The 121,896-nt window shown below is 37.9% G+C and overlaps 1 protein-coding gene, 1 long non-coding RNA gene and 2 gene segments (V, D, J or C); 2 read left to right on the top strand and 2 right to left on the bottom strand.

The window, feature by feature from the left end:
• The first annotated feature begins 19,359 nt into the window (after positions 1-19,359).
• On the top strand, positions 19,360-20,024 carry LOC130876887 (immunoglobulin kappa variable 3D-15-like). The segment is given in 2 exon segments: positions 19,360-19,423; positions 19,606-20,024. Coding segments are annotated over 2 exon segments (468 nt in total).
• Positions 20,025-33,868: 13,844 nt separating this feature from the next.
• Positions 33,869-34,417, top strand: LOC130876928 (Ig kappa chain V-V region MOPC 21-like). The segment is given in 2 exon segments: positions 33,869-33,924; positions 34,107-34,417. Coding segments are annotated over 2 exon segments (360 nt in total).
• A 17,700-nt stretch (positions 34,418-52,117) lies between these two features.
• On the bottom strand, positions 52,118-62,814 carry LOC130885319 (uncharacterized). The gene is made up of 3 exons (XR_009058137.1): positions 62,752-62,814; positions 55,205-55,283; positions 52,118-52,361 (listed from the first exon to the last, which is right to left on the bottom strand). It is a non-coding gene; the product is annotated as an uncharacterized LOC130885319 (long non-coding RNA).
• A 25,390-nt stretch (positions 62,815-88,204) lies between these two features.
• Positions 88,205-121,468, bottom strand: LOC130885311 (zinc finger protein 431-like). Its single transcript, XM_057786804.1, has 4 exons — positions 121,018-121,468; positions 92,752-92,878; positions 92,501-92,561; positions 88,205-91,379 (listed from the first exon to the last, which is right to left on the bottom strand). Exons 1-4 carry the CDS (start codon positions 121,051-121,053, stop codon positions 89,927-89,929), a joined length of 1,677 nt encoding a protein of 558 aa, XP_057642787.1. The 5' UTR covers positions 121,054-121,468; the 3' UTR covers positions 88,205-89,926.
• Between the last annotated feature and the right edge of the window lie 428 nt (positions 121,469-121,896).

Genomic DNA, 121,896 nt, shown 5'->3' on the forward strand with positions numbered 1-121,896 from the left:
ATACCACTTTTGGGTATATACCCAAAGTATGCTCAATAGTATCACAAGGACATGTGCTCAACTGTGTTCATAACAGCATTTTTTTGTCATAGCCAAAACCTGAAAACAACCTAAATGTCTCTCGACTGAACTATAGATAAGGAAAGGATGGTACATTTACAGAGTGGAGTATATATAGCAAAGAAAGATAATGACATCTTGAAATTTGCAGGCAAATGAATAGATCTAGAAAACATAAAATGGAGTGAGATAACCCAGACCCAGAGAGACAATTATCATATTATTCACTCATAAGTAGATTTTAGACATAAAACATTAAAAACCAGTTTACAAATCAAAATCTCAGAGAACTTAGGCAACAATGAGGACCATAAGAGAGACATACATGGATATAATCTACATGGGAAGTAGTAAAAGACAAGATCTTCTTAGTAAATTGGGAATATGGGAACTATGGGAGACGGTTGAAGGGGAGGGGAGAGGAAAGGAGGGGCATAGGGAAAAATGTATAGCTCAATAAAATCAATTTTTAAAAAAGGAAAAAATGCAGCACTTGAGATGCAGAGGCAAATGGATCCCAGTGAGTTTGGGGCCAGCCTGGTCTACAGAGCGACTTCTAGGACAGCCAGGATTGTTACACAGAGATAACCTGTCTTGAGAAAAAAAACAAGAAGAAAATTAATGAAAAACTAAGTCATCAATTTGAGAGTGATCTAGGAGGGATGTTTGGAATGATCAGAGGGAGGAATGAGAAGTGGGAAATGATGTAATTATATTATAATCTCAAAATAAAAGAAAGTCTAAAGTTCAATTTCATTAGCCTTCCAAAATTATCTGAGCTTATTTTCTTTAGAGAGAACTGTGGTACTGAGCAAAGATAGTCTAACTTAACTTCCCCTTTCCCTTTTTTCAAACCTTAAAAAATTTAAAGGCTTCCCAAGTGTCATGAGTTCTGGTGGAGATGGTTAGATGGGTTGGCAGAAATAGCTGACCTGTTACAACAGTTAGTAATTGATACCTAAGCAGCAGAAACTGGAACTCACCTCCAAACATGTGACACAACAGCTCCATATGCTTTCATCCAGTTAAATCAAGTCTTCCTTGAATCACCAGTTCTGAGCCTCCCAAGCCAGAACATGTATAATCTATATGCATCAGAAAGAGAAGAAATGGTTCTGGAGGTACTAAATAAACCAGAGTGGATACTCAATAATTCATTATTTAGGCAAGAACTGGACTTAAGATGACTCTTCTGCCTCATAGCCATGGTTCTCCTGATTCTGGAAAACACATATTTAGTTCTGGGAAGTTACAGGACAGTATGTGTTCCACCACCACCACTACAATGTGTCAGAACCCATCATGAAGGTATTCTATGGTCAGCTAAAAGTTGCCTTCTTATATATGAAGCATGATCAGAAAGTCAACTGTCCATTTTATTTCAAAATTGTAACATTGTCATGGAGACAAACTTCTCAGGTGCAAAACAAACTGACCTGTAACCAAATTATCATCATTCAAAACACTTAACAATCCCCCATAAAGTGCACGGGTGAAAAATGGCTCACACTGTGCTGTAAGTGACATAGAGATGAAAGCCTTTACTGAGGCAGAAGAAAAGTATGGGGAGGTTGTGGAGATGTACTCTGTAATAACCCAGGATATCATCTTGTGGGGAACATTAAATTTGGTTTTGAAGAGATGTGAAGAAGGCTGTGAATGACTTGAATAATCCTTAGTTTAAAAGGCAGTGGATCCACACAGAGTTGTCCTTGTTGACTGACTGCAGGGAAGACTCCTGAATTCAGTACAAAATAGAAGAGTACAGAAGAGAGGTTTCTGGAAATTCATGCATCTGAATTCCATCTGGAGAGGATATCACAGTCTGAGATTTTTACCCATTAAATTCATGGAAGTGGAAGCATCTGACTTTTACTCACATTTTACACAATGGTCACCATTGTCAATGCCTCTGGTACCCCAGAGAAAGGAAATCCTGATTATGAAAGTCTCATTATCCCACTAATCTGGGATTTGTCTTAAAGACTGTGGTCCTGTGTGGAAGTGATGGTGAGATTTTAAGAGTGACACAAAGCTCAAAATCATTATCTGCCCCTTGTTTCATAGGAGGGGGTTTGCCAGGATATCTTACACCATGCTCAAAAACCAAGTTGGAACTGCAAAACTCTGTGCTTATCAGCAGGAATCATGGATTGATTTTATTAATTTGTATTGATTACAGAGGAAAATTCTTAAATCACTTTGTGAAGGCATCAACTGGACTCAGCATTGGCTTTGAGACCTACCTCATCCTCAGTGACACTGGTTTATTCTAAGTTTAGTTTTCCAACCTGCTTCTTCATCCCATGCACATTACTCTCTGCCATTTCTGTTCCTGATAACATTTAGGTTAAAGATAACCCTTAGTGAATTCTTTCTCATCTAAACCATTCCACCTTTTTTGTCTTTATATCATTAAACCCAATCATATTCTCTTGGTGAGAAGTATCACAATGCAACATAATTTGTTGCTTTAAGATTTAAAAAAATATTTTGAGATGGAGAGATTACTCAGTGGTTGAGAGTCATTTCTGCTCTTACAGAGAACATGGTCTCAGGTTCCAGCATCCACATGGCAGGTTTTAATCTCCAAGTCTAGTACTATCAGTTCCAATGCTCTCTTCTTAGACCCAAGGTCAATAGGCACAAATGTGATACATAGACATGGATGTAGACTAAGCACACAGACACATAAAATACAAATAAAATCATCCTTTAAAAGTTTAATTCTGAGCAATCACAGTTCTCCTATAACTCACATTATTTACTGCATAGCATTATAGTGCACTCCCAACACAGAAGCTCAGAATAACAGAAATTGCTGATTCTACTCAGACAGCCAAAAATCACTTGGGATACATTTAAAATACTCTGGGGAATACTTTGCTAATTATAACTTGCGTAGGGTGACCCAAAAGCAGGTGTTCTTTAAGTACAAAGTCAAACTTCTTTGAACTTATATACATATTGAGGAATTAGTCACAGTGCAGACTGCTCTTTAAAGGGAGCTTTCCAGTGCCCAGAGCCAGCCTATAGTCCAGCTTTCTGACATGGGTTCAGCTGTGATTACCACTGCTCTGTGTTGCAGATGAGAGGATGCAGTACTGGAAGTATCCACTGTAACCATCACTTTTTTCTGTGGACTGGTATCCTGAAAATTAAAATTATGGCATTTAATTGATTCTGTTTCAATTTTGTGTCTTCTCAGAGTGTAGCTCTTGATTGCTGTTGAAGATTCCACATACTTGATGGTTTTACACTGAGGTAATTTTAGTATATCTGTGACGCAATGTGTGTTTATCATTTCAGGTTCCACTGGGGACATTGAGCTGACTGAGTTTCCAACTTCTTTGGCAATGTCTCTAGAGCAAAGGGCCACCATTTCCTTCAGGGCCAGCAAGAGTGTTATTCCATAGGAACTTAGTTATATGCACTGGTTACAACAGAAACCAGCACAGTCTCCCAAACTCTTCATCCACAGAGGGTCAAACACAGAATCTGGGTTTCCTGTCACAGTCATTAGAAGTGGGTCTGAGGCAGACTTCACTCTTATCATCTATGCTGTGGAAGCTGATGATGCTTCAAGATATTACTCATATAATTCTGTATATCTTTCACAATATGACCACATTCTTTTCTCTAATATTTCATTTTTTGCTAACATCTTTGATGGGATAATTTCAAAGTCTCACAATATATTACAAGGTAACTTGAAAATCACTATTTAGGGTCCATTGACCCTGAACTTGTAAATAACCAGCCCTTCCCCCCTAACTGCTGGATTACATGACACCATACCTAGCTCCTTTTAATTTTCCAGTTGTTTTACAATGTGGTCAAAGCTTCCATATTCTGCTGTTTGCTTGGGCAGGAACATGGCCCTTTTGTTAAATAACATCTTCAATAGTTTTCTGTTTTTAATAGTTATCTTCACTGCCTAAACTTAGATATCCTATAACTCAATCTGTAGACCAGCCTGGCCTTTACCTTTAGAGATCCACATGCCTGTATCTTCAGAATACTGGAATTAAAGTTATGTACCACCATCCCTGTACCTAAGATGTTCTTCAATTCCTTTTCACAAGTTGGAGATTAATCTTGGTGGGGTTTTGTCCTGGGTCAGCATTGACTTTATTCCATTTCTTAATTTTTTAATTCCTTGTACACAGAACTTAGCTCCATTTCACCTCCTGCTCCCTTTCTCCTCAAGCTGTACATTTTGCTCTTATTTGCTCAGCTTGATCATTTTAATTATAAATCTTCATAAGAGTAAACACTAGTATCCATAAAACAAAGCCTATACTAGTCTCTTTTATGATTTCCTCTGCCAATGTAATTGATCTAAAACTCTTCACTTTATTCTCAGGTAGACTCTTCAGACAAGGGTAAAAAGCAGCCATTTTTTTAATCAAAATATTGTAAGATTGAGCTCTAGGAAACACACTAATTTTTTTCTTTAGTAATTTTCACACTCCTACTAGTATGGCTCATTAAATAGTATTTAAAGCATTCTAATACTTTCCTAAGCAGAAGTCATAAAGTCCAAATTTTTCGGAACAAAAGCATGATTACATCTATTACAATACACCAGTCCTTGGTATCAACTTCTGTCTTAGTTAGGGTTTCTATTGTAGTGAAGAGACACCATGACCAAGGCAACTCTTACATATATTAAAAGAGCATTTAATTGGGGCTGGCTTACAGAGGTTTCAGAGGTTTAGTTCATTATTCTCATAATGGGAAACATAGTCACATGCAGGCAGACATGGTGCTAGGGAAGGAATGGAGAGTCCTATATGTTGACTTGCAGGCAGTGGGAAGTGATGGTGTTGGGCTTTGGAGACTTCAATCCCACCCCCTAGTGATACACCTCCTCCAACAAGTCTACCTATTCCAACAAGGACACACTTCCTTATAGTATGACTTCTTATATTCATGTATGGTACCATACCATTTCAAGCCATCACAATTAGCCATACACCAGGATTTGAATACTGTTCTATCTCACCTAGTGACTTTCTCAGCTTTCAAGAGAACATGCTATAAGGAAGTTGTTCCATGTCCAATCAAGATCCTCTACCACTAATCATATCAAGAACTCCAGAATCCAGTTCCACAATATTATAAATCAGTAGCTTTTGCCTCTGTCCTGGCCTATGTGCCACCCATTACAAACAGTTGTCTGCATAATTTTATAGGATACTATGAATGGACCTACAAGAGATGGAGGATGATAGCCAGAGATAACAGAGTCTTACTCATCATAATATCTTCAAAAGATTCTGAATGAACACGAGACTAGTGTGAAGTCATGTGAAATTATTAGCCATTTAAATATTGTAGGTTTTTGCAAACCTACACTATCTAATACTAATTATACCCAATATTTGCATTCAATAAAGGCACTCTAGGATTTTCCAATACCATTCTATCCTTTTTAAATGACAACCATCACCAGAGTCCAGATTCTTGTTCTTTGTAGATTATTTCTCTCACAAATGCAATATCCCTGTCCTACCTTACAGGATAAATGCTTGTCATCTGATATTTATACAGAAGTCACAAAGGAAGTTGCACAGTTCTAGAGCTCATCCCAGCTACTTTATTCTCTCATCTCTGACCTCAGCTGGTATCTACAGCATTAGCACCCCAAGTTATGCAGAAGAAACTTCATTCTGAGAATTAAAACAGTAAAGAAAAAGAGAAAACATAAGTTTTCTTCTAGCCCTTATAAGGAAAGGTCTCTCTGGAGAACCCTATCCAAATTGCTTAGAAGTTAAAAGGCTATGGGAATAGTCCAGAGGAAGGTAAACAGTCTATTAGGGAGTCACTGAAATACATCACTCACTATCTATGAAAGAAAATAAGTTCATGATACTCATAGCAGGAGTCAGAAGTCAACCCTGAAATTCTGGTCTGTTTGAAGGACATGATGCCCACAACTTTCAACTGTAACACAGCATTAGATACCTAGGTGTATGGAACAAAATGCTGGCCAATCTCTGGAAAGGAAAAATCCAAACCCTATTTGCTCCCCTCTACCTAGCAAAGTTAAAGAAGAAGCTTACATATATAAGAATTTCAGAGTTTCTGTCATATTGATACCAAAGATTGCCGTCCCCTTTTAAAGATCTTCAGGTATTTTGGTTACCATAACTATAAGAATAATATAAATAAGTATTACAAGTAGATTTTTTTCTGAACATTGTGTATAAAAATTTTTGAAACCTTGTAGGTGAGAATTCATGGTTATATCTTCTGACATTACTAAATGTGGTAGTTTGCATTTGATCCCCCTAATCTCATAAGGAGTGACACTATTAGGAGGTGTGGCTTTGTTGGAGTAAGTATGTCATTGTTGGAGCAAGTATTTCTGCGGGGGTGGACTTTGAGGTTTCCTATGCTCAGAATACCACCCAGTGTGTCAGTCCACATCCTGTTGCCTGCAAGACAGCACTCTCAGCTCCAGTACCACATCTGTCTATATGCTGCCATTCTCCCCATCATAATAATGGACTGAACCTCTGAAACTGTAAGTAAACCAACCTCATTAAATGTTTTCTTTATGAGTTGCTGTGATCATGGGTTTTCTTCAGACCAGTAAAAACCCAATCTAAGAAACTAGAAGACAAAAATCTCACAGAAAACTTCTTGATTCTCTGCCTCTTACAGCATTTCTTCCTCCTCTTACACAGAATTCTTTGAGCATTAGGTATGAGAGAGTTTTATAGATATATCCACTTGAACTGGACTCTGCAACTCTATATTTTTATTGGTTGTGGTTCTCTATAAAAGTTTCCATATATTGGAAAGAGAAATTTTCTTGCCAAGTTGTGAAGATTATAGTTATCTGTAGTATGAAGAAAAATTATTTATGGTGTAATTGGAAACTATGCTCATTTAGTAATGTAGAATGTTTAGATTCTCTTTCAGAAATCTACCTGGGTAGTTGACTAAGCTTCTGGTATCAGACATGATTTTCCTCTTACTAAGAACATACATATTGTCTTAGGGTTTTATTACTATGAAAAAAACTATTGCAAGGAGCCACTTGTTCATGCCCAGCCACCCAAAACCTAAATAATCACACAGAAACTCTATTAATTAAATCACTGATTGACCCATTAGCTCTAGCTTCTTATTGGCTAACACTTACATCTTAATTTAACCCATTTCTATTAATCTGTGTATTGCCACATAGCAGTAGCTTACTTGGTAAAATTCCCAGTGTCTGTCTCTGGCTGCTCCATGGTGTCTCTCTTGCCACCTTCCTTCTCCCAACATTCAGTTCTGTCTTCCCCACCTATCTAAGTTCTCTCCTATCAACAGGTCAAAGCAGTTTCATTATTCATTAATGGTAATTGTAGTAATAGGAGCAGTGGGGCTGCTTCCCACCACCACCCGGCTAGCTTTACCCTAAATAATTACACGGGAAGTATATTCTTTCAAATACTGTCTGGCCCATTAGTTCCAGCCTCTTATTGGCTAGCTCTTACATATCGATCTAACCCATTTCTGATATTCTGTATCTAAATTCTACCCTATCAGAGGCCAAGCAGTTTCTTTATTAATTAAGCAATGAAAGCAACAGATTAATACAAAACCCACCTCCATCAGGTAATCACAGCACACAGAAAGGACTCCCACATCAAACAACAGCAATTCTGATAACAGAAAAGATTTAATTGCGACTGACTTACAGTTTCAGAGGCTTAGTCCATTATCATCATGTCAGAATCATTGAGGCATGCATGGTCCTGGAGAAAGAACTGAGAGTTCCACACCTTGATCTGCAGTCAGCAGAAGAAACCTATGAGTTACACTGGGTGTAGCTTGACAGTATGAGATCTCAAAGTATACCCCCACAGTGACCCACTTTTTCCAACAACGATACACCTCCTGATATTTCCACTTCTAACCATCAAAGCATTCAATCACATGAGTCTATGGGGGCCATAGACTACTGAAATCCACTACATATGCTATTCCTGCATTCTTAGGGTTATTGCTAAATGCTGATCCCTTGTGATTGATAGGTGTCAAAGCTGGGTAAGGTTGTTGTTTGCTTCTCTCCTTTAGACATTTGCATAGTGCCTTCTGGTTATCTTGAAATATTTTCCTCATGGAGGAGGAATTCATGTCTAATCCAGTACAGAGAACTCTGAGACCTGTGGATGAAGTGCATGGTGTTTGAAGTGCAATATTACCTGTGAAAGTTTTAGGGCAAAATATATAGGCTTATGATGTAGGTATAGAAGACACATAACTGATAATAAATTATGAAAAATTGTTTTAAAAATATTTTGTTACTTCATAAGTTTATTATTTATTAGTGATGAGAGGAATTCTGCATGTTAATGACATAGATGTACCTGCTTATTTATACAAAAGAAGTTGGTTTTCTCTGAATATTTGATTTTCTACTATGAAGCATGATTTCACTTTATTTCCAAGTTTGTAGATATTGCGATTTTATAATAATCAATGTTGAGAGTCACACTTCACATGAATACACTACAGAAGATTATAGATTAGGGGTATTTTGGAAATTTGTCCTAATCCCAAGGTAAAATTAATATAATCAGTTTTCATGTAACTCACATCTGCAATTCAACCTCACGTGAACAGTTAAGCATTCTAACACTATGTAACCCAAAAGATATGTGAAGTTGAAATTAATATGGTGCAGAATAATGGTATACAATAAATTACTGTTTTTAATCACAGCAAAAAATCCTTTGGATATGCAGAAAAAGTACTACAATGCATGAAATATCACACAATAATTTAACATCTGTGTCAAAGCTTCAATTCCAATGTTATATGGTTAGTTGCATGCATAGTGTAAAGTGTGCATGTTTTGTGTTCAGAATCAAAGTTTTAGTGAAGTCTCATGATGGCCCACACTGTCAGAAACATCTCAAATTCACTCTACATCTGCTTTTTAAATAGTTTTTGATTGATGTGCATACAGAACTTTTATTAGTAATAGTATTTCCATGGTCTACAGGGTCAGATGCATGACCCCAGATTTAGTTAGTACTGGTGATCAAGGACATGAATATCTGGAATAAAGCAAACCTTGTCAGTGTTGGGCTTCAGTGTTGGCAGAGAAATAACTTCTTGAGAACTTATTGCCTTTCAGTACCTCCCTGCATTTTACAATTTTTGTACCATTCTTTTCAGTCTCTAACATTGGAAAGGTTGTGTCAAGTTTCTATTTGTCTTACATTTACAATGACCTTAAAAGCTTTTATAATTCCACAGTTATGAGGATATAGCATAAATCCATGGAACGAAGTCTGAGCCTAGCTTTGTCACTTTGGTTGATGCCCAGCCTGGAAACTGCAGCTCAGGAGTTTGCGGGGCTCTCTCTCCATTGACATCAGGATATCAGTGAATTCAGGGCTTGAAAGTTTTGTTTCAGTGTTAGAAAAATATTAGTCTAGAATTTTTCACTTTTGCTTTTTGATTTTCTTTCATTATCCATCTGTTTTATTCATGCCTCTCTTCTCCTTTCCCTTCCCTTTTTATTACTAAATTTCCATTCCTTCTTTTCCTTCCCTCTACTTCTCTTTCCCTCCTTCCCTCCCTCCTTCCCTCCCTCATTCCCTTCCTCCCTCTCTCCTTCTTTTCCTCTAGCCCTTCCCACTTCTTTCTTCTATCCTTGCTGCATGTTTCCCCTTTAGCTCCTTTCCCTATCCTTTTCTTTTGCTGGTTTCCATTTTTACCGACATTGGTGATTATTTCCCAAGAATTGTTATAATAAGGTAGGTAGTTTTATCATAATGTCTGAGTCTGAAACTTATATAAACATGTCCTTGACTATGAGCTGAAACTTGTCATAGAGCATCTAGACATTTGTGGTTTGAGCACTTTGAGTTGGACCTTGAGTTTCTATGTTGCCTTTCTTCCAAATGAGTGCTTACACTCTCTGATGGTATTAGATGTGAATTGACTATAGCCACTTTCACATGATATCATTCAGTTTGCTTCTTCACTTGGTGATTGCTTTGTATGGGTACCTACAGGATAGCCCAGTTGCTCAGATTTTATAGACAAGACATTTGTTGTGAGATCTTAGCTGCATCCAAGAGCCAGGAGCAGCACAAGATGGAAGTACAGCTCAAAATCCTCATCATCCTGCTGCTCTTGGTGTCTGGTGAAAAAAATTCATAATCTTTTCAGTATAATGGTTTTATAGAGAAAAACCATGTAATTGTGGAATACAAAGGATGATAGCTGTTATATTTTATATGAACCCAATAATATACATACATTAGAAAATACTTTTCCCCCTTCATACACAGTCTTTCTAAATAGCCCTGGCTATGCTGGAATTAACTATATGGACCAGGGTGGACTGAAATGCAAACAGATCCTCCTGCCTTAGCCTTCCAAATTCTAGGATTAAAGGTATATACCACCACATTCAGATTAGAATAGACATTTTAAATATCATTGATTGTGTCATGACATATCTGAATGTACATATATGTATGACATTTAGCCCTTTTCAATTGTAGTTGCCTTTAGGGACATCATGAAAACCCAGTCTCCATTCTCCATACCTATGTCAGCAGGAGAGAGGGTTTCCATCACATGTAAGTTTATCCGGTATCTGTTTGGCAGACCTATCCAGAAGAATCACTTGACCTTGCACCAGCAGAAATCAAGGTAGGTTCCTAAACTGCTGGTCTCCTGAGAATCTACATGGCCATCTGGAGTTCCTGATAAATTCATTGTCAGTCTTTCTGGGTCAAATTTTCAGTCTCATGATCAGCAGTGTCCAAGTTAAAGACCTAACAGAATATTACTGTGTGCAGCATTACCATTCTCCTCCCACAGCTTCGTTCTCCAACATAATCCTCCTCCCTGAGTCTTATCATCTCATCGCATCACGAACAGACATGGTGACTTCCTTTGTCTTCCTGACAGCCAGTGTGCCTAACACATTGATGAGTAGACTTGTAAAATCCAGCAGTTGATTAATAAGCACAGTGCCTTCCCCACAGATCCCTTGAGTAAAATGAATTTATGTTCTCCCTGTAAATTCTTTTGTAGCAATCTATCACAAACTGCAGCTTAAACAAAAGAAATTCATCATTCTGTAATTCTGGAATCCAGAAATCCAACACAGGACTAGATTGTCTGAAGTTAAGATAAAGGATTAATTAATTATTTTTTAATTGTTCTGCAAGTATGTATCTCTTATACCTTGTTCATACGGTGCCTTCAGAAGCCAGAGAACAAATTGGGTCCCCTAGAACTGTAGTTATGAATAATAGTGAACTGCCATTTGGATGCCTATAAATGATTCTGAGTACTCAAAAAGAGCAATCAATGTTGTCACATTTTCATGTGAATGTGTGGGAAGACACTGTACCTTTTTTATTAGAGATCCCTTGGTGGACTCCTCACTCTCAACATTGTGACAATTCCTATCCACCTTTTTATGTTTCATACATTATTTTTAATGCAATATATTGTCTAAAATATTTCAGTTCCTCTCAAATATTTCATACATTTTGACAAAAAAGTTTACCCATTTGCCCTCTTCTTATATTTCTCTCTTTTTATATCCTATTTGGTTCATTCTTTCTCTAGTTTTATTTCTACATTCCTCTCTTCCCTCACTTTCTTACAAAAGACATATAAATATGAGATTTTTTTCATATAATCTAGGGTCTACAAATTATACATAAAGTGATATATATGTTTTTTAAAAAAGCATTCCTCAATCATCCCGTTTCCCCAAGTTCCCCTCATCCTCTCCTTCACACTTTTCTTTCTCCATCTCCCCTTACCCCCATCCCACCCTACCCCCAAGATTCTAATTTTTTGCCCGGCAATCTTGTCTACTTCCCATAGCCAGGAGGATAACTATATGTTTTTCCTTGGGTTTGCCCTCTTGTTTAGGACTGGAGAGGGAGGAGAAGAGGAGTGGGGGGAGGGGGAGAGGGGCGGGAGGAGGGGGAGGGAAATGGGAGGCAGGGAGGAGGCGGAAAATTTTTTTTTTCAATAAAAAAAAAAAAGCATTCCTGTTTTCTTCCCTTCTTTCATGGTCCACATTCTTCTCTGATGTCTTACCATTTGCTTTTGAACTGTGAAGGCTGAGAATGCTCACTATCATAATGATGGCTCTAATTTTGTGTCACTCTGACATATCTTCCATTTTATATGCCATAATAATAAATAGAATGTATTTGAGTTTCTGTTCTGACTTCCCTCAGGGATTGAATATTACCTGGAATGGTAAGAAGAATAAATTCTTTCATCCTTTTAAATTGCTTTGGTCATAATGTTTCATCACAGCAATAGTAACCCAAATTAAGACACACCCCTTTCCTTTTTCCCTCTGCTCCATGTTTTGTTTACCACAGCTTTCCTTCTTTTGCTAGTTTGCCTTGGTAACTGATCTACAATTGTAATTTTGTTTAGAAATCTAAGATTTATAAATGAGAGAAAATATATAATGATATTGTTTCCACACCATATGTCTTCCACCTGTCTCTTCTTCATGGGTCATATATCACTCTAAGCTCTCCCTGTCATTCCTCAAATGTGAAGACCCAGAAACCTCACTCCATACTAAAGAAGTATGATTTTGGGTTGATAGACTCTCCCTTCAAGAATTTTATCACGTCTATATGCAAATTTAATGTTTGTGACAAAAAATCCAAGGCCCAATGTAAATAATATGCTAACAAATACCATCCATGTATTCTTTTAAAAAAATGATTAAGTGGTTTAAAAGTCAACAGATACAGCAGGGAATGACAGTCTTATAGACCACATAAAATTGTTCATGCTTTTGTGTGCCTTTTTATAATATTAGTTTTGTTTTGTTGTGGTAGAACCCCATGACCAAAGCAACTTAAAAAGAAGGGGTTCATTTGTGATTTCAGAGGGTTAGAGTGTATGAGGACAGAATGGTGTGGCAGCATGCAGCAGCCATATAAGTTGAAGCAGAAGCTGAGATCTCACATCTAGAACTACATGTATGTATAGATGTACCTATGTATGTATGATGTATATACCATAACTGGAACTATGGATGGCTGAGAACTACTTTGTGAATGCTTGGAATTATACCTGAGTCCTCAACAAGAGGAGCAAGTGCTCTTAACTACTGAGCTTACTCTCTGTCCCAAACCTTTCTCTTTTTTAATATTTCACCTTCTTTATATCCTCCACTCCATTTCTCCTCTCCACATTTTCTCTTTACTCCCCTATCCAAACTTCTCTCTCCTTTTAACCATCCTTTCCTTTCTTTCCTTCCTTTCCCCTCCCCTCAGTTTCTTCCTTTTCCCTCTCTTCCTTTTCCCTCTCTCTCTTTCTTTTATCAACTTCCTATTTTCTTTCTTTATTTCTGTTGTTGTTGTCCAGCGTGTTTATCCTTTTATTAGAATTGCAATCAAAGATAGTTCTTCAATTATTAAACTTACCTGACATAAATGTTTTTGATTGTGAATGTTCTGAGAACATTTAGACATTTGTGGTTTGAGAGCATGGTCTTTGAGCTTTTATGCTGACTTTTTTTTTCAGAGATTACTTTCTCTCTTTGTTAGTATTTTTTACTGTTAATTTAAGCTGTATACTCTTACAACCCCCAGACCAAGCAATTTACTTCCTCATTTGGTGACTGCTTTGTATAGATCCCTACAGGCCAGTCCAGTTGCTGATGTTTTATAAAACAGTTCTTTGCAGTGAAAACTGAAATGTATCTAAAGACAGGGCATCAAGATGAAGTAACAGACCATGTCTTCATACTCCTGATGTCCTGGTCACTGGTAAGAAAATATAAATGTATTATAATATCTTCAAATAATTCATTTGTAGAGAAATATCTATTTTCCTATAGAAAACCAATAGGATGCAGACATAATAACACTACAAAAGACATTTTAAATTTAAAAAATTGTATCATAAACTCTTTAGTATATATGTGTTTAAACATTGTTTATTTCTTATTGCAGAGGCCTATGGGAACCTTGTGATGATCCATTCTCCCAGATCACTATCAGCATCAGTAGGAGACAGGGTCAGACTGAGTTGCAGTCCAGTCAGAATGTGGGTATCAGGGTAGCATGGCACCAACAGAAACCAGGGCAGGCTTCTAAATTACTGATTAATTCAGCATCCACTTGGTACCCTGGGGATCCTGATTGATTCACAGGCAGTGAGTCTGGGATAGATATCACTCTCATCATTGGCAGTGACCAGGATGAAGTCCTGGCAGATTATTACCATGTTCAGGGTAACAGCATTTATCCCACAGTGCTTCAGTCTCCAACAAAAACTACCTCTGAGAGTCTCACCTGCACCACACACACTTCCCCATGAAACCTGAAAGCTGGTGTGCCTGTCTCACTTAGGCAAAACTCAAGAGATAATTAATGAACAGATGGCCTTTTATAACCTTTGAAATAGAAGGTACTAAGGCAAAAGGAAATGAAGACATTTGTGTCTTTTTCATTTCCTCTGCACAAAAATTTCTGAATTGAACATGATAAATTTATTATTGTATAATTCTGGAAGGCAGAAGTCCATCTGAAGCATACATTGGGTGACTTCAAGAGGCTGGTAGACTCTATTCTTACTGGATGATATAGAAGAGAACTTGCCTTTGCTTTTCTTAGCTTCCAAAAACCTCCCTCACTCTTGGATTTCTGGCAGTTTCTCAGTTCTCCCTTTTGATCAACTTTCTTTACTGGAAAGTTGAGCTTCATGAAAGAACAATATAAAAATTATGCCATAATGTGTAAATAATTTTCCCTTGCTTTTCATTTTCTATACTCTTTCCCTTCATCTAACCTCATTTATTTTTCTAGTTTCCCTTTTATTTTTATGTGGCCTATACATGTGCTCGCACACATTCGAACATAAATACACACATACATACAGTTTTATGAATTTATAAACGGCATTTGACCTCCTAGTCGACATGTGTGATTTATGCTTCCTGTCCACATGCTGTCTCCTCATCTACTTTCTAAGTATGTAGAATGGGATACATTGCCCTACATTATACTACATAAATGGTATATATGACTTTTGCAGCAAGAATTGATTTTCTTTTTCTGTCTTATAATAATCAATAGTGTGTGACATTTGTTGATGAAGCACTTTGTATTTCAGTGGAAACAGTACAGTAATTAACATCAAATATGAAGTAGTTAATATTAGTTGAATAAACTTTTTATTTATGATCGTATGGATGCTCTGGGGAATTCTGACATGCGTTTAATGAATAGCTGGCTTCTGTTATCTCTCCTGAAACTGTTTGATGCCATAGAAAAGAAAAAAATACCACAAGACTCATTGTATGGTGCCAGTATTACCCAGATGAAAAAAAAAAACCATAAAGACAGAGGGGAGGAAAGCCAGAGAGAGAGAGAGAGAGAGAGAGAGAGAGAGAGAGAGAGAGAGAGAGAGAGGACACACACACACACACAGAGACAGAAACAGAGAGACAGAGACAGAGAGACCTATTTCCCTTATTTGCATAAGGAACCCCCAATTCTTGCAAATGAAATCTAAGAACACGTTAAGAGGAGTGTACTCTGTAACCAAGTTGGTTTCATTCAGGAATGAAAGGTTTGGGCAAAAACAAAAATACTAATTGCAATTCAGCACAAAGTTTTTAAAAAGCAGAAGTCCTACCATCATTTCAATCAATGCAGAAAACCCAACTAAACTTATGAAAAAAAAAAAATCCCAGAAAGCACCAGAAATAGAAGGGTCTTTAAAGAATATAACAAGAATATAGGGCATAGTTGGTGGTATCTTCATCCCTGTCTCCTGTTTCTGCAGCAAGATTGGAGAATGCATGACATTCTCCCAAGAAAAAGTCAACTGTTCATTTTCTTTCAAAATTGAAGCAGGTTGCCACAGAGACAAATGTTCATAGTTGCAAAAAAAAAAAAAAAAAAAAAAAAAAAAAGTAATCTGTTGTCAGATCATCTTGATTGAAAACTTAAAAAAATTCGTCAAACAGTACAGACAGCTGACAGTTCACACTGTAGTGTGAACAATATGGAGAAACAGAACACGGTGATGGGGGTTTTGAATACGTCTTCACTCATGTGGAACCAACGTACTGATTGAGATGACTATCTGCAACAACCTGAGAGTCCACCAGGTGGGGTCTGTGTCTGTCAAGTTTCTCTTTGAAGAGGATGCTGATAAGGCTCTTAAGGAGTTGAATAACCTTGACTTCAATTGGCAGCTGATCGATACACAACTCTCCTGGATGATGAGCTTCAGAAAAGCCTGCTGGCTCTAGTACAAAATGGGAGAGTGCACAGGAAAGGCTTCAGCAATGTCATGCATCGAGAGAGCTGCTATGGGAGCTATATGTGTGCCAGCTCAAGTGGCATAGATATAGGCTCCCACCCTTGAAGTTGGTTATTGATCTAGAGACCAGGGTGCTAGTGGCAAAAGATGTGGTGAATGCTAAGAGGGTATCAGATCTGAGCCATTATGAGTTAAGCATTTTTACTGTGTCTGCTAGACAGTGTTGTAATTGATTGGCAAGCCAGTTCATAATGGGATTTAAAAATTGCCAAGTAACAATGATGGGTTTCTGAATGAAATTTGCAGTGACTCAGTAAAACAAAATAGAAAAAAGAATATAATGATAAAAGCATCTTTGTAATTATACTAAGTGAGAAAAACACCATTGCTTCTCAAATCTGAAATGAGAAATGATATGTGGCCACTCTCTCTCTCTCTCACATTTATTGTAATGTTCAAATCTCAGTCCTAGGAAAAAGGCAAGAGGGATATAGATAGTAAATAAAAAGGTCAAATTACAACAATGTGTACTTTTTTTCCATCTTTTTATTTACTAAATTTTTGTAAATAAAAATTTCTGCCTCCTCACCACGTCCCTTTTCCCTCACCCTCCCCCCACTCCCCAGGACCCACTCCCCTCCCCCTCCCTCTCTTTGCTGGAGAGGTTGTGGAGTAAGGGGTACACTCATCCATTGCTGGTGGGAATGAAAACTTGTGCAACCACTTTGGAAATCAGTGTGGCGGTTTCTCAGGAAATTCGGGATCAACCTACCCCAGGACCCAGCAATACCACTCTTGGGAATATACCCAAGAGATGCCCTATCATATTACAAAAGCATTTGTTCAACTATGTTCATAGCAGCATTATTTGTAATAGCAAGAAACTGAAAACAACCTAGATGCCCTTCAATCGAACAATGGATGAAGAAAATGTGGAATATATACATATTAGAGTACTACTCAGTGGTAAAAAACAAAGACATCTTGAATTTTGCATGCAAATGGATGGAAATAGAAAACACTATCCTGAGTGAGGTATCCCAGATCCAAAAAGATGAACATGAGATGTACTCACTCATAATTGGTTTCTAGCCATAAATAAAGGACATTGAGCCTATAATTTGTGATCCTAGAGAAGCTAAATAAGAAGGTGAATCCAAAGAAAAACATAGTTATCCACATGGATATTGGAAGTAGACAAGATTGCCAGGCAAAAATTGGGAACTTGGGGGTGAGGTGGGATGGGGGTAAGGGGAATTGGGGAGAGAAAAGTGAGAAGGGGAAGATGGGGAGAGCTTGGGGGAATGGGATGGTTGGGATAATGAAAGGGTGGATATGGGAGCAGGGAGGTGTATTTCTTAATTAAGGGAGCCATCTTAGGGTTGGCAAGAGACCTGACTATAGAGGGGCTCCCAGGTGTCCAGGGAGATGTCCCCAGCTAGTTCCTTGGGCAGCTGAGGAGAGGGAACCTGAAATGGCCCTATCCTATAGCCATATTGATGAATATCTTGCATATCATCTTAGAACCTTCATCTGGCAATGGATGGGGACCCACATTGGAGCACTGGACTGAGCTTCCAAGGCCCAAATGAGGAGCAGAAGGAGGGAGAACATGAGCAAGGAAGTCAGGACTGCGAGGGGTGCACCCACCCACTGAGACAGTGGGGGCTGATCTATTGGGAGCTCACCAAGGCCAGCTGGACTGGGACTGAAAAAGCATGGGATAAAACCGGACTCTCTGAACATGGCAGACAATGAGGGCTAATGAAAAGCCAAGGACAATGCCACTGGGTATTGATCCTACTGCATGCACTGACTTTGTGGGAGCCTAACCTGTTTGGATGCTCACCTTCCTAGAACTGGATGAAGCGGGGAAGACATTGGACTTCCCACAGGGCAGGGAACCCTGACTGCTCTTTGGACTGGAGAGGGAGGGGGAGAGAAGTGGGGATAGGGGGAGAGGAGTGGGGGGAAGGGGAAGGAAATGGGAGGTGGGGAGGAGGCAGAAATTTTTTTCAATAAAAAAAAAATAAGGACCACATACAATTGTTCAGGTTAGGTGTGTATCTTCTTACAGTTACAAATCCGTTTGATGGGTTCTCCCATTTTATTACTTAGGTTTCTATTGTTGTGATGGAACACCATGATCAAGACAACTTGTAAAGAAAGAGCTCATTTGTGCTTTTAGAGAATTAGATTTCGTGATGGTAAAAAAGAAGCAACAGGCAGAAGACATGGAGTTCTAACAGAAATTGAGGATTCGCATCTCAAAATGTATATGTCTATGTATGTGTACCATGTGAGTGCCATGAATGGAATTATGGATGGCTGAAAACTATCATGTGAGTTCATGGAAACAAATATGCATCCTCTAAAATATCAATAAATACTCTTAAAACTGAGCTGAGTGTCAAGCCAAAACAAATTTCTTTTAAAATATTCATCCTTCGTTCTCTTTGTTATTCTGTCTCTCCTCCCCTCATATTCCCCTCTGACCACAGTCTAAACTTCCATATCCTCTTCTCCATTCTCTTCTTTCTTACCTTCCTCTCCCCTCCTTTCCCATCTACTTTTCTTCCTTTCTTCCTTTCCACTTGCCCTGCTTCCTCTTCTTTTCTTTGTTATTATTTTACTGGATATTTAGTGCTTCCTCTGGATTGTAATCAAGGGTATTTCTACTGTGATATCTGTAAAACTTATCTGCTACAAATGTCTTTGATTGTGATTAGAAGCCTGTCATGAGAACAAATAGCCATGTATGATCTGAGAGCTCAATGTTGGTCCTTTAACTTCTGTGTTGACTTTGTTCTGAGTGATATTTTTACTCTCTTTGGTGGTATTTTTGACTGTTGACATGAGCTGAATAATCTCACACACCACTGCTGAGAAAATTTACTTCCTTATTTGATGACTGCTTTGCATAATTCCTTACAAGCCATCCCAGAACTTCATATATTTACAAGTCATGATATGTTCAGAGAACTAAAGCTGTGCCAGACAGACAGAGGCGTTAAGATGGACGCACAGACCCATATCTTCATGCTTCTACTGTTCTGTGTGTCTGGTGAGACATTTAAAAGTATTATGATATAATAAAATAATTCATTTGTAGAGAAATAATTATTTCCTATTGGAAGTTTATAGTATACAGGCATAATGCCATTAGAAAATTTTTAAATTTCAACATTTGTATCATGAAGTCTTTATGTTTATATGCATATAATCATTGATTATCTCTGATTGCAGGTACTTATGGGGATATTGTGATGACCCAGTCTCCCAAATCTCTACCTATATCAATAGAAGACAAAGCCACCATGAGCTGTAAGGCCAGTCAGAATGTGGGTAGAGCTATAGCATGGTATCAACAGAAACCAGGGCAGGCTCCTAAACTCCTGATCTATGCAGCATCCATTCGGTACACTGGGGTACCTGATCGCTTCACAGGCAGTGGATCTGGGACTGATTTTACTCTCACCATCAGTAATGTTCAGGCTGAAGACCTGGCAGATTACTACTGTCAGCAGTATAGAAGCGGGCCTCCCACAGTCCTTCAGCCTCCAACAAAAACCTCATCTGATAGTCTCACCAGCTGCCTGCACCACAAGTCCTGGACCTGCACACTTCCATCTCTGCATGAGAGGGTGGTATGCCTGACTCACTGATGCAAAACTCAGTAAAAAGTTAATGAACAGATGGACTTCTAGGGCCTTTGAAATGAAAGTACTTAAGGAAAAAGGAAGTAAAAACATTTGTGTCTGCTTTTATATTTATATTTTATTTCATCTGTACAAAATTTGCGGGTTGCTCATGATAAATTCACTATTGTATAATTATGAAACAAAAAAGTTCAACTTGTTTCTTCATGGGCTGAAATCAAGAGACTGCCCTACTATACTCCTTCTGATGGATCTGGAAGAGAACTGGACTTTTGCTTTTGCCAAACCCTGGAAGTTTCTGTAACTCTTGAACTCCCACGAATTTCTCTCAAGTTTTTGGTTAACTTTGGTTTTTGTTATATCTAATGTTGAATTTCAAAAACAATGCCACATACTTTGACAATATTCATCCCCATTGTTTCATCCTTTCTAAACTCCCACCTTCCCTGCAACTAACCTCCTTCGTTCCCATAGTTACTCTTACATTTTTATGTGACATGCTCATGTGCCCAAACACATTCAAACGTAAACAGACACACACAGGTGCGTGCACAGATTTGGGTATCTGTCTTATTTAGGGTAATATTTCTGGAAGTGACACCAGGACAAGAGCAACTGTTATAAAGGAAAAGATTTAGTTGGGGCTGGCTTACAGTTCAGAATTCCAGTCCATTATCAACATGGCGGGAAGCATGGGAGCATGCAGACAGACTTGGTCCTAAAGAGGTATCTGAGAGCTCTATATCTTAAGCTGTAGGCAGTATAAGTGAAAAGCTTTGAGTTTCTGAGAAATAAAAGCCCACCTTCACATTGACTCACTTCCTCCAACAGTGACACACCTGCTAAGGGTCAATTATTTAAATACATGAGGCTATGGGTGCCAATGCCTTTCAAACTACCACAGTATTTGTAACAATATAGGAGCAAAAACTCAAAGAAAATATGATGTTTGATCATGTAGAATGTCTAATCCATGCCTCCTGTTCCTGGTTCACATCCTCTGATGCTGTCTCCTCTTCTGATTTTCCTAGTTGGAGACTGAGATATTTCTCTTCAAAGTTTACTGTGCTAATGGTGAATATAATTTTGCATCAAGAAAATACACCTTCTTGTCTTTTTATCATATAATAAATAGTGTTTGACATTTGTTAAGGAACATTTCCTCAGCAGATCAATATACCAAATTAATAGTATTAAGGGAACACCTAGAACTGGATCTTTATTAGCATATATATGTACATACACAATATGAACACCAAATGAAAATGTCAATGATGGAAAACATTCACTCTCTTTTAGAAAATTAAGCTGCTATCAATTTTCTGCATGAAAGTAAACATCAATATTGGGTTCTTCCAATATTTGGCACCTTCATCCAGGGTACAGACAGTAGTGAACTTTATGTCTTTCTAAATTGTCCTCAGTTGTCACCTGTCTCTTATAGAATGCCATCCCATAGTTTCTTCATGACTTGATCATGACTGTGGGCGAAATTAAGACAGAGTATGACCTTTCTCAAAGTTAATCAGTTTATATTTGTGTTTTGTTGAAAAAAATAGCACTGAAGTGTGGTTCTTAATATATTTTGGCAACTGATGATAGTAGAAAGGGGGTATGGCTTCAACATCTTATACCACACACCAATAATGACAGTAGCCCATCAGACTGGTTAATGGTTAGTTCTATTCAGATAATCTCTTTTAAGTATACTAACCTTCATTATATTTGTAAAATTCTTGTACAGAGGAAATAAATATCCTTCCCTGAAATAAAAATACAAGATTTATCTAATTTATGGGTCTTAGCTCCACATCTTTTGATGTACATATATAACCTGAAAGAGCCTCAGAAACCAGGAAAGTAAAAATGGCCCATAGAGGTAGAAGAAGTTCTAGAAACAGGGTTAATAAGACAGTTAAAATGGATGGAGTTGAATTTTATGTAGGTAGTGATAGGGACAGTAATACAAAGTGGGAGGTAACCAAAAGGGGATAAATAACACTAAAAATATTTGAATAATCATAAGTAATCATTAAATGATTACTTGAAAGCATATGTATATTGGATTATTTGTTCTTTTGATGACTAATATCTTGAGTTCTTTGCATATTTTGAAGACCAGCTCTCTGTCTGATGTGGGGTTGGTAAAGATTTTTCCTATTCTATGGGCTGCTACTTTATCTTATTGACAGTGTCCTTTGCTTTACAGAAGCTTCTCAGTTTCAGGAGGTACCATTTATTAATTGTTTCTCTCAGTGTCTGTGCTACTGGGGTTCTATTTAGGAAGTGTTCTCCTGTGACAATGTGTTCAAGAGTACTTCCCACTTTCTCTTCTATGAGGTTCAGTGTGGTTGGTTTTATGTTGAGGTCAAAAGAACAAATAATCCAATAAAAATGGGGTACAGACTTAAACAGAAAAGTCTCAACTGAAGAATCTAAAATAGCTGAAAAACAGTTAAGGAAATACTCAACATCCTTACATATCAGAGAAATGTAAATCAAGACAACTCTGAGATTCCATCTTATACCTATAAAAATGGCCAATATCAAAAACCCTGATGACAACTTATGCCGGATAGGTTGTGGGGTAAAGGAAACACATTTCCATTGCAGGTGGGAGTACAAGCTGGTACAGCCCCCTTGTATATTAATATGGGAATTTCTCAGAAAATTAGGAAACAACCTTCCTCAAGAGCCACTAATAACACTTTTGGGTATATACACAAAGGGTGCTCAATAGTACCACAAGGACATGTGCTCAACTGTGTTCATAGCAACATTTTTTGTCATAGCCAAAATCTGGAAAAAAATTAAATGCCCCTTGACTGAATTATAGATAAGGAAAAGATGGTACATTTACAGAATGAAATACTATATACCAAAGAAAAAGAATGACACCTTGAAATTTGCAGGTAAATGGATGGATCTAGAAAACATCAAATTGAGTGAGGTAACCCAGACCCAGATAGACAATTATTTATTTATTTATTTATTTATTTATTTATTTAATATTTCTGCCTTCTCCCCGCCACCACCTCACATTTCCCTCCCCCTCCACTATCAAGTCCCCCTCCCTCATCATCCCTAAGAGTAATCTGGGTTCCCTGCCCTGTGGGAAGTCCAAGGACCACCCACCTCCATCCAGGTCTAGTAAGGTGAGCATCCAAACTGCCTAGGCTCCCACAAAGCCAGTACGTACAGTAGGATCAAAAACCCATTGCCATTGTTCTTGAGTTCTCAGTAGTCCTCATTGTCCATTATGTTCAGCAAGTCCGGTTTTATCCAGATAGACAATTATTATATGTATTCACTCATAAGTGGATTTTAGACATAAAGCAAAGAAAACATGTGTATAAATAACAATCCCAGAGAACCTAAAAAACAATAGGACCCTAAGAGGGACATACATGGATCTAATCTACATGGGAAGTAGTAAAAGACAAGATCTTCTTAGTGAATTGGGATCATGGGAACTATGGGAAAGGGTTGAAGGATAGGGGAGTGGAAGGGAGGGAAGTAGAGAAAAATATATAGCTCAATTAAATCTATTTAAGAAAAGGAAAAAAATTGCAGCACTTGGGAAGCAGAGCCAGATATATCCCTGTGACTTAGAGGCCAGCCTGGTCTACAGAACTTCTAGGAAAGCCAGGATTGTTACAGAGAGATAGGCTGTCTTGAAAAAAAGAGAACAAGAAGAAAATTAATGAAAAACTAACTCGTGAATTTGAGAGCAAGCTAGGAGGGATGTCTGAAATGATCAGAGGAAGAATGAGAAGGGATAAATGATGTAATTATATTATAATCTCAAAATAAAAGAAAATCTAAAGTTCAATTTCATTAGCCTTCCAAAATTATCTGAGCTTATTTTCTTTAAAGAGAACTGTGGTGCTGAGCAAAGATAGAGTCTATCTTACCTCCTCCTTTACCTTTTTTTTCCAAACCTTAAAACATTTAAAGGCTTCCCAAGTTTCATGAGTTTTGGTGGAGATGGTTAGATGGGTTGGCAGAAATAGCTCACCTATTATAACAGTTAGTAATTGATACCTAAGCAGCAGAAACTGGAACTCACCTCCAAACATGTGACACAACAGCTCCATATGCTTTCATCCAGTTAAATCAAGTCTTCCTTGAATCACCAGTTCTGAGCCTCCCAAGCCAGAACATATAGAATCTATATGCATCAGAAAGGGAAGAAATGGTTCCGGAGGTACTTACTAAACCAGAGTGAATACTCATCAGGTATTTAAGCAAGGAACTGGACTTAATATGACCTCATGCCTCAAAGCCATGGTTCTCCTGATTCTGGAAAACACACATTTAGTTCTGGGAAGTTACAGGGCAGTATGTGTTCCACCACTACCACTAAAATGTGTCAGAACCCATCATTGAAGGGGTTCCATGGTCTGTCAAAAATTGCCTTCTTAAATATCAGGCATGATTATAAAAATGTCTTGCAGTTCACCTTATGACTGGTCCGTCCTTGAACCCAACCACATTCCTCTTAGAACTTATGGGAGTCCTGAAACGGGACTTCAATTAAATTGAATTACAAATCTACACAGTCAGAGAGGACCACAAAGAGACCCCATGAAATAACCCAGATAAGATATCTTCCCCATATTGGAATGTCTTTATGAAACATATAATCTTCAAAAATAGATATGCAGTAGTTAACTTAAATGAAACAATAAAAAGTTCATTCTCCTCCTCAGACATAGAGCTCAACTGGAAGGGCTCTGACGAGAGCATCAGAGCTGAGTAAGAAGGAAATAAGTGCTTAACCATCTCTGAGTATGTACTTTTGGTCCTCCATATTCATTTGTAAGGAGGGACTTTTCCTATAGTTAATGGGTGTCCTATAAAATATTAATAAGAGGTGTTCATGCTACTGACCTCCACCTTGTTTTCTGTAGAAATGACAATGATACATTGTAATTGCCGTCAAATGTGTTTAAGTGAAAAAAAATGGAAGGAAACCAGTAGATATCATAGTCAAGTTAACTGCCTAAAGGTTTCCTATTACTGAAGTAAATAACGCTCCTTTAGTGTTGGAGTACTGCTATAAGATATAAGGCCTTCGCATCTCAAAAAAAAATGGATGCTTTCTTTTTTAATGTTCATCAACTTTATTATATCTCTCTTCTCTTATACCTTGATGTCCAAAATCTTTAGATCTTCAACAGCGATCAGTTATGGAGTAGAGGGCTTATACTGGAGCAAAAGGAGATCAAAGGAGAGAGGTGGACATCTTTAAACACATCTCTACAACAAAGTTGGAAGAAAATGTGTCTTAAAGATCATCTCATATCTTTTATAAAAGTCTTGCATTATTCAGGTGTTGTACATTTTTTATTATAGTCTATGCAAAACAAGTATCATCATCTCTCATGAGGTTGTTGTAAGGCATTAACATGTTAATATATGTAAATTATTGTACACAGTAAGTACATAAGAGAAGAAGGCTGCCTTTGGATCTATTATAGTACACTGTGGAAATATATTGAATGAAATTAAAACAGAAAATTTCTTAAGAATAGAAAAAATTGACAAACACAAAAAGGCATTTAGCTCCCTAAATAGTTGCCTAAATAGATGTTCACTAGAGAAGAACATTGCTAATATGTGGTATAGTAGAATGCAAACCACCACTGTTATGAAAAGATAAAGAAATAAATTAAGAGAATGAGTTATCAAAAGTACACAGTAACAAATAAATGGGCAATAAACTTTGGGACTCCAATTTTTCAAAACAAACCTAGAAACCTTCTAGGACATAGAAGGCCAGATATGTCCTGAAATAATAGCAGAGGGTAATTTCAGTATGCACTCATTTTTAGACTCAAAGTGAATTCCACAAGAGAAATGTTAGAATTAAATTACATGAGAAATTAATAGGCACAATGTAAGTCTGAACAATAGCCCATCTATCATGTATACATAGTTCTAAGCATTCTTCTTTGCAAACTACCAGACTTCTTTTTTATTAATTAATTTATTTATTTAAAATTTCCACCTCCTCCCCTTCTCCCATTTCCATCCCACTGCCCCCACTCCCCCTCCCACTCACTCTCTAGTCCTAAAAGAAGCCAGGGTGCACTGCCCTGTGGGAAGTCCAAGGAACTCCCCACTCCATCCAGGTCTAGGAAGGTGTGCATCCAAACAGACTGGGATCCCAAAAAGCCAGTACATGCAGGACAATCAAAACCTAGTGCCATTATCATTGGCTTCTCAGTCAGCCCTCATTGTCAGCCACATTCAGAGAGTCCCGCTTGATCACAGGTTCCATCAGTCCCAGTCCAGCTGGCCTTGGTGAGCTCCCATTAGATCAGTCCCGCCGTCTCAGTGGGTGGATGCACCCCTCGCAGTCCAGAAATCCTTGCTCATGTTCTCCCTCCTTCTGCTCTTCATCTGGACCTTGGGAGCTGAGTCCAGTGCTCCAATGTGCTTCTCTGTCTCTATCTCCATCCATCGCTCGACGAAGGTTCTATGGTGATATGCAAGATATTCATCAGTGTAGCTATGGGATAAGGCCAATTTAGGCACCCTCTTCTCTGCTGCCCAAGGAGCTAGCTTGGGACATCTCCTTGGACACCTGGGAACCACTCTAGAGTCAAGTCTCTTGCCAACCCTAAAATGGCTCCCTTAATTAAGATATCTTCTTCCCTGCTCCCATATCCACCCTTCCTCCATCTCAACCATCCCATTCTCCCAAGCTCTCCCCAATCCTCCCCTTCTCCCTTCTCTCTCCCTGTCTCCCCTTCTCCCAACCCCACCTCAACCCCGTGTTTCCCATTTTTGTCTGGCGATTTTGTCTACTTCCACTATCCAGGAGGATAACTATATGTTTTTCTTTGGGTTCACCTTCTTATTCAGCTTATCTTGGATCACGAATTATAGGCTCAATGTCCTTTGTTTATGGCTAGAATCCACTTATGAGTGAGTACATAATATATTCATCTTTTTGGGTCTAGGTTATCTCACTAATCAGTAAAGTGTTTTCTCTTTCCATCCATTTGCATGCAAAATTCAAGATGTCATTGTTTTTTGTTTGTTTGTTTTTTGCTGAGTAGAACTCACCTTCTTTATCCATTCTTCTATTGAGGGGCATCTAGGTTGTTTCCAGGTTCTGGCTATTACAAATAGTACTGCTATGAACATAGTTGAACAAATGCTTTTGTAATATGATTGGGCATATCTTGGGTATATTCCCAAGAGTGGAACTGCTGGATCTTGAGTTAGGTTGACTCCCAGTTTCCTGAGAAACCACCAAACTAATTTTCAAAGTGGTTTCATAAGTTTGCATTCCCAACAACAATGGATGAGTGTTCCCCTTAGTCCACATCTTCTCCAGCATAGGCTATCATTGGGGTTTTTGATTTTAGCCATTCTGACAGGTGTAAGATGGTATCTCAAACTTGTTTTGATTTGTAATTTCCTGATCACTAAGGAGATTGAACATGCCCTTAAGTGTCTTTTGGCCATTTGAACTTCTTCTGTTGAGAATTCTCTGTTCATTTCAGTACCCATTTTTTAGTTGGGTTAATTAGAGTTTTAATGACTAGTTTCTTGAGTTCTTTATATATTTTGGAGATCAGACCTTTGTCTGATGTGGGGTTGGTGAAGATCTTCTCCCTTTCAGTAGGCTGCCTTTTTGTCTTAATGACAGTGTCCTTTGTTTTACAAAAGCTTCTCAGTTTCAGGAGGTCCCATTTATTCATTGTTGCTCTTATTGTCTCTGTTACTGAGGTTCAACTCAAGAAGTGGTCTTCTGTACCCATGTGTTGCAAACTACTTCCCACTTTCTCTTCTATCAGGTTTAGTGTGGTCAGATTTATTTTGAGGTCTTTAGCCCATTTGGACTTGAGTTTTGTGCATGGTGATAGATATGGATCTATTTTCATTCTTCTACAGGTTGACGTCCAGTTATACCAGCATCATTTGTTTAAGATGCTTTTTTTTCCATTGTATAATTTTAGCTCCTTTGTCGAAAATCAGGTGTTCATAGGTTTGTGGATTAATAGACTTACATAAAGTAAGTCTTAACAAAAATAAAAGAATCTAAAGGAAACTAGAAACCAGTACAGGGAGAAATTACAGGAACTAATGAGTTTGAGACTGCCCATCAACCTTGTAAATTACTAATGATTTATTGAAGAAATTAGCAAAAGAAACAAACAATTTTTAGGATCAAATGAAAATGACAGCACAGCTTCCCAACATCTTTGGGAGGCAGCTAAGTGATGCTGAGACAAAAGCTTATGCCTGTGAGTGGCGACATTCAAAAACCAGAAAGATCTCAAGTGAATGACTAAATTCAGAGCCATCTTAATAAATCAAAGGAAAATATCAAGCAAACCTGAAGCAATCATTTGCAAATAAATTGATAGTAAAATAATACATAAAATTAGTCGAGAACTTTGTTCTTTGAATAAATATATGGGAAACAGCAAGAGAAGCAGACCTATATTAATAGAATCAGGGATAGATGGGGGACTTACAACACATTCACATGAAATCTAGACAATCCGTGGAGAGTCCTTTGAAAGTTCATATTGCCTCCAAACTGGAAAATCTAAAAATATTGTGTATGTGTTGTGATATAACAATATTACATAAAAAGGATATCAACAAATTCAAGAGATCCATAGCATGCACTACTATTAAAGTAGTAATTAAATGTCTCTCAAAAGATTCAAGTTCATGACTGGATGCATCCTCTGCCAAGTTCTGCCAGATTTTTAATAAAGAAATGACACTAACACTCCTGGAACTGTTCCATGTTATCAGAAAGGAAGGAACCACCAGACACATTCTATGTAGTCAGCGTTACCCAGATGACAAAATAAAGACACAAGGGGAAAATAACAGAGAGAGACAGAGACCATCACAGAGAGAGAGAGCAGAATGTCCCCTGTTAACATCCAAATCCAAGAGCACATTATGGGGAGTGTACATTATAACCAAGTTAGTTTCCATTCAGGGGTAAAAAGTTTGTTCAAAATCAACAAAGCAGTGATTTTAATTCAGCACAAAGTTTATAAGAAACAGAAATTCTGCTATCATTTTGAACAGTGAGGAAAACTCTTCTAAACTTATGAGGAAAACACTGAAGGGCCATGAGCAGGAAGATCAGTTCTAAATACAACAAAGAGTATAGAGTACAGTTGGTGGCATCTCCAACCCTGTCTGTGGCACTTGATTGAAGATGGCAGAACACTTGACTCCCATTTTTAGTGATGAGAATGTCAACTGTCCTGTTTTTCTTTTTCAAAATTGTACCATATTGTCATGGAGACAAACTTCTCAGTTGCAAAACAAACTGAGCTGTAACCAAATCATCATCATTCAAAACACTTAACGATCCTCCAAAAAGTGCACAGGTGAAAAATGGCTCACACTGTGCTGTGGGTGACATAGAGATGGCATGTAATATATTGTCTTGAAATATTTCAGTTCCTTTCAAATATTGCATACATTCTGGAAATTTCTAAGTTCTCCTTTTTGGTTAACTTTTTTATTGGCATATGTAATGTTGAGTTTTGTGGAAGAACAATATATAAATGATGCCATATTTTGTAAATAACCATTTTCCTTGTCTTTCCTTTCCTATACTCTTTCCCTTCATCCAACCTTATCTTTTACTAGTTTCCCTTTTATTTTTATGCGAAAAATACATGTGCCCACACACATTCAAACATAAATACACACATACATACAGTTTTATGAATCTATAAAAATTTAAGATCCACAAATCAAAGAAAACATGGTGTTTGATTTCCTAAGCGACATGTGTGATCCATGCCTTCTGTCCACATCTTCTGTGCTCTCTCCTCATCCACTTTCTAAGGATGTAGAATAGGATACCTTGCTCTACTTTACACTAAACAAATGGTGAATATGACTTTTGCATCGAGAATTGATCTTTTCTTTCTGTCTTATAATAACCAATAGTGTTTGATATTTGTTGAAGGGAACACTTTGTATTTCAGTAGAAACAGTACAGCAATTAACATCAAATATGAATTAGTTAAAATTAGTTGAATATACATTTTATTTTTGGTTGTATAGATGCTCTAGGGAATTATGCCATACATATATTTAATGAAGAGCTGGCTTTCATTCTCTCCAGGAACTGTTTGATGCCATAGAAAAGGATGAATACCTCTGGACTCATTGTATGATGTCAGCATTTCCAAGATGACAAAAAATAAAGATAGAATGGGGAAAGCCAGCAAGAGAAAGAGAGAGGGGGGGAGAGAGAGGAGAGAGAGAAAAAGAGAGAGAGAGAGAGACCTTTTTCCTTATTTGCCTAAGGAACCCCCAATTCTTGTAAATGAAATCTAAGAGTTGTTTGTTTCATATAAATGATAATGTATGTATACATTTAATGGAACATGAAAAAAGAAGCAAAATCTTTATACACAAACTCACACACAAGTACACAAGTATAAACTAGTGTCTACCTGCTTCACTGTGTAGCATACACTAGTACAGGCTAGAGATCTTTCCTCAGCATCCAAAAGGTTTGGGTTATAGGCATTCTTTATCAAGCTGGGCAAAGGAATGATTCTTGAAATCAAAATATGTGGTAGTTTAAGAATACTGATGATATTGGAGACTATCTAACTCAGAGTGTATAGGAATACCAATCAAAATGGCATTAACACTTAGGTCTCACTATCACCAGCCATCCTGCCGATAAAACTTTGTAAGTTTGAAAGTGACTGTAAGTTAAAACCTCATCCACATCCCACACATTGTGAGATGATAGAAGTAGTTTTGATTGTGTCCATAAATTAAAACATGTTAACAAAATAGAGTAATACTATTTCTGCCTAGAAAGATGTATGAACTATTGGTGTTTTCGGGAGGGGACTATAAAAGTGTAGAAAGGTGGCATAGAAAACTTGTTGAACTATGAAGACTCCCTGGCCATGTCTGCAGCACAGAGAGTCACCCCCAGCTGCAAGGTCAGTGCTGTCTACACAGAACTATAATAGCAAACTATTAAGCCCAATACCAACAAAAGAAGATACAAGCCTATATTCTGTTCTTCTGGGTATCTATCAGGAAATTCTGACTGTTTCAGTGGCAGTGGGTCTAGGACAGAGTTAATTTTCACCATGATCAGCATTCATCCTGAAGATGTGACAGGATATTGCTGTGAACATGGTTGTAGTCTCCTCCTCATATCTCCTTCAGATGTCAACCTGTCAGTGTCTGAAGAAGTAGCTTTTCTCTTATTACACACAGCCTGGTATTCAAACAACATCCTCTCTGCCCAAGAATCTGTGTGCCCTGACTTTTTCATGAATAAATCTGAAAGCCCAGGAGAGTATCCAGGGTCTAATGTGTCCTTTTATTTAATGGGAGTGACTACGTTGTACAAGATGTAATGGTTTGTTTCCACTAGTTTTGCTTAGTTTGACAGCATTACTTTAATGCCGATTTGATATAATATATCTCTTTTTTAAAGCTGTGTCCATTAATAGAACAAGTAGTTTGGAAACAATTCAAGAATATTTATTTCATATTAACCAGTCATATTTTTCAAATAGACAATCTTTAAATTACAGTATTAAATAAATTTTTCTGTATTGAATTTCTGGCCTTCCTTATTTATACATTCATTTGTTTCTGAATTATTTTGTAAAAGAAATACTTACACTAATTATCAGGAGTCATGGCAATATAAAATTCACTTGAATTAGGCAGGAATGTATATTCCAAATTCTTTAGCAAACACTGAACATGTAAATAATTAAACTGATACACATTTGCCTGTCTGAGTGCAAAAGACTCTGTGTATTCATCATATGGATAAAACATATATGGGAAGCAACAGAACTTCAGATATTCCCCACCAACAGATTCTGATCCTTATTTATTCTGTTGTGGCTAAAAAATAAACTTTGTTTGTATATATTCATTATACATAGTGTTAAGATTCATAAAAGCAAATTCTTTCAAGATTATGATCTATAAACTATATTTATGCCCTATCTTGTTGAATTTTTAGTGTCAAATTGACACAAGCTAGAGTTGTCTGAGACGGGGAAACCTCACCTGAGAAAATGCCTCCATGAGATTGAGCTGTGTGCAAGACTATAGGACAATTTTTTAAATCGTGAATGATGGGACCCATCAGTTCACTGTGGATGAAGATTGCTCTTGATTTGTGTTCATGAGTTCTGCAATAATGCAGACTGAACAAGACATGAGAAAGGAGCCAGTAAGCAATACTCTTCCAAAGTCTCTGGTCAGTTACTGCATCTGGGTTCTTTTCCTGTTTGAGTGTCTGCCCTAAATTCCCTCACTGATGGACTGTTACCTGTAAGTGTAAGAAAAACAAATTCTCCTTCTTTAAGGTGCTTTGGGTCATAATTTTTCATCACAGCAGTAGTAAGATACTCCCCTTACCCACTATTTATATCCTATGTTCCCTTTCCTACAAGTTTCCTTCCCTCTCCTAGTTTCCCTTGTACAAACCCCACACAATTGTAATTATATTTAAATATCTAACATTTATAAATTAAAGAGTACATATAATAGCTTTGTTTCTAAACCATATATCTGCTCCCTGCCTCTTCTTCATGGGTCATGTATCACTGTGAATACTTTATATCTGCTTTCAAATGTGCAGATCCAGATATTTGACTGTATACTAAGGAATTATGATTTTTCAGTGATAGACCCTGCCTTCTAGATTTATAGCTCATATTTATGAGTAAATTTAATGTTATGAAGGGCAAATCTAAGGCCTCATGTAAACAATAGGTTAATTAATACCATTTATACATTCCTTAAAAACAAATTGATCTGCTGGATTTTTGGAGCCCACAGATACAGTTGAGAATGATAGTCTTATAGACCATATACAATTGTTCAGGTTAGGTGTGTATCTTCTTACAATTACAAATTCTTTTGATGGGTACTCCCTTTTTATTAGTTGTTTCAATTGTTGTGATGGAACACCATGATTAAGACAACTTTTAAAGGAAGAATTCATTTGGGCATTCAGAGAATTATAGTTCATGATGATAAAAAAAGAGGCAACAGGAAACAGACATGGTAGTTTGAACAGAAACTGAGAATTCACATCTCAAACTGTATATGTACGTGTATGTGTACCATGTGAGTGCCATGAATGGAATTATGGATGGCTGAGAACTATCATGTGAGTTCATGGAAGCAAATCTGGGTTCTCTAAAATATCAATAAAGGCTCTAAACACTAAGCTGAGTGTCAAGCCAAAACAAATTTCTTTTAAAATATTTATCCTTTATTCTCTTTGCTCTTCTGTCTCTCCTTCCCTCATACTCCCCTCCAACCACAGTCTAAACTTACATATCCTCTTCTCAATTCCCTTATTTCTTTCCTTCCTCTTCACTCTTTCCCCTCTCTTTCCTCTTCTTTTCTTCCTTTCTTCCTTTCCACTTGCCCTGCTTCCTCTTCTTTTCTTTGTTATTATTTTACTGGATATTTAGTGCTTCTCTTGATTGTAATCAAATGTATTTCTACTATGATTTCTGTAAAACTTATCTGCTACAAATATCTTTGATTGTGATTAGAAGCCTGACATGAGAACATCTAGCCATTTGTGGTCTGAGAGTTCTCTGTTGGTCCTTGAACTTCTCTGTTGACTTCAGTCTGAGTGATATTTTTACTCTATTTGATGGTATTTTTGACTGTTGATAAGAGCTGAATAATCTCACACCCCACTGCTGAGGCAATTTACTTCCTTATTTGATGACTGCTTTGCATAGTTCCTTACAGGCCATCCCAGAACCTCATATATTTACCAACCATGACATGCTTAGAGAACTGAAGTTGTGCGAGACAGGCAGAGGCATTAAGATGGAGTCACAGACCCAGGTCTTCATATTTCTGCTGTTCTGTGTATCTGGTGAGACCTTTAAAAGTATTATAATATCTTAAAATAGTTCATTTGTACAGAAATAGCTATTTCCTATAGGAAGTTGATAGTATACAGGCATAATGCCATTAGAAAATTTTTAAATTTCAACATTTGTGTCATGAAGTCTTTATGTCTATATGTATATAATCTTTGATTATCTCTGATTGCAGGTACTTATGGGAATATTGTGATGACCCAGTCTCCCAAATCTCTACCTGTATCAGTAGAAGACAAAGCCATCATGAGTTGTAAGTCCAGTCAGAATGTGGGAGCAGCTATAGCATGGTATCAACAGAAACCAGGGCAGGCTCCTAAACTCCTGATCTACTCAGCATCCACTCGGTACACTGGGGTACCTGATCGCTTCACAGGCAGTGGATCTGGGACTGATTTCACTCTCACCATTAGTAATGTCCAGGATGAAGACCTTGCAGATTATTACTGTCAGCAGTGGTATAGCTATCCTACCACAGTGCTTTAGCCTCCAACAAAAACCTCATCTGATAGACTCACCAGCTGCCTGCACCACACACAGTCCTGGGTCTGCACACATTCCCCTCTACATGAGAGGTGGTGTGCCTGACTCACTGATGCAAAACTCAGTAGAAAATGAATGAACAGATGGCCTTCAAGAGCCGTTGTAATGAAGGTCCTTCTGGAAAAAGGAAGTAAAAATATTTGTGTCTGTTTTTACATTAATATTTTATTTCTCTGTGCAAAATATGTGGGTTGACCATGATAATTCACTATTGTATAATTCTGAAATAAAAAAGTTCAACTTGTTTCTTCATGGGCTGAAATCAAGAGACTTCAAGGTTATACTCCCTCTTATGGTCTGGAAGATAACTGGACTTTTGCTATTCCCAGACCCTGGAAGTCTTCATAACTTTTGGACTCCTGAGAATTTCTCTCAAGTTCTCTTCCTTGGTTAACTTGGTTTTTGTCATATATGATGTTGAGGTTCAAAAACAATTTTGAATTTTTGACAGTATTCGTGCCCCTTGATTTCTCCTTTCTGACTCCTACAACTAACCTCCTACATTCCACAGTCACTCTTACATTTTTATGTGACATACACATGTGCCAAACACATTCAAATATAAACAGATGCACACACAATTACACACACACACACACTCATGCAAGCATGCATGCATGCATGCACACACATGCACACATGCAGATTTAAGTATCTGTCTTATATAGGGTATTATTTCTGAAAGTGACACCATGACAAGAGCAACTGTTATAAAGAAAATCACTAAGTTGGGGCTGGCTTACAGTTCAGAATTTCAGTCCATTATCATCCTGGCGGAAAGCATGGCAGCATGCAGGCAGACTTGGAGCTAAAGAGGTAACTGAGAGCTCTATATCTTGATGTAGGCAGTATAAGTGAAATGGTTTGAGCGTCTGAGAAATAAAAGCCCACATACACATTGATTGACACACTTCCTCCAACAGGTGCACACCTGCTAAGGGCTAACTATTCAAATGCATGAGTCTGTGAGGGCCAATGCTGTTCAAACTACCACAGTATTTGTAACAATATAGGATCCACAAATTAGAGAAAACATGATATTTGATCATGTAGAATATCTAATCCATGCCTTCTTTTCCTGGTACATATTTCCTGATGCTGTCTCCTCTTCTGCTTTTCATAGGTGGAGACTAAGATAGTTCTCTCCACAATCTACTGTGTTAATGGTGAATATGATTTTGCATCAAGAAAATACACATTCTTGTCTTTCTATCTTATAATAAGTAGTGTTTGATATTTGTTGAGGTGCAATTGCTCAGCAATCAATATACCAAGTGAGTAGTGTAAAGGGAATACCTAGAACTGAATGTTTGTGTAGCATGTATATAGAACTAAACAATATGAATACCAAATGAAAATGACAATAATGGAAAACAGTCACTCTCTTTTAGAATAATATAACTGTTATCAATTTCCTTTATGAAAGTAAACATCTATATTGGGTTCTTGAAATATCTGGCACCTTCATCTAGTGAACTTCATGCCTGCCTGAATTGTCCTCAGTTCTCACTTGTCTCTTATTGAATGCCATCAGTGATCCTTGATCATGACTGTGGGCACAATTAAAAGAGGGTGTGACCTTCCTCAAAGTTAATCAGTTTATATTTTTGTTTTGTGGAACAAAATTCAACATTGATTGTGTAGTTTGCCATACATTTTGGCAGCTGATAGTAGTAAAAAAGGGGTACAGCTACAACATCTTATATCACACAACAATAATGTCAGTAACCCATCATACTGGTTATTCGGTAGAAAGACAAGAAATTCAAAAAGACAAAAAGACACACACACATACACGCACACACTACTCATTGGTAAAAAAACAATGACATCTTGAGTTTTGCATGCAAATGGATGAAGTTAGAAAACACCATCATGAGTGAGGTAACCCAGATCCAAGAAGATGAATATGGTATGTACTCCTTTTATTAATTCTTGTCTCATACAATGCATCCTCACCCCAGCTTCCCTAGCCTCCAATCCTGTCAGATACTCCAGCTCTCCTCTTCCCCAGTTCATTGCTCTTCCATTACCTTTCAGAAAAGAGCAGGTTTCACATGGATAACAACCAAACACAGCATAACAAGATGCAATAAGACTAGGCAAAATGCTCATATTCAAGGTTTGATGAGGTAACCTGGTAGTAGGAGAATGGTACCAAAAAAGAGTCAGAACCCCCTTCACTCCCACTGTTGGGAGTTCCTCAAAAACCGTAAGTCAAACAACCACAACATATCTGTAAAGGACCTAGTGTAGACATACACAAGCTCCATGATTGTGCTTCAGTTTATGTCAGTTGATTCTGTGGGATGTGTTTCGCTGTTATTCTAAACTCCTCTGGCTCCTACAATGAGTCCTCCCTTTCTTCATTGTTCCCTGAGTGACACCTAGTGCTTGGCTGTAGGTCTTTGCATCTACTTCTTTCAGCTGTTGGATATATCCTGTCAGATGTCCATTGGGGAAGGCACCAATCTGTGAGTATAGCAGAATATCATTAGGAATCATTTAATAGACCCTTTAATTTTTGGTTATTTCTGTTTGGTTCTACCCTAGGTGTCTGAATAATTGAACTTCTTGGTCATCCAGGCAGTGTTTGGCATGGACTCCATTTCCTGATGGGGGCCAAGAGAGCTAGAACAGATATTGATTGGCCACTTCCATAAGATCTGGGCCACCAGTGCTTCAGCATATCTTGGAGGCTTGATAGGTGGTAGGAAAGGTTTTGTGACTGGGTTAGTGCCATGCTTACACCACTGGAGTCTTGCTTGGTTATAGAAAATAGCCTGTTCAGGTTTCATATCCTTCATTAATAGAATTGCTTGCTTGGTTCACCCTCCTAGTTTCAAGGAAGTTTCTACTGCACTAGGTTTCCATATCTCCACAAAAGTCACCAAATTCCAGTCATACATCCCCATAATATATCCCTCCATAACTCCTTTGCCCACATGACCCCTCATGTTCTTACCCCACATGCCTAGAGTCACCTGTAAAACCTCTTCTATTTTCCTTCCACAGGAAGATCCATGTATTTACCTAGAGATTTCCTTGTTACTTTGCCTTTCTGAATTTATGTGATTATCCTTCACTTAAAAGTTAATATTTTCTATTAACTTATATGTGATGCATATCATGTTTGACTTTTTATGTCTCTGACTCCTCATTCAGGATGATTTTTTCTAGGTCCATCCATTTACCTAAAAGTTTCATAATGTCATTTTGTTGTTGTTGTTGTTGTTTGGGTTGTTTTGTTTTGTTCTTACAGCTGAGTAATACTCCATTATGTAAATTTACCACATTTTCTTTATCCATTCCCCATTTGAGGACATTTATGTTGTTTTGTGAAGAACTGCCATATTTATTTGCATAGTAACTGTGCAAGTTTGTGCTCCCATCAGCAACAGAAGAATGTGCCCCTTCCTCCATATCCTTTCTAACATGGGCGGTTCCTTGTGTTATTGATCCTAGTCAATCTGACAGGTGTAAGATGGAATCCCAAATTGTTTTGATTTTCATTTACCTGTTGGTTAAGGATGTTGAATATTTCTTTTAAGTGTTTCTTAGCCATTTGAAATTCCTTTATTGAGAATTCTCTGTTTAGACCTGTATCCCATTTTTAAATTGGATTGTGTGGTTTGTGATGTCTAGTTTCTTGAGTTCTTTATATAGCTTGGATATTACTCCTATTTTGAATGTGGGGCTGATAAAAATCTTTTTCCATTCTATAGGATCCCATTTTACCCTATTGACAGTGCCCTTTGCTTTACAGAAGCTTCTTGGTGTAAATGGAGACTGCACATTCCTTTCCCAGACACTAAGTCTGGGAATAAGACTCTTATTTCAGGCTGAGGCACCAGCGCACAGGCAGGCCCGGGCGGCGGAGGCACCAGCAGGCAGGCCTAGGTGGCGGAAGCACCGGCGCGTACGCAGGCCCGGGCGGCGGAAGCACCGGCAGGCAGGCAAGTCCGGGCGGCGGAGGCACCTGCGCACAGGCAGGCCCGGGTGGCGGAGGCACCGGCAGGCATGCCCGGGTGGCGGAGGCACCAGTAGGCCTAGGCAGTGGAAGCACCGGCGTGCAGGCAGGCCCGGGCGGCAGAGACACCGGCAGGCAGGCAAGTCCGGGCGGCGGAGGCACCGGCAGGCAGGCGGGCCCAGGCGGCGGAGGCAGTGGATGCAGGATAGAGCAGGCAAGAAACAGTGAAGCCCACACTGAGAGCAGATTGCCCCGCTACAATTAAATCAAACCCAATAGATAGCATCAATAAGAGGAGATGGGCAGACGCCAAGGCAAGAATTCACCCAACAATCTGAAAAACAACATGAAAACACCAGAACCCAATGATCTTACAACACAAGGACTTGAACACCCTAACACAGGAGAAGAGGAAAAAACTGACTTTTTGAAAGCAATAGAGTCCCTTAAACAACATGTAAAAAATGTCCTCATAGAAATGGATGAGAAGTATAACAAAAAGTTTGAAGAAATGAGTAAATACATAAATGATACCCTGGGAAGCCAAGAAAAAAATGATCAAACAGGTAATGGAAACAGTCCAAGAATTGAAAACTGAAATGGAAGCAAGGAAGAAAACACAATCTGAGGACCAGTTGGATATAGCAAATATAGGTCAACGAGCAGAGACTACAGAAACAAGCATAATCAATAGAATACAAGAGATAGAAGAAAGAATCTCAGATTCTGAAGACACCATAGAGAAAATAAACGGACTGATCAAAGAAAACACCAAAACCAACAAATTCTCGTCACAAAACATTCAGGAAATATGGGACACAATAAAAAGACCAAACCTAAGAATAATAGGGATAGAAGAAGGAGAAGAGGCACAGCTCAAAGGTCCAGAAAATATTTTTAACAAAATTATGGAAGAAAACTTCCCCAACATAAAGAAAGATATTCATTTGAATATTCAAGAAGCATACAGAACACCAAACAGATAGGATCAAAAAAAAACATCCCCTCGCCATATAATAGTCAAAACACAAAATATACAGATTAAAGAAAGAATATTAAGAGCTGCAAAGGAAAAAGGCCAAGTAACTTATAAAGGTAAACCGATCAGACTTACACCTGACTTCTCTATGGAAACCGTGAAAGCCAGAAGGTCCTGGGTAGAGGTACTACAGAAACTAAGAGACCATGGATGCAAACCCAAACTACTATACCCAGCCAAGCTATCGTTCACTATCAATGGAGAAAACAAGACATTCCAGGATAAGAACAAATTTAAACAATACGTTGCCACAAATCCAGCCCTACAGAAAGTAATAGAAGGAAAATCACAACCCAAGGAATCCAACATTGCCAACACTGCCTACAATAACCCAGGCATCTAGCAACCCTTCAACAGCACAACTCAAAGAAGGGAGACACACAAACTCTTCTACAAAAAGCAATAAGAATAACCGGAGTTAACAACCACTGGTCATTAATATCACTTAATATTAATGGTCTCAATTCACCTATAAAAAGGCATAGGCTAAGAGATTGGATACGAAAACAGGATCCAACAGTCTGCTATTTGCAAGAAACTCATCTCAACCACAAAGACAGGCATCTACTCAGAGTAAAGGGTTGGGAAAAGGTTTTTCAAGCAAATGGTCCTAAGAAAAAAGCAGGTGTGGCCATACTAATTTCTAACAAAATTGACTTCAAACTAAAATCAATCAGAAGAGATCGAGAGGGACACTTTATACTCATAACAGGAACAATTCAGCAGGATGAAGTCTCAATCCTGAATATCTATGCCCCTCATATAAAAGCACCCACTTATGTAAAAGAAATATTGCTAAAACTCAAGGCAGACATCAAATCACACACACTAGTAGTAGGAGACTTCAACACACCTCTCTCACTGATGGACAGGTCAATCAGAAGGAAACTAATAGAGAATTAAGAGAATTGTTGGAGGTAATGAATCAAATGGACTTAACAGACATCTATAGAACACTCCACCCAAATAGGAAAGAATACACCTTCTTCTCTGCAGCTCATGGAACCTTCTCGAAAATTGACCACATACTTGGAAACAAAGGAAACCTCCACAGATACAAAAAAAATATCAGTGTCCACTTGTGTCTTATCAGATCACCACGGATTAAAGATAGACGGCACCAACAATGATACCCCCAGAAAGCTGACAAACTCATGGAAACTGAACAGTCAACTACTGAACCACAACTGGGTCAAGGAAGAAATTGAGAAAGAAATTAAAGTCTTCCTTGAATTTAATGAAAACAAAAAAACAACATACTCAAACCTATGGGACACGATGAAAGCAGTGCTAAGAGGAAAGATCATAGCATTAAGTGCCCACTTAAAGAAAACGGGAAAGCATACATTGGGGACTTAACAGCACACCTGAAAGCTCTAGAAAAAAAAGAAGTGGACGCGCCCAGGAGGAGTAGAAGACTGGAAATAATCAAACTGAGGGCAGAAATCAACAAAATAGAAACACAGAAAACAGTCCAAAGAATCAATGAAACAAAAAGTTGGTTCTTGGAGAAAATCAACAAGATTGACAAACCCCTATCCATACTAATTAAACGACAGAGGGAGAACACACAAATAAATAAGATCAGAAATGAAAAGGGGGACATAACCACAGACACAGAGGAAATTCAGAGAATCATTAGATCTTACTACAAAAGCCTGTATGCCACAAAACTGGAAAATGCAAAAGAAATGGACACTTTTTTAGGTAAGTACCATATACCAAACCTAAACCAAGACCAGGTGAACGATCTAAATAGACCTGTTAGTCGCGAAGAATTAGAAACAGTTATCAAAAATCTCCTTTCCAAAAAAGGCCAGGACCAGATGGTTTCAAGGCAGAATTCTACCAGAACTTCCAAGAAGAGCTAATACCTATACTCCTTAATGTATTTCACAATATAGAAAGAGAAGAGTCATTGCCAAATTCCTTTTATGAAGCTACAGTTACCCTGATACCAAAACCACACAAAGACCCAACCAAGAAAGAGAATTACAGGCCTATCTCACTCATGAACATCGACGCAAAAATTCTCAATAAAATACTGGCAAACCAAATCAAAAAACACATTAGAAAAGTTATCCATTATGATCAAGTAGGCTTCATTCCAGAGATGCAGGGCTGGTTTAACATACGCAAATCTATCAATGTAATCAACCATATAAATAAACTGAAAGAAGAAAACCATATGATCATTTCATTAGATGCTGAAAAAGCATTCGACAAAATTCAACACCCCTTTATGATAAAGGTCTTGGGGAGATTAAGGATACAAGGGTCATACCTAAATATAATAAAAGCTATTTACAGCAAGCCAACAGCTAACATTAAATTAAACAGAGAAAAACTCAAAGCCATCCCACTAAAATCGGGAACATGACAAGGATGTCCACTCTCTCCATACCTCTTCAATATAGTGCTTGAAGTGCTAGCAATAGCAATAAGACAACATAAGGGGATCAAGGGGATCCATATTGGAAAGGAAGAAGTTAAGCTTTCATTATTTGCAGATGATATGATAGTATACATAAGCGACCCCAAAAACTCTACCAAAGAACTCCTACAGCTGATAAACACCTTTGGTAATGTGGCAGGTTACAAAATCAACTCCAAAAAATCAGTTGCCTTCCTATTCACTAAGGATAAGGAAGCAGAGAGGGAAATCAGAGAAGCATCACCTCTCACGATAGCCACAAATAGCATAAAATAACTTGGGGTAACTCTGACCAAGGAAGTGAAAGATCTATTTGGCAAGAACTTTAAGTCTTTGAAGAAAGAAATTGAAGAGGACACCAGAAAATGGAAGGACCTCCCTTGCTCTTGGATTGGGAGGATCAACATAGTAAAAATGGCAATTCTACCAAAAGCAATCTATAGATTCAATGCAATCCCCATCAAAATCCCATCAAAATTCTTCACAGATCTGGAGAAGACAATAATCAACTTTTTATTATGGAAAAACAAAAATCCCAGGATAGCCAAAACAATCTTATACAATAAAGGATCGTCTGGAGGCATTACCATCCCTGACTTTAAACTCTATTACAGAGCTACAGTATTGAAAACAGCTTGGTACTGGCATAAAAACAGAGAAGTCGACCAATGGAATCGAATAGAAGACCCTGACTTTAGCCTACAAACCTATGAACACCTGATTTTCGATAAAGGAGCTAAAAGAATACAATGGAAAAAAGAGAGCATCTTCAACAAATTGTGCTGGCAAAACTGGATGTCAATCTGTAGAAGAATGAAAATAGATCCATATCTATCATCATGCACAAAACTCAAGTCCAAATGGATTAAAGACCTCAATATCCGTCCAAACACACTGAACCTGATAGAAGAGAAAGTGGGAAGTACTCTACAACACATGGGCACAGGAGAACACTTCCTACGTATAACCCCAGCAGCACAAACACTAAGGACATCATTGAATAAATGGGACCTCCTGAGACTGAGAAGCTTCTGTAAAGCAAAGGACACTGTCACTAAGACAGAAAGACAACCCACTGACTGGGAGAAGATCTTCACCAACCCCGCAACTGACAAAGGTCTGCTCTCCAAAATATATAAAGAACTCAAGAAATTAGACCGTAAAAGGTTAATCAATCCAATTATAAAATGGGGCACTGAGCTGAACAGAGACTTTTCAACAGAAGAAGTTCAAATGGCCAAAAGACACTTAAGATCGTGCTCAACTTCCTTAGCAATCAGGGAAATGCAAATCAAGACAACTTTAAGATACCATCTTACACCTGTCAGAATGGCTAAAATAAAAAACACCAATGATAGCCTTTGCTGGAGAGGTTGTGGAGAAAGGGGTACACTCATCCATTGCTGGTGGGAATGCAAACTTGTACAACCACTTTGGAAAACAGTGTGGCGGTTTCTCAGGAATTTCGGGATCCACCTACCCCTGGTCCCAGCAATACCACTCTTGGGAATATACCCAAGAAATGCCATATCATATAACAAAAGTATATGCTCAACTATGTTTATAGCAGCATTGTTTGTAATAGCCAGAACCTGGAAACAGCCTAGATGCCCTTCAATGGAAGAATGGATGAAGAAAGTATGGAATATATACATATTAGAGTACTACTCAGCAGTAAAAAACAATGACTTCCTGAATTTTACAGGCAAATGGACGGAAATAGAAAACACTATCCTGAGTGAGGTGAGCCAGACCCAAAAAGAGGAACATGGGATGTACTCACTCATATTTTGTTTCTAGCCATGAATAGGGGACATTGAGCCTATTATGCGTGGTCCAAGTCATGAGCAGGATACAGCACGAGCAAGGAACTTAGGACCGCGAGGGGTGCACCCACACACTGAGACAATTGGGATGTTCTATCAGGAACTCACCAAGGCCAGCTGGCCTGAGAAAGCATGGGATAAAACCGGACTTGCTGAACATAATGGACAATGAGGACTACTGAGAACTCAAGAACAATGGCAATGGGTTTTTGATCCTACTACACATACTGGCTTTGTGGGAGCCTAGGCAGTTTGGATGCTCACCTTACTAGACCTGGATGGAGGTGGGTGGTCCTTGGATTTCCCACAGGGCAGGGAACCCGGATTACTCTTAGGGTTGATGAGGGAGGGGGACTTGATGGGGGAGGGGGAGGGAAATGGGAGGTGGTGGCGGGGAGAAGGCAGAAATCTTTAATAAATAAATAAATGTAGTAGGAGCTGTGGGCCTCTTCCCACAGCCCGGCTCATGGCTGCCTAGCTAGCTTATGCCCCAAAATAACGACACACAAACTGTATTCTTTTAAACACTGCCTGGCCCATTTCTATCCATGTGTGTAACACCCCAAGGTGCGCTTACCGGGAAGATACTGGCCTACGTCCATCCTGGGTCGGAGCTTCATCGCGCCTGCTCTGGAGAGGAGAGCATGGTGTCTGTCTCTCAGAGGAGCTGCCCTGCATCTTAGCTCACTTCCTCTTCCTCCCAGCATTCTATTCTGTCTACTCCACCCACCTAAGGGATGGCCTATCAAATGGGCCAAGGCAGTTTGTTTATTGACAAATGACCTTCCTCCATCAAATAAATAAAAATAAAAGGGAACAAAACTTGGACTAGTGGAACAAAAGAGATGACAGTAGAAGACAACATTTTAAGTAAAATAAGCCAGACACAGGAAGACATATTCTCCCCTATAAGTGAAAAACTATAAAATTTTATCCTTAAAGTGAAATAAATACAAGAAAATCTTATGATCTATAATCAAGACCAATAAACAACACAGTTTATTGAGCCAACTTTTGATGTTGCACTTTTAGTTCTTCCATCCACACAGTGAAGATTTTGTTTCCAAGGATTATTTCCCAGTCATAAGTGAGGTTATAATATTCATAGTTTAAAATTTATATGCAGCAATCATAAGAAATTTTGGGAAGTCTGCAGCAGCCCTGGGCCTTTAAAAGAAAAAAATTTTTTCATTCCCACCAACAGAGGTGTACAGAGACCAGGAAGTATGTTTAACTCCTTAGCCATCTCTTTATCCCTTAACTTATTCTTTAATAACCTAACAATGTTCAACACCTTGATTCTGAATCCAGGCATTCTCTCAAATTTGAATCCCTATAACACGAAAATCAAGTTATGTATTTTTAACATATAATGGCACAGACTGCAGTTTTCCATTATAAAATGGAAAAATGGAGCAATACTACAGGAAGAAAAGATAAGATTAAAATGATCAGGACCAACATCAAGTTAGGCCAGCTGATATATAACATTTGAAGGTCATTTTGGTATCAGTTGGGATCCAAACAAGTAGTTCTGCTCCACCAGCACTAATGTCTTCTTCACACATACCTAACCTCCCTCTTGGGATGACTAACTAGCATTCAGTGCATGCTAGTTGCTTTTCCAATATCCTTTGGTCTTCATTGCAATTTTGACTTCATATTCTCAGCAGCATGCCATGATACCTTTGAGCCTCCTTGCAGGGGATCTGACAGTGACAATATTTATGCATTAGTTTATAAGTAAGGATCTCAAACAACTCTTGAAAACAATGAAGACTACTCAGAGATCATAACTAGAATTTCCATAGTGCAATCTAAATGCTTATTTACTCATGAAATTTACATAAAGTTTAAATAATTTTATAATTCAAGTTTAGTTGCCTCAGTGGAAATTGAAGTGAAACATCTCTAATAGAAAAGTTATTTAGATGATGGAATAGCCTTGTCTAGAACTATAATATGTACTGGATTGTATTCAATTTCTTCCAAATCTTTAACATGTACCTCTTGAGTAAAGTTTAAAACACAGTTATATTAATGTTTTTTCTTGATTTACAAGATTTTTAATTCATTCTTTTATTCTATGTGTCTTTTACATCATGTATCTTGATCCCATTTATTTCAATATTCTTTCATATCTGCCCCCTGCCCCTGCACCAAACAGAAAGAAAACAAAATATAAGAAAAAAAAGAAGAAATGATAAAATAAAATAAAAAGGGAAAAAGTTAAAATTCTCACCATGGAAACTGCAGTGTTTCACAATGAGTCACACAGTGACCCATTTGTCCATATAACTTTACTTGAAACTGTTCATTTCAAAGAGTCACTGATTTGGTAAAAGGCCTCTGGTATCCACTACACTATCAGTGATGGACGCTCCTTAGAACTCCTTGATATCATGTTGGTGCCCTATGTTATGGAGATTCTACAGTTTGGGTTTGCAGGTCAGGTCCCTTCATGTACTACATCAGATCATAGATTTAGTGGATGATAGGGTGGGCTAAGACATAACCCTGGATTCTGGTCCTGAGTGTTATGGAAATTCCTTCAGTCAATAGCCTTTAAGATACTTGCCCACTTTGGTCATGGTCTCATGTACTATAAGTGCAAACAAAATGCCAAAAGTGTGTGGCCCTCTTTTCCGCTGGATTAGGTTCCTGTTCCCAGAACATGCAGAAGACTGTGAATTGCAACATTTACTGTGAGTTATTCCCAAATAAATTAACCTTTGCTAGATTCCATTCTGGGCTATTGTGGAACTCTTTGGTAATACTACACATTGGCACCCATGTGGCCTGAGTCCACACCATTGCCAGACCCTATCCAGAACCCCGAGTCCTTCTCCCAACTTACATGGCTGAACTACCTATCCACAGCTGAACTACCCCTCTGGTGCAGCTGCACAACATTTAGTTTGTTTGGTCCATGGCAATGACTTGACAGTTTTATGCCACACACACCATGTGGTCTGTCCTCCCTACTAAGCTGCTGAGTTACTGCCTCTGTATGCTTCCTGCCACAATTCTTCCATGGCTTCTCTGGCCCATGTTGCTCACTGCCACTACTCAAGCTAAAGACTACTAGTGAGGTCCAGCTCTGATCGGAGACAAGTCTGTTCTGATGAGGCTGAGCTCTGACCCTGGGGGCTCTAACCCTGCTTCTGGAAAACAGGATTACACTCACAGATCAGAACCATGAGTGCCAATGACCCAAGTTCTGGCCAATAACTTCATGACTCGTGAGTGTCTGAAAGCTCTGGGTTCCTTGAATTTCTGCTTAATTCAACCTTTTGGTATGTGGGATGGTACTTTTAAGAAATTTTGCTAAGTCTCCTAGGTAATTCATGTCTTAATCAAGGATCTACTTTACCGCTACAACGGAGACACCTGCTGGTCACTTAAGATTATTACACTTACAAAAATTTTCTAAAAATTATAATGGAGGTAAGTTAATTTGATACCTAAATATTAGATTGATTGGTTAATAAATAAATATGAAATTATAAACCAACCCCAAGATAATATCAGACAATATCACCATCAAGAAATTTAACAATCTTCATATTTCTACTATGGATGGAATTCTGAAAGAGTTATATGACCTACCTCGTACTTATATTTTTGTGGCCATGGTGGCTATTAGCTTTGTTCTTCATATTAAATTCTTTTAAAAAATGGTTTGATAACAGAGACAACAATGAGAAACGTTCAGAAATAATATGGTCATTACAGACTGGTAATGAGAAGTTATCTGAAAGGATCCATACTGTTGCAATTAACAATCAAAATCTGTTAAAAAGTTATGATAAACTAGCAGATAGAACATTATTCTAGGAAGGCAATCTACATTCCATCCAAATAATCTCTGAGGATAAGAAGATATCATGAATGGAAATTTTTGAAACCTTGAAATCACATGTGCAGAATGAGTACAAGAAATTGATTTGATAAAAACATTAAAAATATTCACAGGTCAAGGGATTCAGGCTCTACAAAAGACAGTGATGAAAAGATTTATATAAATTGAGGAACTTCTCAGAACTGATAAGCAAGGAGAGGAGATGCGGGCAAAGAAATATAGTAATGATTTAGCATCACTAGTACCTCTCAGAGACAGAGTGACTTACCAAGGGTTTTAGTTCCTTACCCTATTACTACCTCTGAAAAGCCAGCAAATACTCAAAACCCAAAAGGATATACAGAATTTAAATGAGAACCTTGGCATGCTACCTCCTGCGGACTCTGCATAATTTTTCACATAAGATGTAGCACAAACTTCAAGAAAGATTGCCCATAGAGAAGGTGTGTGTATGCTGTGCTTTCTGCATTGGATTCCTTTCACTTTTGGCATTACCTGCTTTTGTTCAAAGGAATACAACCTTGTTTCTTCTAGAAGAGAAGATAGTATGTTTAAGTTTCCAGAGTCTACTGATGAGACATTGCTATATACAGGAGTATAAGATGCTAATGGAGGAAGATGGGTTAACATTCAAGGAAAAAAGGTTTCCAGGTTTAATCTGGTGCTTAGTAAATGAAGAACAAAAGGCAAAGTTAATTAAGCAATTAAGACAGATTCAGCAGAAATGGGATAAGGATAGAAGAGAGAGATAAATGCCTGCAACATCTTCAGATTGGTTTTGGAGGAGGTTTGAAAAGGAGTTAGAAATATGGAGAAGGAGAAGGGTTCTTCTGCATAGATTGCAGAAATATAAAAAGCTGTAGACTGTGTGACTAATAACCACAACTTCTTGCCCTTAGCTCAAAATGCCATGAACTCAAAGCCTAGATAAAGATTTATATCAAAACTAATGCCACACCATGTCTAGCATGACCAACCACAGACTTACATCAGGGATATCTGACTGAGGAAAATCTATTCTTATGTATCTGATATAATGTTTCTATGAATAATCTGTACTACATGAAGAAACAATACATGCTGTTAAGCAATCTTTTCTGTTTAAAGGATAAGCCTCATGCCCAGTAAAGATGCATTCAGATATATACATATTAGAGTACTACTCAGCAGTAAAAAACAATGACTTCTTGAATTTTGCATACAAATATACAGAAATAGAAAACACTATCCTGAGTGAGGTAAGCCAGACCCAAAAAGAGGAACATGGGATGTACTCACTCATATTTGGTTTCTAGCCATAAATAAAGGACATTGAGCCTATAATTCATGATCCTACAGATGCTGAATAAGGAGAACCCAAAGAAAAACATATAAGCATCCTCCTGAATATTAACCTTCATCAGGCGATGAAAGGAGACAGAGACAGAGACCCACATTGGAGCACCGGACTGAAATCTCAAGGTCCAAATCAGGAGCAGAAGGAGAGAGAGCATGAGCAAGGAACTCAGGACCGCGAGGGGTGCACCCACACACTGAGACAATGGGGATGTTCTATCGGGAACTCACCAAGGCCAGTTGGCCCCGGTCAGAAAAAGCATGGGATAAAACCTGACTCGCTGAACATAGCAGACAGTGAGGACTACTGAGAACTCAAAAACAATGGCAATGGGTTTTTGATCCTACTGCACGTACTGGCTTTGTGGAAGCCTAGGCAGTTTGGATGCTCACCTTACTAGACCTGGATGGAGGTGGGGGGTCCTTGGACTTCCCACAAGGCAGGGAACCCTGATTGCTCTTTGGGCTGACAAGGGAGGGGGACTTGATTGGGGGAGAGGGAGGGAAATGGGAGGTGGTGGCAGGGAGGAGGCAGAAATCTTAAAGAAAGAAAGAAAGAAAGAAAGAAAGAAAGAAAGAAAGAAAGAAAGAAAGAAAGAAAGAAAGAAAGAAAGATGAATTCAGATGCAATTTCTTTGAGTCTTGTGTCTGTCATTCACCCACTTTTTACTCACCTCTCCCAGAGACCCTGTACCTGTCAGTCCCAGTGGCCCCAGCTGAGCTGGTCCATTGCAGAACCTATATGTATGAAAGATCTAAAAGATATTAAGTAAGCAGTAGTATCTGATGGCATGCATTCACCATATGTGAGGGAGTTGGTAAAGATACGGACCTTAATAAATAAGGTTACTCCACATGATTGGCTTCAATTATTCTCAGCAGTGCTTGAAGGTGGCCTCAGTTATGGTGGAAGTGCTTGCTATTGGAGAGAGGAGGCTAAAGCCCTGGAACATCAAGGTAGAGTCAAAGGATTTGAGGCCTCCCAAGATCAAATTTTTGGTAAAGGCCATTATTCTGACACAGATAATGAAACTATATACAATGAATACATCTTATTCTAATGTCATGCAGCAGCTTTAAATGCTTGAGATGAGAGTCAAGATCCAGGAAAAAAATAATTGAATCATATACTAAGGTTATAAAAAGCCCAAGGGATCATACTAGTAACTTTTTAAAAATAAAGATTAACTAAAGCTATACAAATAAGGGTAACAGATACAGAGGGTAGATGAATATTTAATGAATCTAAGGCTTTTGAAGGTGCCAACTTAGAATGCAAAAAGTTTCTTTGGCCTTAAAAGTCAGATTGGCAACAATAGATGAATGGATCCTGCACACAGTCAATGTTGATTCATTTGACTATAATACTGAGGCATGGGCAGAACATGCAATTTCCAAAGGTATGAAGAGACATCAAAATGCCAAATGCTTTAATTGTTGTAGAATAGGCCATCTGAGAAGGGATAGTTAGGGCATTGCTAGAAAAGTGTTTCTTCTGAGAATGACAAAAATAAAAGGTTTCCATCTTCTGGATTATGTAGAAGATGTGGCAAAGGCTGACATTGGACCCATAAATGTAAATCAACAAGAGACAAAACAACATGTTGCCATTGGAAAACTCCTTTGGAGGTCTCTTGCAGGCCTCTACGTCAAATGTGGTCCAGTAATTCGCAGTCTCTGTGGAGGATACACCTACGCAGGAAAATTTGAAAATTCAGTGCCTGTTGTAGAAAATCATATTGCTCTGGATGATAGAATAATTATGAAGAATGAATCAAAACTTCTAGTAGAAAATACGAAACATGTATTTTGATGGACCTTTAAATGATTAAAAACCAAAGCTGATATCAATAAATAACATAATTGGGTACAGTGTGACTATTATTACTTCAGAAACTTGGCAGACAAATTGACCTCTTCAGGAGGTAGATGTTTATTTCCTAGGAATTGGAACACTATCTCTAGTAAAACAAAGCACAAGATGGGTTGAATACATAGGGTCAGATGGGCAAAGTGGAAGGCTGAGGCCATATGTGGCTAATATAGCAGTGAATATTTGGGGTCATAAACTCCTACTACAATGGAACACACAGATTAACATTCCTGAAAGCACAGAAATGGAATATAAACCAACTCATGTTTCTATGGAGGATATAACAAGGTACTATAAAAAAAAAAGAGTCACCAACCATTCATGCTGTATAAAAACAGAGCAACTAGAAAATATTCAGAGGTACCAAAGGCTCTACCTTTAAAATGGTTAGCTATGAAAATTATACAGGTTAAACAATGGCCTTTAACAATAGAGAAACTGGGATGGAGAGATGGCTCAGAGGTTAAGAGCATTGCCTGCTCTTCCAAAGGTCCTGAGTTCAATTCCCAGCAACCACATGGTGGCTCACAACCATCTGTAATGAGGTCTGGTTCCCTTTTCTGGCTTTCAGGCATACATGCAGACAGAATATTGTATTCATAATAAATAAATATTTTAAAAAACAATAGAGAAACTGCAGACTTTAGAAAAGTTGGTATAGGAGCAACTAGATGCTCAGCATATTAAAGAATCAACAATCCCTTGGAATTCTCCTGTATGTGTAGTTAAAAATAAATCTGGAAAATGGAAAATGGTAACAGATCTAAGAGCTGTTAATAAGGTGATTCAACTAATTGGTCCTTTGCAATCTGGAATTCCTCTGTCTCCCCTATTGCCAAAGGATGGCCTCATATAGTTATTAAGAGATTGTTTCTTCACTTTACCTTTGCAAGAAGAAGACAGAGAAAAACTTGCCTACACAGTTCTGAGTTAAAATAATTCTCAGCCTACTAAAAGATATCAGTGTAGGATTCTCCTACAGAGAGTGTTAAATAGCCTCAGTCTGTGCCAATATTTTTTATTTATTTATTTTTTTTTATTGAAAAAAAAATTTTCCACCTCCTCCCTGCCTCCCATTTCCCTCCCCCTCCTCCCGCCCCTCTCCCCCTCCCCCCATTCCTCTTCTCCTCCCTCTCCAGTCCCAGGAGCAGTCAGGGTTCCCTGCCCTGTGGAAAGTCCAAGGTCCTCCCCCCTCCATCCAGATCTAGGAAGTTGAACATCCAAACTGTCTAGGCTCCCACAAAGCCAGAACCTGAAGTAGGATCAACACCCCGTGCCATTGTCCTTGGCCTCTTGTCAGCTCTCATTGTCCGCCATGTTCAGAGAGTCCGGTTTTATCCCATGCTTTTTCAGTCACAGTCCAGCTGGCCTTGGTGAGCTCCCAATAGATCGGTCCGACTGTCTCAGTGGGTGGGTGCACCCCTCGTGGTCCTGACTTCGTTGTACATGTTCTCCCTCCTTCTGCTCCTCATTAGGACCTTGGGAGCTCAGTCCGGTGCTCCAGTGTGGGTCTCTGTCTCTATCTCCATCCATCGCTAGATGAAGGTTCTATGGTGATATGCAAGATATTCATCAGTATGGCTATAGGATAGGTTCATTTCAGGTTCCCTATCGTCAGGTGCCCAAGGAACTAACTGGGGACATTGCCCTGGGCATCTGGTAGCCACCCCAAGTTCAAGTCTCTTGCCAACCCTTAGGTGGCTCCCTTAACTAAGATATGAGTTTTCCTGCTCCCCTATCCAACCTTCCTATATCCCCAATCATCCTGTTTCCCCAAGTTCCCCTCATCCTCTCCTTCACACTTTTCTTTCTCCATCTCCCCTTACCCCCATCCCACCCTACCCCCAAGATTCCAATTTTTTGCCCGGCACTCTTGTCTACTTCCCATAGCCAGGAGGATAACTATATGTTTTTCCTTGGGTTTGCCCTCTTGTTTAGCTTCTTTAGGACCACATATTATAGACTCAGAGGTCCCCTATCCATAACTAGAAACCAATTATGAGTGAGTACATCCCATTATCTTCTTTTTTGGTCTGGGTTACCTCACTCAGGATAGTATTTTCTATTTCCATCCATTTGCCTGCAAAATTCGAGAAGTCATTGTTTTTTACTGCAGAGTAGTACTCTAATGTGTATATATTCCACACTTTCTTCATCCATTCTTCCATTGAAGGACACCTAGGATGCTTCCAGGTTCTGGCTATTACAAATAATGCTGCTATGAACATAGTTGAACAAATGCTTTTGTCATATGATAAGGAATCTCTTGGGTATATTCCCAGGAGTGGTATTGCTGGGTCCAGGGGTAGGTTGATCCCAATTTTTCTGAGAAACCACCACATTGATTTCCAAAGTGGTTGCACAAGTTTGCAGTCCCACCAGCAATGGATGAGGGTACCCCTTTCTCCACAACCTCTCCAGCATAGGCTATCTTTGGTGTTTTTGATTTTAGCCATTCTGACAGGTGTAAGATGATATCTCAAAGTTGTTTTGATGTGCCAATATTTTTTTAAGTCAGCCATTGGAAATAATACACAAGCCATTTCCTGAAGCTATAATTTACCATTACATGAATGATATTTTGCTATCTGATTTAAATGTAGATACATTAGAAAGAAGGATTGAAGAAATAAAGAAACCTTTGCCTTGTTGGGGATTATAAATTGCTTCTGAAAAAATACAAAGTGGAGATTTTATCTATTATAGTGTAGGAAATGGTCTTCTGTGCTCATACATTAAAGACTATGTCCCACTTTCTTCTCTATCAGGTTAAGTGTGGCTGGATTTATATTGAGGTCTTTAATCTAGTTGGACTTTAGTTTAGTGCATGTTGATAGACATGGATCTCTTTTCATTCTTCTACACGTTATTCTGTTATTTCAGCACCATTTGTTGAAGATGCTTTCTTTTGGTTCCATTGTATAGTGTTAGCTTCTATGTTAAAAATCAGGTGTTCATAGGTATGTGGATTAATATTTGGGTCTTCAATTCAATTCAATTCCATTGGTTAACCCCTGCTTTTATGCCAATACCAAGCTATTTTCATTATCGTAGCTCTGTAATAGAGCTTGATGTCAGGTGATGCCACCAAAAGTTTCTTTATTTTACAGGATTGTTTTGATTATCCTGGGTTTTTTTGTTTTTTTTCTATTTATTACTCAATTCCATTTTTACATTTTACTTTTATGTACAGGGTGCTTTGCCTGCTTATATGTCTGTGTGCCATCCTGGAACAGATTATACATCCAAAGACAAAGAATTATAAACTCTAGAGGTGTCCAGAAATATCCTGTCTTAAAATTCTATATCTTTGTGACTACAAGTTCATGCAAGTGAGTTCATAGTTCTAGTATAGATCCTGATTTCCATCATTCAAACAACCTCTATATGAATATCTCTACTGGTATTTTCCCTGTATGCATTACAACTGATTTTGAAACTCAGACACTTCACATTTATCAGTACAGCTTTTTCTTTTTCTTCTTCTTATTCCTTTCTCCTATATTATATCCTAAAGCTCTCATTTCCCCTCCCTCCTTTACTTCTAATCCTTCCCCACCACTTCTTTTTTCTCCCAAATTCACACTTCCTCCATTCCCTTTAGAAAAGGCCAGGCCTGCGAGGAATAACAGCCAAACCTGGCATATTTAGTTATAATAAGAATAAGTACATCCTCTCATATTAAAACTGGCAAGGCACTCAGTAGAAGGAAAAGGGACCCAAAAGCAGGCAAAAGAATCAGAAAGCTCCCACTCACACAGTTATGTGTACCACAAGAACACCAAGTTGCACGAACATAACATACATACAGAGTTCCTAGGTCAGACCCATATAAGTTCCCTGTTTGTCAGTTCAGTCTTTGTGAACCCCTATGACTTCTGGTTATTTGATTCTGTGGACTCTATTCTTGACCTTGTGGACTATATTATGACCCAAAGATACATCCCAGTGCTAACCTTTCTTGTGATTATGCCTGTCTGTGTTTGTGGATTGTAGAAAGGTTATTGTTAACTTAAAAGCAAAGATACACTTACAAGTGAGTATATACTATATTTGTCTTTGTGGGTCTGGTTACCTCACTCAAGATGATTTTTTTCTAGCTCCACCCATTTACCTGCAAATTTCATGATATTGCTATTTTAACAGCTGAGCAATACTCTGTTTGTGTAAATGTAACATATTTTATTTGTCCATCCTTTGGGTGAGGGACACCTAGATTGTTTCTAGCTTTTGGATTTTAAAAATATAGCCATTGTGAACAGAGTGGAGCAAGTGTCTCTGTGGTAAAATGGAGCATCCTTTGGGTAAATGCCCAAGAGTGCTAGCTGGGTCTTGAGTCAGACCAAAGCACAATTTTCTGAGAAATTGCCATAGTTTGCATACACTCTTACCTACAAAAAAAGGAGTGGTCCCCTTGATCCACATTCTTTCCAGCATGAGTTATCACTTGAGTTATTGATCATAGAAATTCTGAAACATATAAGTTAGAATTAGAGAGTCATTTTTATTTGCATTTCTCTCAAAGCTAAGGATATCAAACATTTTGTTGTTATTGTTGTGTTTCTTCCAGGTGTGATTCCTTTGTGGAAAATTCTAAGTGTTCATATGTACCCAAATTTTTAATTTGATTATTTTGTTTGTTGTTTAGTTCTTTAAGTGCTTTACATATTTCAGATTTTAGTCCTCTGTTGTATGTGGAGTTAGGAGCAATCATTTTCCCTGTGGGAAGACATTTTGGCCTTGTGAGGTATCCTTTGTCTTACAGAAACTTTTCAGTTTCATGAGGTCCCACTTTTTGATTGGCATTCTTAGTGTCTGAACTATTGGTGTTCTGTTTACAAAGTATTCTAATCTCTCAAAGTGTTCAATGCTATTCTCCAATTTTTCTTCTACTAGATTCAGATTGCCTAGTTTTATATTGAGGTTTTTGATCAGATTGGACTTAAGTTTTATGTAAGCTGATGAATATAATAAATTTGCAGCTTGAAATGAGGAAGGGTGATGCTTCTAAAAGTCCTTCAATTGTACAGGATTGCTTTGGAAATTCTGATTTTTGTTTTCCTGTATGAAGTTGAATATTGTTCTTTAAAGGTCTTTAAAGAATTTTGTTGGAATCTTCATGGGCATTGGATTGAATCTAGATATTTTTTTGGTTAGAAGGCCAATTTTATTCTGTTAATCCTACTGATCTCGGTGTAAAGGAGATCATAACAAGCAATCAATGAAACTAAAATTGGTTCTTTTAGAAAACCAATAAGACAGATAAACCTTTATCCAAACTAACTAAAAGAGAGAACATCCAAATCAATGAAGTAAAAAATGAAAGTTAGAATATAAAAATAGACACAGAGAGAAGTACCATTAGGTCCTACTTCAAAAAGCTGTACTCCACTATATTAGAAATTATAAAAGAAATAGGCAAATTATTTTTTAGAAACCACTTACCGAAGTTAAATCAAGCCCTCATAAATAGTTTAAATTGACATATAACCCCTAAGGAAAATGACACAGACATTGAAATCTCCAAACTAAAAAAGACCAGTTCCAGACAGTTTTAGTGCAGAATTCTATCAGAAATTCAAAGAAAATATAATATCAATACTCCTAAAATTATTCCACAAAAGAGGATGAAAAAGAATATTGCCCAATTCATTTTCTGAGGGCACAGTCACCCTGAGACCCACATCACACAAATATTTAACAAAAAAATAATTACAGACCAGTTTCCTACATGATTATTGACACAAAAATATACAATAAAATATTCATAAACCAAATTCAAGTACACATCAAAAAGATCATCCACTATGATCAATTAGACTTCATTCCAGTGATGCAAGGATCATATGAAAATCTGTCAATATAGCCAATAATAAAACAAACTGAGAGTAAAACTCCACACACTCATTTCACTTCATGCTGCAAAACCTTTGTCAAAATCCAGCACTCCTTCGGATAAAATTCTTGGAGACATCCGGAATACAAAGGGAATACCCAAATATAATACAAACAATACACAGCAAGCCTATAGCCAACATAAAACTAAATGGAGAGAAAGTTAAAATAATTCCACTAAAATCAGGAACAAAACAAGGCTGTCTTCTGTCTCTTTCTTTGTATTCAATATAGAACTTGAAATTTTCACTAGAGGAGTAAGACAACTAAAGGTGATCAAAGGGATATGATTGCAATGGGAAAATATCAAGTATTGCCTTTCACAAATGATATGATAGTACACATAAGTAACACCACAAATTTCTTAGAGAACTCCTACATCTTACAAACACACTCAGGGAAGTGACTGGGCACAAGATTAATTTCAAAAAATCAGTAATCTTCCTATACATTCAAATGAAACCAGGCTGAAAAAGAAATCAGAGAAGCAGCACATTTTACAATAGCCACAAGTAATATAAATTACCTTGGGGTTACTATAACCAAACAAGTAAAAGACCTGAATGACAACAACTTCAAGTATCTGAAGAAAGAAATTGAAGAAGATATCAGAAGTTGGAAAGATCTCCCTTGCTCATGTTTCAGTGATGTTCTCAATGTATCAAAGAAGAATTGTCATGCCTGTACAACTGGGTTTGAAAAAAATAAATTTGAGAGAATGTCAAGGAAACTTTAGGGTTCTTCCCTTAAAACGCCCAGTGACGTTCAAAGTCAGGCTGCATCTAAAACATACTTTCAGCACAATTAGGCATGAGAAGGAGACACTGTGGCATCCAAATCTCAAATTGTTCTTCTCTGAGAACTTTCTTTTCATTTCTGTTACAATGGGAGGAATATTGCCTTGTTGAACAATACTAAGTTTCAGAATCTACAGACTCCAGGCTGCATATGGGGAAGGGAGGATTCTGTAACACCTTATTTGCAGCTAAACCTGGATGGAATTCCTTATGACAAATCCCCTCAGGAGCTGAGGGGATTCCTGATTTTTCTTCTGATACCAGTATAAGTTACTGTTAGAAGCCTGAATTACCTGGCAAGTCACGATGATATTTCACAGAATTGCACAAGGAGAAAATGGAGACAGAGTCTATTAATTTTCACACCTGACACCTAAGATTGAGAGACTAACAATAAATACACACAAAGTTAATGATATGACAGGATAGCTCCAAAGATCACTACACAGTGACCTTTGATTTGAAAAAATTCACAGCATTGCCTCATTAGTGGTGTTGCAAGACCATTTACTAATTCTGAATGTCCTCATTATAGGCAGAAAATAACTTTTGAAAAGAGCTTGCAGTAATTTTGTGGGACAGTTTACCAACAAATATACCCAAAGCAAGAAACAATGGATTATAAAATAATTCATTGGATTCTTCCCCACATTGAGTGAGGAAGACCACATTCTGGATCCCCTACATTATAAATTGATGCAAATACATCAGGATAGGCATGTTATAAGTTAGGAAGTTTAAGTAAATTGTCACAAAACCTTTATGATTCTGTTCAATAGTCAGAATTATATGCTATTTTCATGTATTATTATATTTCTCAGAACCGCTACATGTGTTTACTCATTTTCAATATGCAGAAAGAGTTGTTTAATATTGAAATTGCTGAACTTATTCCAGATGAATCAGAATTAAGTTTGATATTTATTCACTTAAAAGATATAGTTCGAAATAGAAATTATCCCTTGTATCAGAACCCATAGTGGTCTATCAGGCACTTTAACATAAGGTAATAATAAAATTGATCAAGTATTAATAAGAAATGTGCTAAAAACCTCAGGATTTCATGAGAAACAGCATATTAATAACAAGGTACTAAGGAAATACTTTTTGCTATTATTTGGAAGCAAACAAAGTAAATTATTAGTAAATGTCCTTATTTGTTATTTGCATAACCAAATTCTACTAACTGCAGAAAGTAATCTAACAGGTACTTAAAACAATGAAATTTGGCAAATTCAAGTGTTTCACTTTGTGGAGTTTAGAAAATTAAAGTATGTGCAAAAAAACTATAGATACATATTAAGGATTTCAATGGGAAACTGCTTTGAATTCTAAAAAGACTGCTTCTGTAAACATAAATTTATTAGAAGCTATGCCAATTATGGGTACACCTGTAAAAATTAAGACTGGCAATTTTTCAGCATATGTATCTAGCTAAATGAAACATTTTTCATATTATTACATAAAGCATATTACAGGTATACCACACAATCTCACAAAGACAAACAGTTGTAGGAAGATTTAACTGTTCTTTAAATAATATGCTTAATTAGCAAAAAGTGTTAATAAAGACCCCAGAGATACATTATACAATGCTTTATTAACTTTAATTGAATTACAGATCAATCTTCTTCATGAACTTTGATGCAAAAATACTCAGTAAAATACTGGAAAACAGAATCCTAGAACACATGAGAAAAATCACGCCCCATGATCAAGAAGGCTTCATCCCAGAGATGCAAGGATGGTTCAACATGTGACAATCCATCCATATAATCCACCATATAAAAAAATCTGAAATAAAAAACCCACACTATCTTCTCTTTAGGGGTGGAAAGGCCTTTGAAAACAATCCAACATCCCTTCATGATAAAGGTCTTAGAGAGATCACAGAAACAGGGAACATTCCTAAACGTAATAAAGGAAATATGCAACAAGTGAAAAGTCAGAATCAAACTAAATGGAGAGAAACTCAAAGAAATTCCACTAAAATCAGAAACAAGACAAGGATGTTCACTCTCTCCATATCTTTTTTAATATAATAGTTGAATTACTAGCTAAAGCAATAACAAAAGAAGTCAAACTTTCATTACTTGCAGGTGATATGATAGTTTAATTAAGTGACCCAAAGGAACTCCTAAAACTGAGGAAGACCTTTGTTAATGTGTCCAGATACAATATCAACTCAAAAACATCAGTAGCCCTCAGATATACAGAAGATAAATGGTTGAAAAAGTAATCAGAGAAACATCGCCCTTCACAACAGCCACAAACAACATAAAATATATTGGGTAATTTATCCAAACAATGGAAAGACCTGTATGACAAGAACTTTAAGTCTTATAAGAAAGAAATTGAAGATGACATCAGAAAATGGAAAGACCACCCATGGTCTTGGATAGGTAGGCTCAACAAAGTATAAATGGTAAACATACCAAAAGAAATTTAGAGATTCAATGCAGTCACAATCAAAATTCCAGCACAATTCTTCACAGAACTCGAAAGAACAATACCCAAACTCATATGGAAAAACAGAAAATCCAAGATAGCCCAAATAGTCCCATACAAGACAGGCATCCCTATGCCTGTCTTCAAATTCTACTACAGAGCTACAGTACTGAAAATTGCCCGGTATTGGCATAAAAACTGACAGATGTATCAAGGGAATCAAATTGAAGACCCTTTTATTAATCCATACACCTATGAATACCTGTTTTTTTACAAAGAAGCTAAAATCATGCAATGGAAAAAATAGAGCATCTTAAACAAATGGGGCTATCATAACTGGAGGTCTCCATGTAGAAGCACAAATCCAGCCACAATGAACCTCATAGAAGAGAAAGTTGAAAGTAGCCTTGAATGCATTGACACAGAAGACCTCTTCCTAAATATAATAGCAATATCACAGACACTGAGATCAACAATTTCATGGGATCTCATGAAACTACAAAGCTTGTGTAAAGCAAAGACACAGTCAACAAGATAAAACAGCAACCTATAGAATGAGAAAAAAATCTTCACCAACCCCACTTCAGAGAGAGGGTTGATATTCCAAATATACAAAGAACTCAAGAAACTTGATATTAAGCCGGGCTGTGGTGGCGCACACCTTTAATCCCAGCACTCGGGAGGCAGAGGCAGGCAGATCTCTGTGAGTTTGAGGCCAGCCTGGTCTACAAGAGCTAGTTCCAGGAAAGGAACCAAAAGCTACGGAGAAACCCTGTCTCAAAAAATCCAAAAAAAAAAAAAAAGAAAGAAACTTGATATTAAAATACCAAATAATTCAGTTAAAAATGAGGCACACATCTAAGCAAAGAATTCTCAACAAGAATTTCTAAAGGCTTGAAGGCAATTAAGGAATTGCTCAACATTCTTAATGAAAATCAACAATGAGAGCTGATGAGAGGCCAAGGAGAATGGCACGGGAACTTTCATCTGGCGATGGATCGAGAGAGAGACAGAGACCCAATTTGGAGCAACGGTCTGAGCTCTTAAGGTCCAAATGAGGAGCAGAAGGAGGGAGAACATGAGCAAGGAAATCAGGACCACGAGGCGTGCACCCACCCACTGTGACAGTGGAACTGATCTATTGGGAGCTCTCCAAGGCCAGCTGGACTGGGACTGAATAAGCATGGGTTGAACCTGGACTCTCTGAACATGGCGGACAATGAAGGCTGATGAGAAGCCAAGGACAATGGCACTAGGTTTCGATCCTAATACATGAACTGGCTTTGTGGGAGCTTAGCCTGTTTGTGGGAGGACCTTGGTCTTCCTGTAGGGCAGGGAATTTGGACTGCTCTTCAGTATCGAGAGGGAGGGGGAATGGACTGGGGGGAGGAGAAGAGGAGTGGGGATAGGGGGAGGGGAGCGGGGGGAGTGGGCAATATGTGGGAGGAGGGGGAGGGAAATGGGAAACGGGGAGCAGTTGGAAATTTTAATTAAAAAAGAATTAAAAAAAATGAAAAAAAAAAGAGCATCCTTGCCCTAGACCCTGAATTTGTATATTTACTCCTCAGAAACCACAGAAAGTGCAGAGTTGCTTTTAGGAGAATAAACTTAGAGAAGAGAACTTTGTAGTCAGATTGCGAGTACAAACTGTCAATTGGCTGCTTCTCAGTATAGTGGATCAAAAAATAGGGAGGCTGAAGCTCAAACACAACATTATTTTACTCATGGAAGTTTTAGTTTAAAAGAGAAACTTTTTATTACTTCCTTCTTTCTTTCTTTCCTTACTTTCATTGTATGCTTTTCTACATTTTTGTTTTCTTTTTCTTCTTTGCATAGTGTGAAATATGATGGTGTTCTGTAACTCTATTTTCTCCTAATTTCTCTCTATTTTTATCTTTCTCTCCATATTGTCAGATGGAGAAATTATTCTCAGTCAGTCTACAGCTTCCACAGTCACATCAAAGGGGGAAAATGGTCACCATCACCTGGAATGGCAACTCAAGTATCAACTCTTGCAGTAGAGGCAGCCCAGGAATGTCCACTGAGCTCCTGAGTGATAGAACATCCAGCATTGTTTCTGGAGTCCCAGCTCACTTCAGTGGCAGTGGAACTGGGACCTCTTTCTCTCTCACAATCATTAGCATTTACCCTTGAAGATGCTGTCACTATTGTCAACAGGAAAATAGTGTGCCATTCACAAAGTTCTACAAAGGAGAACAAAAACCCCTTTCACCTTCTCAGAACTTAGCGGTTTCCCCCTTTGAAGATGCAATATGTTTGAGACTTGACTGATGTTTGAAAAATCTCCAAATATGTCTGCAATGGAAGCAGGTTTGATTTTGACTCAAAAGCCTTAAGCCACTTCTCACAGCAAAAAAAAAAGAAAAAAGAAAAATGTGTAAGTAGCTATAGTGGCATAAAACAACGAGAGTCTCTGTCAATGTGGCTTCTGGTGCAGAGGAATATTTAAGAGTTGTTATTTCAGATTTACTGATTTGGGCACTGAGTCTGGAGAGTAAGTCATGGACTTTTGAGAATATAGACAGGGTTTTAGGATTCATATTTTCATAACTGTTTCCAATTTATGGGAAAACAACAGTCTGCCATAGAGTAGTCCTTCATTGGAGACTGTCATGGACTCCAGGGGGAAGAATTACACATTGAAATCACAATGTGTAATTTTTTGCATGTGGAATATTCATTACAGTCTTTTACTTCATATTTGTAGAGTATGCGGCACTGCGGAAATGGGTGTGCCAAGCTAGCAAGCACTAATATATGAAAGTTGTAAAACTTACCGGGGTGGTGGTGGTGCATGTCCTTAGTTCAAGCACTCGAGAAGCAGAAGCAGGTGATTCTCCATGATTTCAAGGCCAATCTGGTCTTCAAGAGCTAGTTCAAGGACAGCTAGGACAGTTACACAAAGAAACTCTGGCTAAAAAAAAATAAAGTTGTAACACTTTCAAAGTATGACAAAGGGTCTTCATTCCACTATGTAAAATATAGACTAGTCTTTAAATATAATCTAGTCTTTAAATTTCAGAGATACACACACACATTCATAAATAGAGGCCCCCAACAATGTTTCTATATAAAATAATTCAAATGACCTTTTTTAAAATTTTACTATAAATCCCTGCATGGTCAATGCAAGTCTTATTGCAGATTGTAATTGTTTACCACTGCTACATGATGGTTGTGGTGCCAGTGCTTTTGTTTGACCCTGAGATGTAGAAGCTGTAGCAGCAGCAATACCCAGGCAGTCAGGTGACCACGGAATAAACCCCACAAATTTATATTATGAACAAAGCTACATGGAACAGTCTATAATTTGTTATAAAACTGTGGAACAGTTTTTTATTGGATGAACTTGTCATAATATTGCCAACTATAAGTGCTTATCATATATGTCAGGACATATAATTTTTATCTGCACTGTAAACTACAAACACTGTGACCACATAATTTAGAGTAACCAATGTCATTGGATGTAAATTCATCAGTTTCTTAACATATCCATACCACCTAGTCTTTCTGACATCTCTCTTGTGTCTATAATCATTTTTCTCTTGTGTCTATCATTATTTTCACTCCCAGAGTAGCTGTCTTTCTCATTCTGCCCTATTACTATAGAGTGGTTTTTGTTTTTGCTTTTTGTTTTTTATTTTTTCCACAGACAAAATTCTTCCCAGTTAACTCCTCATAACTCTCACACTAAGTCCACCATATACCTACCCACAATAAGCACAGGTTCTAGGCACTAGTATGGCTATAACTCCCCAAGTAGAACTGTCATCTTCACTTCTATAAGTTCGCTCCCCACATAGTTTGTGCCCCTCTTCCTGAGACCTAAACTAAGATACATACTCTTTTATTATCTGTAATAGATATGGTGCCTAGGGCATTTACAAGTTAGGAAACACTGTACATTCAGGGACATGAATCATTGTAGTTGAGGAAAAGTCATATTCTTTAAAGACAAAAATCTGCATCTAAAAGGGATAGACATCAAATGTAATAATCTGAAGCATTACAGTAACATTGGACATAGATATAATCCCAGACTTATTTAGAAAGTGAGTTCATATACACAGATGAAAGTGTGAAAAACCCATCCATGACATGGTGTGTCCTTGATGGAAATATTTTTGACTAACTGATTTGTGATAATAGAGTAGGTAAGATTGTATACAAAAAAAGTTGGTTTTGTTATGTGATTTCCTGTTCTTCCTTAAAAGCTGTCTGTCAGTATTATCCTATTACTCTTCCTGGTAATCATTGTGAACAAAAAGCTGCATAGTTGCTCATAAAGTACAGTCCTAATAGATAAAACTACAAAAAGCTTCTACAACTAAGGGCCAGGGAACATTTTGGTAAAGGTAGCATAAAAATTGTGAAAGCCAAGGATCAAGGAATTTGCTGTGAGATTGTGTCTCCTAGCAACATCAGAAGCTCTACTTGTAAGGTCTCACCAATATTACAGCTAATATGTGAGGTGAATAATGAGGACATCAACAAATATGTGAAACAGGATAGGGGAAAGCCCAAAAACCCTCATTTCTAGACAAAATACTATATACTGAATAAAGCTGGGAGTGGTAGAGGTACTCAGGGAAGAGCAACTGATCAGCCCCAAAGCTATACATCCAAGAAACACATTACATGGCTTCAACAGTTTATGTTTAGGAATATATGTGTACCTATAAATATATATATGCATCCAATAAAATAAAAAAGAGGCCAAAAATTGGAATGAGTCTAAAGAGGGATATTTGAGGAGTAAATGTTTGAGGGAGGAAAGGGGAGATATATTGTAATTAAACTGCAATAAAACAAAAAAAACAGGAAAACAATAGAAGCTGCATAATCTCAATTATATCTGCAGTGACCTACTAAGGGACCTGTAACCATTTGTGTGCTCTCTAAAACTGTTCTATATCTGACATTTCCTGCCCTAGAGGAAAACATAATAAGGAAATTCTACATCGAACATGACACAAATCATGATAAAGTGCCACTTGTAGACTGGTGTTATTTTCTGTCCACAGAGGAGTGCATTTCCTACAAATTTGTCTGTAGTGCCTCTCTGATCTGAGACACAGGAGGATCACAGGGCTATAGTGAGTATCCTGGTCAGTCATGAAATTGTGCTTAAACTTTGAAGATTTGTATATTCTCAGAGGACAGCCCACTGCCCTAAGGCCTTCTTCATAGTCAGTTCATACCCTGTGCTGGAGTCAGCTGCACACAGGTTACAGCACAAACAAGAGGATTTTGCACTCTGCCCCTTGGGTTGCTACTGTTCTGACATACAGGTAGAGATGAAAGCATTGGGAACTTACCTGTTGCTCTTCTAACAAAATAAATTGTATGGGAGTTTGTTTTCAATTTTTCAATCTCAGATACCAGAGGTAACATCTAGATAACCCAGTCCCAGTCTCCCTGTATGCATCTCTGGGAAACAGTGTCACAATCATGTGCAGAACAAGTCAGAGCATTGGTAATTGGTTAACACGGTATCAACAGAAACCAGGGAAATTTCCTAAGGTCCAGTTTGGAGGATGGGATCCCATTCAAGTTCAGTGGTAGAGGATCTGGAAAACAGCCTTTTCTCAAGATCAGCAGTCTCCAGTCTGAGGATATCACAACTTATTGCTGTCATCAGTATTACAGTACTCCACCCACAGTGATTCAAGTCATGACATAAACCATCCAGGGAAGCGGAAGTGAGATTACTGGTTGCCCCAATTGCTCCTCCAGCTGCTGAGACTCTTTCCCTTGTTATGTTTTTGTATAGGGATTAAATAAACTTTTTTCCTAAATCTCTAAATTCTCTAAATAAATGTTTTCCTAAATTTCCCCCAGCCCTAACAATAAATTCATGGGAATGGTTCTCTTGAGTCACAAGAAATATTAACTTCTCCTGAGTTGTAGGCATGGCAACAGCTGAGATTTATTCTCTTTTTTTCTTTTTTTTTTATTGAAAAAAAAATTTCCGCCTCCTCCCCACCTCCCATTTCCCTCCCCCTCCTCCCGCCCCTCTCCCCCTCCCCCCACTCCTCTTCTCCTCCCTCTCCAGTCCCAAGAGCAATCAGGGTTCCCTGCCCTGTGGAAAGTCCAAGGTCCTCCCCCCTCCATCCAGGTCTAGGAAGTTGAACATCCAAACTGTCTAGGCTCCCACAAAGCCAGAACATGAAGTAGGATCAAAACCCCGTGCCATTGTCCTTGGCCTCTCATCAGCTCTCATTGTCCGCCATGTTCAGAGAGTCTGGTTTTATCCCATGCTTTTTCAGTCACAGTCCAGCTGGCCTTGGTGAGCTCCCAATAGATCAGACCCACTGTCTCAGTGGGTGGGTGCACCCCTTGTGGTCCTGACTTCCTTGCTCATGTTCTCCCTCCTTCTGCTCCTCGTTAGGACTTTGGGAGCTCAGTCCAGTGCTCCAGTGTGGGTCTCTGTCTCTATCTCCATCCATCGCCACTATAATTTGTGATCCTAAAGAAGCGAAATAAGACGGTGAACCCAAGGAAAAACATATAGTTATCCTCCTGGCTATGGGAAGTAGACAAGATTGCCAGGCAAAAAATTGGAATCTTGGGGGTGGGGTGGGATGGGGGTAAGGGGAGATGAGGAGAGAAAAGTGTGAAGGAGAGGATGGGGGGAATTTGGGGAAACGGGATGATTGAGGATAAAGGAAGGTTGGATAGGGGAGCAGGGAAGCATATATCTTAGTTAAGGGAGCCACCTAAGGGTTAGCAAGAGACTTGAACCTGGAGTGGCTACCAGGTGCCCAGGGCAATGTCCCCAGTTAGTTCCTTGGGCAGCTGAGGATAGGGAACCTGAAATGACCCTATTCTATAGCCATACTGATGAGATTTATTCTTAGGTTTGCTCTTTTCATAGTGTCCCAGATTTCCTGGATGTTTCGTATTAAGACTTTGATGGATTCAACATTTTCTTTGACCAATGAATCTATTACCTCTATAGTATCTTCAACACCCGAGATTCTCTCTTTCATCTCTTTCATTCTGTTGGCTACACTTGCATCTGTAGTCCCCATCCATTTACCCAGATTCTCCATTTCCAGAATTCCCTCGGTTTGTGTTTTATTTCTGTAACATGAGGACCTGCTTGTTGGGGTTTCTGTCCTGCCCAGTTCCCACATCTGGTAAATCCCAAAGAAAATCACACAGAGGTCTACATAAATTATAAACTGATTGGCCCATTATCTCAGGCTTTGTATTAGCTCTTATAACTTATATTAGCCCATTATTTTAGTATAGCCATGTTAGCCACATGGCTCAGTACCTTTTTCAGCAGGGCAGGTTACATCTTCCTTCTTTGGTGTCTGGACAGGACTGGGAGGAATGGGCTTCCTCCTTCCCAGAATTCTCCTGTTCTCATTGACCCACCTCTACTTCCCGTCTGGTTGTCCAGCCTATACTTCCTGCCTGGCTACTGGCCAAGCAGCATTTATTTAAAATAATTGACAGAATAAAGAATTGTTCCACACCATATTTGCTCTACTTCCGTTTTCAAGTCTTAAATTGTTTGTACCCTTTGTTTCACCTGTTTGAATGTTTTTTCTTTGTTTTCTTGTATTTCTTTAAGAGATTTATTGATTTCTTCACATTTTTTGTTTGCCTTTTTCTCCATTTCTTTAAGGAAACGTTTCATTTTCTCCTTAAATGTCTCCATCATTATCCTAAAGTTACATTTAAAATTGTTTTCTTCTGCTTCTTCTGGGTTAGGATGATCAAGACTTCCTGTTATTTGACCATGGCTTTTGGTGTTATCATATTGCTTTTTGCTGAATAAATTATTTCATTGATACCTACCCATCTCTTCCTCCAATTGGTGTTGGCAGTGTCTTTGACTCTTAGTCCAATTCTTGCAATTGCTCTCTGTGTCTTAGGGAACTGTTATTTGTCTGCTCTGTATTGTCACTGTCTGTGCCTCAGGGAGTCACGGAGATCACTCTTGGCTTGCTGTCTTGGTCCATTCTCTTGGTCTGCTCTGTGCAGTCACAGCCTGAGCTTCAGAGATCTCCTGAGGTCACAGGATTTGCATGCAGGGTGGGAATTTTAACTTACAAGGTTTGATCAATGGGATGGGTTGTTGGAGTAGCCTACATGCAGGTGGTTTACCTGTTGGCTGGCTAGAAAATCTGAGGCAGGTATAGGACATTCTCAGGCTTTTGCCCTGGAAACAAGGGCCTAGAGAGTGGAGTGTCCAGCTGAAGTGGAGTGTCCAGCTGAGAGCATGATCACTCACCTCTTGATCCACCCTGTGCAGTCACAGCCTTTGCTTCAGAGTTCCTCTGAGGTTGCAATGTATAGGAGCAATTGGGGGTGGAGTGGGACTTAACAGTTTACAGGTTCCCATCGATGGGGTGGGGAAGTTGGAGCAGCCTACCTGCAGGAAGCTTGCTTACTTGCTGGCTAGAGAAGTTGAGGCAGGTGGAGCAGTGGCCCGTGGTTTTGCCACAGAACTGAGAGCCTAGAGTATGGATGGCATGTCCAGGTGGGTGGGTGATCACTCACCTCTTGTTCTGCTCTATACAGTTGTAGCCAGTGCTTATGGGGGATAGGAATATTTGGGGGTAGAGTTGGACTTGTAGGTTACAGAGTCCAATCAATGGAATGGGAGTCTTGGTGCACCCTACATGCAGGAAGCTTGCCTCTGGTTGCACCTTTATTTCAAATGTTAAGCTGGCATATCTAGGACCAATTTAGTGACCCTCCCTGTTTTCTCCACCCCAACCACCATGGTGGAGATATGTTCACTACCTCTGTGAGCCATGTTCCAGGGACACAGTGGGTCTATTTGGCCATTAAGCAATTTGTAACACACTGCTCACAAACCTCATTTAAGTTCTCTGCAGCAAGAACTCTCGAAAGAATCAGAACCTGTGTTGCCAGCACAAATCAAAGTTTTTGCTGCTAATGCTGAGTCAGAAAGCCTCTTAAAGGAGCCATGCCTTGTTGAAATAAGAGCGGCGGGGCTGCGTCCCTGGCACCGGGCCGCCCGCATAGCTAGCTTATGCCCCAAAATAATTTCACCGGAATTGTATTGTTTTAATCACTGCCTGGCCCATTAGTTCCAGCCTCTTATTGGCTAGCTCTTACATATTGATCTAACCCATTTCTAATATTCTGTGTAGCACCATGAGCTGGCTTACCAGGGAAGATCTTAACCTGAGTCTGTCTGGAGTGGGAGAATCATGGCGACTCCCTGACTCAAATTCTTTCTCCCAGCATTCTGTTCTGTCTACTCCACCCACCTAAGGGTTGGCCTATCAAATGGGCCTAGCAATGAAAGCAACAGATTATAAAGAAATCACTCCCACATCAATGCCTCTGCTTACCACTAGCAACTAGAGCCCACCTGAGAAAATGCTACTACCAAGAAGTTGTATTTAACTCTGTTCTTTTGTCTCTAGAATTCTTTTCCAAGTTTTTATGTGAATGCAGTTTCCCCACATTAGTGCCACTTTGTAAACGGAGACTGTTCTTTCATTTCCCAGAAGCCCAGACCCAAATAATCAAGCAGAAACAATATTAATTACAACACTGCTTGGTCAATAGGTTAGGCATATTGCTTCCTAGTCCTTATATCAAATTAACCCATTTCTATTCATCTGTGTATTGCCATGAGACTGTGGCTTATTGGGCAATGTTCTGCTATATCTCCTTTGGCAGTTACATTTCATCTCTTTGATCCTGCCGACTCTCTCTATATATCTCTGTTTAGATTTCTTGCCTGGTTTTACTCTGTTAAGCTATTGGCCAAAACAGCTTTATGCATTATCCAATAAAATGAGAAAATATAAAGGACATTCCATATCAATCATTTAATTTGTATTTTTAGATTTCCATAAGTTTGGTCCATAACTACAATTGTTAGAAGAAGGAAGAGTGCAACAGGCATATTGACATGGTCTTGGAGCAGTAGCTAAGAGCTTATCTTTCTATCTGAATGTGCAAGGCATAGAGTCAAAGAGACCTAACTGGGAAAGTTACAACAATTTCACCAAGCTGCATGCATACCAGTCTCCAACAACACAATAAGGTCTTTCCAATCTATGACTTCATGAGAGACTCTAGCATAGTCAAATCCACAAAAAGATATATAATTAAGTAGGGGTCATCAAATAATTAAGACTAAAACTGACTTTGTGCAGCAAACAGTGTCCTTAAAATAACACTTTATGAAAATCTTTATGTCTATTATTTTATGCATATGAATTGTCTATCATGCATATGAATGCAAACAGATATATCACTAGAAAAGAATATGTGCATTCAACAAATCTAAACAAGAAAAACAGAAAATCATACATATTGGACCCCTCAACAACCAATATGTCCTTCTTGTGGATGATGAACAGAGACTCCTAGAATTATCTACTGAGAAAATTTGATGCAGAGACTTTTGTTGTATTGCATTGTATCTGTCCTACAGTTCACTTTAATTCTAACTAAAATTGTTGATTCATTGTTAAACATAGATCACAGTGAGGCTTTCCTCTACTAGAAGAAAGAATTATATCCTTATTTTTCTATTGGCAATGTATCTTTCCAAAAGATTCCTGCTTAGTTAATACAACTGCCCATTTTAATTCTGCTCTTAGACCCAAGGAAGTTTCTTTTTAATGAAACTTGCTTAGTATACCTCAAAGGTTGCACATGCATAATATAAATACTCCCTCAAGCATCAAGATTCTTAAAATTCCATGATAGCAACTACAACTTGCTTCTTATTTCTAATGTTCAGGAACAAAACTATTGTACCTAAAGACTCAGATGGTTGCTTCTCGTGGTGTAGTCAGGGTCATGGTTCCATTATCCCTGGAAGTGGTGTTCACAGAGGTTGCTCAGCACTCTAGGGGATTGCTCTGAAATCTGGGTGTCATTTAGACCTGCTCTGACAGACATTGTTTGCTTGGGGCTGCTCTTGCTGTCATTGATGCCTTGGGACTGCTCTGGCAGAGGTGGCTAGTTCAGGTCTGCTCCCTCAGAGGTTGCTGAATTACGCCCAGTCCTACAGAGGTCTCTGGCTCAGGGATCCTCTCTCAGCAAGGACTCTGTTGTACCTGCTTCCATGAAGATCATTGCCTCAAGCCTGCTCCCACTGACGTCACTGGCTCTTCTCCTGCAGAGATCACTGGATCAGGCCTGTTGCCACAGATGTCCCCTTCTTGGTCCTGTTCCTGAGTAGGTCTCTGACTTGGTCCTGGACTCTAGAAGGCCCCTGACTCATGCTGGGTCCCACAGAGGTCTCTGGCTTAGGCCTGCTCCTTCAGCAGTCACTCCCCTGTACTTGCTCCTATAGAGGAGGTACTGCTCTGGTCTCGGGCCTGCTCCAGCAGAGGTCACTGGCTTAGGTCAAGGGCATGGCTACTGCTCTGGCAGGATTCCATCAGACTGATTAGTGGAGTGGGCGAGGGGTTGGGGTTCTTCCAGCTGTTGCATTTACATGACTTCTCTGCCTCTACCAATGCTCAGATTGAAGAGGCAATCCTCAAACTCACAAACTTCAAAATATCTTGTTTCCTTTTTTATTGGCTGTAGATTGCTGCTTAGCACTCCAAATAATTTACCAAGTTGAAAATAAGAGCATAGGAAAAAATCATGTCAGTTTATGAGTCTGAAAGAAAATATTTCACTTGATACACCTGGCATCCTAATCTCCACCCTGGTCTCAAATTAACATTATAGAAAGTGAAAGATTAGCAAGACATAATATTTTATGAGTTACTGCTAAGTTTCTTTTGTCTATCTTTTCTTTCTTAACTGTTGATAATAGTATGAATCTATGCAAAGAGCTTGGTAGATGTGGTCCCATTGAGGTTCAGTGGCAGTGGATAAGGCACACAATATTTTCGCAAAATCAGCAGCCTCCAACCGGAAGGCATGGCAAGTTATTACTGTCATCATGTGGTAGTACTCCATCCATATTTATTCACTTTTGGGATTTTCTTTAGAATAAGTGTATCTATATAGATATAGTCCGGTATTATATCATTTCTATCCTTTCCTCTCCCACTTCACTTACCTCTATATCCTTCTACCACATCCTTTAAATTCTTTTTTTTTTTTTTTTGGTTTTTCGAGACAGGGTTTCTCTGTAGCTTTGGTTCCTATCCTGGAACTAGCTCTTGTAGACCAGGCTGGCCTTGAACTCACAGAGATCCGCCTGCCTCTGCCTCCCGAGTGCTGGGATTAAAGGCGTGCGCCACCACCGCCCGGCTATCCTTTAAATTCTTGATTTCTTCAACTATTATTGTTGAAACCCAACCTCCAACACATACACAGAAGGAGAAAGAGGAGTGAGGGAGGGAGAGACACAAAAAGAAAGATGATAGAGACATTCACATATAGTTCCTGCTGAGTCCATTACAACTTTTTTATACTCATATGTGTTTAGAGGTGACCACATTGAAATGGATACTTACTGTATGATCTTTTCCTGGAGAAAAGTGACTTTCTCTTTATTAGCAGTCATTAATTGCCTTTAGCTCTTTATGTAGAAGATTTCCCTCACCCACACTACCCTGTCAACTGGTGATGCTGTTGTGTTGGTTTGTTTAGGCAAAGGTAAAAATGAAAAAATGAGGTAAGGATGAAGAATTTAACTGTTATTGGGGTAAAAAACGTGTAAATAGGAAATTGAAAAAGGAAAAGAAGAAAAAATAAATGTCAAAGAGACTCCCAAAATATGTAACATACTCTGCTAGGGTTCCATGAGAGCATGGAGAAGAAGAAAAACAGAAAAATGACCACAAGGTCCAAGTACTGTCCTTGATGATCATAAACTTGATCATAGCTCTTCTAAAACCCCTCCTTCTTAATAGGTCTTCCTAGAGACCTGAAGGACAGAGGCACAGCCATATGATTTAGTCCTTGCCAAATGTGAGACCTTGCTACATCTCTGAGTTCCTTCTTCTCCACAGTCAGGCCATACTGACAATCCCACATTATGATTTTGATGAAACTAAAAAGATTACAGGTATACCATATGTGGCTGACTAAAAGTAAATTCATATAAATGACTTTGTTTCACTGTATTCATTTCATGTCCTTTTATCATTATTTTCAAGCTAGAATATAAACAAGAATACTAACATAATTAAAAGTTGTTTTCTAATGAAACCTCAATATTCTGTATCTTCATTGGAACCAACATAATTTTCCACCAACAGAAGAATGGATTGTAAAAATTTGATGTACATATGAATACTATCTAGCTTAAACAAAAAATGGAATCACAAAATTTTATGAAAATGGATCAACTTAGACTATATCATATTAAGGGAAATCACATGACTACAGAGAGAAAAATTTCACATTCTTTTTATTATTGGGACTATAGATGATAATATATGTATTTATGTAAACAAGTCTACTAGTATGCACAGTATCATATGTAGGTGAGAAAACAAGAAAGGATAATTTCAGGGGATGAGGGAAAACTGAATTCAGGTAATGGACATAAGTCATGAAAGATTATATAAAGCTAATTGCCTAGTTCTAATTCCATTACAGATTTCTCACTTTTGGTAGAGGAATAATGTTTACAAACACTGCTGTAGCTGTAGATATTTTTGATATAAATAACTTTGCAATTGGTGAATATTTTGCAGTTTTATTTATAATAAAGTTCATCAAAACATACATATGAAAACGTTTTTCTGGACATACTTTAGGAGAACAATAGTTGCATTTCCTAAACTATGACTGTTATGATCACTATAGATAATGTAAGTTTCTTTTCAAACAGAACTTCCTAATGTGCAGTGGACTTACCATCTCTTGTTTCAACATGGATCACCGTAAGTAAAATGAGAGTTGCATCCCCATTTTTTGATCACTAATTTATATTTTAGCTCTCACTACACATTTCTCAGTGGCCACATTACTCCACCATTTCCCCCCATGCTCACAAGTACATTCTTCATACCTGTGCTAAATCTATTAGTCAGAAGCTTGTGATTGAACGTATCGACCAACTGGTTAACCAGCCTACATCAGTTAAGAGTTCAAGTCATGACACACCACTAAGAACATAAAACAGGAAAGTCAAGCTCTTTCTGCATGCACACTGTATTTTACATCTCTGTCTCCCTCTCCTCCTTCCTTGCTTCGTTCCCATCTATCCTTTCCTTTCACACCTATCCAATTATTCTATCTATCTATCTATCTATCTATCTATCTATCTATCTATCTATCTACTTGCCTTGTCTTTCCACTTTCCTTCCTCTCCCTCCTTCTGCTACTTTCACTTTCCTTTACCAAAAACAGTATCAAAATCACTTCACTTCTTGTAGACCAGGCTGGTCTCGAACTCCCAGAGATCCGCCTGCCTCTACCTCCCAAGTGCTGGGATTAAAGGCGTGCGCCACCACCGCCCGGCATCACTTCACTTCTAAAAAGAATTCACAGCAAGCATATGATGGTCAGAAGCCTCCTGTGGGAAGATAGTCATGGATTTACATGAAAACCAGCTCTGTCCTCATCCTCATCCAAGTACATAGCCACAGAAAGGTGTTAATAATCTAGACATTAGCACTATCTATACAGGTCATTCATGGTCTATTAAAACCTCTCAGTCTGTCTAAAATATTTTCTAATTTTTCGAGATTTTCATATCTTTATACACTATAGTTTCAACAAAGTGATGTATGGTAGTAATGAACCTCCCCTTATTTTGTATACTTTAAAACTGTCTCTGGATATTTCAGAATTCTGCATCTCATAACTTCAAGGTATAAATGATTGTTCCCTAAAGTAACAAGAAATCAACTGTTTTTCCCATTTTAAACATTTATACTTACCACTTTACCTAAATTCTATGCTCAAAACACTCAAATTAAAATATAAGTTAAATTACTAAACACATAGCTATGTAAAATATCTTTAATCAGAGACTGATTTCCCATTTCCCAGCCACCAAGATACAAATAATCACAATAAAGCTATATTCATTGCAACACTGTTTGGCCAATGGATCTAGTGTATTCCTAGCTACCTCTTATGTCTTAAATTAACCCATTTCTGTTAATCTGTATATCACAACAAGGCCATGGCATTACCTCATTTTCTACATGTCCTGTTTGCTTGGCAGATGGCAGGCCTTTTTTTTTTCTTTGATAGCATGAATCTGCCTTATTTGCCATGCTCTATTCTGCCCTGCCATAGGCCAAAGCAGCTTCTTTATTTACCAATGATAACAAATTGCATTTACAGTATACAAAGGGGAATCTCATATCATCTCCCCATTTCTGTCTAAATAAAAAGGAAGGTCTTAAGTTTAATATTGTAAAATTATTTATAACAAAACAGGTATCAAGAAAGACAATGACAATTCTTTGTGAGTCTAAAGTTTAATATCTAATTTATCATAACTAAGGAAAACTATCAGTGTAACTCTCCGTCTTCAACTCCATCAAAGACCATAGAAGAATATAATATACCAAAGTAAATAGGAAATTCACTGTAAGCAACTTCCAAAACTATAGAATTGACAGAGACATCTTGCTACCTGGACAGTAATCCAAAGTTCTCTAATATTGCAGCATCCATCTTCAGCCTATAGATTTATAGTATCCAGAAGACTTTTCCATGAAACCAGAAATTTGAAGACCTTTTCAGCCATGAATAAAAAAGTTCATATGTTGATCACTTCTGTGTCATGCAGAATGTCCAGCAGTTTCCTCTGTGAAGCAGGAACCATGAATAATCATCTCATCTTTTGGAAAGTTTAACAGTCCCTTTTCTGTGGGTCCTGCATGTCCAGTAAGTACAGCACACCATCAAGCAGACCAGGCAAGAACAGTAGTTTCTTGTCCAAATGACAAGCCTTGTCCCATTGAAGGCAAATTCCATATTTGATCAATGCCCATCAACATCTCTGAAGTAATTGGTGCTGCCTGAAGCAGACTTGCCTCACTGTTGAGAAATATCTATGTTCTTAAAACATTTTAAATGCCATATTCTATATGTCTTTGAAGTAATGAAGATTATCTAACTGAAATATATCTCTGTATATCTAGAAAAGCTAACTAACATGACTATATGTTTGATTATAATAGATTGTTGTCTATTAATCTGCATTTATTAACTGTACATTACATTTTAAAATGAGCTGGACAAATACAATACCTTAAGAACAGAAGTACATATATACAGTATAACAAAATCAAACTTAAAAATTATCAATAGACCAAGACCCATACTGATACAAAGTATTCATCTTTTTTTTTTTTTTTGAGACAGGGTTTCTTTGTGGCTTTGGAGCCTGTCCTGGAACTAGCTCTGTAGACCAGGCTGGTCTTGAACTAACAGAGATCCGCCTGCCTCTGCCTCCCAAGTGCTGGGATTAAAGGCGTGCGCCACCATCGCCCGGCTTAAAGTATTCATCTTTATATTACATGACTCTTTCTTTTTTAGAAATTGACTGTGACCATTCATTTTTATAATCAACCCCCTTTAAATGAAAACAAACATTTATAAACAATCCTTGGGTTTTGTTCTCTCCAAACTGCTTCCATCTTTTTGTTGGGCAAAGTATTTTGGGCATTCACAGAGATCTTTCAGGGGATTTTGTTCCATCAATTCACACTAGTGTGGAAGGATTTCACAGGATCTCATATTCTGTGAAAACAAAAGCAGACCCTTTTCTCCAAAGCAACATATCCTTAGACCCAATTTTTTTTTTTTTTTTTTTTTTTTTTTTTTTGGTTTTTCGAGACAGGGTTTCTCTGTGGTTTTGGAGGCTGTCCTGGAACTAGCTCTTGTAGACCAGGCTGGTCTCGAACTCAAAGAGATCCGCCTGCCTCTGCCTCCCAAGTGCTGGGATTAAAGGCGTGCGCCACCACCGCCTGGCTTCTTAGACCCAAATTTTAAGTAAAGACAACTTTAAAATTTATAGTTTTGTTTAGCTTAGCAGTACCAAGAATCAAATGTCTCTCTGCAGTTAAAAAAAATTAAAAGAAATCGTGATAATATGAATAATCCAGACTCTGTATATGTTCCATCTTTATGTGGCATTTTTTCTCTACTCCTTTCATCTATAACTATCTGTGTTCTTTTATATTACTTTTACTATCTCTTTAAAGACTTTGTTTTATTTTTTAAAACTGTTTACTTCTTTTTGTAACTGTTTATACTCTTTTTCTTTTCTCTCCCAAGCCTACATACATTTTTTTAAAAACATACTATGACCCAGTCAGAGGTTTATTTTTGTCTCAATCAGTCTTTATTGCTTATTTGTTATAATTTTCTGACTAGGAGCCCTTTTAATATTTCAAGCAGCTTGGTTGAAGCAGCCATAAATGCTGCCTCTACTCTCTCAGCCTTTAAAGATGGCACCAGCTCTGGGACTGCTGGATGGGAGCTATGCTCACCACCTCAACTCTGGGATGCACTGTGCAGCACATAAATCGTTTTTGTCTGAGCAAAAGCTAAATCTGCCATGCAGCACATTGTGCAGTCTAGAAATGTCTCTGTGAATGGCAGTGGGAACCTGCCATGCTCTCCTGCTGTGCACTCATAGCAGACCTGATCCCACTCCCTGAGCAGGCCGGCAGAACTGAGCCACAGGCATGGCCTCAGCTACTTTCCTTCTGACCCTAAGTAGGAACACAAGCACCCTGACCCAAAGTGTGTGGTGGGCATCAGCCTCAAACATCTGGGTACCATTTTGTAGGCAGAGACTGATCTTTCATTACCCAGTCATCCAGAACTGAATAATAACACAGGGAATATATTAATTACAACACTATTTGGCCAATATCTTAGGCATACTTTTAGCTAGCACTTACATTTTGAATTAACACATTTCTATTAATCTATGTATTGCCAGGAGGCTGTGGCTTATCAGAAGGTTTCTGTATCCTTCTACTTTGGCAGATCCATGTTGCTTCTTTGACTCTGTCTACTCTCTCTTGCTGTATCTCTATTCTGATTTCCCACCTGGCTTTACACTGCTAAGAAACTGGCCCAAACATCTTTATTCATTAGCCAATTAACACAACACATATATAAAAGGACAGTCTACATCATGAAGCCCTTTGGCCCTTTCTAAATTTCTAAGTTAAACCAGCCCTATAAATGTGCTGAGCCCTGCTCAGTCCCTGGAGATTTGCATAGCGCAGAGCACAGCCAAACTATCATGATAAATTCTTTGATGACTTCTCTTATCTTGTGCAAGAGTCAAATGTAATCAGGACTCATAATGGCAACGCAGTGTCCTGCTCAGCTCTTGGGGTATGCTGGTATGAATCATAAGAAAGGAAAGACAAAAACAGGGATTTACTTTCAGGACTGTGGTCAGTGCTGTCAAGTTCTTTCTGTGTTCTTTCATGTAATGCAAATAACACAACACAACTGTTCTATGCTTCTATTCTCAAGCATGAGATGTGGAATCCAGATGATTTAGGCACCAACATTCTTGTCTGTAATAACAGTAAGGATTTTGATGAGCATTTATTTTTGTTTTAACAGAAACCAGGGAATGCTCATAAAGAGCTCTTCTATTATGTGTGCACTTTGTAAACTAGGGCTCTAGCAAAGTTCAGTGGCAGTGGATCTCAGACAGATTATATTCTCATTATGAACAACCTGGATCCTGAATATTTTGCTATACGTTTCTGTATAAAATAAAATGAATATCCTTCCATGGTGATGCAACTCAAAACAAAATCCTCCTGGGAATCCAAAATGTGCTGTGAATCCCAGCTGCTCTTCTGTGTGTTTCTGTGTGCTTGGACAATTTATTAAATGTGGTCAGTCTGAAAAGCTTTCTCAGAGATTTGGTAGAAATATCTAGGGTAGATTTTTGCAGCCTAAACATGTTCAGAATCAGATATAACTATGCCTCCTCTTGAATCCTTTAAATACAGATGTGACTGCACCTGAAACATCTGGGTTTGGTCTCAGGTGGTATTCATGTGTCAAAATAGAAGACACTATATATAATGCAAACAAGAACTTTTACTTTGGTAAATTATTTCACTCAGTGTGCTAACTGACTGGAATAAGAGGTAAGTGTGGACACAGAGGTATATACTAGGAAATCTACTGCTTTCTTATAAGACATAATACACATAGCAATAAAAATATAAACTACCTAAACTACATCCCAAGACATGTTCCATAAATCCAAGTAATGATTTTATGATTCTCACCTCCATCCTTGCATCTGTCTGCATGAGGTGGTAGATGTTTTTTTATTGCTCTCAAACTGAACAAAATAACTAGAAATGAATCAAAATCCTTCAAGAAATCAATAACAGTATCTCAGTCAAAGACATATAATTTGATAAAGATATATCATCACCAAATTACCTTACCATTGTATAGATAAAAACATGCACAATAAGACAGTGGTAAACTAATATAACTAAGAATAAATGGATGTGCCAGAGAGTATTTGCAGATGATGTATTCTTATACATAAGAAATTCTTAATAAACAAATCGAAAGCTCTGAAGTCTAATAAAAAAAATTAAGCAACACTTTAGAACACAAACTTAAAAAAGAATTTGCAGCCGTCAATACGATAAATATATTTGGAAAGAATTCCAAGAAACAAATTCATTCACAATTCTCTCCATACTTGCCATGATTAGCTTAGCAGTTACGAGTACTTGTTGCTTTGGCAAATGACACAAGCTCAGTTCCTAGCTACCCACATGGTGTTTCATAATTATCTATAACTCCAGTTCCAAAGAATCTAACAACTACTGACCTGTTTAGGATCAAGGTACACGCATGTTTTACATACAGATATGCAGGAAAACACTAAAACAAATAAAATAACATTTTGAAATTCAAAAAATTTAAATAAAAAGTAATTATGTGGAAATATAAATAGCACAAAAATAAATGATCTGTGTCTTTTACTTTTCTATATCTATGATAAAACATCATGAAGAAGGCAAATAAAAATGAATTTATTGAAACTTATGGTGGCAAATGGTTAGAATGCATGAAAACACAGTGAAGTCATGAAGTCAGGAAACTGGAAACACAAGGGGAAAAAAAAACATCCCAGTAGTAAATTTCCTTCACTTAAGTCACAGCACTTAAGTCTCCCCAAATAGCACTTTGAACTGACCAACAAGTATTCAAATATCTGAGCCTATGGAAGGTATTTTTATTCAAACCACTATAAGCTCTATATGAGTACTTTATAATGCTAAATAAAGAACTTAAAATACCAGGGGATATAAGTACTTCTTATGTTCAAGTATTGAAAACAATTATATACTAAATATGACTATTGCACCAAAATCATTTTATAGAGTACATGCAACTATCACCAAAATTTCAATACCACTCATCCTAAAAATAGAAGAAAAATAGAAAAAAAAACCATGTCATTTAAGAAGTTAAATCTCTCAGACAGCCAGATCAAGACTAAACAAAATAATCAATGCTCCAGATATTACATCAGACCTCAAAATGGAGTGCCATAGGATAAAAACAATCAAGATACTAAGGTCACAAAACACAAGTCAATCAAGAAAATGGAATAGAGGACTGGTGTGGGAAGTCCTTCTGTATATGTGCTGATTTTATTGGTTAAGACGTAAAGAAACCACTTTAGCCTATGATAGGGCAGAATAGAGATAGGTGGGGAAAAGTAAACTAAATGTTTGGGAGATAGGAGTCAGGGAAAAGCCATGTGGCAACTGCTGGAGATAGATGCCTCTGCAACTGAAGCCAGGCAAAATTTAGCTGGTAGGCCACAACCTCAAGGTGCTGCACAGAGTAATGGTGATGGATTTGTTTAGGAGATAAGAGCTAGCTAGCAATAAGCTTAAGCTCTTGGCCAGTGTTGCAAATAATATAGGTTCTGTGTGATTATTCTTAGTCAGAGCAGGGGGGAAGTGAGTCTTGGTGGCCAAGAAATAAAAAAGCAGCCTCTGTTGAGAATTCTCTGTTCAGTTCACTATCCCATTTTTAAATTGGGGTATTTAAATTTTTATTGTCTAGTTCCTTGAGTTCTTTACATATTTTGGAGATGAGACCTTTGTCTGACATGAGATTGGAGAAGATATTCTCCAATTCAGTAGGTTGCCTTTTGTCTTAATTATAGTGTCCTTTACGTGACAGAAGCTTCTCAGGCTCAGGAGGTCCCATTTATTCATTGTTGCTCTTATTGTCTGTGCTACTGGGGTTATACATAGGAACTGGTCTCCTGTGTACATGTGTTGCAGTCTACTTCCCACTTTCTCTTCAATCAGGTTCAGTGTGGTCAGATTTATATAGAGGTCTTTAATCCATTTGGACTTGACTTTTGTGCATGGTAACAGATATGGATCTATTATCATTCTTCTACAGGTTGACATCCAGTTATGCCAGCACCATTTGTTGAAGATGCTTTCTTTCTTCCATTGTATAATTTTAGTTCCTTTGTTGAAAATCCATTGTTCATAGGTTTGTGGATTAATATCGGAGTTTTCTATATGATTCCAGTGGTCAACATTTCTGTTTTTATGCCAATACCAAGCTGTTTTCATTATTGTAGCTCTGTAATAGAGTTTGAAGTCAGAGATGGTAATGCCTTCAGAAGTTCCTTTATTGTAAAGGATTGTTTTGGCTATCCTGGGATTTTTGTCTTTCCATATAAAGTTGAAAATTGTTCTCTCAAAGTTTGTGAAGAATTGTGTTGGGATTTTGATGGGGATTGCATGGAATCTACAGATTGCCTTTGGTAGAATAACCATTTTTAGTGTATTGATCCTACCAATCCAAGAGCATGGGAGATCCTTCCATGTTCTAGTGTTCTCTTCAATTTCTTTCTTCAAAGCCTTAAAGTTCCTATCATACAGATCTTTCATTTCCTATGTTAGTGTTACCTCAAGATACTTTATGCTATTTGTGGCTATCGTGAAAGGTAAAGTTTCTCTGATTTCCCTCTCCACTTCTTTGTCCTTTCTATATTGGAGGGCTACTGATTTTATTGAGTTGATCTTGTACCCTGCCACATCACTGAAGGTATTTATCAGCTGTAGGAGTTCTTTGATAGAGTTTTGGTGTCATTTATGTACACTATCATATCATCTGCAAATAATGAAAATTTGACTTCTCCCTTTCCAATTTGAATCCCCTTGATCTCCTTATGTTGTCTTATTGCTATTGCTAGAAATCCAATGTTGAAGAGATGTGGAGAGTGGACAGCCTTGTTTTGTTCCTTATTTTAGTGGAATGGATTTGAGTTTCTCTCCATTTAATTTGACGTTAGCTGTTGGCTTGCTGTATATTGCTTTTATTATATTTAGTTATGAACCTTGTATCCCTAATCTCTCCAAGACCTTTATCATAAAGGGATGTTGAATTTTGTCAAATGCTTTTTCAGCATCTAATGAAATGATATTTTTTTTTCTTTCAGTTTATTTATATGATGGATTACATTGATAGATTTTCATATGTTGAACCATCCCTGCATCTCTGGGATGAAGCCTACTTGATCATAATGGATAATTTTTTGATGTGTTTGTGGGTTCGGTTTGCCAGTATTTTATTAATAATTTTTGTGTCAATGTTCATGAGCGAGATTGGTCTGTAATTCTCTATCTTGGTTGAGTCTTTGTGTTATTTTGGAATCAGGGTAACTGTAGCTTCATAAAAAGAGTTTGGATATTAACCCACAAATTTATGAACCCCTAATTTTTGACAAAAAGCTAAAGTTATACAATGGAAGAAAGAAAATGTCTTTAACATATGGTGCTGGCATAACCTGTTGTCCGCTTGTAGAAGAATGAAAATAGATCCATATCTATCACCATGCACAAAACTCTAGTCCAAATGGATTAAAGAGTTCAATATAAATCTGACCACACTAAACCTGATAGAAGAGAAAGTGGGAAGTAGTCTGCAACACATGAGCACAGGAGACCACTTCCTACATATAACCCCAGTAAAACAGGCAATAAGAGCAAAAATGAATAAATGGGACCTCCTGAAACTGAGAAGCTTCTGTAAAGCCAAAGAAACTGTCACTAAAACAAAAAGGCAACCTACTGAATGGGAGAATATCTTCACCAACCCCGCAACAAAGGCCTGATCTCCAAAATATATAAAGAACTCAAGAAATGACTTTAAAATTCTAATTAACCCAGTTAAAAAATGGGGTACTGAAGTGAACAGAGAATTCTCAACAGAAGTTCAAATGGCCAAAAGATACTTAAGGTCATGTTCAACCTCCTTAGCAATTAGGGAAATGCAAATCAAAACAACTTTGAGATACCATCTTACACATGTCAGAATGGCTAAAATCAAAAAAAAAAAAAAGCAATAACCTATGCTGGAGAGGATGTGGAGTAATGGGAACACTCAACCATTGCTGGCGGGAATGCAAACTTGTGCAACCACTTTGGAAATCTGTGCTGCAGTTTCTCAGGAAATTGGGAGTCAACCTACCTCCAGATCCAGCAATATCTCTCTTGGGAATATATCCAAGAGATGCCCAATCATACTACAAAAGCATTTGTTCAACTATGTTCATAGCAGCATTATTTGTAATAGCCAGAACCTGGAAACAACTTAGATGCCCCTCAATGGAAAAATGGATAAAGAAAGTGTAAAACATATACACATTAGAATACTACTCAGCGGTAAAAAAAAACAATGACAACTTGGATTTTGCATGTAAATGGATAGAAATAGAAAACACTATCCTAAATAAGATAACCCAGACCCAAAAAGATGAATAAGGTATATACTCACTCATTAGTGGATTCTAGCCATAAACAAATAACATTGAGCCTATAGTTTGTGATCCTAGAGAAGCTTAAATAATGAGGTGAACCCAATGAAAAACATATTTAGATCCTCCTGGAATTTGGAAGCAGACAAGATCGCTGGGCAAAAGTTGGGAGCATGGAGGTAGAGTGGGGGTAAGGGGAGAGGGCGGGAGAGAGAAGGGAGAAGAGAAAGATTGGGGAGAATTTGGGGGAGTGGGAGGGTTGAGATGGAGGAAGGGCAGATATAGGAGCAGGGAAGAAGATATCTTAATGAAGGGAGTCATTTTAGGATTGGCAATAGACTTGGCTCTAGAGGGAACCTCAGGTGTCCATGGGGATGTCCCCAGCTAGGTCTTTGGTCAGCAGAGGAGAGGATGCCTGAAGTGGCCTTCTCCCATAGTCACACTGAATATCTCGAATATCACCATAGAATCTTTGTCCACCGATGGATGGAGATAGAGACAGAGATCCACATCAGAGCACTGGACTGAGCTCGCAAGGTTCAGTTGAAGAGCAGAAGGAGGGAGAAGTTGAGCACGGAAGTCAGGGCCACGAGGGATTGGTCCACTCACTGATACAGTGTGCCTGATCTAATGGGAGCTCATCAAATCCAGCTGGACTGGGACTGAACGAGCATGTGATTAAATCGGACTCTCTGCATGTTGCTGACAATGGGGGCTGAATGAGAAGGCATTAATAAAGGCACTGGGACTTGTTTCTACTCCATGTACTGGCTTTTTGGGACCATAGTCTGTTTGGATGCACACCTTCCTAGGCCTGGATGGAGGGGGGAGGGTCTTGGACTTCCCAGAGGGTAGGGTACCCTGCCCTCTCTTAAGACTGGAGGAGGAGGAAGGAGGCTGAGTGGGGAAGTGGGGGAGATGGGAGGAGGCAAGGAAGTGGGAATTTTTGAATGGAAATATAAAAAAAATAAACAAGCAGCCTCCCCAACAAATTGGCATGCCAACATGGGGCTGAATACAGCCACATAAAACCCGAGAAAGCTTGGAAAGAATTCTAAAAGAACAGAGCTAAGCACATCTTCTTGGTAGGGAGCAACTTGAGGGGGGGATGGGCTCTGTTTGCTAACAGCATCCATGGTTTCTCAATAGGGGGTTCCTAGTCCATGCTGTCAGCATGATATCTGGCTCTTTCAGGAGGACAAGCATTTCAATGAGGTTTGTGGGCATGCTGCATGTTACTTGGTGGCAGCATGGGCCAAATGATTACCAAATTTGAGGTGGTGAGTTTCTGGAAGTAACAGGGGCAGTGAATGAAACTCCACCATGTTGAACTAATCAAAGCCAAAAGAAAAAGCAGCCTTAGTCCTAGCCAAGCTGCTTTGCAATTTAAGTGGTCCTGGTCACAAAAGGATTATAGATATGCAATAAAGACAGATTCAGATTTTAAAAATACCTCTTAAAGGGTCACAGTGTTGAATAAATGCTACTAGGCTTAGAAGAGGGAAGAAAAAAAGTATAGAGAGCTATAAAAAGTAAATAGTTTTTTAAAGTAAAACAAAATCTTTAAATTGACAGTCAATTTGTACAAAAATTAATACAGTAAGAAAAATAAGCCACATAAAGTGTGATATACACAGAGAGTATGGATTATGTATATAATTGTGTGCTTTGAATTTTTTACTGTGATTGAGCTAAGTACAGAGAGACATTTCATTGTACAGGCTGCTAAGCTAAACAAATACATATATATATATATATACACACACACACACACACACACACATATATATATATGGCATCTTGACATCAAAATTTTGTTTTAAGTATCTGTTGCTCTGAAAAAGATGTTCTGCATTTGTTTCCACAGATGTTAGAAAGCTGTGGACTCCTCACCAGCTAATATGGTTTGATGAACCAAGAACTCATGAAAGGTCACCTTGTACATCCCCCAAACTACTTGTCTCAACAAAAAGCAACAGTTTGGAGAGATCTATGCACAAACTCCCAAATATTGCTTATAAATATTGTTTACATTTAAAGGAGGATATGATACAGAGATCAACATTTTTCATTGATATGGGTTTGTCTATTATAAACATTTTAGGTCTATTTTGTTATATATATATATATTTCTGCTCTTCATTAAGGTATTGTGTTTGTGCACTCATTTAAAAATGTAATGCATAATTAAAAATATAGGTTAATAGTCATCCATAATAGTCAAGCTTGTAGTCATGTTAGTTAGGTTTTCTAGATATATAGAGATATATTTCAGTTAGATAGGTTTTCTTTAAAGCTTTCAGAGACCTTCAAAATATTGCATTTAGAATGTTTAAGATCTTAGCCTTTTCATGACAATGAGACACATCTGCTCCTGGCAGTATCAATCTACCTCAAGAGGATGATGAGCATCAAAGAGGTCTTTAAGGAGTTTTCTAGCCATTTGGGCAAGAAACTGCTCTTGCCTGAAATACATGATAGTCTGCTGTATGAACTGGACATGACCCACAGAAAAATGGCTACTGAAATTGCCTAAATGTGAGACGGCTCAGAAACAAGTCTGGGTGGCCAGGAAACAAACAAGCAGCCTCCTCAACAGAGGACATAGACATTTATTCAAAAGGTTACAGCTCAACCCTTTTATACAAAGTTCTCAAAAATATGTCAGAGAAAATACAGACTCATTTACAAATGTTGCTATCAAAACTAGATATCCAACAAACAATAAGGCAACTAATCTTGATCTCTCAGTTGATATAAAAATTATCTCAAAATGGATCAACTATATATTGGTGTAACAATTAAAATATTAATTGATAGAAGAAAAAAGTTAAACCCTTTATGCATGTAACACCAGCTTCACACCTCAGGCTCAGAGAACAATTCAGTGTGTGGAAATACTGGAAGAGCAATGAAACTAGGATGTCTTCTCTGAGAGTGTTTTTTTTTTTTTTTTTGGTTTTTCGAGACAGGGTTTCTCTGTGGTTTTGGAGCCTTTCCTGGAACTAGCTCTTGTAGACCAGGCTGGTCTCGAACTCACAGAGATCCGCCTGCCTCTGCCTCCCAAGTGCTGGGATTAAAGGCGTGCGCCACCACCGCCCAGCTTGTGTCTTATAAAAATGAAAGAACTACGATCATAAAAATTCAACAATATGGCTTCTTAAGAAGACCTGAATGATGACAAAAAAATAGATATGCCAATTGGGATGGTGGAGCTCTTGTAGAACCCTGCCACTAGGTGAAGAGCTATCAGTAATTTTTAACTGCCCAGAGTGAGAAAAGTAGTTTTTTCTAGAGATGAACCCTATAATTTTTTTCTCCAATGCGAAGTAGTGAGCAATAAAGTATACATATATGAGCCCACTAATGGCCTCAACAGCCATATTTATACATACAGTTTGAAAAAAGGTATCGGTGATGAGTAGGACTGAATTGGGTAAAGAAAATGTGCCCATAACCTGTTTATACTTCTAAGATTGTGCAACACACATATTCCTAGGTAATGTCAAGGAACACGTAAAACAAATCTTGAGCTATTAAAAAAATATTGCCACATACCAATGCTCTTTCCTTTTGGCCCCAAGAAACTTGTATATTCTTTGTAGAAAAATACAACCTCATTCAGGCAGGAGGCACCTTGGGACCCTAACCCTTGCTGAGTCCTTAGAGAAATGTGTCAGTTCAGTAACTGTGCCCAGCTACCACAGATTTCCATGTCCTGTCTTGAGGTCTTCTCCATTGACTGACCATACCCTTAAAGGAGTCATTTGTCATCAGGACACAGCATGGCCATGTGTTTTCCCAACCATGAGATTGCTGTTGTGCTGGCTCCCAGATAAGGAATAACATCTGTGTGTATTTGCTTAGCTATGGTCAGTGCTGTTGAGCTTGTAAAAAATGAGTAGGTTAGGAATGTTAGTGATTTGTAAGTATTTGTTTTCTATTTTTAATGCCAGGTGTCTGTCACATGTGATGTGAAGACAAACCAGACTCCATCTTTTCTCTTTGTATTTCTGGGAAAACATGATGAAAACTTGACAGACTAGTGAGGAAACTGAGTGTTTATTAGCTTGGTATCAGCAGAAGCAAGAGAAACCTCCCATACACCACTTGGGAGATAAAGACCCTTCAAAATCAGTGGCAGTGGATCTGGTACAGAGTATTCTTGTGGGTTCCCTCGCATACTATCTTGTACACCTGGCCACACTTATGTTCATTTCAGGGTTCACTGGTTAGCCCCACATTGTGGCACTATATGTTAGTGACCATCCTACGTTGGGCACCATATATCGGGAACTGGCCTAAACAAAAACACCTCTTACTAGGGTACAGGCATGGGGATTTAGATATATTAGTAAAAAATACGAAGACAAAAATTAATGAAAGAAAAGCCATAAAAAATATTGGGAGAGCATTCCAATGAATATTGAAATTGTCCATGTTTAATTTTCCATAAACTACTATACCCCAATACAAAAGCAAGGAGAATGTAAAAAAAAAAAAAAAAAAAAAAAAAAAAAAAAAAAAAACCTTCTTTAACATGATACAAATGACAACTTGAAAAGTCAATTGTTTTAAGACTTTGAGGCATCAAGTCATTAGCATTATGTTGTTTAGGTACTAAAACCACTCTAGCTCAAGTATCCCAAAGGCAACCACTTGGCAGGTAACCTCATATTACCAAAAAAAAAAAAAAAAAAGAGAGAGAGAGACAGAGAAAAAAAGTACATTTAGATATTCTGAATATCTGTTAGGATAAAAACAGGCTCTAATTTTGGGCCTTCACAAGCAGTTGAGAGGGAACCTTCATGTGTCTATAGCAATTTGATATAGAATTACATCGAAACAGGGTATGAGTAAACTATTGAATTCTCAATGAGTGAAATGAACACATGGTAATTCACAGAGTATGTGTTCCCCAGTTTGTACTGTGACTTGATAATGAATTACATCAAGACAGAGTATGAATAGAATATTAAGGAGTTCTCAGTGTGTGAATACATGCTAATCCTCAGATTATGTGTTCTCCAGTACGTGTTCATTTATTCTTTTATAGACTTTTTGACAGGCAAAGGTTTGACCACAATGAGTACATTCATTGGGTTTCTGGCCAATACAGGTTCTTTAATGTATTCAAAAGCTATTGTGACATAAAAGGCTGTAACACACTAAATATATTCATAGAATTTTTCTCCAGTATATGTTCTTTTATGCCTTTGAAGACCATTGAGATATGCAAATGATTTACCACACTGATTATATTCATGTCTTTCTCTAAGGTATGTGTTCTTTTATGTATTTCAAGATGACTGGGGCATGCAAAAGCTTTACATTATCGATTACATACATAGGGTTTCTCTCCAGTAAGAGTACTTTTATGCATTTGATGATAACTACTACATGCACACCTTTACCACACTGATTATAGTTATAGGTTTTCTCTCCAGTGTGTATAAGGAGATAGTTGTGGCATGCCAAAGACTTTACCACACTGAGTATGTTCATAGGGTTTCTATCAAGTATGTGCTTTTTTGTGCATCAGAAGGTGACCATGACATTCAAGGCTTTACCATCTGATTACATTCATAGGGCTTCTCTCTAGTATGTGTTCTTTTATGCATTTGAAAATGACAGTGACATGAAAAGGCTACAACACTGAATACATTCATAGTGATTTTCTCAAGTATGTGTTATTTTATGCCTTTGAAGAATGCTGCAATATCCAAAAGCTTCATTACATTAATTACATTACAGGGCTTCTCTCCAGTATGTGTTCTTTTATGCCTTTGAAGACCAATGAGATATGCAAAGTCTTTACTACGTTGATTTCATTCATGGGGTTTCTCTGCATTATGTGTTCTTTTGGTTTTGAAGATGACTGTGACTTACGAAAGACTTTACCACAATAATTACATTCAAAGGATTTTTCTCAAGTATGTGTTTTGTGCCTTTGAATATCAATGTGACATGCAAAGACTTTACCATGCTGATTACATTTATAGGGTTTCTCTCCTGTATGTGTTCATTTATGCATTTGAAGATGATTATTACATGCAAAGGCTTTACCACAGTGATTACACACACAGGTCTCTGTCCAGTGTGGTTCTTTCATGTATTCAGAGATTATTCTTATATACAAAGGATTTACTACACTGAGTGCATTCATAGGGTTTTTCTACAGTTTGTGTTCTTTTATGAGTGAGAAGATAATCCTGACTGGTAAAGGCTTTGCCACACTGATTACATTCATAGGGTTTCTATCGAGTATGTGTTCTTATATGCCTTTGTAGAGTACTGATACATGCAAAGACCTTATAACACTGAATACATTGATAGGATTTCTCTCCAGTATGTGTTTTTTTATGCCTTTGAAGAACACTGCGATATGTAAAGGCTTTATCACACTGAGTACATTTATAGGGTTTCTCTCCAGTATGTGTTATTTCATGAATGTGAAGATGACTCTGACTTGCAAAGCATTTGCCACACTGAGTACATTCATAGGGTTTCTCTCCAGTATGTGTTCTTTTATGCATTTGAAGATGACTGTTACATGTAAAGGCTTTACCACACTGATTACATTCATAGGGTTTCTCTCCAGTATGCATTCTTTTATGTATTCGGAGACTACCGTAATATACAAAGGCTTTACTACACTGATTACATTTGTAGGGTTTCTCTCCAGTATGGGTTCTTTTATGTATTTCAAGATTACTGTGACGGGCAAAGGCTTTACCACACTGATTACATTCATAGGGTTTCTCTCCAGTATGTGTTCTTATATGTCTATGGAGAGTACTGATACCTGAAAAGGCTTTGCCACACTGAGTACATTCATACGGTTTTTCTCCAGTATGTGTTCTTTTATGAATTTGAAGATGACTGTGACATGCAAAAGCTTTACCACACTGATCACATTCATAGGGTTTCTCTCCAGTATGTGTTCTTTCATGTATTTGGAGACTATTGTAACATACAAAGGCTTTACCACACTGATTACATTCATAGGGTTTCTCTCCAGTATGTATTCTTTTATGTATTTCAAGATTTCGGTGACTGGCAAATGCTTTACCACACTGATTGCATTCGTAGGGTTTCTCTCCAGTATGGGTTCTTATATGAGTATGAAAAGTACTGATATATGCAAAGGCTTTACCACACTGAGTACATTCATAAGGTTTTTCTCCAGTATGTGTTCTTTTATGCATTTGAAGATGACTGTGCCTTGCAAAGGTTTTACCACACTGATTACATTCATAGGGTTTCTCTCCAGTATGCATTCTTTCATGTATTCGGAGACTATTGTAACATACAAAGACTTTACCACACTGAGTACATTCAAAGGGTTTCTCTCCAGTATGTATTCTTTTATGTATTTCAAGATTACTATTACGGGAAAAGGCTTTACCACACTGATTACATTCATAGGGTTTCTCTCCAGTATGGGTTCTTATATGTCTATGAAGAGTACTGATACATGCAAAGGCTTTACCACACTGAGTACATTCATAAGGTTTTTCTCCAGTATGTGTTCTTTTATGCATTTGAAGATGACTGTGACGTGCAAAGGTTTTACCACACTGATTACATTCATAGGATTTCTCTTCAGTATGTGTTCTTTTCTGCCTTTGAAGATGACTGTCACATGCAACAGCTTTAACACTTTGAGGGTATACATAAGATTTTCCTCCAGTTTGACTTCCTTCATGCCTGCAAGAATAATGGCACATGAAAAAGTGTTATCACATTTAATACACTGTTGAATCTTTATAACTATATCAAATAATTTTTAAATTTGTTCCACATTTAAAAAGGAATTAGATCTTAAGGTTTTATCACTGTGTTTATACTCATGCTGTTTCCATTTACTAAGGATATTTTACAACTTTTAAGATACCTTTGATAATAAAATCCTTTATTACATGAGCCACATTTACATAATTATTTTTATACAAAATTTTCCACATATTTAAAGAGAATTGGAAAAGCTCAGATCTTTAATATCCTTATTGCATTTATCAATTTCCCTATACTATTAAAGAGACTACATTTGCTAAGTGAGCTAGGACAAACAGAAGTATTACTTATGTCTGTTACTCATGCGGATTTTCTGTAATGTGCATTTTTTGATGTATTAATGTTGAAAGAGTCAATTACTTGAATACTTGACTGATATTCCACAAGCATTCTCAACATAGGGACTGTTATATATCTTCTAATTATTCTGAGAGAGAAGTATGATATGATTTCCATATCCCTATGCTCATTAAGGCTTGTATTCAGCATGACATATGATATGCCTAGTAAAGGAAAAATTAATGTCACATAGTTTGATCCTCTGTCATTATAGACTTGTGGTACAGAGATTAAGGTTTCTCCATAACTGCCCCTTCATTCTTGACTCTAATTCTACCCTCAATAAACTTAGCATAATCACATCAAGTATATAAATCACACAAGCTTCAACATGGACAATTTGCATGTTAGAAATTGGAGACATACTTATCACCACTTCAGTGTTTATAATTTTTTGTAATATGAGTGGTATGGAAGAAACTGATTGACAATTTTACAGCACAGATCTCATGATGCTATGACTAAATTGGTGATATCTGTTAAGACAGTTTCCTTAGCTTCTTTCTTAAAAGTGTGACTTTCAAATGCAATTCATCCAGCTGAAACTGAGGTACATGGTTTTGTGACAATATAATTATCATTCATGCACTCATATAAAGTATCATTATTTATTATGTTGTTTTTGTTTAAAACTTCCATTACATACCACAGTTTCTATAAAGGAACATTTGTATTAGCTTGCACATGAAAATTACCTTTCATATCTTCTAGACCATGGAGAATGCTTTTCAGTATTATGGTCTTCCCAACTGTATCCTAAAATATAATATCAGAAAATATATGTAATATTCAAAATTATGCAAAATGTTAGTTGCTATCTTCTCTGAACCTTAGAACCACGCCTGATTTATTCACCCCATTGCTCTTCTTTATCAAATTGGAGAACATAAATAACCAATGAACTGTTGTCCCCTTATTTGAAACATAAAAGAAAATTCAGTCTTACCTATAATAGTGAGGTTCCTGTAGGTCTCCAACATAACATCTTCGTAGAGATTCTTCTGGAAAGGATGCAGCAAAGTCCATTCTTCCCAAGTGAAATCAATATGCACATCATCAAAGGTCACTGCATTCTAAAATTTTCAGTGCAAATGCACAATAGAAAGCATGATGACAACATTGTAAATGTATAATTCTTTGACAGTATACTCACATACTTCTGGGACTTCCCCACAATTATTCCATATCATAGACATTATGATTTAGTTACCAAGTAACTTTTGAAAGAAGCTAAATAGGAGGTTCACCACTATTATTTTTTTTACCCCTTGAATGGGATATCACCTGCAAGAGAAATGTCTGATGTGGGAGTGTCTGTATCTGTCTGTTGCTTTCATTGGTTAATTAATAAAGAAAGTGCTTGGCCTCTGATAGGACAGAAAACTAGGTAGGCGGAGTAAACAGAACAGAAGGCTGGGAGAAAGAAGCCGAGTCAGCAGTGGCCATGATTCTCCCACTCCAGAGAGACGCAGGTTAAGATCTTTCCTGGTAAGCCAGCTCGTGATGCTACACAGAATATTAAAAATGAGTTAGATCAATATGTAAGAGCTAGCCAATAAGAGGTTAAAACTAATGGGCCAAGCAGTGTTTAAAAGAATACAATTTGTGTGTTGTTATTTTGGGTAAAGCTAGCCGTGCGGGAGCTGGGTGGCGGGAAGCGGCCTATTACTACAAATGCCTATAAACAAACATGGAGAGACAAGTAAACAGATCAGCAGTACAGAGGACATGTTTAAAAAGTTTGTATGAACAACTAATAAGTGCCTACAAAAACAAACAACAAAATGGGTAAACTGGGTACATTGGATCATGCCTCTATTCCAGGACTCAGAAGGCAGAGACCTCTGAATTGAATGCCTGATAAGTCTATTCAATCATGTCTAGGACAGTCAGAATTACATACTAAGAACCTATTATCTATGTATAAATCAGTCAAAAAAAAAACACTAAAAGAAAAAACAACCCAAAAATCATAGAAAAAAAAACAGAAGTGTTTGGTGAAGTTCCTATGCAGAACTGTGTATTCACTCCAGGCTTGTATTCATCTTCCAAAAACCTGAAGTGTGCCAATTTAAACTCTAACATTAATAAAGTTTTACTAAAAGGCACTGTATATTTTAAAAGTTACAAATTGAGAAATAAAAATCTTAGCGATATATATGTTATCACAAGTAATCAACACAGGGTAGGTGAGAGGGCACAAACTAAGGCGAAGTCGCTAGCTTGCATATAGGTGGGATCAATTGCCAGTACTTTTTTTTTTTTGATTTTCAATTACAGGCAGAAAGAAGGTGATGCACCTGAAATCCAATGAATCAGAAGGCTAAGGTATTATTGTCATAAATACATGCCATTTGGGGAAACAAAATGATACCTTCTTCCAAATTTTAATTCAAGATAAGGGGGAATCTCAGTACAATAGCATATGTTTCACAGAGACAAAACCATCACTCAATAATATAAAAGCAAAAGAAAGGAATATTAGCCCACCTTTAGTCACAGCACTTGGGATACAGGGTCAGAGGAGCTGAGACTGAGGCCAGAGTGGTGTGCAGAACTATTTTTCAGTACAGCTAGGGCTACATGGATAAACACTGTCTCCAAAAAATTACAAACAAGAAGATTCAAACAGAAGGTTACTAAACTGCCTTATCACAGAATATCATTATTCTGTATTATTTATACTGAATTTTATGTAACACTACATAATGGTGGTGAAGGCATGACAGCACAAGAAAGAAGCTTACTGATTAATATCAAACATAACACAGTACACAAAGAACAGGAAATAGATTGAGGTAATAGAGACTCATATCATATTCCCCATGAGGAATCAAACATAACACAGTACACAAAGAACAGGAAATAGATTGACGTAATAGAGACTCATATCATATTCCCCATGAGGAATTTCATCCAGAAAGTCTCCTCCTACTAATGATTTCACAAGCAATCAGCAGAAAGTCACTAAGAAATGCATCTTCCTGTTTGGGGAGGTTTTTAATTTAATCAACAACATTTTGACCCAAGTCATTAAAGGTTCAAGGTCATCCATGAAGAATATGCTTTAGTCACTTCAATGATCTTTATAGTAGGCAAAAGCCCCTACAATGTTTAAATGCCCAAAGTCTTTTGTGAAACTGAAGACAATCGCTTGATAGTGACATCTTCTAATAGAAAAAAATGTGTTACATCTTTCTAACATACAATGGCACAGAGTACCATTCACATTCCAAAAGAGAAAAATGGAAACCTAATGAGGGAAGATTGGACCGAGGCAAGGCTGAAGCACCACAGAACAAACATCAAATCCTAAAGCTCTATCTCAGATGCATGCAACTTCAATTTCAAAGGACTGAGATAGCCCTATCGATGTAACTTCTCATACATCTCTCTCTCTTTGATTACCTTCAATCCCTGTAGATAGCTTGCTCTCCATGGAAGATGTCTCACTGCTTAGGTATCTCAACATAATGTGGTCTCAAAATGCAACTCAGGTAGGCTATTGCAAAATTTATTATTTTAATATGTGTTATATTTACTTATGCTGTAGATAATTTCTTTCAATGATGCAAAGATCTGTTGCATTCCTTTATGTTGCATTTTTTAACTCTGGTGAAGCTCCAGTGCTTTGCCTGTCTTAAGCACCAGATTTTGCTAACAAAGAGATGAACAGCCAATAGCTTATCATGCTGTAGATAATTCAATGATGCAAAGATCTGTTGCATTCCTTTATGTTGCATTTTTTAACTCTGGTGAAGCTCCAGTGCTTTGCCTGTCTTAAGCACCAGATTTTGCTAACAAAGAGATGAACAGCCAATAGCTTATCATGCTGTAGATAATTCAATGATGCAAAGATCTGTTGCATTCCTTTATGTTGCATTTTTTAACTCTGGTGAAGCTCCAATGTTTTGCCTATCTTAAGCACCTGATTTTGCTAACAAAGAGATGAACAGCCAATAGCTTATCAGGAAAGATATGAAAATCTGGAAGGCCAAGAGAATAAAAGTGAGGAGAAATCTGGGAGAAAAAAAGGAAGGAGGAACAAGAAAAAGATGGGACACCAGGTGCCAGACATCCAGCTATACAACAAGCTAGAGAGTAAGAAGTAAAGAAAGGTATAGAGAATAGAAAAAGACAAAAAGCTAGATGCAAAAGGTAGATGGAATAACTTATGTTAAAAAAATGGCTAGAAACAAGAGAAGTTAAGGCCAGAGATTTTTAAATAATAATAAAGCTCTGTGGTTTATTTGGAAGCTGGGTGTCTTGTTCCCTGAAAGACAGAATCAACTGAATACATTTTGGTGCCCAATGTGGGGATCAAAATTTATGGCTCCTTTAAGAGTTTCTGCATTACAGAAGTCCTTGAGCAGTCGGTACATAAAAAATTCTAAATAAATAAATAAATAAATAAATAAGTAAATGGCTACAGAAGAACAAAAATCAGATTCCCAGTGATATGAAAGTAGAATGTAATTCCTGAAATACAATTTCTACCTGGCTGTAAGCTTAGTGCTTGGTTTTCATGAACAGAGAAACAGGAGCCTGCAGCCAAAGTTAATAGGGGAAGTCAATAATGCATAGCAGTTTAAAGACTTTTGTTGTGAAAAAAAAAAAAAAGCTAAATGATATTCAGTTAAACAGGTTCAGATTGAAAAAAAAATCTGTAAAAAAGTTTCCAATGTATTTTATAATTTGCATAGGCTTAAGAAAGGAAAGAAAATAGGTATAGGCATTTATAGAAAGAAATAGATTTAGAAAATAGTAAAGTCTTTTAAAAAGACAGCAATACTGATAGAAATTAAAAAAAAAAAAAAAAAAAAAAAAACAGCACATAAAGATGAGAAATATCCAGGGAGTCAGGATTCTGAATAGTATTGCATTGATTTTGAACTTTTTGATGACTGATGGGCAAAAGACAGCTGGTAGAAGATGGGATTATAAACAGCACTGCAAAACTGAACCAATTCAAGTACTTTGGATTATATTTTTGTTACTATGGTTTTTAATGAGCTTTACATTTTTCTCCACTCCACTCCCTTTCCCCCTTCTTCTACCTTTTCATTTGACCCCTACACTGCTGATTTAGTCAGAAATCATGTCTTCTTTACCATCATATATATATATATATATATATATATATATATATAACCATATATGTCTTTCTTAGGGTCTTCTGTTGTCTAGTTTCTCTGGCATTGTAGCTTCTAGGCTGGATTTTCTTTACTTTATGACTAAAAGACACTTATGACTAAGTACAAATTATATTTGTCTTTCTTGGTCTGGGTTACCTCACACAATATGTTGTTTTTCTAGATACATCAATTGCCTACAATTTTCAAGATGTCATTATTTTTTATCTTTGTGTAGTACTCCATTGTATAACTGTACCACATTTTCTTTATCCATTCTTTAGTTGAGGGGCATCTAGGTTTGTTGTTGGAGGCATTTCGTTGGTTCCCAGATGCTCAGCACCAAAATAAACACCGAGAAGTGATACTATTTGCAATACTGTTTGGCCAATAGCTTAAGCGTATTTTTAGCTCACTCTCATCTATCTTAAATTAACCTGTTTTTATTATTTTATATTTTACCATGAGGCTTGTGGCCTACCAGCAAAATTGTGGCTGGTAGCTTGCATCTTTTTCCTCTGGTGGTTCTATGGTGTCTTTCTGACTCCATCTTCTTTCTCACAGCATTTAGTTTAGTTTTCCTATCTAGCTATATTCTGTTAAGCCACTGGCCAAAACAGCTTCTTTATTCATTAAGTAATAAAAGCAACACATATACAAAAGGACTTCCCACACCATAGGTTGTTGCCAGGTTCTGGCTATTACAAATAATGCTGTTATGAACATAGTTGAGTACATGTTTTTGTGGTACGATTGAATGTCATTATGGTATATACCCAACAGCAGTATTGTTGGGTCTTGGAGTAAATTGTTTCCTATTTTTGTGAAAAATCACCATACTGATTTCCAAAGCAGTCGCACCAGTTTAGAAGACCACCAATAGAGAAGTGTAGCCCTTACCCCATATCCTCTACAGCTTAAGCTGTCGTCAGTGTTTTTGTTCTTGGCCACCCAGACATGTGTAGATCGAATCTCAGAGCTGTTTTGATATGCATTTTGATGAGCATTTCCTTATGTATCTCTCAGCCTTTTGCAATTCATCTGCTGAGAGCTTTCTGTTTAGGTCTGTAACTCATTTTGCTAAATGATTTACTCTTTTATTGTCAAGTTATCTTAACTTTAAAATATATTTCAAATGTATCTGTTAAATGGAAATAAAAAAATATTTTTGAGAAGAGGTTTTGTTTCTACAGAAGAGTAAATGCTGTACATTTCTTAAGGAATGACATTAGTCAGATTTGATCAGGGAAGACTTCCAAAAATCTTGACAAGTGATCACTATCAGCAAAGATTATAGCTGGTTTTCCCAGGACTTGGTTGGACATTATCTCAATTTTTTTTAGGGAACCCTAAAGATGTCTTCACCCATATTTAGCCGGAAGCAATATAGAGAACATGACACCCACATTTCCAACAGGTTGGATATGGTAGGCTTTTGGTTATTTGGTGAACCATAGGTTCTTGTATCATTTAGGGGAATATAATATTTAGATAATTATTTAAATTGTTTTTGTTACAGTGCATATATATTTCTATTCTTATTTAAGGTATTCTAGATATGCAACTCATTTAAAAGTGTAAGGTGAGGTTCTCATTTTTGAAAACTATTATTATAAACTATTTAGAATAATCAGGAAACCCAGGGTAGTAGTTAATCACTTATACAAAATATGTTGATGTTAAGTATTTTTTCAAGGTCCTATAGAGACATATCTAGATAGACAAATGGTTTTCAATCACTTAAAAGATGTACAGAATACTGCACTTACTTCCTTAAAACATGAAGAAACTCCATTGGAGTTATTTTCATTCTGACGAGACAGAGACCCAAATTGGAGCAACAGTCTGAGCTCTTAAGGTCCAAATGAGGAGCAAAAGGAGGGAGAACATGAGCAAGGAAATCAGGACCACGAGGCGTGCACCCACCCACTGTGACAGTGGAACTGATCTATTGGGAGCTCTTCAAGGCCAGCTGGACTGGGACTGAATAAGCATGGGTTGAAACTGGACTCTCTGAACATGGCGGACAATGAAGGCTGATGAGAAGCCAAGGACAATGGCACTAGGTTTCGATCCTAATACATGAACTGGCTTTGTGGGAGCTTAGCCTGTTTTGATGCTCACCTTCCTGGGCCTGGATGGAAGTGGGAGGACCTTGGTCTTCCTGTAGGGCAGGGAATTTGGACTGCTCTTCAGTATCGAGAGGGAGGGGGAATGGACTGGGGGGAGGAGAAGAGGAGTGGGGATGGGGGAGGGGAGTGGGGGGAGGGGGCAATGTGTGGGAGGAGGGGAGGGAAATGGGAAACGGGGAGCAGTTGGAAATTTTAATTAAAAAAGAATAAAAAAAAAACAAAAAAAAACAAAAAAAAAAAAGAATAATCACTGGGTGAAAAAAAACTGCTACTACCTTTGGCTGCTCAACAGTGTGTTGTGCAGATTTTACATGCAGGACTGACAGGAAAGTGAATGCTGAACGTTTTCAAAACAAGGCAGAATAGTGTTTTGGAATTTCTGCTTCACAGTAGAGTCTGATAGACATTCTTCAGGACACAAAGGAAAGTGACTGATGAACTTTGCCAATGCAAGGTAGGATAGTCCTTCAAATTTCCCACTTCAGAGAAAAGCCTTCCTTTATGCTGAAAATGGGTAGTTCAATATTGTAAAAGAACTTTGAGTGACGGTACAGGTAGCTCAGTGTCTCTGTTGTTATGCAGGGGAAATGGTGGCTCAGAACTGCTATAAGTGGTCAACCAATAACTAACTGGTCTAACTTGAAGCCCAAACTGTGAGAGTAGGTATATGCCTGATACTGCCTGGATGGTCAGGAACCAGAATTTGAATGACTCAGAGAACTATGGTAGAACCAAATACAATGAGTAAGAAAAAAAAAAATCAATGAATGGTTCAACCTATGTTTTGCTATAATCATAGAATGACACTTAACCCAATTTTTATCAGTGAAACTTCTTTCAGCAGCTCATGGGAGAACATGCAGAGATCGCTACACAAATATCAGCTTGAACTATAGAAATGCTATAAAAGGTGGTTTAGGATTGTAGGATGCAGAGGGGTTGAGGAAAAACATGGTCTACAGAATCAACTAAGCAGGGCTCATAAGGGCTCGGAGAAACTTAAGTGACAATCACGGATCCTTCAAGTCACTGTGTCAGGTCCTCTGCACACATGTTATGGTTTTTTAGTTTAAGGTATTTGTGGTTGAGTCATATTTTCTGAGACTTTATTGCCTGTTCTTGTTTTCTTTTTCCTCTGTGAGTTCAAGACTAGCCTTGTCTACAAGAGCTAGTTCCAGGAAAGGCTCCAAAGCTATAGAGAAACTATCTCAAAAAAAAGTGTGTGGGGGGGGGGGGGACACTGAAGTAAAAATGTACTATATAAGAGATGAATAAATATAAATATAATGAAAAAATAAAAATGCATTTAGTCTAAGTTCAATGATTCTCATGATCTATAACAACCCAAACAGCACAAATGTCCAATGTGCCTTCTGACACTCAAGACAATCTTTTGACTCATATCTTGTAAAATCAAGAAACAAATTAGTGATTTCCAACATATAATTGCACAGTATATATTCCCATTCAGAAAAAGAGGAATATGGCTGTGTTCCAGCTCCCAACTCAGGCTGACATTCCCTGTTCATGGGCATGTTACACAAGCCAGAAAAACAAGGGTGCAGTCCACCAGCCCATGAATCTTTCACATTCCCTGCATTCCCACAGACACAAAAATCCTCCACCAACCCTATAGCTGCTATCCCAAAAGCCACGTCTTCACCCCCAAATCGAAAGGATATCCACTTTTCAAGTGAAGGACACATCAGCATAAACAGGGGAAAAAACTTACTCCCTGATAGATGAGAGGAAATGCCAGCCATAAAAAATCCATATATATGCTGCATGCCTGTGGACCTCTGCCATTCTTTCAATAACCAGGCAACATCCAACTTCCTGGCTCATCTCCATGTGGTTCATCTCTGTGTTGTAGCCTCCAAATTGAGTGGAGACCCTTTACTCAAATAAAGGACACAGCATCCCCCAGAAGTCCATTCAGGCCACCTACTCACTGACCTCCATACTCTTCCAGTGCCCCCTCACTACTATCCCCAAGCTCCTTCCCCTCTTCCTTGTTTATTACCCCAAACTTGGGCAGATGCTCCCTGATGGAACAAATGTCACAACTACTACAAAATTTCCAACCACCAACTTTGGTTGAGAATTCATGTTCAACTATAGGCCACACAGAGCAAAGAACAAGAGAGCAAAGAAACTAAGGAACAAAACACCAATTTTAAAAAAGACAAATTGAGAAATCAGCACCTAGAACCACTATCACCTCAATCCCAGATACCTGCACACCAGTATAAGAACACAATCAGCAACAACCAGAGTAATGTCACTACCAGATTCCAGCTATACTGCTACAGCAAGCTCTTGATATTCCAACACCACTGAATCACATTTAAGTTATGACGCGCTTTATGAAGATGAAAGTCCTTTAAAAAGAAGTGAATGAATTCCCTAAAGAAAGATAATGAAATATTTTCAAAAATTAATGAATTCCTTAAAGAAAGCAAAAAAAACCAGTTCATTAAAATAAATGAATCTGTTCAAGAACTAAAAATAGAAACAGAAACAATTTAAAAAATGGAAACTGAAGGAATTCTGGAAATGAAAATCTAGGTTATCATACAGAAACTACAGTGGCAAGCATCACCAAAATAATAAAAGACATGGAATAAAGGATTTCAGGCTTTGAAGATATGATAGAAGAAATGGATCCATTGATCAGGGAAAATATAAAATCTAAAAATTTCCTGAATTATAAAATACAGGAAAACTGAAACACCATGAAATGTCAAAACGTAAGAAAAATAGAAATTAAAGAAGAATCTCAGCTCAAAGACCAATAAAATATTTTCAAAAACTTCATGGTCAAAAACTTTCCTAACTAAATAAACACAGGACAACACAGCCTAATGAATCAACTAAGTAGGGCTCATAATATCTTACAGTGACTGAAACAGAAATCACAGAGACTGCACAAGTCTGCAGCAGGTTCTCCACATGTATGTTATCTTTGTATAGCTTGGTGTCATTTTATAACTCTTAAAAGTGGGAATTCAGGGGTATCTTTGACTCTATTTTGTATTCTTTTAAACCTTTTCTTCCTGTTAGGTTGCCTCATCCAGCCTTGATATGAGGGTTTTTATCAAGTCCTATTGTTACTTGTTTTCCAGGGTTTTATTGCTGGGATACCTGCCCAGTTCTGAAGGGAAATACAAGACAAATGGATCTGGTGAGAGGGGAGCAGTGGAGAAGATTGAGAGGAGTGGAGGGAGGGAAAACTGCAGTTGGGATGTATTTTATGAGAAGAATAAATTTAAAAAAGAAAGAAATGTAGACACAGTGAGGGAAGATTGGTCCAAGGCTAGACTGAACTCAGTAGAGCAAACAAATTCTAGAGCTCTGTCTCAGACAGGTTTCATTCTCAAAGGGCTTAGATAGCTTTATCCATGAAAATTTTCATGCATGTCTCTCCTTTGGTACTTCTACTCCCTGTATGCAGCTCTCCATGGGTGATGTCTCATACCTTGGATATCTCAATGTCCAGTCATCTCAAAATACAACACTGTTTTTATTGTCATAATTTCATGCAAAGTACTCTCACAGTATCTTCACTGGTTCCTGACTCTGCCAAACACAGATGGTTGCAACAGTGTTGAACTGAAACTAGAGAAGAATCTATGACCTATAATTTTTCCATCCTTCTTGTTTCCAGAACCAGTACAATATGGGTTATTCCCCCAAATTTGGCATCTAAGCTGTGATGGACACAACTACCAGAGTTACAGAAAGATCTGGATAAAGTAGTTTCTTCAGATTAGGAATCAAGTTGCCTATTTCTTTCAGAAACTGAAGGCTAAAATGGATGGAGTCTTACTAGGGTACCTTTCTAGGCTTCAAATGATGAGAAGAGCCTTCTCTTTAATGGTGCTAAACTTCCTGAAATTTATTGCCTCTGCTTCACCACATTTGAAACTGCAATTTGAAACTACCTAGTCTCTTTTTCTCCATGAAACTGACTTTCACATCTTTCTGCACTACTTGTTTCTTTTCCACTGTAGACCTGGATGAGTCATCAGTAACAAACACCTAACAGAATAAATACTTTGAGAAATCAGCCAATTACTATTTAATTCTGCCTTACTCAGTTTCTCAGAGCATGTAGAAAATAGGAATGGAGGACAAAATTTTATACAAATGACTCTAGCAGAATTTTCCATGGATTCTATTTCTCACTGAAAATAATATGACCTCAAGCTCCACTGAATTACTTTCAACAGTCCCATATTCCTAGCCCTACAAGAAAAGGCAATTAAGCTCCATGTGCAGCTTTCTATGGCTTTTGCTATCGAAAGACCTCGTATCTTCCATATTCCTCTAAAAGACAACATTCCCACATTCTACCCAGCAACAAAATCACTTCTGGTGAACTACGTTTTGACCTAACTTGCTTGTTTCTTGCTGTGATTAAATTTCTATCCAAAAGCATCTCAGGTAATGAACAGATTTATTTGATTGATATTACCAGATCACATTCCACAACTGGGAGCTTAGGATAAAAACTCAAGCTAGAAATTTAAGACAAATACCACAGAGAAATATTGTTTTCTGGATTTTGCTCTTGTTTAATTAATGTTTCACACTCAGCTAGCTCTCTTGTCCATCTCAGGCCCAATTGCTTAGTGTATTGGAACATCAGTGGAGGAGGCTTCCCACATCAATCATCAATCAACACAATTTTTCACAAAATAGTAATTAGCAGTTCTGATCTGGGTAAAGCCTCAATTGACGTTCCCTCAGATGACTCTAGGCTATGTCATGTTGACAGCTAAAGCTAATTAAGACACAGTCAATAATATATGAGAAGATTTTAAAAGCACATAACCAATGTTAGCCATATCAATCATTTAAGTAACAAAAACACACACACAAAGAGAGCAACAACAAGAAAATACAGGTATATAAAGAAATGAGAAGCAAGCCTCTAAGATCAAGAAGAGAAAACTACAACTGTCTTTCCACAAAAACATCCAAAGCCAACAAATGCTCAAGGAACACATAACATAATAGTAAACTTTCTGAATAAAAATGGTGAAGATATGTCATTTTATAGAGAAACAACAATAAACTTAAATAATTAATAAAATCAGTCACATAGATAACACCACTGGCAAAACACAAAGACAGACCTGACCTACAAACATGCGGTCACTTAAACAAGAACAACAAGATACTAATACAAATTAAATCATGAGACTCCTAGGACAGAGATGTCCAGAGGAAACAAGCTCCACTGAAAGCAGAAGCCAGGAGCAAATCCAGCCCTGGGAGCCAATCCAGTCCTGGGACACTGGCAGACCAGGACTGAGTGAACATCCTGACCCAGAGTCTGCGATTTCCACCAGAACTGGAGTGGGACTGAACCAGTTACCTAAGACACAGAGAGAACAAGCTCCACCAGGAGCAGAAGCCAGGTGCAAACTCAGTCCTGGGACACGGGCAGATCAGGACTGAGTCAGCAACCAGATCCAAAGTCAGCTATCTCCACCTCAACAGGTCCAACTCCAAGCCAGGGACTTCTGCAGGAGGAGATCCAGACCAAGATCTACAGAAACAGATCAAAGCCAGAAACAGTCTGACCAAAGTAGGCCTGAGACAACAAACCCCAAGGGAGCGGACGAAAGCACAGAGCACTGAGCTACCTCTAGGAACAAGAATAACAAGATAATTACAACTGTGACACTGACTGTACCATGAGAAACAACCATCTGAGCTTTGGATTCACTGGCACCTAGAAGATTATTCAACAGAATGTCAGACAGCCCCAACCACACCTATTAGAGTAAAAGATCAGTATAAAAGGTAAGCTCAACCAGTCGGTGGTGGCCCACGCCTTTAATCCCAGCACTCGGGAGGCAGATGCAGGCAGAGGAGGCAGATGCAGGCAGATCTCTTGTGAGTTCGAGGCCAGCATGGTCTACAAGAGCTAGTTCCAGGACAGGCACTAAAACTACAGTGAAACCCTGTCTCGAAAAACCAAAAAAAAGGTAATATCACATGCTGTACCACAAAGAGTAACACAATACCAGTAAAACCTAAAGACCCTACAAAAGCAAGACCTGAACAACCAAATATGAATGAACTAGAAGAAAATTATAAAATAATTTTATAAAAAACAACCAAGAGAATGTGTGAAATTCTTGAAAATGAAATGAGAAATTACCTTAAAGAAATGGAGGAAAAAACAAACAAAAACTTGGAAGACACCAGCAAATCTCTTAAAGAAAAAGAACTCGACATATTTTATACTTCAAAAGTAAGATTTAACAAAAATATCATATCTTTTCTATTCTCCAAGCTTGTTTTGTTCATGACTGTGTCCAGATAGCTTTGTATTGTATTGGTATTGTAACTTTGGTAAATAAAACTCAATCACAAGAGAAAAAAAAAAAAAGAAAGGAAAAGAACTCAAACATATAAAAGAAACTATTCGGGACTTGAAAACTGTGATAAAAAGAATAAAAAAAACAAAAGCCGAAGGAATTACAGAAACAGAAATCATTAGAAAAAGATCAGGAACCACAAATGTAAGCATGAACAACAGAATACAAAAAATGGAAGAGAGAATCTCAAGCGCTGAAGATACAATAGAAGAAATAGACTTGTCAGTTAAAGAAAACATTAAATCTAACAAAAGCTTAGCACAAAATATCCAGGAAATATGGGACACTATAAAAATGTCCAAATCTTAGTATAATAGGTATAGAAGAAAGAGAAGAAGTTCAACTCTAAGACACAGGAAATTTATTTAACAAAATCATAGAAGAAAACATTCCCTACCTAAAGAAAGATATGCCTATGAAGATACAAGAAGCTTACAGAACACCAAATAGACTGGATCCAAAAAAAAGTCCTCTCACCACATAATAATCAACATACAAAGTAAAGAAAGAATATTAAGAGCTGCAAAGGAAAAAGGCCAAGTAACAAATAAAAATAGACCTATCAGAATTACACCTGACTTCTCAGTGGAGACAATGAAAGGGAGAAGGTCATGGTCAAGCACTGTGCAGACATTAAGAGACCACGGACGCCAGCCCAGACTACTATACCCAGCAAAACTGAAAATCACCATAGAAGGACAAAACAAGATATCCCATGACAAATCTAGATTTCACCAATACCTAGCCACAAACCCAGCCCTATACAAAATACTAGAAGGAAAACTCCAACCCAAGGAAGATGGCTACACCAACAAAAACACAGACGATGATCTCATTACAGCAAATCTCGAAGGGAAAAAATGCACAAATTAACATCACCAATGATGAAAACTAAATTAACAGGAGATAGCAACCACTAATCATTAATATCCCTTAATGTAAAAGGACTCAACTCACCTATCAAAAGGCACAGGCTAACAGATTGGATACGAAAACAGAATCCATGCCTCTTCTGCATACAAGAAACACATCTCAACCTCAAAGACAGACATTGTCTCAGAGTAAAAGGTTGGGAAAAAATATACCAACCAAATGGACCTAAGAAACAAGCGGGTATAGCTATCCTAATAGCTAACAAAATAGACTTCAAGCTAAAATCAGTCAAAAGAGACAAAAAAGATCATTTCATATTAGTCACAGGAAAAATCCATCAAGAGGAAATTTCAATACTGAACATCTATGCCCCAAATACAAGGGCACCCTCATATGTCAAAGAAACACTTCTAAAGCTTAAATCATATATTAAACTCCACACAGTAATAGTGGGAGACTTCAACACTCCCCTCTCAGCACTGGACAGGTCAGACAAAAAATGAACAGAGAAATAAGACAACTAACAGATGTGATGACTCAAATGGACTTAACAGACATCTATAGAATATTCCATCCAAACAGAAAAGAATATACCTTCTCCTCAGCACCTCATGGAACCTTCTCAAAAATTGACCATATACCCGGTAACAAAACAAACTTCAAAAAATACCAAAAAATTGGAATAACTCAATGTACCTTATCAGATCACCACGCTTTAAAACTAGAAGTCCACAGCAATACTCATTCCAGAAAACCCCCAAACACATGGAAATTAAACAATGCTCACCTGAATCATCAATGGATAAAGGAAGAAATAAAGGGGGAAAGTAAAGACTTCCTAAAATTCAATGAAAATGACCACACAACATACCCAAATTTATGGGACACAATGAAAGCAGTGTTAAGAGGCAAGTTCATAGCACTAAATGCCTACATCAAGAAGGTGGAAAAAATCCCACACTAGTAAATTAAGAGAACATTTGAAAACTTTAGAACAAATAGAAGCAAACTCACCTAAGAGAACTAGATGGCAGGAAATAATCAATTTGAGAACTGAAATCAACAAAATAGAAACAAAGAAAACAATAGAAAGAATCAATGAGACGAAGAGTTGGTTCTTCGAGAAAAATCAACAAAATAGACAAACCTTTACCCAAACGAATCAAAAGGCAGAGAGAGAATCCCCAAAATAACAAATTCAGAAATGAAAAGGGGGACATAACAGACATGGATAAAATACAGAGGATCATCAGATCTTATTTTGAAAACCTGTACTCCACAAAATTGGAAAACTTAAAGGAAATGGACAACTTCCTGGATATATATCACTTACCAAAATTGAATCAAGACCAGATAAGCAAATTAAACAGACCTATAACTACTGAAGAAATAGAAACAGCCATCAAAAGTCTCTTAAGCAAAAAAAGCCCAGGACCAGATGGTTTCAGCTCAGAATTCTACAAGACTTTCAAAGAAGAATTAATACCAATCTTCCTCAAATTATTCCACACAAACAGAGGGAACATTGCCAAACTCTTTTTATGAGGTTACAATTACCCTGATACACAAACCACAGAAAGACAATATTAGAAAGAGAATTACAGAGCAATCTCACTCATGAACATTGATGCAAAAATACTAAATAAAATAATAGCAAATCGAATCCAATAAGACATCAGAACCATCATCTACCATGACCAAGTTGGCTGCATCCCACAGATGGTTCAACATGTGAAAATCTGTCAACGTAATCCACCATATAAGCAAGCTAAAAAATAAAGGCCACACGATCATCTCATTAGATGCCGAAAAATCTTTTGACAAAATACAACATCCCTTCATGAGAAAGATCCTGGAAAGAGCAAGGATACAAAGAACATAAATAAACATAATTAAGGCAATATACAGTAAGCCAAAAGCCAACATCAAACTAAATGGAGTGAAACTCCCAGCAATTCCACTGAAATCAGGAACAAGACAAGGTTTCCACTCTCTCCATATCTATTCAATATAGTTCTTGAGGTCCTAGTTAGAGCAATAAGACACCAGATAGAGATCAAGGGGATACAATTTGGAAAATAAGAACTCATACTCTCACTGTTTGTGATGATATGATAGTTTACATAAGTGATCCCATAAAATATACCAAGGAACTTCTACAACTCATAAACACTTTCAGCAATGTAGCAGGATACAAGATTAACTGAAAAAAAAAATCAGTTGCCCTCCTGTACACAGATGATAAAAGGGCTGGGGAAGAAATCAAAGAATCAACACCCTTCACAATAGCCACAAATAGCATAAAATATCTTGGAGTAACTCTAACCAAACAAGTGGAAGACTTGTATGACAAGAACTTTAAATCTTTGAAGAAAGAAATTGAAGAAGACACCAGAAAGTGGAAAGACCTTCCATATTCTTGGGTAGGCAGAATTAACATAGTAAAAATGGAAATCTTACCAAAAGCAATCTACAGATTCAATGCAATGCCCAACAAAATCCCAAGAAAATTCTTCAAAGAATGGTATTCAACTTCATTTGGAAAAGCAAAAAGCCCAGGATAGTCAAAAGAATCCTGTGCAATAAAAGAACTTCTGGAGGCATCACAATCCCTGACTTCAAACTCTACTACAGAGCTACAGTACTGAAAACAGCCTGGTATTGGCATAAGAACAGACAGGAGGACCAATGAAAACTAATAGAAGACGCAGATATCAATCCACCCATCTTTGAACACCTCATCTTTGATAAAGAAGCAAAAAAATATCAAATAGGAAAAAAAAGCATATTTAACAAGTGGTGCTGGCATAACTGGATATAAACATAGAAAAAAACTGAAAATAAACCCATATCTGTCACCATGCACAAAACTCAAGTCCAAATGGATCAAAGACCTCAACATAAAGCCAGCCACGCTGAACCTCATAGAAGAGAAAGTGGAAGTACACTTGAATGCATTGGCACAAGGAACCACTTCCTAAATATAACCCCAGCAGCACAGACACTGAAACAATTAATAAATGGGACCTCCTGAAACTGAAAAGCTTCTGTAAAGCAAAGGACACAGTCAACAAGACAAAACGACAGCCTACAGTATGGGAAAAGATCTTCACTAACCCTACATCAGACAGAGGTCTCATCTCCAAAATATACAAAGAACTCAAGAAATTGGACACCAAAAGATCACATAATCCAATTAAAAAATGGAGTACAGACCTAAACAGAGAACTCTAACAGAGGAATCTAAAATGGCTGAAAGACACTTAAGGAAATATTCAACATCCTTAGTCACCAGAGAAATGCAAATCAAAACAACTCTGAAATTCCATCTTACACCTATAAAATTGGCCAAGATCAAAATCACTGATGACAACTTATGCTGGACAAGTTGTGGGGGAAAGGGAACACATCTGTATTGCTGGTGGGAATGCAAGCTGGTACAACCAACCCCTTTGAGTGCAGTGTGGAAATTTCTCAGAAAATTAGGAAACAACCTTCAAGACCCAGTAATACCACTTTTGAGTATATATCCAAAGGATGCTCAATCGTGCCACAAGGACATGTGCTCAACTATGTTCATAGCAGCATTGTTTGTCATAGCCAGAACCTGGGAACAACCTAAATGGCCCTCAATCAAGGAATGGATAAGAAAAATGTGGTACATTTACACAATGAAGTACTATACAGCAGAAAAAATGACAGCTTGAATTTTGCAGGAAACATTATTTTGAGTGAGGTAACCAGACACAGAAAGACAAATATCACATGTACTCACTCATGGGTGGTTTTTAAACATAAAGCAAAGAAAGCCAACCTACAAAACACAATCCCAGAGAACTTAGACAACAATGCGGACACTAAGAGAAACTTACATAGATATAATCTACACAGGAAGTAGAAAGTAGAAAAAGACAAGATCTCCTGAGTAAATTTGGAGCATGGGGACCTTGGGGGATGATTGAAGAGGAGAGAAGAGAGGCGGGGAGGGGAGCAGAGAAAAATGTAGAGCTCAATAAATATCAATAAACTTACATGATAATTAATAAAATCTGCAACATAGATAACATCACTGACAAAACAATACACAAAGACAGACCTACAAACATATGGTCACTTAAACAAGAACAACAAGATACTAATAAAAATTAAACCATAAGAAAGTACTAATCAGGATTCATTCTGTGCACTCCAGTTGTGAATTTTGCTAATAACAGAAAATGGAATGGACAAGGAGAGCTGTTCCAACAAAACTGGAGAGTCACTGAAAGATTTCTGATGATTCAACTTTGTACAAAATAGTTTTGATCATCAAAAGAATGTCATTCACTTATAATGAAGAAAATAACATTTGTTAAGATCACTTAGGCATCATTTTGTTCCTGTGACAGATGATTGCCTGTAAGTCTGTGGCAGAGTGAGGAAATGAAAACTTTTCCAAACCTAATGCAAGATGGCAGACTTTAAAGAAACAGTATATGACCAAAAGCTACAGAGAAACCCTGTCTCGAAAAAAAAAAAAAAGAAACAGTATATGATTTATGTTATATACATAAAGAAATGTGTTTTGCTCTAAGTGCTTTATGAGTCATAAGAACTTTTGAAAAACAATTCTATCTACACATTTGGAATATTTTCTTTATCTGAGAGAGAATGCCTTCCATGTATATACAAGTGACATACTAGAGAAGAGGAAGTCAAATTCTCTGAATCTGGAGTAGCATGGGATTATGAGCCAACTTGGGTATTTGGATACAAGCAGGCCTAAGAATTTCAAGTCATTGAAAAATTCTTAAATTTTAGACTGGCATGAGTTGATCAACACTTCAATTACATCACTCTGGTTCTTGTATGGGGAATAACTTTTACAAACTTTTACAGCTATTGTGAAAATCAAAATGGCAATTCCTCAGAAAACTGGGAATAGATCTACCCCCAGGATTCTACTAAACTGTTTTGGGGCACATGCCCAAGGGATGCTCCATTCTGTAGCTGTTTTTATTTTCTTCTTCTTTGCTCTTTTGGAGGTTCACCACCCAGCTCCCAAATAAATCAAATAGGGACTTATTCATATCTATGAATACCCAGGCTGAACTTGGTTTCTTTCCATACAGCTTTTCTTAAATTATCTCATCTACATTTCACCTCTGGTCTTTCATCTTTCTCTAATATAAATACTTTTCTTTACTTCTTCCTTCCTGGCTGGCTGTGCAGCTGTGCAGGTGTGTCCCTGCTGTCCTCCTATCCTCTTCTTCCTCCTTAGTTCTTCTCTCTTTTACCTTCTATTTATTCTCTTTTCCTGGAAGCCTCACATATCCTTCTCCTTAGCTATTGGTCATCCAGATCTTTATTAGACCAATCAAGTGTTTATGCAGGCAAAGTTACACAGCTTCACAGAGTCAAATAAATGCAACATAAAAGAATGCAACACATTCCTGCATCATTAAATAAATATTCCACAGCATCACTGAATGTAACACATCTTCAAACAATATTTCACAAGATTTCCCCCTAGGTGTAATTTCCTTTTCATTAGAATTTGAAATATTTCAAGTCAATAAGCTGCAGTGAAATCAATCTCTGAGGATCTTAATTACCCCTTGCTGCTTATTAAACATGTCTTTCAGTGTGCCAGACGAAGTGTTAAATAATGAATCTTTAGCGAGAAAATACAGGGATTCAGATATCAGGTGAAAGAACCTGAAAGATTAGAGAAGCAGCAGAGTAGTCACCGGTGTGATTCAAACCTCTTCCATTCCTCCATCCACAAAAGGTCAACATTTTCTAACAGCCCCACCTTGATACTTTATGTCACTTATCTTTCCACAGTATTGTAAACCTCTATGTATTTTGTGTCAGCTAATAGCTATTTCTGCTTTCTGACTCCAAACAAGCTTTATAATCAAAATATGACCAACATATCACACAACATCCTGTAAGTTCTCATATATTTTACTCGTTTGCAAGTTCTACTCCCCATATGCAGCTCACCATGACAGATGTCTCATTGACTGAGTATCTCAATATCCTGTGGTTTCAAATGCAGCCCAGCTTCATCTCCATTGCTTCATGCAATGAACTCTTACAATATCTTCACTGGGACCCTGACTTTGCCAAACATAGATGGGTACAACAGTGATGTACTGACCACAGAAGAATCCATGACCTTTACATTTCACATCTTTTCTGTTTCCAGAATCAGTACAACATATGTTATCCTGCCAAAATATAATGGATGCTACCAAGCTAGACCAAATTTCGTCCAGTTTATGTATGATGTTGCTCCTGGGACAAGGAATTACTTTGTGTACTCTTTCATGAAATAAGGACTTAGAGTGATGGGCACCTTCATAGGCTCCAAATGTAGAGCAAGATTATTCCTTTTAATGGAGCTAAAAATCCTTGACAATCCCTGAATTTTTTTTAGCATTATATTGCCATCTGAAACTACCTAGTGTTATTTTTTTCTCAACAAAATACAGACTTATTTGATGTGGGGTATTCTTCTATATAGTGTAATCATGTATTGCTTTTTATGGTTAATGAATAAAGCTCTTTTGGTGTATGGCAGGGCAGAATATAACTAGGTGGAAAAAACAAACAGAGATACAGAGAGAAAGATGGCAGATTAATGGAGACACTTAGAGCTCCCAGAGAAGCAAGATGTAAGGTAACAAGCCAGGAACCACAGGACAGAAGTAGTCCATAATAGTCTGAGACACTGGCCAAATATTTATAATTAATTTAAGCCTTTGAGTGATTACTCAGAAATTGGTGGGTAGTAGAGAAACGTCCAACTTCATTTTTCATTTCTTTCTCCTTGTTTCCTTTTCCCTCTTGATGCAAATGTATCATCCATCAGTAATAACCATCCAATAGAAGAAATATTTTGTCAAAAAAAAAATCAGACTGTTACTTTTTAATACAGCCTTATACACTTTCTTGGGATATGGAGAGAATAAGAAGGAATTTGGGCCAAAATATCACAGAAATGACCCCTCGCTAAATTTTTCATGATGTCTTCTAAGCAACTGTGCTTACATACCAATCAATTGATAGAGCCCGGAGTAATCTCAGGCTTGGACTGAAGTCACCACAGTAAGAGGATGCTATGACTATTTTATGGAGAGCAATTAGATTTTTTATTCTTAATAAGAAACAGAAGATAATGAAAATTTTCAGAATAAATATAGTGTTTAGTTGCCAAGATAAAAAAAAGTTTGCAAGTCATACAGGGTACAAAAAACTAATGTGTAAGATCAATGGTCCTATTAAACTTCTACAATTCCTTGACTACTAAGCAATCATATACAGAAACACATATTAGCCTGAATGTTTCGCTACCTGAGGGAATGCATCAGTGTTTCAGGAACTGGAAGGCATATTCTGCCCAGAAGTCATGGACACTCACCTGAAAAACCTTTGACAACATCTCTCAAAAGATAGACCAGCCCAACTCCATGGTTTCCTGTAGAGCCTATTGCCCACTACAATCCTATGACCTTGACCATCAGTGTCTATCATTACTCTCAACACTCCCATCTTTCAGTTAACCACATATTGTGATCTAGGCACCCTCTCAGTTGTTGTACGCTCAGATGAATCTAGGCATTGTCATGTTGAAAGCAGAGGTTAATTAGGAAAAAGTGATAATAATATATCAAAAGGCTTTAAAGGCCGGGCAGTGGTGGCGCATGCCTTTAATCCCAGCACTTGGGAGGCAGAGGCAGGCGGATCTCTGTGAGTTCGAGACCAGCCTGGTCTACAGAGCTAGTTCCAGGACAGGCTCCAAAACCACAGAGAAACCCTGTCTCGAAAAAGAAAAAAAAAAAGGCTTTAAAGATCCAAAGCCAATTTCCTAATCATATCAATCACTTTAGAAGCAAAAACACATACATGAAGATAGCAGCAACTATAAAGCACAGATATGACAGATAATGGGAAGAGACAATTATCTAAGACCAAAAAGAGAAAACTATCTCTATTCAGAAACTTCCCAAACCAACAAAACTTAGGAACTCATAAGAAATTTCCTAAATACAAAATTGGTGAAGGGATCATCATATTCCAGAAAATGAACAATATAATTAGACAACAATAAATAAAATCAACAACAGAGATGGCATCACTAATAAAACAAAATACTAATATATTTTGTTTAATTAATACTAAACGAACAAATATATTTTGAGGTCCTTTAAACAAGAACTACAAGATTCTAATCAAAATCAAACTCCAAGGAATCACTAACAGCACTCATCCTATACACTCCAATTCTCTCTTTTACCAAACTGAAGAAAATGGGTTGGGCAAGCAGGGCTGTTCCACCAAAATAGGAGAGATTCACTTGAAGCCTTCTCAAGTTATAACTTTGTAGAAAATAGTTTTGACTACTAAAGGATCTCAGGCTCTTATGAAAAAGAAAAGCATGTCTGTTAGGATCATCATTTGACACCATTTTGTTTCCTATGATGAATGACAGTCCTGTAAGTCAGCATCAAACTGTTTAAAACAAAATGCAAGACAACAGATTTTTAAAGAAGCAGTGTACACCAAAGGCAACTTGTTTTACCCAATTTCTTTATAAGTCACAAACACTTTTGAAAACAAGTTTGTTATTTTTTCACATCTTTATACATGTGCGAGAATGTTTTCCATATATATATTTATGAGTGACATACAAAAAGGGATTTCAGATCCCCTGGATCTGGAATAGTAAAAGTTCAAAGCTTCACAATTTGAGTGTAGGCAATAGAACTCAGGTCAGGCCCAAAAAAGAATATGTGCTAAGTCACATACCAAGACCCATAATACCTTTTGTCCAATAAACAAAAAGTCTTTGACGGAGTAACAACAACAAGAACAAGACAGCCTAAATAAATAAAGAAGTGAATAAATGATCCTTGGGAACATGACACAATAAAATTAAGATGCTGTGTATGGTAAATTTGCACCATAAAATGAATTCAATAAAATAACAATGCCCAACAGTTAATAACAGGGAAGTTGATTCCAAAGTTACATTCACAGTGGAAACACTCAGAATGCTAATGGAATTATGAGAAAGCAGTACACAGATTAATATGACTTCTATATTTACCACATAGATACAACAATTAAAAATATATACAACATTTATGAAAGAATAAAGGGAGTACAGAGAAAAAGCCAAGAACAAAGGCATGAAAATATTGTCAATTTTTAATCAGAAGACCAAAGAATACTTGGGAAGGAAAAGTGTGATTTTGACCAATGTTACCAATCTATCTTTGATCCTATCAGTATGGAAATTAAATAAATACAGACTTCACAGCTTTCACAAAATTAGCTCACAATGACCTTTAATTTTTTTTCCTCTGTCCATCTAGTAACATTTCTTCCAGAAACAAAAACCCCATGCTCTAGCGTTCTCTCTGCAAATGAAGGTGATTACTTGCTAAGGTTCTGCCACCCTGTATACCTCCTTGTGGTTTAAGGAAAATCAGTTCCTCCCCCCCCACTAATGCCCAATTCCAAAACAACATAGAAGAATAATTTAAAATCTACTTCACGCCACAAGGATTATGGTACAAGATTTGAATTCTGACCTATCTACCAGCTCAGTACCATGCACACCTGAAAAAAACCTGTGCAGATCAGAAACTCCTTTTGTCCTGTGGAACTAAACTTCGCTGAATCACACCACTGTGGCTGGTGGAAAGAGAAAGTTAACAGTATTCTAGTCATGTGTTCCTGAAAGGTGATCCCATCACAACCATTCTAACAGTTTCTAAACTACTTCTATCATTTATGAGACAAACCTAAGAGTGGAATGCCATATTCAGAACTTCTATAAACCAGACCTTCAGATTTCCAATATGTCTTCCCTCTGCACACAAAAAGCAATGCTCATGTGTGCACACTGGACAGAGTTACTACAAGCATCATATCGTCCCATTCCTGGGTTGCAGAGTTTCCCACTTCCAAGGAAATCCATACACAGGGAGGCTCACAAGACAAGGGCCATTGTCCAAGTCACCACATGGCCACACATAATCAGTCTGGCTCTTGGTCCATCCAGTTCCCAGCAGAAATGACAGTACAGCAGACCTGCTCTGAACATGCCAAACTCACCAAGGCACAGCTTGTTGTCTTCCTTACAACTCACTACAGCAAAAAGCAGAGGGGAATTCCAGAAAGAACCAGAAAACTACATGTCACTAGTAATCCTGATTGCTCAGATGCCCCAAAGTCCCTCATTGGTTAGAGCCTCCCAGATGTGCCTCAGAATGCTAGCTGCTCCCCTACTGGGTGACCCAAGATCAAATGACTCAGGCAACACATTCTTCTAGCTCTGACCTTCCAGTGCAATAGAGAGTACCTTACCTTCTACTCTTGTCAGCACATCCTGATCCTCATCCTAATCACATGGTTCTTTGTGTGCACATTCCATTACACATGCAATGTCTAGTTTAGCCAACCCACTGCCTCATACCTGGAAAATCCTGCTAAAAAACACAAGTCACAGTCAACTCTTGTTAAAGAAAAGGAGATTATGAATTAGAAAAGTATAAGGGGTCATGGTAAGCTTGGAGGCAGAAAAGAGAATGTGGATATGATGGAGTTATAATCTCAAAATTAATTTTGAAATGTTGAAACAGACTTTATAGCCATGTGGTCCAGACTAGAGATTAGAGCATATCAAAGAGTTCTCAGATCTATTCTCTAAAGATGCACATCTTAAACAAGAAAAATAACAGACTTGTTAGGCAGGGTCACAACATTTTACCCAGATCTTCTATTTTGGTTGAACTACTGTAACTGTAACAATTGGTTTCATGATCAGGTCAGTCCTTTATACAGATTTTTGATTGCACGTGTCTGTGAACAATAAGAAATGGCCAATCAGGACATTTATGAAGCATCTCAAATTGACTACCTAATTCCACATTGCTAATCTCAACTACTGTTGAAGCAAGAAAGCTCTCACCCTCCTACCTTCCTCTCCTTTTCTACAATCTTACTGACCAGCTTCAGCAAGATTCAAGTTTTCAGTGACTCAATTAGAGCACATGTCCCTCTTCATAAATAAGTCCCCTCAAGAAATACAGAGAGACTGGAAGTCACACATGAACTGGTCTAATTTTTCTTTTCATTGCCTAGTGAAGGCCCACTTTAGAAGGAGTTTGCAGAACTGTCTTCCCAGCATTGGGCAGAAGAGGCAAGGTTAGGTGTTCAAAGCAATTCTCAATTACAAAATATGAGGCAAACCTAAACTATATAACATATTGCTTTACACAGAAATCAATAATTAACATCAATTGAGACAAAAGGATTGAAGGTATTAATGACCTAGAAACATTGGAGAAGAGAGAGATAAAGGCAGGAATCCATTTAAAGAAAGTATTTAAAATTGATAACAATAAGTGATTTTTAAAATTATAAAAAATATTGTATTTTTAAGATTAAAAAGCATAGGTATACTGACTCTGAAAAACAGTAGGCCTTTCCCTAGAAGAGGGAATGTCATTAATAAGAGATAATCTGATTTTCCCCATATGTACAAGTTGTCTGCTGAGATCTGTAAGCTGACACATAGAGTTAAAATCAATAGACTGTTTCTCAAACTTCTGAGCTCACATAACTGTGTCAAGCAGAACTAAAATATCTGCATAGGATCTCTGCTTAATTACACCTTCTGTATTCATTGGATCAAGATAACCTCACCAAACTGTACACCCACACTGATCTGTGTTCATTCATATGACATGAATTAAAACATGCTGGGAAATTACAGAAACTCCCTGAGCACAGTCAAGTCCTTTATCATAATGGTGACTCCAGGAGCTGGTTGCCTACCCTGTTTCCCCTGCAATGTACAGAAAAAAATTCTTCCTCCTATTTTGGTCAGAAGACAGAAGCAATGTTCCATATGTGGGTCCTTTTCCTGTGACTGCACTGGATAGTTGACTAAATGACTCAAAGAGATTATTTTAAAACTGAGATGGTATAGTCATGCAATTTAAGAATTTTGAAGGTGTAATATAGAGGACAACATGGCCATTTTCTAGTGCAACAGACTGTAATCAAGGCCACTGAAGTCAACCTAAGAGAGCTTGTCTCAAACACAGTTTTCCAAGAGGATGGAATACAACACTTATAGAATTCATATGCCTTCCCTTTGATAAATCACTTCACACAAAGGGGATTAACAAAGAAAAATCTCTCTGATGATGGTACACATCCATCTCTGCCTAATACTCAAAGAGGAGCCAACTGAGATTACATTCCACATGTGCTATCATCCTTACATGTCTTTTGTATTCATGCTCCATGTTAGACTTTCAACATTTCAAAAGAGATAGGCAATTTGTAGGTCTAGCCACTCAGGCAGATGGGTGGGTTAGATAGCAAAGATATTCCCAGAACACTTTCTTAAGTATACCCGTGACATGAAACAGTGACAGGGTCCTATGGTGAAGGTCACAGGGGATGAGGAAGATAGGACAAGTAGAAGGTAGAGAAGATAAAAGCAATTGAGCAGTGGTGGCACAGGCCTTTAATCCCAGCACTCTGTAAGCAAAAGCAGGCAGATCTCTGGGTTTTGAAGCCAGCATGGTCTACAAGAGCTAGTTCCAGGACATGTTCTAAAGCTACAGAGAAACCCTGTCTTGAAAAGAAAAAAGAGAAAGGAAGGAAGGAAGGAAGGAAGGAAGGAAGGAAGGAAGGAAGGAAGGAAGGAAGGAAGGAAAAAAAAAAAAAAAAAAAAAGCCAGGCAGTGTTGGTACACGCATCTAATCTCTGCACTCGGGAGGCAGAAGCAGGTGGATCTCTGTGAGTTTGATGCCAGCCTGGCCTATAAGAGCTAGTTCCAGGACAGGCTCCAAAGCCACAGAAAAACCCTGTCTCCAAAAACCAAAAAGAAAATAAAAAGAAAAGATAAAAGCTAGGGTGGGGATTTCTTGCACATGCTAAGTTCCATGCCAAGTAAGTTTCTTAAGAAGAATACAATCCTGTATCCAACTTCCTGGGGGAAATGGAAAGAAATGAAAGACTTCAATGAAGCCAGTAGAAACTCTCACACTTAATACAAATTCAAGGGGAGGCTAATAAAACAATGTTACACAAGGGGAATATGGGGTCTTAAATGATCATTACTAAAATCAAAAGGCCTTGGGATTGACAACCATAGCTCTGAGGGGTTTTCAGGATCTATAGCAACACTTCCACAAAGGCCCTGACCCAAGGTGTTTACCAAAGGAGCCATGTTCAACTGTCAATACACCAAGACCATAGGGAAGCTTCCAAAGCCTAGGCCCCAGGCTGGTATTCTCTCTCCCAAGAAGGTCCTTCTCCCTGCTGGAGAGCCTAAATAAAATCCTTAGTAGATCAGACCAGTCCTTAACACAACAGTGTTTTATTTTTCAAACAGCTGTCACCTGGTGTCATATTATCCATCAGGCAGAACTACGCTTTTCTCTAAAAGAAAATGAAACTTGAATGGCACATCAAGCCTTAAGGTTGGTTGTGACCCTGTTATGCCCCCTTGAGCAGCTTGTTATAGGCCTGTTCTTTGGTATGCAGATGGTCTGGTTGTAAACCAGGGAAGGCTTCTTTGTAAAGGTTTGGAGCCAAATGTCTGAAAAATCCTGTTTATTCAACATTTAGTATTCTTATCTCTAACAGGCCTAGTCATCACATGCCCTGTTCTCTGGCAGAAAGAGCTCCTGACAGAATAGAACTTCCTTACCCTGGCCACCAATCTACAGGGTTCTCCAGCAGAAAGAGCTGGGGCAGAGCGGGAACTACCAGACTCTCTGTGGGACTGAAAGAAATGATAGTCAAAACTCAACCATCCTCCCCACGTGGCCACCAAGGAGAAACACACCCACTGAGTCGGGAGTGTGTCAAAGCAGAAATTTCTTTATTTGTATCAAGCAGGGACTTGTATGGGTTGTGATGGTGGGGGAGAAGCCTGGAATGGGCCAAGGAGGAGTAAGAAACGAGGGCCAATAATACTATGCCACGTTAAAGGTAACTAGGTCTTCAAACTCTAGATAGGCTCAGGAAGTTACACTAGGCCACAGGCCAACTCAAGTTAGGCTCAGGAAATTACACTGGGCCTCAAGTCCAGGCCTCATGAGGCCCAACAAGCATACACGTATAATTTTATTTGTTTTAGAGACAGTCCTACTTGTGTTAAATTCTACTTTTTGAGACTTAATATTGTCTAAGCATTGGTAAATCCTTTACATTAGCAACTCTACTCTTCTACACCACGGCATAGAAGTGGGGGGCTACCTAACATATAGAAGATTTTATAACCTCCACAAAATTAACAGTAAATGGATCTCACACATGAAGGTAAAATGCACAGTGCTGAACATCTAGAAGATATTAGAGAAACTAGACCTCCATGAGTTTGGCAACCTGCTTTCCATGAACGCACCAAAAGTATGATGTTGCCTAGAAAGAGGTTTCTCCACACAGCTCCCTGCTCCCAATGCCCTGAGCAGATTCAGCCCACAGTGCAAAGTTATTCAGAGGCCTGCCCAATTCAGGGAGTTGCAGGCACCGCACTGAACTTGAAAGGTTGGGAATCTGGCTGCAGTTTCTCAAGCATAACTGGAGAGGAACCACCTCACTGATTCCCGCACCTCACCATCTGCTCCTCCCAGTCCAGGGACAGCAGCCCCTCACTCACCACGTCGCGGTTTCCTTGCTTTCCCAAGCGCTCCATGCAGTTTCCTGGAGGATTTTCAGTTGAACAGCACACAGGACTAGCTCCACTTTCACTTCACTGCCAAGCCGGAACCAGGAAAGGCCCTGCCACCACTTCTGACTGACAAGTTACCTGGAGGGCCTGATTGGCTAGTAATACCTGAGTGACAAGTGCACCTCCCATAGGGTTAGCCTGTTCTTAAAGACACAGCACCCTGCTTTATAAACCAGGCAAAGACCTTTTCTAAATCAGCAGAGATGTGCATTTCAATAGCACTTGCCATTGGATCCAATAGCAGATCCTACTATCTTACTGTAGGCACTTCTCCTTCCTTCCTTCTGGACTCTAGGTGGCTAACCATTTTGCACAGCCCACTATACTTTGTGAATAGAGTAATTCCTTGTCACACTTGTGGAAGGATGTCCAACAGAGATTTAAGGACACAAAAGGGGGATATTTGTTCTGTGGTTTCATGCTGAAGATGAACTAAAGGTGCTTTTTTTTTCTGGTTGTCACGTGTACTTTAGAAAATCAAGAAAGAAAAGCAGGAACCAGATTTCAACAAGATGTCTTGGTGGGGGCACGGGGCAGGTGGCCTTGCAAGGAGGGGGCCAGGGCAGGAGGTGGGCCTGGCGGGGCGTGGCAGGGGAAGTGACTCAGGCCACAGGCCAAAGGCTCCCGCAAGGAGGGGCAGAGGGGCGCGAGGAAAAGGAGACCATGACCAGGCGAGCTGCAAGCAGAGGGTACAAGGGTGTCAGCGTCCCCAGAGTGTCCAGGGTGGAGCATGGCGGCGGGTCCAATGCGGGGCCCTGAGGGGCAGGGATCTGATCTCTGAGCACGGAGAGAGCAGCATCCAGCCCT

Source organism: Chionomys nivalis, chromosome 1 (assembly GCF_950005125.1).
Source record: "Chionomys nivalis chromosome 1, mChiNiv1.1, whole genome shotgun sequence".
Lineage (NCBI taxonomy): Eukaryota > Metazoa > Chordata > Mammalia > Rodentia > Cricetidae > Chionomys > Chionomys nivalis.

Coding starts and splice junctions, on each gene's coding strand:
- LOC130885311 (XM_057786804.1), bottom strand. CDS start 121,053: ATGGAGCGCTTGGGAAAGCAAGGAAACCGCGACGTG. Junction 92,879..121,017: donor AGCAAGGAAACCGCGACGTG/GTGAGTGAGGGG, acceptor TGAAAATTTTAG/AATGCAGTGACCTTTGATGA. Junction 91,380..92,500: donor TGGTCTAGAAGATATGAAAG/GTAATTTTCATG, acceptor TTATTCTTGCAG/GCATGAAGGAAGTCAAACTG.